Source organism: Atractosteus spatula, chromosome 5, assembly GCF_055471065.1.
Source record: "Atractosteus spatula isolate fAtrSpa1 chromosome 5, fAtrSpa1.hap1, whole genome shotgun sequence".
NCBI lineage: Eukaryota > Metazoa > Chordata > Actinopteri > Semionotiformes > Lepisosteidae > Atractosteus > Atractosteus spatula.
This window is the reverse complement of record NC_142710.1, coordinates 52,438,559-52,560,551: the sequence shown is the minus strand read 5'-3', so window position 1 is coordinate 52,560,551 and position 121,993 is coordinate 52,438,559. Positions and strand designations below refer to the sequence as shown.

The following is a 121,993-nucleotide window of genomic DNA, read 5'->3' as shown; positions in this document are numbered from 1 at the left end:
TAACAATTGGAATTGTAAAACCCATGAACAGCAATATTGCTTCATGTAATAAAGAAAATGTTTCATTTTCATAATAAACATATCATTCAGAATTGAATTATCACGTTAAATATTGTTTGGGATGTTTTACATAGCCAGTGGTGTTATGTAAATTAATTGGTTCATTTTAATTTTACTTTTCTCAGAATGTGAGATAACTGAAAGAGATTTCTTAGTACCCACAGTACCTATTCATTCCAGACACCATTCAGAATTAAAAAAAAAAAACAATTGCAGTATTGCGCTTAATTCTGATCTACTACAATACTGCTGCTACTACTACTGCTACTAATAATAAACAGCTTCACTCTCTATATTGTACATATTGGGCTGTGAGACAGAAATGCTAACCACCCCTAGAGAAACTACAAAGTGTTTATAACTGCATATTAGGTTGTACTTAATAGTGATGTGAATAAAAGATGTAACATTTCTACGGCAATAACAGATTGTGAAAACGCTTCAAAGATATTGTTGATGTGTGGTAAATATTCCAGGACTGTTTCTGAAAGAGAAAATGTTACAGAATAAATTATTGCAATAAATATACAAACACAAACATTTAAAGAATTTTCAGAAAGAATGTGAGAAAAAATGTCTTTGAATGCACCTTGGGCTACAGAGCTATCTTCCACCAATTACCTATCTGAGTTTATTCCCTGATGCATGCCATCATGGTGTGAGCTGCCTCACCTGGTTGCAATCCCAACTCAAAATGATAAAATACAGCGGACAACGTCATCAGAAAGCTGTAAACCAGGCAAGACCAGGCAGATCTAAGTTTATATAACAGTGAATTACAGATCAGTTATGTGTATAGAGAAGGTATGTTTGATCTTCATGGCACTTGGCAACCCTCTGGGCTTACAGCTAAAGACAACAAAATTCTCAGTCTCCAGGACAAGATCAGTAAAAATGTGTTTGCATCGCTGACTGGATTCTGGACTGAGAGCAATAGAAAAGTTCTAATAAGATGGGTCAGATGTCTTCTTATGGGCTGCTTTTCCCAGCTCTCTTTCATATCTGTCTGCTTCAAGGTGAGAACATTGGTTTAGCTTTTCCTTTTAGCTCTAACTTTGTTCTTTCTTTTACGTTTGTGTCCTAAATTGCATTAACGAGTGTAAATGTTAACAGCTGTATTGTTAAGCTTTTGTCATCATAAAGAGTAGATTGTTTCTCTTTCACCAACAGTGTGACAGCAGTAATACTGTTTGTTATGTTTAGCTAATTAAAATGCCACCACCAAATGTTGTATGATCAGTTTATCTAAAATACATCAATGCTGTGGCTTCTTCCTACCTGACCTGAGTTCATTTTTACAAGTGAAACAGACTTGAATTCTGTAAAGTGGTGGAATTATAATTAAAAATAAATAATATATTAAATAATAGCATAATATTAATAATACAAATGTTTTATACTGTACCGAGCAATGTTAAATTCTGGAACATCATGACATAACGACAGAGTCAGTGTCAGGGATACTCTCAGACATTAGGTCTAAGTAAATTAGCTTCATCATTTAATATGATGAGTCATTTATTGGAAAACAGATAATTCCAAAAAAATCATTTTAATTGCTGTATCATTTTCACTTACCTGTTTTATCCTGTTTTTGCAGTGTTCCCCCCATTGACATTTGTTATCTGTGCTGGATTGTGTGTGTCAGGATGTCACTATGCCCAGGAAAAAGTTTTATGAAATCCTATGTGCAGGAAAAGCTAATGAGTGTCTTTTATACTTTTAAGACATACAGTATAGAGATAATTATTTTAATTCCCACATAGTTTAGCTGTGTCTGCTAGTGTGATCGTGAGTGCTTGCAGATTTTTGTTAGCACAGTCATTAGCTATTGAAGCAAATATGACAGAAGGTGGTTCAAGATGTATACAATAAAATATTCCGGAAACGTCAAGTGTTGTTTGGCTACCAAGTTATATATTAATGCAGGAGTCATGCAGATATCCACTACTTGACAGCAGTCTTATCAGAATTTGTAATTTAGTGGTGCACAGTGAAATTGCAAGTTGGCCAGGTTAGAACTAGAATCTAAATGCCATTCTCTTTAGAATTCATAGGCCTCCAGCCCTCTGTTGACATTATGGAACACAGTCGTCCCAGGACTCTTGTGCAACAGTTTGGAGTTCGAGTGCTGAGTCCGCCTTTCTCAGTGCAGATCATTTCTGTGACACCACAGAACGTCTTTGAGTTGCCCATTGTCAATCCAACACTTGACCCTGAAGTATTCAGTGTTGAGGTAAACTAGTTTATGGTATGGTCCTTCACTCTTGCTTTCTTTGAGATCTCATACTGTCATAGCAGGAATAAAACAATCTTTCTATTCTTTCTATTCCCCTCAATCAGATCAGACTCAATGCTTCGTTGGATTTTGAGAGAGTCCGCATGTACACTGTGTACCTAAGGGTGGACTCTGCCAATGGTACTGTACAGCAGAGCTTCAATGTGCATGTTACAGATGTCAATGAGCCACCAGTGTGTGACCATTTCTTCCAGTTCCCAGGTACTGAATCTTGTACATGCTGACATTAATTTGTCTTCTCATGGTGAAAACACTATTGGATGCAGCTGAAGAAAAGAAAATAACTACAGTAGATACTGTATATTTAGCATTTGCTGCCCAACACAATACCGAGCCGTGCATACATTTTCTTAGGGTCTTGGGGGAGCCAGAGCCTATCCCAGTAAGTAAAAGACACAAATGAGGATATACTGGATAGGACACCAGTCTATTACAGGTGAAGCACAAACACAAATACACACACACTTACACCAGGCACAGTATTCCCAGAATCCAGTTGACCTACTGGTATGTCTTTGGAGTGTGGGTAGAAACTGGAGAACCTGGTGGACACAAGAAGAACATGAAACCCCACGCAGATAGCTATCCAGAATTTGAACCCAGGGCCCTAGTGCTACAAGGCAGCAATGCTAAACACTGCACCTCTATGTCACCCCAACACAATACCCATTGTGTGCTTTCTGTGACATATATTCCTCTTTTTTTGTGAAGAGGAATATATGTCCATAAGATTCCCTTTATTCCATACTATATAATTTTAAGCGATATACGATGGTATTAATGCATGGTCACACGGTGAGAGAAAGACATGCAGGGAGTGGCGTTCTAAGTAACAACAATATTTATAATAATGGAATTGTGATTACATTTTAATATTTTAATAATTTCTGTAGGTCGTTCCTTCATTATTTAGTAGTGCCACTTTAGGCTATGTTATGGAGAGTGGAGTGACCTTTCTTGTGAGACCCATGTGAGTTTTGTGATGGCAGTTCCTACACCTCACGGTAGTGAAATGCTCTAACAGAGAGGATAAAATGTGTGTGTTTGTAGGTGCAGAAGTCCAGATCCCTGAGAGCCTATCTGTCCCTGTGAGGGTTTACAACGTCTTGGCATCCGACCCTGATGAGAAGGACATGCTCACTGTAAGCAGGGGACTTTGAGTGGACATGGGTGTCATTTGCTTTTTCCATTGAATTAAAAGGGGAAAACTGGTTCAAACCAAAAGTCACACACAAACTATACCATACTGCAGTTCAGAGTGTATTACTGGATATCATTTTATGATAATTGCTTGTTCGGAGACAATAACTTCTCTATAAACCCAATATGGGAAATTATTCCAATGCCATATGTCAGTGTCAATCAGTCCTCTCAGTACAGCCTCCTGAGCCCCTGCTTGGACAAGAAGGAGAACATACTTGTACTGACACATTCTGGTGCATCACTTCAATCGCTGTGTCCATAGATTGACTATTCTTTTCAGGGACATGTGGGGCTGGCAAAAAAAACACAGAGCAAAAGTAATCTTATAAATAAATAGCCATTTGTAACCAAATTTAATGACCAAGTAGTCAGTACTTTGGTGTAACATCTCAGTCTATTTCCTGGTGCGTAGTGTACCCTTACACCATACTAGAGCACTGCTTTGGAACTTTTGATCCAAAAAAAAAGCCACCTGCTGGGATATCAACATCACTTGCAGCAGCAACCTGGTTTTGCTTTGAGGACTACCAGCCCAGTAGTGACAGGACCAGCCTCGCAAAGCGTCTGAGATGTGGCTTACCAGGCTGAACGGTGGTAATATAGAGGAGAACTCAGAAATGGAAGGGGACCTTCTAGTGCCATCTTTATCCCCCAACTATTTGTGAAATGATACATCGGTTATACAGCTGGGTCTGGATATTTGCAAATTTAACATTTGGGAATCTGCTTGTTTGCGATTCTGGGTCTTGAGCAGAAGAACAGCAGAGCAGAATAAAACCAAGCCAAAGGTTGTGAAGTACAACTTTCAAATTAGCCTCGCAATAGGCAGGGATCATGGCCCAAGTTCCCACTACCCAGCATCCACATCTCAATGCGTTCTTGTTTATATATTGTAATGAATGCTCCTGGTTACTGGATACACAAGTTTATTTTTCCTCAATAATTTTGATTTTCTTTCTCTTTTCATTCAGTACACTATAAGCAAAGTGCAGCCCATTTCAACTAGAAAACAATTTCAGATTGATGGCACTGGTGTTGTGACTTCTAATCAAAGTTTTGATTACCAAAATGGGCCACAAGTAAGTTTGGGCTTTATTTTGTCGTTTTTTTTTTCTGTTAACTTCACACCTGAAGGCAGTTATCAGCATACAGTATATGTTAGTGCACCAGAACATTGTAACTTCAATTAACAAATAAGTACTGCTTAACAGTCAATAGTTACCTCTCTCAAATTCACATATTCTCAGTGAGTGAATATTTTTGTTTCAAATAGAAGTACGAGTTTGTTCATCTATGGCTCCAGAAAAATGGTTAATTCAGTTTATAATATATTCATGATAATATGAAGAGCTGAGAGAGTTATAATAGATGATGAGGATATTTTTAATCGATCCATTAAACACATTTTCACCACAGAGGGGCAGCAAACGGTATGAAACCCAGTTTCCTGATATGCATAGGCTTTCCAATAAACAACTTTCTGTCCTCCTGCGTAAAGCCACCATACCATACTGAAACAAACAAAACATGGTAACACTTTAAAACACTTCATGATAAATTATGGAATTGCATCTGTTTCCCAAAGGACTTGCATATTATTGTTACTCAGTATTTAGTATGCTACTAATGTGTGCCTCCAAATACAGAACGAACTAAAGGCCCTGCACTGAAAAATAAATGAAAGGCGCAGATAGGAAAACAAGACATGTACTGTAATCACAAATGCGAAAATACTGCGCACTTGTACTTTTTACCCCACCTGTTATCCTGTCTTCCTGCCATTTGCTCTGTGATGAACAGGTGAAGAGTGGGAGGCTGAATGTCTGTGAGAAGTAAACGGAATGAAAGAGACACTAACGCTAGCTCTGTCTCCACTGTCATTTAGGATTTTGTTGTCTCTGTGACTGTCAGTGACCAACATGGAGCAAACTGCAGTGGCACCATCCACATTAAGGTCCTAAAAGTCTTTATTCACCCCCTCACGTTCATGTAAGTACAGCACTTTTTGTGAATTCGTGCTACTAAAAGCCTGCCACCTCCAGACCACAAAGCAGCAGCTTTCCCTGGCTTGTCTCTCCTTCCCAGTACTTTAAAATAAACAGGGCTTTCTTTGCAATATGTCATGAAAGCTTATCATTGCAGAGCTGGCAGATGTAGAATAATGCAGTTAGTGATGATTACTCCATCATTAGAGCAAAAACATGAAAGAAAATAAGACAGCGGATTTTAAATATAAGATAGTACGATTGTCAAAGATTAATGTGGCTTGTTTTAGAATTAAATCATAAATGTGTATAATAGTGTGGATAGCATTGCTTCCTCACAGCGCAGGGGGCCTGGGTTCAATTCCAGACCTGGGGTGCTATGTGTGTGGAGTCTGTATGTTTTCCCCATTTTGGCATGGGTTTTTCCCACAGTCCAAAGACATGCTGGAAGGTTCATTGGCTTCTGGGAAAATTGGCCCTGGTGTGAGAGTGTGCATGTGTCTGCATCTGTGTGTGTCCTGTGATGGACTTGCACCCTGTCTTATGCCAGTTGTCTTTTGGGATAGACTCCTGCTCTCCTGCAACCCTGTGATCTAACTGATAAAGTGGTTAGAAAATGGATGGATATATGCAGTATACAGTATATAATGCAGAATTAATATATACTTTGTAATTTATTTGCCATTTGTGATGATTCCTCTCCTTTTTATTTTAGACGTCCTTCCCAGAATGTCTCCATCATTGAGAATAAAGGCAATAATGACTACGTGGCGACTGTCACTGCCAACGCCTCTGATATAAGTTACACCTTTGTGGAAATTTACCCACCATATAAGATAGACAGAGGTATGGACGGGATCAAGCCATGGATGGGTTCGTGAACTCAGATAGAAAAGCATGGTTCAAATAACACATTTTTAATTTTTCAGTGACAGCATCCACAAGATTTGATTAAAAAATATAAAAAGGAGCTTAAAAATAGGTGCAAATGTAACACATTGATTGGTCTATTATGGTACAATATTTTTTTTTCTCTTCATTCTTCACAGGAAAGGCCCACGGGTGGAGTATTGAGCTGACCAGCTGGGCCTATCAGGAATCCTGACCATGCACTAACAGCACTCCTCTGTCACTTATTGCAGATAGTGGGATCATCCGAACAGCTTACAATCTTGACCTTGAAGCAGACCTGGCCCTGCAGTATAGTGTCCTGAAAGTGCGAGCCTACAGTCGGTTAGATCGTCGCAGTGCCACTGCCACTGTTACTGTCACCGTGCTGGATGTCAATGAATATCCCCCGCTCTGCTTCCCTTCTGTCTTTGTGTAAGATCAGTTGTAGTGGGAGCTGTTGTGAGGGATGAATGGACAAAGGACTAAGAGCCACAGTGTATAAAGTAATGGAGTCCTTTAAGCCAAGCTGTAATGGAAGGAGCTTAATAGTTTTTAAATGAGCCCAAAACCTTTCCAAAACCATTCTCCTACTGTATACCCATGCAAATTAGTTGATCTTCTCATAGTCATAAAGACTAAATTAAATTCTGAATGAAAGCAACAAAAGTCTGGCTGATATTGTCACTATAAATGGTTTCATTGTAGGCTAATGGTATCAGAGACAACTCCAGTAGGCACCAGCCTGGGTACACTGACCTGCCATGATGTCGACGTCAGCAACACTGATCTCTCTTATCAGCTACAACCGAACAATTTATCTCTCTTCAGTTTCCGTCTCGAGAACGGCTATCTTAGGGTAAGATTTACAGATGATGGGGAGACGCTGTGACAGATACACTGATACACCTGGGCTTAATTCACTAAGTGTGACACAACAAGAATTTGCATACCAGCAAACTTATTTTGATTCTGCTTTCAGACTTATTCCTTTGTTTTTCCACACAGGGTTAAAAACCCGTGACAATGGAGTTTTAACACAACAAGTATTTATTAACAAATTTTTTGCACACTATGGATTTCAACCTTGAATGTTAAAAGCAGAATCACTTTGTAACAGTGTATGTCAAAAAATAATTGTATAAACATCTGTCTTTATATCTTTATAAAAACACAATCCTTGCATATAATCATTTCTTTTTTTACAGGTGAATAACACTCTGGACTACGATAATGCTCTGGTTGCAAATAATAACTTCCAGTACCAGGCCACTGTATTGGTCAATGACAGTGGTATACCCTCCCTCACAAGTCAGTACTGGCAACTAGGTTATTAGTATTGTTGGTCTGCTAAATAACATTTGTTTGTTATATATGACCCCATACAGTATATATTATGTGGTCAAGAACAAATGCATTTAATTTATACATTTTGGAATCAGTCCAGTTGTTACAATTCCTCACAGCACTTTTATTGAGCATCTCGTTATGTGACAATAGTATAAACTGTAGCTTCAGATTTGTGGCTTGTGACCGAAAATATTGTGACATTCAGAACATGTTATGAACTCTCAATCAAGGAAAACAAAACAAATTCAATGACATATTGCTCTCTGTGAAACATCAAAGAAAGTCTGGGGAATGTTGTAGGCCAATGATTTAATTCAGCAAGGTATGGACAGTGGAAGGTCTTTATACTAGGCAGAAGAAAGAATGACATGGACTCATGCTTTTTATTTTACTTTAAATATTCTAATGCATCATATACTACTCCATATGAAAAGGTTGCACGTTAATTTTTTTCTTGTCCATGTTCATGCACAGCTGCAGAAAGAGAGACTGAGGTTCCTCTGTGTTTTGCATTTCAGCTGCTGTGCCGGTGCTGGTCACAGTGACCCGTGTTAATGAGTATACACCTCAGTTCCAGGGTCCGCTGGCTTTCAGTGTGCCTGAGAATGCACCCAGGCTTGCTGTGATTGGTGCAGTGAAGGCCACAGACAGGGACTGGGAGTTCAACGCTATGCGCTACTCCATCATCAGTGGGAGTGGTTTCTCCATCAATCCCAAGAATGGTCAGTTATGCCAGATCATTGATATTTTCCTTTGAGATACAACCCTTGGTAAATAAAAGGGCCCTGTAAACTGGGCAAAAACATATCTAATCTAAAAGTCAAATATTATTTTTGTAATCCAGTTCTCCTAACACTTATTTCACTCTTCCACAAGTTAAACTACAAATAAACCTTTTGATTTTAAGTCTTTGATCATATAAACAACAAGAGGTCCTCTCATACAAGTTTTAAGCAAAATTGCTATTGATCTGGTTTTCTTGACCCCGAATTTCTTGGTGGCTACATATCACATTTACAAACCCATGTTCAGGAATGATAATGAAATTATGAAAAACAGGTTTGTTGGTTTTTATGTTCCTTGGTGGTTAATTTTCTCTCTATTGGCAGGAGAAGTTTATCTCAGAAGAAGCTTGGATTTTGAAACCCAGAAGGTACACCTCCTGAAGGTGCAAGCTGTAGACCTAAACCAGGATGTAGATCCTAGCAACCAGAGGACAGCCAATCAAGAGATCACCATCAATGTTCAGGTTCTTCTCACCCAGTTGCTTTTTCTTCCCAAGACGAGCAGACTGTCTTACTGATACTGTGCAGCAGTGGGGCTTGACTGTGCTTCTTCATGATGTGCCATGCAGGTAGTTTCTGAGCTGGAGACCTAAAGCCAAGGCCAATATTTTTCTCAGTGGAAAGGGGACAGTGTTTTCTTCTTCCTGAAAATTACAAATTGATAAATCTGTGGCTTTTTGTAGTCCACAGTGATTATTAGAGAGAACCAGCGGCAGGTGGCAAATATTTAAAGGGGATCTTATTTAAATATCACAATTTTTATATTTTGAGGTTACAAAGAACCAATATTGATGAGTGCATTTCAAACCACAATAAAGGTAAAATGTACGCAGAAACTTATAAAATCTTCAATTTACATCACAAAATAGATTACATTTGCAGGTATGCGCCATGTTAAGCGGTTCATAACAAGGAAACAGAACTTTCTGTGACGTGATGCAGTCTTATTACATTGTAAAGAACCAGGCCTGCGAATACATCAGGAACAAGTAAAGTTTATTCCATGCTGAAAAGAAAAGAAACACAACGTTTCGGCTGTGGAGCCTTCTTCGGGTATGGGAGAAGAAGGCTCTACAGCCGAAACGTTGTGTTTCTTTTCTTCTTTTTTCAGCATAAAATAAAATTTTACTTGTTCCTTTGCAGCCTACACAGGCTAACGCAAGGAACCTTCTTGAACTACTTGCGAATACATCTCTTTTAATTCAGTGTAAATATTGCCCTCAACATCAAGACTTGCCTATAAATGGGACTTACCTGTTACCTCTGCAGATCACATTGGTAATTTTCTGTAGTGAAATATCTGCTGCACAACATGTACTCAATTCACACGCACATCTCATTACATTAGTTGTTACAGTGACTAGTGAGTAGGAAGGGCTGTATCACGTCACAGTCGTGGGAACTCTTGTGATAACACATGGGGTTTGCAACAACATGATACTTGACAGTACTTGCACAAAGCTCATGATTTTGTGCTTAATGCGAGATTTGTACATTTTTTCTATACTTTAAATTCATTTTGTTACCAAGATTTATTAACTGGTCTGAGAAATTGGAACTGCAGTTCCCCTTTAAATTGGTAGGACACAAGAGGACTCAATGAGGGTAGTTTTTTTTGTGGGTAGAAGTTATTTAATACAAGTCATAAAAGAAAGGGTTTTATAAAAGCATGAAAGCAGGTTTTCTTTATTAAAACACGCATTTTCCCCTAAAAACCTCCTTACACGATGGTTAGTACATTATATTTTTTCAAGTAGAAACTTAATCTGCATTAAATTTCAATACTTGCTTTGTATAAACCATTTTGTTGTTTTCTGAAGACACTTTTCAAGTGATTCTAAAAAAGAAGCACTAAATAAATTCATCACCAGAAACTGTGTGAATAAGACATTGTTTAAAGTACAGAGCAACTGTGAGCTTTCTCACTGCATGTCATTTATTGAAAGTAGAAAGAACTGAGATCCTCTAGCAGATAATTATATGATGAAATAAGAACAGAAAATTTTAAAGGCATTTTTTTCAGCCTAATGATTACTAAGTAATTTTCAATATCTGCACCATGCCAGCTCTTCAGGCCAGAACTTGGTTTCCTTGGCATTAAACAGGCAAGAGAGCATAAGACTCCCTCACAGGGATTACTCTCAGACATGCTGGTCTCCATTTATAGAGCTGTGTGGACTGGAGAGGTGGGATAAAGTACTTTGCTCAAAGTACAACAAGACTGTTCTCAGTAGGGACTTAAACCCTGTTTAATTATGTGGTCAAAAACAAATGCATTTATACATTTGTGAATCAGCCATAGGAGTTAGGAGTCCAGAGACCTACCCACTACCCTGTAATACCCCCAGTTTTGTATAAATATTTTTAGATTTTTAATATTTCTTTTTATCTATTGTACAATAAAAAAAACTGCAATAAAAATTAGAACAAAATTAAAACAACCCCCCAGACCTCCTGCCATCCATCCCTACAACAGCAATCCACACCCAAAAAGGAGAAGAAAAAATAACACACTCAAATACCCCATGATTATCTACATTTTAAATACTGTACATACATAAAAACATGATGAAATACATACAAATTAAAGAGAATTAAACCAGATAACTGCCGACTCCCATGATCTAATTGTTTGTGTTTTAGCTCCATGGATACAGTCTTTGGAAAGTTCCAAAAATAAAAAGCCCAAAAACCAGAAATACTCAATGAACCCCCAAATTGATTGAAAGACATAAAAATATTGGAAGATTATTATGTTAATCTTTTTGTTTTAATGCAGTATGGGAGCCAGTTCAGAAAATACATAAAAGATGTATAAAGTTAGGATTCTGTTTTGTTCACTTAGGAAACAAAAATTTGACTTTGCAACACGATATAGTACGATATAGTACAGTAGTCTGAAATGATAAAATAATGCTGTTTAGTGGCTTTAATAAATGTAAGTCACATTGCCGTCTGAAACTATCCGAGCAGTGCAAAACGTACAGTAGTAGTGTCATATACGTGAGAAAGATTGTGCCTTTGGAAATGTCATAGCTCTTTATTTTTTCCCCTTTACAGAATGTTAACGATAATCCACCTGTATGCAATCCATTTGTGTATGAATCAACAATTTATTCCACACTTGCAGCAGGAATCCCAATAATCACATTGAGTTGCACAGACATTGATGACGATGAATTAACTGCAACTATAACAAACGGTATGCACGAAGAGGAACTTCATCTCTTTAATGCTGTACATTACAGACATTTTAAAAGATTGTTAATAATTAGAAGGGAAACAAAAAATAGCATTCACTTTTCATTTATTAATGCATGAATGCATTTAAATGTTCTTAGTTGAGATTAATCATCACTTTGCTTTTGTCTTTGCTATGTCTCACTAAGGTGCAGTAACTGACCGTTTCTCAATGAATGGCATGAGTCTCTCTTCCAAAAACATCTTCTCCTACAATCCTGAAGGGTTGTTTGACCACACACTGTTTGAGGTCAGCATTGAGGTGTCAGATGGTAAACACTCCACCAAGGTCCTGGCTGTGGTTTGTGTGATTCCATGGACAACTACCACGACAACCAACCCAACAACCACCGAGGTGAGTCTGACACAGACACAGGTGACAAAGAGTCCTTTCTATACTCAAACGCAGAGCAAATGCGAATTCCCCAGATATTTGACTGCCATCAGATTATTCTGTATCCATGTGAAACATGCACTCTACAGTTTCATGAAATTTGGACTGCCTTTCAGTGTACATTGACCTAATCTCTCAGGTGTTATTTTGATGCCTTCTGCTCACATGATACCCAATACTCACTGGATCCTTACAAAGGACAGGATTCTGTGCAAACTGTGAAACATTTGGTCAGTGAAGTGGGAAAGCAACTTCTTTCTTGGTCCACTTCATTACTCCCATAATTCTATTCTGTGTTTCTTTGATAATGTAAAATGTATTGTGAACACTAGTCTCATGATCCTTATATGCAGAGGTATATAGATAGGTTTTCTGTCTTCTTCATTTCTGAATGTGATTCTCACACTGTCTTCTATTCTAGCAGACCCGTTCCAGGGCTCCCCTGGTGGTGACTTCACTGCAGAAGTACTGGGATCCTGATCTGTGGTTTGTGCTTGTCCTAACTATCACAGGGGCTCTGGCTCTGATCGCTCTGGGTCTTCTTATGTGGAAGCTCCTCACATGGTAACTTTCTCCCCCTCCACTGTGTTCAACAGGAAATAAAGTGGTGACTGCTACCTGGAATTTGTTCTCATGTAACCTCACTGGCTATATAAAAGCTATCTTTTAGTGTGGCAAAATGAATCAGACATGCAGATGTGTCAGACAGAAGATTCCTTATATTTTCCTTTTCCAAGGATAAAGGAATACTGTTGGAATTTGTTCATAAAATGGAACAACACAAAGGCTACAAACTGTTCCTTTTGGCTTCAGAAGGGCACAAATGTACTATTTTTTAAGTATGGGTTTCCTTATTTTAGTCTTTGTTTTTATTCCCAGGACTTCAGTTTGTGGAAGGCCACTAGACAAGTCAGAGCACCTGCTGAATGACAAGTGAGTGTGATGCTGAACGACAGTGATGCTACATCTAAATACTGTGTTGGCCCAGAAGTGCAAAACATGCAAAATATGTCATGTCCCTTGTGGAGAACTTATTTCCACTTTGAACACATTTTTGTGCACTCTTTTTTTTTGTTTGTGCACTTATTTTTATTTGTACAGTCTTTTTTGTTCTCTCATTTTTATATATTTGTTTTGCACTTCTTGGCCAAACGCCAGCAGCCATATCACCCTGCAGCTCTCAAATGGCTACCCACTGAAGCTAATCAGGGTTGAGTCTGGTCAGTAGCTGGATGGGAGACCACCTGGGAAACTATGGTTGCTGCTGGAAGTGGTGTTAGTGGGACCAGTGGGGGGCACCCACCCTGCGGTCTGTGTGGGTCCTAATGCCGTGGTATAGTGGCGGGGACACTGTACTGCAGTGGGTGCTGTCTTTCGAATGAGACGTTAAACCGAGGTCCTGTCTCTCAGTGGTCATTAAAGATCCCCGGGCATTTCTCAATAAGAGTAGGGAGTTATCTCAGAATCCGGGCCAAATTTCGCCCCTCTGCCTTTACCATTGTCTCCAAATTGTCCCCATGTATGTGATTGGCTTGCACTTGCCCTGCGATGGACTGGCGCCCCATCCAGGGTGTACCCTGTCTTGTGCTCTTTGCTTGCCAGGTAGGCTCCGGCTTCCCATGACACCGTATGGTATAAAGCAGTTCGGCAAATGACATGACGACTTCTTGGCCGCTGTTAATAAAATTAAGGAAAGAATCTAAGGGGTTTGGGTCAAACCTATTTGTATTGAAATATAAAAACATAAGTATACAGTAAATGTCTCCCTTCAAACGTTATCTGTTGGTTTAGTGTGTAGACTACAGAGAGTTTAGTGTGTTATCATTTTTATTATCATATTGAATGTCATCATTTCTTCTTTATGACAGGATTCTGAACAGCGCTGATGAGATTAGGACTAAGGAAATAGAAGCATCAATCCACAGTCTTCAAGCTGATCCAGTGATAAAGGTAATACAGCAGAGGATGGTCAAATATCACAGTGGCCAAGCAAGGAGAAATTAGATAGGTTGAGAGATTATACAAACTTTTGAGAAGTAAAAGATGAGGGCAGAGTTCCTCCTCATTACCATACAATGAAAAAAGTGAAGGGATGTCTGAGAAACATGCTGATGTTAAACCAACTGTAGTCTTGTACATTCACTAAGACAAAATATTATGAACCCCAGATGAATAAATATACTCTCTCAGGAGTAGTTAATGGGTGGTTGGCTTGAGGAGTTGGAGTCAGATTTCATTCACCTTCTTCGAGCACAAAAATCTTCAGATCTCAGTGTGGGTTTGTAAATGTGATATGCAGCCACCAGCAAATTCCGGGTGAAGAAAACCAGATCAATAACAATTTAGCTTAAAACTTTGTCTCTTCTATGAGAGGACCTCTTGTTGTTTATATCACAAAAGACTTAAAACCAAAAGGTTTATTTGTAGTTTAACTTGTGGAAGAGTGAAATAAGTGTTAGCAGCACTGGATTACAAAAAGGATATTTGACCATTAGATATGTTTTGCCCAGTGCACAGGGTCTCATATTTACCAAGGGTTGCATTTCAAAAGAAAATATCAATGATCTGGCATAACTGACCATTCTTGGGATTGATGAAGAAAACCACTCCCACTGATGACAGAGTAGCCAATAGTGTCGAATTCCCAGTCCCTGTCTGTGACCTTGAAAACTGGCAGCACTGGTGGCACATATATTTCAGTCCACCTCACCATCTCCTTCATCAGAACTACAAACGAAAAGGATCCTGCAGCAATGAAAGACTGGGAAAGGGATGAATTCGACCTTTCAGCATAAAGAATAAAAAAAATCTTCATTGCGGAATAAAACCCACATCCTTCACCGTGTTTTCTTTGTTTGCAACATCCCCACACATGAGTCTGACACTTATATGTCAATACAGTATGTGTATACACATACTTACAAAATATATTATACATAACAGATGGTCTCACTCTCTGTGAGTACACATTCAACTATAGGACGTTTGCACACTTCATAAGTACTCACGTGTTAATAGTGATGTAAGGTGATTGTGCTGCTGGCATCATCCTGCTCCAGCAGTAATGTGTCTGTGTTCTTCCTGTATTCAGTCGACTGAAGGGGAGAGTGGAAATGTCAAGATATCTCAGCTCATTAGGATTCTCTGTTATCACACAAGCTGCACAGCTTTCCTGATCCATGTACTGTGTCCCCAGTAGCTCTTGTGAATATGCAGACCACGTCTCTGGCACAGTCTTTCCTGATTCAACATGAGAACCAATGTTATGATCCTGGAGTTTGATCATTTAAAAAAAAAATTCCCCCAATCATTTTTTCAAGGCTAATTTGTCTTTCTTTATAGACACCAGTCCCACCTCTACCAGAACATGAAAACAAAAATTACACAGAACAGAACCTGATTCTGTGTAGGTCTCCTGAAAAAAAAACCTCTAAAAAGTGTCACTGTACATGGATGTATGTGAACAGTACAGCTGTGACCTACATGAAGCTGAACTCATTAGTGAGAGTGCTGCTTTGGAAGTGTTTTACATTTTAAAAAATGCAGTTTGTGTTTTTAGTAGGGTTTACTGGATTATCGCTCTTTGAGATGTTATATTCTAATATTCACTAGATGGAGATCTACCTTTGTGAAGACGAGCAACAAAGAACTGAAGTTATTTTCTGTGCAAAACAGTGGACTAAAATAACTCAGCACCTGATAAGACACTGTTAATTAGTGTGATAAGAATGTATTTTGAAAGTTATTTTTCATTGCTATTTCTGCTTGCAGAGATTTGACGGGAAAGCACAAGATCCAGGTATTCTTCTTTTCTTTTGGTGCCAGGGAAGGAGAAGGTTTTGTGTTGTGCAGGTTATGAGGCACTGTGAACATGCCATATGCAGTATGAATAGACTTTTGTGAGTTTGAAACATAAAATGTGGGTTTTGGTTACCAGAATGCTGGGACCACAGAGAGTCAGGACCTCAGTTTTACATCTCATCCAAAGGACAGCGCCTGTTTACAGTATAGTGTCCCCCTCACTATACTGGGGCATTAGGACCCACATGGACCGCAGGGTGAGCACCCCCTGCTGGCCCCACTAACACCTCTTCCAGCAGCAATCTTACTTTTTCCCAGGAGGTCTCCCATCCAGGTACTGACCAGGCTCACACCTGCTTAACTTCAGCTTCAGTTCTTGACAGATCCCATTTACCAACTTCATCAACATCATACTGCAGATTGTACCACCCCCACACAACCCTTAGTGTAAAGATGTACTGCATGCTTTTAGTCCTAAATGCATACCCCTCCATTATCATGGTTGTCATTGTTATCGCTACCGAGTCTGGTGAAGTCCTCTAGGTAGGTTTTTAGGCTTTCAAGATTTTAGATAATAATCATGTTAACCCTTCCTTTGTGTCCCTCTTGTGGCTAATATGAATATGATTTCCTTAGTTACAGGAGGACACTATCTGTTTAACTCCCAAACAGGACAGAGGAGATGGATTTAGGAGCTGAGACAATGCATAAAGATGATGGCTTCAGAGTGCCCATCAAGGAATTCCACGGCTGCATTTTCGTATATGTGATTTTTCATTAATTAATGATGATAACTTCATTACTAAAGGTTTGTAATGATGTATCTGCTAAATGTGTCAGTATTATGCAATTCTAGTAGTAAGAGACTGTCCTAAATTTATAGTAAGGTAAATGGGTTCTAATTCTAGGTGAACAGCTGCTCTTCTTTTAAATACAGAACTTTACTTTGGTTGCTTCGGTAAAATACCCAGTTGTATAAATAGATGAGATTAGAATATTTAGAGGAAAATATCAGCTAAATATCAGTAAGGAACGTAACAATCTTTTGGGCCTGGTGGCACTTTTTTCTTTTTTTTAACCAGCAGATGGCTGTATACATGTGTACATATGTATGCACCATATGTATTTGAATTCTGAGGCCTATGTTATAAGTCGTATTTCTAAGGAAAATGAGCAAGTAATAAGACTGTACTGTTTGCTAATGATGCTGAATTAAATATTGATCATAATAAAATCACAAGAAACATTCAATATGGAAACAGTAATTTTTTTATCCCTCTCAGATATTTTCAAGAAATCAGACCTCAAGATACTGGGGGAAGGATGAAATGTTCTAGGTATTTTATCTATTAAAAACAAGAGCTCAGAGTTTTAAAAATTCATATTTGAACACATCTGTCAAATGCAAATGATCTGCAGTAGAAATACTATAGCTTTCATAGGAAAATATATGCAACCTGATCTTTTAGCCATGGCGCTGTTTGCAAAACTACATTGATGTTAAAAATCTTTCTGACATATACAGGGAGATATATCTGTGGTTACTTTTTAAAAAAAAACAGAAGATCAGAAATTTCACTTCTTATAGCTCAGGGACATAGTGTTTCCTCAAACAAATACAATCATTGTCAGTGTTCATCAGTTCAAATAACCCACAATACATCAGAAAACCAAACCATAAATGCTGGATATTTTGTGAACCTAAGCACTAAATTACACAATTTAAAATATTTGTTTCTCCAACACATACATATCAGCTAATTTGAATAAAGACCAATTCAATGTCTTGATAGACGTCATCCAACATGAAAAATCAAGAAGTGATGGATTTTTTTTTTGCTCAAATGTTGGAACTTTATTCAAGGACCCAGCCCTAATCTTAAACATTTAAAAAAATGTGTTTTGGTCCCAACAAATTGAATATGTACTGTATACTGTACTGTATACCAATCACGTCTAGACACTTTTAATTGATTTGCTTTATCTTAGCCTGAGATTCTCTATTACAAAAAGTTCCTGATCATTACTTGCAAATGTAAAACGATTCTTGCATTTTTCATTGCTGGGCTGCTTGTTTTGAAGAATTTCAGACACATCGACTTGGCTTTCTTGAGAATCGATTTTTAAACCACTTTGCATGAGCTATAGTTGTCTCCAGTATCATAGTCACTCACTCTCAGACGCAGACATACACAAGCAGCGTCAGTCTAGGAGATCAAAAGTAAATTCAGACTGTTTGTAATTTAATCACTATTCAAATTATACCTCTGCAGACTGTTCATGGATATTAAAAATGTAGTTTATCTAAATTTAGGTAGTTTGCACAGGTTACTATAGCAACATTGTGACATTTAAGGCTCAAAAACTGTGTACATTCAGACTCTGTCAAACATGCAGCTATCAAATTGGAGCAAAAATGTTTCTACTGAAAAATTGGACGTTCACACTCAGTTTTGAGGCCTTAAGACCTGGTCCTATGAATTCGTTCCGAATGGTGTTAGAAGGAAGATATTCTTCTTTCCTCCCTGATCTCCTGCTAAAATCTTATAATGTAGACAGCACCACCCATGATGTCTCGTAAAAAGGATGCTGTTTTTATTAAGAGCAATTTATTCAAGCTTCTTTATTAAGTAAAATGAAAGATCTCCCTACAGCTTATTTCTACAATCTTTGAAATACATTCTCTGGTACATCTGTTATCGCTCTCACTCATTCTAGCATCTCCAGCTCTACAAGAAAGAAGCCTTTCTCTTGGACCATGGGAGTACTGTGTGAATTCCACACAGGTCTTTACACACAGCACTACAGTGCTCTGGAACAAACTGCCCAGCCCTGTTGATGAAGTAGACTCATGGGATCTTTCAACTAATGTCCAGATGACAGAATATCTACAAGCAAAACACAAATAAAACCTTTGGATTTTTTTCCTTCAAATACAGTATGTTGGCCTAATAGTGCAGTGAGAGGAGGTTATAAGTAATTATAAATAATGTAATTTTCTACATTTTTTTTTCTTTGAAATTGTTTTACTGTCATTGTTGCATACTGTATACATAACACCTTACACTGTACCATTAAACTCTTAGAAATTCCCCTCAGAGAGGGCATTACTTTTAAAAAAACAAAACTTCAATGCAACCATCAATGCAACTCAATCACACAGCGGCTTTTCAACTTATTAAAAAGAAGCAATAATAGAGACCACCATTCTAGTGACGGACCTTTTATTTAAATTAAATCATTTTATGACTTTTAAAGCATTTTAATCTTTACCAAAAGACTACCTTATTTTGTTAGATTTTTATTTTCATTTTTACTGTGGTGTGAAGAAAATGGAAGAAAAAAAATTAGGCCAACACTATTGATAAAGCAAATTTTTACGACAAGTTTTCAGACGTAAACAGAGAAGTCAAGGCACAAAACTTACTGCAAAAGACACGGAATGGAAAACGCCAAAAAAAGAAAAGAATGTTAGATACACATCTTAAATACATGTTAAAAGAAAACTTTTACCATTCTTCCCCCAGGTTTTGAAGCATTTCTTTTTTTTTAAAAGGAATGTTATGCTGGTCTGTACAGAGTACAGAACTAATAAATTTTGACTATCAGCGACCATGCAGCACAATATGCAGATTTTGCTAAGAATGAGGACTTTATGTAAACATTATAAAAAGCGGTTTCTATCTTTTTCTTTTCACTCCCCTTATTTTAAAAATAAGTCTTATGCACTTCAAATGTTCCATAAAATTTTCACATCCAATCTTGTAGAAGTAACGTGAATGCATTTACATAAAAACATGTTGTTTGCATCTGCTAATTATCAATTAAAAATGGAAGAAACAAAATAAAAAAAACAATGATTTGTGGTCTTGGCCTAAAGGAGTTAAAATAAGATGAATACGGAACCCCTTCAAATTAAATATCAAACAATTAAAGAAAAAGAACAAGCACACATGGTAATTGGGGAATTTGCAATCCTTAAACTCCTGCAAGGCTTTCCAAGTTCTCAGTCTGTTTTCTTTATAAAAGCAGATAAAAGCAGGAATCATTAGCCAGTGCAGTCTGTCATGGTGTGTCCACTCTTCTCTCTGGTCATGAGAGCAGTTCAAGTAATCCTGAAAGGAACACAGGAACAATGTCACTTCCCTACAGTCACATTCCAAAAGTTATGACTTATTTCATCAGCGACTTCTAGATAGAGCTGACGGGCTAAAGTGCAGCTCAAAGTGGGCCAATGGAAACAGGGCATTAGTGTTAAACTGGAGTCTGGTTATCATACTGAAAAAAGACAGATCCCTAGTACGTTCATAAGGTTCACCTTTGAAAAAACCTCCACACTCCAGAACCTTAAAACGGGGTGTTGAACCCGAGATCCAGTTCTGGGCTATGCTATTGAATAACCAGGTCCTGATTCAAAGGACTTATCTGTGCAAAAACAACTGACACTGTCAAAGACTGGGGCTCTCTTTTGTTGCATCTGCTCTGATGGCTGTCTGCAGATATCTTGAGTGAGTTGTCGGCAGCAAGAGGTGGCACTGCATCTGTCACTGACAATGATGAGGTCTCAGGAGGGAAGGTGAGCCCCTGTCTGAGGTGTGAAAGGCTTCACCAGGCCAGTTAACGGCAATCAGCGTCTAACACCTAGCCACTGACATCTACTCACAGACTGAAGGAAGGTTGAGTGGGCAGGATTCCTAAAGTAAAAGAATGCTTTTAGCCATTAAGTAACTTATGGATTTATGGTTTGTGGGCAGTGTGACAACTGCTGTGATAATTTTCTACTGCATTATAGCCACATCAACGTCTGGATCAAATATGGCAAATGGCGAGCTAAGGATGTGTGGGCACCTCTGTGTGTTCACACTACTTTCTGTCTCTGTGACCTCTCACCTTTGTCCCTCCCTGAGGCCCTCTTTCTAGAAGAGTCCGCAGTCCTTCAGGTTGTTCTTGATGATGACGTCAGTGACGGCGTCGAACACAAACTGCACGTTCTTGGTGTCGGTGGCGCAGGTGAAGTGAGTGTAGATCTCCTTGGTGTCCTTCCTCTTGTTCAGGTCCTCAAACTTGGCCTGGATGTAGCTCGATGCCTCTTCGTATTTGTTGGCTCCTGCAGGGCAGTTTTTAAGAGAGCGGCTTTAATTACCAGAGCAGTAACCGTGCCAAGTAAAAGCAACCAGGATGTTTCGATTAAGACTACTAATAATAAACTTTATTTTACATAGCGCTTTTAAAGGTGGCTTCTCAAGGCGCTTTACTGAATGACAACAACAATAAAAAAAAATACACAAGATATGCATGAGGACAATACAGGAGACAGTAGGTGGTGGTACTAAGTATAGTAGGAGAAGAGGGGTAAAGAATAGAACCTGTTAAGTAAAGGGACTTCTAAAGAAGAAGGTTTTGAGTCTGGATTTGAAGGAGTTTAGAGAAGGTGACTCTCTGATATCCTTAGGGATAGAGTTCCAGAGCTCTGGAGCATAACAGGAGAAGGCCTTGTCACCCATAGAGTGTAGACGGGCCTGGGGGACAGTAAGGAGACCAGAATTAGAGATTAAAAGAGATAAAAAGAGATTAGGCCTTTACAAAATAATGGGCATGAACAGTCAGTGGCATTTGTAGAACTCATGTTTTTTATGCTTTTAGTGGAAATATGTAAGTGAGAAAAATGTTAATTTGGGATTATTGTTTTCATTTCTGAACATGAAATAAATAAAGCAGATTAAGGATTTTTATGTTACTGCAGGAAAAGGTAACAAGGTAATGCTCTGGGGGACTGTATTTCCATGGAGGAAAGAAGTCCAGGCAGTGGGAACAGATAGGTCCCCTGTCCCTCTGCATCACCCCATTGACATCAGAGCGGCCTTTTCTATCAGGCTCCTGTGTTGTACAATACATGTGGGAATGATAAGGCAGTTATGCCTGGTTTAGGTCAGGCTTCCTGTAGTTCCCAGCTTACAGATTCTAAGAAAGCAATAAAACAGGTGTGACGAGAAACATTTCATAGCCTGTCTCCCAACAGTAGGACATTTATAGTTTTACAACACAGGGGGGAAAAAGCTCGGTAATAGTCAAGCAAAGTTCATAACTACTAGGAAGCACAAATAACATGCTGACATATTGTACACATCACTTTCACTAAACAGTTATGGCTGCCTGCTTCCATAAATGTATCCATTCAATTATCTACACATCAGTTTGGTAAAGACTGGGATGTTTTTTCTGGCATAACATACTTCTTGTAGATTTATATTTGTCATTTCCGAGTCAAAGGACCACCTGACTAACTGCGTTCCTTGGTAAACAACGCATTCCCTAGAACCACAAAACCGACTGAACTTGCTGGGGCAGAAAGGAGGGAATTGGGCAAAATGCCCAATGACGAAATGCTAAACGTCTATAATCCAATCCCCAGCTTTCAGATCCACTGTAATTCAGTAGCATGATCAGAGCTTCAGCATGACAAATGGATTGTTTCTACAACCACAGGCTTTGATCTCCCCCAAGGGAGAATGTTTGAAGGTGTTGCTGGAGTAAATGTAAGGCAGTATTACAAGGTATCCCACAAATCTGGGAGAACTGCCCTGTTTCTTGCTTCTTAATTAAGCCAATGAATATTCAAGTGAGGAAAACTACAAAGGGCGTCTGATCTCAATGGCTTTCCAAAACTACCAGACTGTTCTGCACAAGCTCCAAGCTGCCAGCACCATTGCTGAGATCGCAGAGAGATGGGGTTTTTTTCGGACAATATTTCTTTTAGTTTTCAAGTTGGCAAGCACGATTCAGGAGCCGCAGTCGTTCGATTCCCCCGCTCAGATTTGCTACAGGCATTTTTTTTCTCTTTCCTGTACCTAGGACCCGGTACAGGGTGGTTTTATTTAATGTCGTAATACCAGTAACAGCAGCTGCCAACTAATCAGCAAGAGCCCTATGCACCCACCCCAAGACAGCCTGCTTCCGGCCTCACCACAGTATCTGTCGTGTCAAGCTTCCTGTTTCTTTGAAATGAACAATAAAGTTGAAGAGAAAAAAAAAAGCTATTGCAAAATCAAACGCTGAGAGCTCCCTGCAGATTTCAACTGCTGTGTAGCTTATTATAGCACAGTAGCTAGGAAAAAAAAATACTTCTGTTGGCAAATGTAGCTAATGCTAGCTGTAGGTTTTTCTCTTTGGACAGGAAAGCCAGCTAAATGTAACCGACTCCATCTCTTTTAGAATGTAGAGTCATGGAGCTATTCAGTTTCGGAACTACAGCAAGTTGAACTCTCATTGTGATCCACACATACTTAGTATATACTAGTATATACTTCCATCCATCTGCCAACTGCTTTGTCCAGTTCAGAGTCATAGGGGAGCTGGATACAACCTGGATGAGATGCCAGTCCACCGTGGGGCACAGAGAAAAACTCAGACACGCACACACTCACACCATCCCACTTTTCCCAGAAGCCTATGATCCGACCAGCATGTCTTTGGACTGCTGGAAGAATCCCAAGAAACCCTATACAAGCTCCACACATCCACACACAAGGCAACAATGCAAACTACTGCACCACCATGCCACCTGTATTTAAAAAAAAATATTTTAAAAATCAAAATGTCCCAGAGGACAAATATACATCTTTTTCCTACAGAAAAATAACATCATGAAAGAGCTTCTGGACTATGTGTTAAAACGGCCTCTTCCAATGGTGACGACTGAGGTCGCTACAGTACCTGAGTACTCTGGGAAGCAGATGGCCAGGGGGCTTCGGGTGATCTTCTCCTCAAACAGGTCCTTCTTGTTCAGGAAGAGGATAATGGAAGTCTCTGTGAACCACTTGTTGTTGCAGATGCTGTCAAAGAGCTTCATGCTCTCATGCATGCGGTTCTAAAGACAGAAGAGAGGGGGTTTCAGTGATCATCAGTAATTTAAGGCACTTTTTCCACCAAAGGCTGAGGAGGGGCTTTTCTGTTGTGAAAAGCAATCACCAAAATTTTAACATCTTAACAAAACTTTCCAAGCAAGTACTGCATTTCTAGATTCTTGTATGTTTCTGCAGTTTAGAAACATCAATAGTCTGTAAGAAACCAAAAAGACCATAATTTTGAAAAAAATAAACTAAAACTTTGAAGTATGATTAGTGCTCTGCGTTTATGGTGCTTACTTTACAATGCCATACCTCCTTTACAAGGAACCACAAAGTCAGTGTCTTTGTGAGATCCAGTTTAGCTAAGCTTTTTCACTGCCCTCTGGGTATAGGAAGGTCCATTATATCCTCCATTTTCTAACCACTTCTTCAAGTTCAGGGTCATGGGGCAGCCAGAGCCTATCCCAGCAACCAACGGGCCCAAGGTGGTATACGCCCTAGACAGGACACTAGTGCATCGCAGGGCAGATACACAGACACGCACACATTCACACCAGGGCTAATTTTCCCCAAAGTTAATTAACCTACCTGTATGTTTGTGAACTATGGAAGGAAACCAGAGTCCCTGAAGGAAACCCACACAAACATGAAGAGAATATACAAATCCCATACAGACAACACTCCTGGGCTGGAATTGAACCCAGAGCCCCAGCGCTGCGAAGCAGCAATTCTATCCACTGCACCTCTGTGCCACACGTGATGTGATCATAATTAAAAATTGTCCTCAAGGTTTTGGTTGTGCATATTGTAAATTCTGTTGAAAAGAATATTGTTGGGACATCTCGTTCAACATCTAGTGAAATTCGGAACTGTGTACACAACTATCAGCTGGTAGCCTGAAGGAATGAAATGCAAGTTCAGTGGGCACTGGAGATAGGGATAGGTAAACTGTAACCTCTGAGGGACTGATAAAACAAAACAATTGGCAGGCTTTAATACGAAGTGAAAAACGGCTCTGGTCTTGTTCTCCCTTTTGGCGTTTTTTGTAACTGGGAATTAGAATTAAGCAAAAATAAGTTTCAACAGATGTCATGTGCCAAAAAACCCCACCAAAAATGCAGAAGTATGACAGTCAACATAGAAGGGTAGGACACTAGGCCAAAGACTGTCTTTCCTTACCATCTCTTCGTCCTCCGCTAGGACAAGGTCATACGCGCTCAGAGCCACACAGAAGATGATGGCTGTCACCCCCTCGAAGCAGTGAATCCACTTCTTTCTCTCAGACCTCTGGCCCCCCACATCGAACATCCTGAGGGGAGAACAGCAAGCAAAGGGGTGAGAATGGCACCACCCGACAGTATTGGGCCTCACAGTGACATTAAAGCCCAGTCAGGCAGAAGAAGAAAACATCACTGGAAAATAATCTTCTTGTTCCTTTAGCTTGTTTAGGTTGATCCTGGTTTTCCTGTGGGGAAAATGGATTTAAGACTCCCGAAGAAGGTGGAGCTCTTTGGTTTTCTTTCTGTGAACTTGTTGTTTGCCACCCCATGAGGCCTGCACAACAACCTGTGTTTACCTGGCTTTTTCTTTTCCATAAGGTGCACGTACATGCCTGTAAAACAAGCTCAGTAAAAAACATTGCCGTCTGTGGATACTCATCCGTACTTTTTAAAAGCAGAGATATTGTGTTGCAGTGACCAACAATGACATGCCTCATACATTCATCAAACCCATTTGGTTGCATTCGCCATGCTTTTTAAGTTGTGATCTAGAGCCTTTGTTTCAGAGGGTTTATCAGCAAGAGCCCAGAAGTCAATAGTATTTTACATATTGACAGCACAGGCAGTGGATGAATTTGTTTTTAAAAAGAGCTCCTTTTCTTGCATGCTGAAGTCCTGAAAGTCTAATGTTTTGGGTCAACAAGGAATCCTAACTTTGCAGAGCTCCTGACAAGTGCACTCATGAGGCAGAACACCCCTGCTCCCCATTAGCTGAGCTAGTAAAAACTAGTAAAGACAGAGGAGACTGCAAATGACAACCTCATCTCAGTATCACTCCATGGCATACCCATAGGGGTTTGCATATGTGGTGGATTGGTAAACATCAAGAGGTTCATCATCAAGTTGTCATATTTCTTGAAGGGGACTGCATCAATTAAATGATGATAAAACGCTCTTCAAGAACAATGAGTCTGAGGCACAGAATGCTCTTCCCAGAAAATGTACATGTGCAATTGGCTAGAAAAGAAATAATTCATTAAAAATAAAAATAAAGTAATTTTAAAATTAAAACACACAATGGTATTATAGTAAAATCTATGCAAATGTTATTTGAGTGATCTTTTTTTCAGAAAGAGTAAGATGAACAGATTCACAGAGGAAACTGTGTTCTATTTTTCAATAACTTTTGGGCCAGTGTTTTAAAGTATGATTAATGGACAACAGTGACCGTAATTACCTAATGTACTTTTTAAAAGGGGCTGTTCTGACATCAGAATAAAAACACTGGCAGGTTGTGAGATATCCCTATTTGTTCTAATCGCTGCCAGAAGCTATGCCTGGAAAAAGTGTGGGGATTGCTTTAGTATGTGAGAGAGAAAAATAAAGACACTAAGTGAAAATCAAGTTGATATCCATCTGCTCTTTCATATCAAGACTTAATATGCGGCTTAAAAAATCCATTACAGACTTCAAATCTTCAAAGATTCAAAGTTAGTTGTTTCAAAGTAATAGCAAAAGATGGGAGGAATTAAGTACTTTGTAGAAAGCAAAAGTTCAAGCAGTGATTGTTCACTGTAAGAGAAATGATAACCGAAGTACCTAAAGCTGTTTGACAGGGACAAGCTAACCATCTACATTATGCTACTAGATTTTTTAATGCAGAGAAAAGGTAATTATTTAGCTATACAAAGCAGAAAAGGAGTGGTAGCTGAGAGCATCAATAACATTGTGAGAAGTAAAACTGTTATTAAACTCTGCACTAGGGAGAACAAAGAGCTAGACTAATTACAGCAGCCTTTTCAAGCCTTCTGTGCATTATATAAAAGTTATTTTTACCCTCAAGTCATTTATTGTCTTCTTTCACGAACAAACCAGAGATGCCTATCACAACTGCCAAACACGAGTCAGGGAGCATTTCCTTTGCAAAACAATACTGACCAAAGAATTAAAGAGTAAAAAGAGCCTGGCTCCCACTCTAAAGTGTCAGTGAAACACGTACAAGTCATTCATCTAAAAAGCTGGCCTGCATTTCATATTTTTAAATAAGAGGTCTACTGTCTTTTTATCTGTCAACAGTGAATGCATGCTGTCAATGCAGATGTTGTCATTTTGGTGACATCTATTGGCATTTTCCTACAATTGTGTTGCCATGGTTATAACTAGGTGGAGAGGATAAAAATGTTACAGTAGTTTTGACATGTATTCACTGTAACTATACTGATGTACAATGAAAATGCAAGAGTTTGATTTTTACCTCAATAGTTCATTGGGCTGACACAAAAAATGTTATTAACATTTTAAATAGTGAGCAGGAATTTTTTGGGTTTGCATTATTCCTTGGGATAACCAAATACTGAACTCAAGTCATGTTATTTTAAAAATTGAGTGTGTGATGTTTTTTTTTATTGAGTTAACGCTGTCAAAACTACTTCAAAAAGAACCAGTAACCCTTTCAAATGAACAATGAAAGACACAGCCCTGTACCATGCGTTTGTAATGAGGATCACTGGGAGTTATCAGCATGACTGAAGGTGGTCTGTCTGAAAGAAAATTTGCCCAGAGAATTTGAACCAACAGAATAATCTCTATATAAAAACCATAAAGGACAAGTAATGTCCTGAAAAACAGAAAGTCAACACACCAGTCCAGAATTATCACATCCATCTGATTCATCAACATAATCACTTTCAGACACCTTCAACTGACTATAACACCGGAAATTCCAAGCAGAAATATCCCATGCTCAATCAGCCAAATGACTAACTTGCATGAAAAGGGTCTGTATGCTCAAAGGCCAGTCACTGGTAGCATTAACAGCTGAAAGCCAAACTCATCATCTCCTATAAGCTACAAGCAATAAATTTGAGGTGGCGACACAGAGTGGTTCTTACACTGACTAACAATGTTTTGCCATTGACAAACCTGACAGAAGACAACATGGGGGAAGTCTTATTCTGACTGGTGTGTTCAGGGCAACCAGAATTGTGAGTGGAAGTTTGATGTAACAACTTTATCTTCCTTCAGGCCAATCTGGAAATGCTGATTTTGAAGTTGGGCAATGCACAGCAACTTCTCGACTTCAATGTTGAGGTTTTGCAGTCCAGCCTTCTTGTCTGACCTGAGTTCACTTCTGTGGGATCAACTCACCAATGCTATCAACAGGACACAACTATGACTGGTGAACTCTTCCCAGCTGATTTTCCTGTGCAGCAAATCTGTCCTAAGGCTGAACAGATCTATCTGTTAACACTGCCATTTATGATGCTATTGAGTATTAAGTTGATATTGGTTGGGTTTTCAGTATGAAATGTGAAGATCAACACATTACTGTTACTCTCCATATCATTAATTTGTTCTGTGTTTTTGTTAGAATATTCAGTGATATTTTATTGTATTGTGTTTCTATACGAGGATGTTGTGTGAAAAAAAGTGTTTTCTTCTTCACAGTTAATTCAACCTTTGACAAAAAGATATTTTCTTCCAAAGATCAATTTTGTTTTTTGTCTGTCAATACAATTTATACCCCTGATTTTCTCTGGAATATAAATGTTAAAATAACTAAGTAGTGCACATTATAGAGGGGTCAGAAGCTAAATTTTATTAGTCTCCCAGAACAGCTTGCTGACTAACCTTTTTATTTGCACATGTACATTAATAAATGAACAGTGAACTACTTTCATACAGTGGAAAACATTCGACTGCTCTTCATTGGGAGGCAGCATTTAATGTGATAGAAGCACGTATCGCAACAATCCTAACACTAACTGCTCTATCAGTGCCCGGCTGGTTGTTTTCCACCACAAATGGGCATTTGAGGCATTTGTCAAATCTCCAGAGCACAGTGTAAGATGAAAGCAAATGAGTGAAGCAGAAAAGTGAGAAATCATTAATTAAAGATAGAGTAGCATTTGTGTGAGCTACTTTCCTAATGATTATATCTACTGAAATCGACTTTTAATTCCTCTTTATGATACCGATGTTACCTCAGTCAAAGTTCCATTCCTTACCATCTAGACAAAACATTTGTTTTTTTTGCTTAAATCTGGCTCATTATACTTCATCTTTTATTCCTCTTAAGTGAAGATGAAGAAATAAGAGGAATAGTCCAGCAGAGACTGTCAGGGTAAAATACCTTGAATTAAGGAGCATAAATTAGATTTAAAAAGACTATGTAACCATTTTACTAGTGCATCTTATCGATCTCTCTGAGTGAGACCCTACAGCTTGGCTGTATTGCACACATCCACGATTTTTTCTACAATGAAGTGCCTCCTATTGTTGATCCCAAATGCACTTCGTATTCAAGCTCTCCTCACATGGCTGACTATCCATCTAAGTCTCCAGGTTACAAAAGACCTGTGACTGTGCCAGTTGCACTCAAGTGTTTGTTGGCCTGTCATCTTCACTACAGCGGTAAAATAAGAAAGGAACACAAGGTATCTCCTTTAGGATCAACATAATGTCCACACAGCTTTGTGGTGAGAGGAATCCAGGTGACATGTAAGACACCTTCTGGAAGGAAATGAAATAGTGGGATTTTATTAAAATTAGAGCACACTGAAAGAATGCCAGAGAGCATCTTAAAAAGCTTGCAAAATCACTCCCTACTACTTTAAATGTGAATGTCTTATAATTTTAAACTGAGAGGGAAACCTGAGTTCTGATCCAATTATAAAATCTCTCCTGGCATCCCCTGGCTCATATATCATCACACTTGAAACCCAATGTTACACTTTCCCATATAGTAAATGCTTTCTGTACATTAATGCTTTTTTAAAATTGCGATTCCTCAGGCCAGTGAAAGCTATAGAGCTATATTAGCATTTGTAATTTTTTTCCTAAAAGCAATGCACCTGGATTTAATCTGAAAGCCGAAACAATGATAAAAGCCATTGTCTTCTTTACCACAAGGTTTGTAAGTCCTCAGATCTTCGAAAGGATGTCATTTAATCTGTGACTGAGGTATTGCTTTACCAGTTAACATCCGATTTCTCTATAATTAAGCCAAGGCAACGGCCATCCTGGTGAATAAATGGAGAATCTTCAAAATCAAGCCCCAATCAAGAAAATCAAAGAAAACAATTAAATCAATCACCATTAAAGAAGGTGGTTTAAGAATAATTTTGGACAGGTTTACAGCAAGTAAGCATTTACAGCATTTTTTTCTAATTATTACCAGTAATGTAAGTATCAGAGTAATTTGTATTCATTTATCTCTTGGCAGAATTATGAGAGTATTAATTCAGTACTATAGGTGGCTGTGAGCTACTGCATAAATTTACGTTGTTCAACAGTCAGCGGAGCTTCATGATGAAGAGGCTGTCCTGGTGAGTTAATGCTGTTGGAACTGAGGTGATACTGAAGACTGAATTATGTTTATAAGCTCATTCCAGCTTGCTCGAGGTTCACATTAAGTGTAAAAGGGATAGAAAAGGCCTCTAAATGTCTCCCAATTTTAGATAGCAAACACAGGCACTGTCAGCAGCATCAAGGATCGACGCAACAAAAACAGTGCGGCTAAAGAGCAAATAACAAACCAGGACGCAGCCACTGGCCAGCGGACGACTGGTGATCCGAGACAGCAGGCTGCTCTGCTTGCTTGTCACGTCTCCAGGCACACGGACACAGCGCTCTATTTAGAGAGAACGCTATGGTATATAAATGTTTATACTGAAATCTGGCTCACAGAGCAAGGCATTGCGTCATCCTTGACCTCAGAAAGCGCAGTTGCACAGAAACAGACGTGCGTCTCAGTGTGGCGGAGCCCAGCGGCCAGATTACATTCTCCCTGCGACTGCCTGTTTGTGACCGGCCGACACAGCTAACCTGGAGATCATCTTTTCTCAGCTGCTGTGACACAGAGTACAGCGATGAACTACTGCTAAAACGAAACTGTGACTTTTTTTCTTTCACAGATGAAATATTTTTTTCTCTACAGAAATACAGTATAATAGAGGAGCCCTCAGATATTGTTCTTTTGAAATGGCTGAAGACATCACTTGCATAATGAGCCCTGCTACTTCGACATCCAATATGACAAATTATGAACTCTTGTCACCATAACCTCATGTTGCACAATTTTTTTTTAAATAACTGGTTGAAAAAGAGGAAAATGTTTCCTTTTTATCACTTTATACAGTATGTTATCCAGCTAGCACTAGATTGGTGGTGTTGAATTAATTGCCTCTGGCCTCCTATAGTTCTCTTCTGTTTGATGGACTGAAAATTTCTATCCAGGCGATATGTAGGCCTGCCTAGGATCTTCTAACAGTCTAGTGGCAAGGAACAGAAATACTGAAAGACAAGAGAGGCCCTCCCTGCTTACTTGAAGTGCAGATCTTTGAAGGTGAAGTGTGTCTCCACAATGCCAGTGGTCTTCACTCGGGTCCGCAGAACGTCCTGTTGGGTAGGAATGTAGTCCGGTCTGGCTATCCTCTCCAAATCATTCAGGTAACTGTGAAAGAACACACAGATCAACAGCTCAAAGATAACTCTGCCCATCTTATTGAACCACCTCATGGATACTAAGCTGTTGTGAAAGATGGGCACCTTCAGAATGTCATAGAGTGGCTTCAACACAAAGACATTTATTCAGACAGAAAAACACAAGAAAAAGTAGCACTTTTCATAAATGCTTACTCTTTTTTTCCTGAAAAGGCTAGTGTTTTGAACATTATACATTAGTGTTGGCTCTTCATTTAGACACTCTTAGATCAAGCAGAAATATTTTCAATTCTCATTTCTACAGCACATTCAAATGGCAATTATTAAATTATTCAGAGACAAGAATACTGGGCAGTTTAACATGAATTTGCAAACCATTATTTGTGATTCTTTTGATATTTGCTTTAAAAAGAAAAATAATTTTAAAATAATTCACCGCTCAGAGGTCGGAAATAATATTTATTATTCTTTTTAATTTGGACAGGGGCTTGACAGTCTTGATATGTTAATGCAATCAAATATTGTGTTTTTTTTTTACTGTGGCTTTCTTACTAGGTATAACTGAAACAGCTTGTAAGGCTAACATTTCCTAAGCATCTCCTTTCCCAGCAAAACCACACAGGACAGAAACAAGCCGTGCTGCTAAAATAAGCCACATTTCTGATCATTATCCAATGGTACAGTCACTGCAGCACTACTGTTTCCAGGTTTGGGCCTTGTGTGGTCTAAAAAGCACATGCTCCAATCTCGGTGCTTGCTCCCCTGCCTCTTAAAACACTGCCAATTAACAGTGACCTTTTCCATTTGTAATTAGATTAATCTCCAATAATTTCTCTTCTTTCCAAAAGAGAGAAGCTAACCTCCCGGGGCTGAGAGAGAGGAGCACTTGTCTTAAATCAGAGGCCTGTTATTGAAGAGCAAATGTGCATGTGTGTAGTGGTGGTGGAGTTGGGGGCAGCTGCTCTATTTATTGCTCCTTCCTGACCTTTTCAGCTCCTGTTTATTTTGGAGAGGAGGCAAAAGGATGAAACTTAATGGAAAAGTATTATTATCACAACAGCAAGACAGTCACCAAGCCCAGTTTTTTCAAACATGCTTTTCTTAGAAAATTAAAGGTATTAATACAGCACATGGAAACAGTTCTCAAAAATATGTTCTTTTCCCAAAATGGGAGAATATGACTCAACCCCGACACTGATGTTGTGCTATTATAACCTTTAATGTCAAATTACAGGGCTGCAGTCATTAACAAATTTCATGATGCCCTGATGTTGTTGTTCCAACAGTTTTGATAAAATTACTGTTATTTGTTTTCTTCAACATGTCTGGACACGTTGGTGTTTGGATTTACACATATAGCCATCTGTAGGACATTAATTCCAGCACAGTCTCTTCTTTTTGGTCAACAAACCACTTTTATATTGCTTGGGCGCTTTGGGGTGGTTTCACACTAGGAACAACTGTTTTGAAAGTAATGTCAAAATAATATTAAACCCCTGAATTAGCCTAACTGTTTAACTTAACTGCTTGACTGTTTTCAGGCTTCAATTTAACCTAAATATTTCACTACTCAATAGTCACAGAATATTTAAAGATGCATTTGAAGGGCTATTTCATTCTGATGTTAGAAGGTTTCCTATACACATTTTGACAGCTTTTTGTTCCATTTTGCTCCTGACTGATTCCATGCATTACAGTATGTTGCAGGGATAAAGACTAGAAAAGTCTACCTTACTGAAGCAACAGTAAATATTCATCCATCACAGAGCTGTCACACCTTCCTGAAGAGAAATCAAGGAATACATTCAAAAAACACTATATGCAGGAAATGGTACTTAGTTTTGGGGTTTTTTTGCACTGAGTGGATGGGTACAGACCATGTCAAACCAAGAACTCAGCAAGGGGTCATTAATCCAAATTGAGCAAGCACAGCATTACCATTACAGTATTGAATAAGATTGGTATGCTTTATGTGTATTTGGCATTTCACCCATCCATTCATTCATTTTATCTAGGCAGGATACGCCATGAATGGGACACCATTTTTTTACACCCAATTAACCCACTAGTATGTTTTTGGACTGTGGGATGAAACTGGAGCAACCAGAGGAAACCTATGCAAACATGGGAAGAGCATACAAACTCCATGCAGACAGCACCCCAGGAATTGAACCTAGGGCACCAGTGCTGCAAGGCAGCAACGCTAACCTCTGCACCATCATGCCTACCTACTGTATTTGGTATTTCATCTCGTACAAAATATGTACCCCCAAAATGTCTGTATTCCGGGTGCTAGCTTAATATCTGAAATGGGTGCTAGTTTTAGTCATCATAGGGCTTGCTTCAGTGTAATGCAAGGACAAGAAAGGGTTTGCACAACTCTATGTTTTAGCCATTCCTCTATAACACCACACAGGCAATGCGCATCTCCCATACAGAACAGGCACTGCTGTATCCTGAGTGACAGGGGAGGTGACAGGGGTAGCAGGCTCAAGGAAAAAGTGAAATCTTTTCAACAGCAGCTGGCTGCCAGTGAGGACAGCTCTGCACAATGCACTCAGAGCAGACAGCCTGCAGGGAGTCAATGTCAGAATAAAGGAGGGAAAACACAAAAAAAAAATCTGTGTAGTTCACAGGGAGGAACTGAAGTATTTAGATGGACAGAAAATTGTGCAAGAGATCCAAAGACTAGCAAAACGGTACTGTAATGACAGACAGGTGAAAATCTTTCTTAAGGATTACTGAAACTATTGGTCCTTGTAAGTGTGCTGCCACAGCTAAATTCTTGTAGTTGTCATTAGCCCTTTGGGTTACTTTTTTTTCTTAATCAAAATAGAGCTACGGTTGACAACAGGATGAAATTCTTATTAGAGTCGTTAGAAAGAATTTTTCACTTCAAATAGCTTTGCAGAGGAATGCCATGATCATCATTTCAAATCCGCTGTTATAAATCAATATTTTGTGGTATAACGAAGAGCGAAGCAAACAAATCTCATATTGTTGAGCTCTTACAGCTGTTACTGTTTAGTGGGGATTAAAATGGAACTTTAGAAAGTGCCAGATTGCTTAATGCATTAAGTAGCTGTGTACTAGTAGAGCTGTGATCAATAAAAAATATAAAATACAATGATGCAAGGCATCTCACGGGAGCTCAGGCAAGTATATTATAAAGTTACTAAAGCCAATAAAATAAAAAAATGACTGCAATTTAGTTTTATTGCTGCTAGTACTTGGTAGAAGTTGCTACAGGTATACGTTTTGCCTAGGCTTTCATAATGACTGAAAACAAGTCTTCGAAATCCAAATTTTTCATTGCACTTTCTGTTTTAAATTAACCTTCATTATAGTTACATATATATATGAGAAATACTATGGTCTGACAATGAGAAGCATTGTCCACATCTCCAGTTACAGAATTATCGTTGAATATTGCCGTAACAGTGGGAAATGCAGAAATTTAAAAGGAGTACTATGAGTGAAGCAATTTACTGGTCCCGATAACATCTAAAACACTGACATTTTTACTTGGCCGATGCTTCAGCCCAAATCCGATTGATGTGCAGGAATTATAGACAATGGCCAATTAACAAAATGAGATGTATTAATAAGCAGGGCATTTGCGGTGCTTTGAGGTGCTAATGAGTCGAGTGGTTCCCAGAGCTGACATCATCCTCTCCTTCAGACACAGGCCCTGGCACGCACCAGGGCCTAGAACACCAGCACCCTGGAGAAGCTGAGGATCAGCGCTTCTGGGACGGCGGGGGAACCGAAACAGTCGTTCCAGCTGAGAGTTCTCCAACCCTAATTAATAAGAAAGTAGCAATCATTTAAGTTCTAATTGCCAGAAGGAGATTCACTGTGTGTGCTTTTCACACAAATCTCACACAACTAAGTATCCCACCGTGATGTGGAATGGAATGTGCTGTGCATCCAGCAGTCGGTGATGAGCCAAAATGTTCCTCCTTGTTTTTAAAGTTAAAGGAGTGCTATGAACTTGCAATGTTAGCGTGAAGACCTGGAAGTCAGTCAACTAAGCAGGCCACTTCACAGAGGTATGCAAAACCGAACAAACAACAAAAATATCAAACAGACCTCATGTGGGCAAGATCAAGACTTAACACAGAGCTGGTCTGATTGCCTTGTCCATAAGAGTTCAGGTATATATCGTTACCTGAATGAAACAACTGTACAAAGTCTTGGATTTATGTCTGACAAAAACAGAAACAGCTGTGTTTATATTTCCCACTGTTTTCTCAACAATGGTGCGATTTAGGCAAAATGACTCATCAATTGTATTATGCATCATTCTGGCTCAAGAAAGATTATATAAGCAACAGCGCATGTCAGTTAAGATTGTGTTCTATTTTATGCACTATGTAAATGTTAATTCAGTAGGAAAATGGATACCTCTACAAAGAATTAGGCTGGTTATGAAACACATCACTCTCGAATGCACTTGGAAAACAATTTTTTTGAAGAGACAGATATGAAATTTATTTGCAGAAGATTTCATTCTTATTAAATAATAACATTCGTATAATATTTCTGGATTATCTTTTTTTTACTTTACATTTGTAGGACAGAAACATCATACTTGTTCTGGAAATGCCAAAAAAAAACTCTAAACCTGATATCATCCTCATCCGTATTTCAAGTGACCTGATCCTCCAAAGCCAGGCTCCTCAAGGTCAGTCTTCAAAGATGAGTTTTTATGTATTTCTATCATGAGGGAGTTTAAAGTAGCCATCGCTAGTGTTTATTACTTTTCCAGATTTAGTCTTATAAAGTACTGCCAGAATCAAAACTGTAAGCTTGAGGATTGGCTTTGAAGAGTCTGGTTTGTGGAAGGCAAGCCACATTAAAGCTATAGCTTTATAGATCTTAAGGTTTCTGCTCCTCCCTTCTCTTTGCCCAGACTGACAGATGTCAGATCAAATGGACTTCATCTGACACCCTGCTTTAAATGCATTGAATCTTCTCCAATTTAAAATACTTTGTGGTTCTCAATAGTTTGCTATTGCTGTTTCCTGAGTATTTGTCCTCATATTAACCCTGTCTAAATACCTATCTGTCTAACCCCATCTAAATTAGATATCAAGGTATAGGCAGGTATGAGTCTTATTGTGTGTTTGTTATGCCCAATAATTTATCTCCTAGGTTCTGGAACCAAATATTAAAAAAATGAAGAGGTAAAACATGAGCTGACTTCAACCAAAGAGAAAAACCTGAAAATGTAATAAAAATATAAACTTGATTTTCACACATATTTTTAAACCTCTTTGCATATTTCTGTCTCACACAGGTGAACCATTAAGGTCACTTTAAATACAGTCTTGGTTTCATAGAAAAAAGACAAAATCAACCTTTACTGTTAAGATCCTTAAAGAATTATACAGTTTGATGTCACTGAAAAAGTCTCGTGTCTCGTCCTATAGGAAGAACAGATGGATTTTAATCTGGTTTCATTGAATATAGTTTCTCCATATGAAACTGGCAGTTTTGTGTAAAATACAGAATAAACAGAAATATCTGTGGTTCACTCAAAAGGCAATAGATTCATAGGTAATATAACCTTGAAAGCAATTTCTTAAACTTCAGTTAAAGGAGATCATTAATATGTAAATGTACCATTCACACTGGTGTCCAAAATTAACTGAGGTCTATATGAATGCATAGAGACTTTGGACATTCTTGCATTCTTCCAAGTTTTTAAATCTGTAACCTTAATAAGGCACTGTGAGGTTGTTTTGTAAAACAAAGTGGCAGTAAAAAAAATTATAACCTTTTTTAAGATACACTACCTGGCTAAAATATTATGAGAACATACTTTGCAGTAGCAACTAATTTGTTTGCAGTCACAGAGGTCCAGCAACAACTTGAATAGGGTGTAAATTGTGTGCTACAAGTTTCTGAAATATCTACAGTTCAGTCTCATTCTATGTTTCTTCATTGTTGGCTGTTGGAAGTCAGCAATGGTATCTGGAAATGAATTGTGTTCTACGAGGTGTTGAAGCTCTGTTTCATGCTTCTCAGGCAAGTCACTGAAAAAATCTACTCCAGAGGTGGACAACCCTGATTCTTGTTTCTTTCTGGATCATATTCCCTCATAGACCTTAATATCTTACTGGAACTAAATAAATGGATAAGAAGTCAAATCAGATGGATTTTCCAGGTCCATATCTAAGATCCTATCTTAAGGACTTAACCTAAGGCCTCTAAAGCCTGCAGGAACCTGGCACTTGAAGACCAGAGTTGTCTACTCCTGGCCTATTTATTTCACTGGGGATTTCTAATGTTTAGGCCAGGTACACAACTTTGTAGTGACTAATATATACACAAGAACCACAGTATATAGATAGTTCCACTTGTTCTGCTCTGAGGCTGTTTAGCCAAGTCAAAACTGCTCTGTGCTGGAAGTTGTGTTTTTGTCATTGCCAAGCACTGGGACAGACAGGCTACTCGGTAATAAAGCCAAAAATGTGCTTTTAATTACTGACAAACCCTTAAATATTGGCAAGCCCTTTATTCCATGGTTTTTATGAATAAACAAATCGCCAACATTTTTGGCGCTTATATCAAATTCCAATTAAGTGCAGTAATATTGACTGTGAAGCATGTCCATATTACTACATATGTTGGGCAACTACAGTGCAGATCCTCCAGGATATTTAGATTTTTTGCTCTCTGATACACTGTCTATATCATAATAAAAATGGGGGTGCACGATTATTAAATCAACTGCCTGAATTTATAAATATTTTACATCTACATTGAGGCCTTTCCAGAGCATGAGAGTATTTAGCAAATGAAAAGGCATGATTGTAAATTCTTATGCTGCTGAGATGTCTTGGATAGTTAACAGGTTTAACAGATACAGTATTTTATGCAAAATACAGTATACATTCAGAAAAATACAGAATACAGTATTTTATGCAAACTCTGAACTTCAGGATGGAACAAGCCTGTTTTAATCACTTATGTAGCAAAGCGATTGACCTTTAAATTGCTTAAACTGCAGCACCTACTACAACTTGAACGACTGCAAAGGCATCATAATAAAATTGGAGAATGCAGCTGTCTCGATAAATGGCCACCTATTCTATTTAGATAATTGTGAGCACTGCAATGGCATCAAGATGATTTTTTTATTTTTTAAATAATAACAATAAAATAAATAATGAACACGAGCCAATAAATTTAGTTATTGTGATATCTGAAATGAAACCATGGTTGAACGGAAAAATGAAAAAGACCACCTCTTCACAAGCACCCACTGATATACATGTATATATAGTTTTTTGCCTTTTTCAGCCCTAACTTTTTTCAAATCTGTACTATCTCCGTAATGACTTTGCAGCTTAGGTTTAAGTACAATATAATGAAACATTAATGCTATTGGAGCTTAATGCCTTACACAGAATTAAGTCACCAGGATTTCTGGGGTAAAACTAGTCACATGGGAGCAATTTACCATGCATTATGGTCACTAAACTACAGTGCCAAGAACTCTGGCCCAGTAAAATAAGAAGAAATCAAGAAAAACATCAAAACATTGTGTGTTAATTTAAAACGAAGTGTCCAGAACATACCATACTAGTGTGATCTAAAATGTAAGAAATACAGAACAGAACTTTAAGGAGGACCTTCACAGGCTCTCCTGATTCTAGGGCCTGTCTCTGTGCCATACTGTAAAGCAGCCAGAACTCTTCAGTCTAATTCAGCAATTAGGAACAAGAAAGCCTACCTTTAACTCAAGCAGAAAGGTGGTAAACTTCAGGATTTAAAACCAATCCCGATGTAACACATCAATTTCCCTACAGGATTAATAAAGTATGATCTATCTATCTAAAAAGGCAAAGTCACTCAATAATTTTCCTTAACGATTACAAGCAGCCATAATTAAAGTCTTAGTACTAATGAGTAAAACAGGCTCCTTTTAAAGTGAAGCTTGCATGGACATCAAAGAGACTGGCCAGAGATAATGGGGAGCAAGGAAGATATGTGCAGGTCTGTAATCAAAAGGATTAATGAGCCGGGTGTTACCTTGAGTGCTTTTAAAGCAGGAAACCTGATAATATTAAATATTTGGAAATGGCCAAGGTCAAGTTTGATGTCTCAGCCAAGCAGGGATTGACAAATCTTGAGGTCTGGCTACCAGAATCCCGGGTCTCGGTACCACTTAATCGAGGTACTGCCAATTCCAAAGACCCGAGAACCCTGCCCTCTTCTCAGGCCCCTGACCAGACGGCACGTCAGGGAGTGGTAACTCTGGTCTTCAAGCACCCCATAGGGCTCTGGCTGTCATTCCCCTTCTGATTTTAATGACTTCTCAAACTCAGTTTTGGATTAAAAATCATGTCACTGGTGTGTTCAAGTCTGAACCAATTGCTGATTGAAAACCTATGAAACCTGTAGGAGCCTAATCCTTGAAGGCTGGAGCTGGCAATTCATGGTCCGGACAATTCCGCAGGAGCCAGGAGTACTCACTAGGCAGCAGAGTCATTGAGCTGGTACTCCCTAGAGCGGGTGAAGCAGCCCTGCACCCCACTGTCGGCCCACAGCCGGCGGATGACGTTAGACAGGTCCTCGGGCATGTTGCCGTGCTCCTCTGCCGTGTTGGCTAGGGCAAAGAGCTGACGGGCATCATCCTGTAGGGGGCAAAATGGAGCAAAAAATCAGCACATGGTGAGGGAGTGGCACCTTGCCACAGGGAGGCATACTCAGGCTGTAGCACAGGCCTCAGAATTGAATTACAGCCAGGAAACTTTTAAAAACAGATTTGAAAATTCCATACTTCTCAAGAATATAAGAAAGGGTACAAAACGAAATGAAGCCATTCAGGGCTTTTTAGCCTGTTGGGTAGTAGCTGATTCATCTGAGAAGCTCATCCAACCTTCTTACAGACAAAAGGGTGGCTATCCGGACACTAACAAAAAAGGAAGATAAATGTCAGAATTAATAGACTGGTAGATAAACACAGATATAATTAACTTCTCAACGTGAACACGTAAGACCTGCAATTTATTCCCAGATCATGTGTGGTAGGGTTTGTTCTTGGGCACCAGTGTTCTGAAAAACTGTCCTTTTGCACGGCAGACCTATCATTTGACAGAAAACACAATGGACAGAGGTCAAACTTAAGTCTCCAGCCAAACAACTCTCATTAAAACAAAAATTCTCAGGGCTTTTCCGATATCGGATTTGGACCCTCTGAGAAGAGCTTGCTCACGGCTTGGCATCAGGCTGTTTGCCCACTTGGTGGAGCTGGACCTTCTTCTCCAAAGGCTTTATTAAAGCTATTAAAGCTTTATTCCAACTTGTCCAGAGGTTGTCCCCTGCAGGGCAAACCACCACATAGCTACAGAAACGCACATACAACACCAGCCATTTCTAGCCAGCACTTGAATTTAATTTACTAAATGAAAAGCCTGTAGCACTCGTAGATATATCATACAAAACAAACGAGGTACTAATCCCTTTGAAAATATCACTGTCCAGCCCATTTACTTTGAAAGTAGGTCAACTTCACAAGCTGGGTAGGTAGACAGCGGTGCTGAACACAGATGCTTCAAAGAAATTATTACTATATCAATCTGTAATTAAAAGCTGTAATAGATCGTTACGCATTCAGACGCTGGGAGAGCAGAGAAGAACAGCAGGTCAAGTGAGGAGCGGAGTCTGACTGACACTTGGTGGCTCTGGAGGGCAGGGTTTCTGTATCTGCAGTGCGGAAAGAGGCTGGCCATCGACAACGCAGTCTCCGACACGTCTCGTTGCATTAGGGACCAACCACCCAGGTGATCACCAGGTTCATTTTATGAAATGGCTCAGCGCGATTCTCATCCCACAATAAAAACGAGCACCAATTATCACATCATGCCAGGCCAATTGGGGAAAGTTGAAGAAATGACTGTACCTTTTGAAGATAATAATGGGTTCATAACAATTTAATCATTGGTCGCAGAACTGTTCAGAACTCCAGTTTCTTTCTTTAAATAACTAAAAACACTAATTTAAGAGAAAAGAAAACATGACTTCTCTCACAATATTCTTTCTGCACATGAAGGTCAGAAAGTAAAACACTACCTACTGTATATACAAAGACCTCAATTATATATTGCTTGTTCTTACTTAATCTCGGCCTTTAGGAAAGCATTTCTATTACATATCTTGGAACTAAAGAAGCAAAGCAATATCTCAGCAAACAGCAGGCAAAAAAATAAATGGATCAAGGAGAAGATTTATATTTGCTTTTATATGTTAGGTGACTGACACCTTATAGCAGAAATCATAAACTCAGTCAAGAGAAACAAAAAAGCATGGGATTCAATTTGTTATCCCTCACCGAACAAGTCAGCAAAGATTATCTTTTTAACTCTGCTACCCCCCAAAGCCTAGCTCACCCAAATCCTAGTGTCAACTATACTGAACAACCAATCTTGAAAGGGGCTGCTTACTACTTCTACAGTTAAGGCAGCATTTTGGATTGCTTTATTCAACAAACAATTTCTAAAACAGACAAAAACAAAGCCAAATAACTCAGGCGAGCCTTCAGAGGGTTAACTTGAAAGCACACTGTAAAAGCAGCTCTTGACTTTTCTCGTTTGGTAGAGCTGATGTGATAGTGAAATGCACACAAAACACAGAGACAAAAGAACAACTGCATTTAATCTTAGGGGACAAATTCAGAACGTAACAAGTAAAATTAAATCATTTTGACTAAAGGGATTTTTAAATCAAGAGCTTTTGAAAATCCCTGTAATCTGCTTGACTTTTCAGCTTCTTATCTTTTAACATCCCTTCCAGCAAGGTGCTATTACAATTTTCTACAATGCTGACAGAGTGCTGATGTAAAAAGAATTGGGCTTTTGTTGACGTGTGTATGCAGCTGTGAAGATGACTGCCAGTTAGGCAGGGACTGTTTTGACCAAAGAGGGCCTGGGCAGGTAGCGTTCAATGGATGAAATGGAACGCAAGCTGCAGAGACAGAACCATCAGAGATGTGCAAAGCAGACCACTAAACGAGTGCCAGCGTGGAAGGCAGTATTTCCAAGGCCAATTAAAAATTTAGATCCGGTGACTGGAAATCAACTCCAAGGAGAAGGGGAACTGAAAAAAAAGGGCATTACAATCTTAAAACCCAATGCACGCAGAGAGTGTTGCATCAGATGTGCAAAACTAAATGCAGTCACTTCAAGATGAAGGTTCTCAAATTATATCTCAGTACTTTGTTAATGGATACGAAAAGGCAACACGCGGTACCGTAGTGCTAAAGTGAAGGGCAACGTGTTACAGAATAAGGTGACTGCAAAAGACTGTCTCGGGAAAGGACTGTGGATCAAGGGGGATGGGGACAAAAAGTTCTGCTCCACAAACTGTAACCAGAAGTGGGCTGAATTTCCCCTCTAGTTTGCGATTCCTAGATTTTCATAGTTTCAGATCCTAGAGGCCAACGTGAAGTTAAAGGAGAGAAGCAATCGAAGATGTTAAGAAACTAAATTGTAGCTCATCATTTTCTATGCAATATAAGACACTGCCAAAGAACGGATTTGAAATTAGTGCCGCTGAATAAATACGAAAATAGTGTCTCAATCGTTAAGATTAAGAATTTGCAGCTTTCTAGATCTATAGGCTCCTTATTCATTATTTTTGGCAGTGCGTTTAGACGAGTTGGATTTCTCTTTTTTGAGAAAAAGAGGAATTTTTGAGGAATGAGAAACATTTCTTGGAATGTTTAATAACTTTAAACAGCCATTAATATCCTAAAGCACACCATCCATATCAAAAGACGGAATTAGATCAGTAGAAAGAACTGGATCTGTCATGCTTCAATAAACTAATTTCAGGCAGAAGGATTAACTGGCCAAAGCACTTGGTTTTGGATCCCTCTCTGTTGGGTTTCAACAGGTACTGTATTTCTATCAATGATTAATTTTCTGGTCAGCATCTAATTAATAATAATAATAATTCCTTTCACTTACAGTATATAGTGCTTTTCTGGAAACTCCACTCAAAGCTCTTTACAGGTAATGGGGACTCCCCTCAACCACCACCAATGTGCAGCACTCATCTGGATGATACGATGGCAGCCATAGTGTGCTAGTACATTAACTACAGTACATATCAGCTATTAGTGGATAGGAGAATAGAGTAATGAACCCAATTTATAGATGGGGATTATTAGGAGGCCATGATTGGTAAAGGCCAATGGGAAATTTGGCCAGGATGCCTGGGTAACATCCCTACTGTTTTCGAGAAATGCCCCGGGATTTTTAGTAACCACAGAGAGTCAGGATCTCAGTTTTACGTGTCATCCGAATGATGGCGCCTTTTTACAGTATAGTGTCTGCATCACTATACTGGGGCATTAGGACCCACACAGACTGCAGGGTGAGTGCCCCCTACTGGCCCATCAGTACCTCTTCCAGCAGCAACCTTAGCTTTTCCAGGAGATCTCCCATCCAGGTACTGACCAGGCCCACACATGCTTAGCTTCAGTGGGTTGCCAGTTGTGAGTTGCAGGGTCATATAGCTGCTGGTGTATATATAGCATCTGCCACCTTGACACCTATAGTCATTGTTATTGAACCCTGTCACTCCTGAAGCACAGAAGATGAGTTCTCTTGGCGGAGTTTAGTGAAAACATGGCCATTCCTCTTTTAAGGTAAAAGAAAAGACCATTTAAATACACACACTAGTGTTAACCACAAACAGCCAGACCGAGGTGATAAATGCAAACTGAAACAAAAGACCTGATGTAGTAAAATGCTGATTCAGCTATTCAGTAGCTGTTGATTTCCCCACAACTATCTCACCATGTGACAATTAATCTCTGGCATTATCATTCCAACAGACCTACTTAGTGTCTACTGGAGCGCGAACAATATTTGCACACAGATGGAAACAGCCTCAGTGAGAGCATTTTTCTCTTAAAGCCCAGTTACAAGTTAGATTTAGTGATTGCTGTAGCAGCTTGAAGCCACCTCAGGGATGTGTAAACATATTGACCAGCTAGCAAAGCCTGCTGAGTCAACAGAGAGCAGGGGGGATTAAACAACAGAGATATGCACATAAATGCAAACAAGAATCCTCTCATATTGAATATAAAAAGGATTCCTGGAGCTCAGCGTAAGTTATCTGATTCCTCAAGTCATTTCAGGCCTCAGAAACATAATGATATTAAATTTATTTTTTTTTACCCTCAGGATGGAATCCGACATCTCATCTCAATCGCTTTAGAGGAAGAATTTCAACATAGAAGCAAGAATACAGCTGAACTAACTGAACTAATCAACATTTCGCATGCTGGCAGGCACAGCTTGAGACCAAAAGTCCAGGCACTGCAGGCTGAATTGATTGCCTGGGTTATGCAGCTGACCGTGACTGGGATTTCCCCAAGCTGTGGTGTACATTTGGCTGAAAGCCACGGGGGGTTGGAGAGGTTAGAATCAGGTATGGTTTCCTTGGCATGTTGTGCAAAAGTGACTCCTAGGGCTTGTTGAGTACTTGCCAGATCAAATTGAGGTCAAGTTTGATGGCTGTTCATTTTCACATATCACTTATGCCATCCAAGAGGACCTGGTGGGTCTGGCTCTGTGTAATTCCCTGATTTTTTGTTTAAACTGATGTCGATGAAGTCAGAGATTCACCCCTCCTCCACACTATAATAACTCTCCTCTGAGGCACAGTGCAGCTCTGAAAGAAGGGTGTGTTGGAGGAGCATGCCTGGAGGCCTTCATTCTCCACCTGCAGTCCAGCAGATTTGCAGTAGCAGCTGACTACTCCTACACTTGTTGGGTATAACAGAGAAAATGAGTGACCATTCAGTCAACCTGCCCCATCAACCGCCAGTACCAGCTGTGACCTCTGGGGTGAACTTACCGCTCTGGAAGCCTCTCCATAGTCGATCTTGAGGTTGGACATGGCTTTGATGATAGCCATGATGGACTGGATGGTGTTGCTGTACACCACAGCTCTGTACTGTTTGCACTCGTCTTCTGAGTAGCCATCTTCATGGATGATCCTGAAAGGGAAGGGAAACTGGTCATTTACACAGAGTAACAACATTACAATCTGCAGTCCTAAGACTTTTAGAATATAGATGCCCTGCTGACAATTAAACAGAGAAGTCATAATGCCTTACATAATTAAACAGATCCAATGCTCCAGAAAGTACTAAAGGGGGGGGGGGGGGGGATATAAATGGCTTTGTACTGATGTCATTGCTTTACAAAGTAAAAATACAACGCAACTTTCAAAAACATACTTTTGAGATTTATGGTCAATGTATTGTTTAAGCAAGTGACTTTTCAATTAAAATGTAGAAAATACTAAACTCATCTGAAACACAGGGCAATGTATTTGCATAAAGTCTCTCATATTGTGAAGTCTCTTTTACGTCAGGTAAGCTACTGATCTCATTGTGTCTATTTATGTCCAATTTTAGATATTATTAGAAGGCCTGTTAAAGAAATGTTCCTTTTATTTTGTACCACATTTTGTACCATATTAGCCATCTGATCACTTAAACATCCTAGACAGTTATAGAAAGCACCTTAAAGAAGATTGTGATTTCTAAAAATATTGTTTCATGTGTCCTCAGGTGATGCCAGGACTGTAGCAAAGTATCTCTGATGTTTCCTTTCATTGCAATCATACTAGCAATCTGAACATTTAAACATTTAACCTTCAAGCATCTGTTTCGAGATAACAAAATAGTTAATGTCCACTTTATGAAGAGAGATTATTTCCATTGCAAGACCGGTGCAGGATTAACAAGGTTCAAGGTCCTAGCCAATAACAAAAATAAGTTAGTTTTGGATACACAATAATGTGGGTGATCAGCATTGCGGTCTCACAGCTCTCAGGTCCTGGGTTCAAATCTGGCAGATCACTGAGAGCCTGTATTGCCCTAACTACATGCTATTGAAAATGGTTGAATAATACTACTACTAATTATACATTTGACAAAATTTAAATAAGATTATAACAGATAAAACTGTTATAAAAAGAATAATGATTCCTAATGATTCAAAATATCCTAGTTCTCCAAACCACCCATGTAAAAAAAACAACACGATTACAAGTGAGAGAAGGACATACAGCCCATGTATCTTTCTTGGCTGTTTGCAGCTAATTTGTCAGAATGTCACATCCACCTGTTCCTTGAAAGAAACCTCATTCTGGCCAAATCCTGCTATTGTTTATTGTAGTTTTTTTCCTATTTATATTACTTTTCTACAATAGAGTTCAAATGCCTTTCTTTCATTAAGCATTTCTATAGCCTCTATATACAGTAGACAATCTTTTTTAGAGGAGGTAAAACTTTATTCAAAAGTTGCTAATATTACAGAAATAAAGAGAAACGGCAGGTGTTTTATATACACACACTTAGCTAGACATTGGGGACATGAAACTAATTCTTAGAAACCTTTTAATACAAATATTTAGATTATTAATTATCTAGATATCACTTTAGTTTCAGCTAAACCAATACCTCAATCTGTGTCAGAATATGATTTCAGCAGTGCTCCTGAGCTTTTAAAAGATGCAGGTCTCCGCTGATGTGAAATCTGTTCACAGACAACATACCTCAACCCAAGGTCATCTAACTCTAAAATGTAAATCCCAGGTTATTCATTATTTACATTTTACATCATTCTACGCTATAGTACATGGAAAACCATTAAAGAGAAAACTATGCAAACTGCTTCCAAAGCAGCTTTCTACCTTCACACTGGGGAGGTTATGGTTAAAGTTAAGTGCTGTCAGTTGTGCATTTTATAGGTCTTCAAGGTCACACAAAATCTGTTAGCATGGGATTGACAAGCCCTTAATTTATCAGTCACCACAGTACAAGCCAGTAAGTAGTGCAGGGGACACAGTGTCCCAGTCTCTTGTTATGCCTGAGTGGAGATCTTGAGTTGTAGACTGTGTGTGTTACTGGCCCAGTTAAAGAGGATAAGACTGGCAGAAATCCGAGTCTGGAACGTAAACAAATAGTGATGGAACGCAGTCTGGCCTTGGGATCGAGACAAAGTACAGAGGACAACTGGAGTAAGTATAAATATTTATCAAAAACTTAAAAACTACTTCTGAACCACGCTGCCTTAAAATAGAGGTGTAGGAATTTTAAGAACATACCTCTTTTTCATTTTTATTATCACAATATAGCTAGATACCCTGGCTGAGTAGTATTAATTTGGTCTTCACATCAGAGCAGCGTGGAGAACAATATTTGATGAGATCTCATCTTCCTGGATAGATTCTGGATTGTCCGAAACCTTCCCAGGAAGGAGCACCTTTCTGATAGTGGATGAATGGACAATTTAAGGACTCTAACAGGTACCTCAATAAGTCATTAACAGTACTAAATATAAGTATAAAAATACCAATAAAGATTTTTTTAACCGTAGTGTATGCCACTATTTTTCTAGTAGAAGAAATAGAGAGAAAAGGTGTCCAGAACTATGTTGATGTGGAAAATCAGAGAATGCAGAAAGTCAGTTTTACTCGATTTTCTACAGTACAGTACCTCTCTGGGAGTGACTTTAATTGCAGGAGGTTTAAGGGCTTTCTGTGTGTGCTGATGAATGGAAGAGTGAAAGCCTGCCTTGTCCTTAGGACTTTGGATAATAAGGCAATTGAAACCATGGGGCAGTGAGAAAGTGGCTGCTGTACTGGACGAGGAGGCACTCAGTACATTACAGTAATCACAGTGTTGACAGCACTGCTAAGAGTGCAGACATCAGAGCTGGGCTACAAGAGACCAGGAGTTCAAGGCCAAGTAAGAACAGTAGATTTTCTAAAAGCCTGATCGGGGGTTTAAGTGAAATTTACATTACAGGCAGAAGACTGCAGTGGGTGCCATTTCTGTCAAGACCCTAGAATGCTGGTAGATTTTAAAATTGCATTAATTCTTAAATGAGCTCCTTTAAAATCTTAAAATATATATATTTAAAACAAAATTATGTTTAACTATGGCACACCACGCTTTAATGACTTGTCATGGCCCCAGATTATTTTTGGTATATTTAATAAATTCTGAAGTAGACAAGAGCTTCTTTAAGCTTTTATTAAACTGCAGCCACACATTAGCCATACATCTGTATTAAGTATCAAAACAGAAACACCACAAAAAATTCCAAACATCCACAGCTGCTGCAGTCTGTCCAAAAAGCATTGCTAACCTTACATATGTTGTGAATACGGCTTATAAACTTTTGTTTTGACCACATTTGGTATAATTAGAGACAAGTACAGGATGAACCGACACTGATATAAAATACAGCAGTTCGCAAAGCTACAGAATCCTTGTGGCGATCACATGATTCCTGCCAGGATGTGGTCATCAATGGCTCGGGTTGCTGCCGTGAGGCTGATGTTTCCAATTCAAACAAGAATTAGAAGGGGCTCCCAACAAGAAGTGAGTGTGGAAAAACAAAGGAAAGACATTTACTCACTTCATCTGCTTCACAATGGTGCTCTTTCCTGACTCTCCTGCACCTGCAAACAAACAGTCAAAGGTTAAAAATACAGTATATAATCGCTTTAGTGGCTAACTTGAACAATTACTGCAGAGGCTTGCCACATCTGGGCCCTTTCCTTAATGTGAAAGAATCAGCTGAGGTTTGGCCTTGTGTTTGATGTATTTATAGCTGTTTCATGTTCGACAATCAATGGCCTTCAGCCTTGTACACAGTAGGGGAGTTCTTACGCCTTTTTTGCTGTAATTAATACTAGAATTAACGTTTAAAGAAAACAGTTTGCAGAAAATCTTAAATCCAATTACAATGACTAAAATGCATTACCCGGTTTGTCCCAATTTCACCGATTCAACAAAGCAGGACCTTCCCACATAGAAAGCTTCCATCTATCCATACAGCTGGGAGCCACAGCTATCCCAGCAAGCAACGGCACAAGGCGGGATACATCATGGACGGGATGCCATTTCATCACAGTGTGCACACCAACACACACCAGGACCAATTTTCCCAGAGCTAAATTAACCTACGGTATCATGTCTTTGGACTGTGGGAGCAAAGGCACTTAAACATGGGGAGAACATACAAGCTCCACACAGACAGCACCCCTCTGGAATTGAACTCGGGGCCCCGGCACAGCAAGGCAAACCATGCCATCCACTAGTAAGCTTTCTCTTTTTAAAATCAAATATACCTTTTTGCTTTGCCTATCACGCCACATGTCACATTCCCTAGCTTTGATGTTTATTTCCAAAACACCCTTTGGCAGTTAAGCTTCCATGAATTGCTGATTATTAAAAGCCACATAAAATGTTCCCACATCATAGTGAGCTAATCATAGTGAGCTTAACGCAAAAAAACTGTTGTAAAACCTCTAATATTGCCACAGGGCAGTCATGAAAACGCAGTTTAATTTTTCTTTGTAACATTTAGTGACAACCAACACACATACTGTACCATTTCTGCACCATCTAATGAGAGCTTCTGAGTGCAGATTGTCACCTGAAATTCTTCTAGGACCAGGACAGTACTACGTGAGAAGCTATTTAAATGCTTAAAGCTCAGTAGACAAGCATGCCTGACTTTTGCGAGACAAAAAGAATTTCTTGTTTAATCCACACATCTAGTTAATGATGCACTCCATGACACACTGGATGCAAGCCTTTGCAAATGAACACTCACAGGCACAGCACAGAAAGACCTGTTACACAGAGCTATTGCATAATGTAGGCTTGAGGTTTAATGAAGAAAGCCAGCAAAATCACATGAGCCAGCCTGCACCCCATCACCTCTCTTTTAGAAGCCTTTTCTAAAAACAGAAAGGTGAATGGCAAACGGTGATTTAGAGATAATCTTCCAAACACCCTCTCTCATCACATTTTCACTGACGTTTCTTTAAAATATGGATAATGTGGGGATCTTAAATCCTTTGATCTTTAACTTTCCAATAAATAAACCATGTGGAGAAAAGCTCCAATTTGCACCTGGCAGGAGAGACACAGCAGGTCTCTCCCAACCTTGAGCCTCCTAACTCATCAATTAAATCACCGCCCTGCATTCTCTGCCTGGCTATCTGCCCCATCTCGAACACTCTTCATACAGTGACTGTATCCATGCTGAAAAGGACACTAATCCCTGTCTCCAGAATCAGACTGTGCATGATAGAGCAGTGATGCAGGAGCAATGTGTAGCTCCAATTTAGTTATCCTAAAGATACAATAAGCTACTGATAAAGACACTGCAGTCCTGACATGTGCACACTTGCTTCATTAGAGCCCGTCATCAGCAGTAATTAGATGATGTACTGTATGGGTACCTACTCAGGGCTCTGTAAGCAATGGTTGGCTAAAAGATATATATCTGATTTACAACTATGTGCAATAATTGTTGAATGGAGTAGTGTTTGAGGTTTCTCGTTTTCACACGACAGGGCTCTGTAATGTGCCATCCTGCCTACCTAGCGGGACAAGCAGTGTCTCTCGACAGACCCCTCGTGAATAAAGAAGATGAAAGGAGTTGGGAAAGTATATCTGTGACCCACTGACTTCGGTGCACTCAGTATCCATCCGAGAGTTCCAAGCTCTGCGTCACTCTAATGTGTGTCCGCACCCGAGAAAGTCTTTTCAAGAGCTCCCGCTGCTTGATGGGACCACATGGCCAATACAGTCTCAATAATAAGACCCCAGAGAGAAGACATAATAGGATATGAGTCTTATGGAACAACAGCATAAAGGTGAAGAAGCAGACCGGACCTTTAAGGTTCGTTCAGCATTTCACCGCAAAGAAACTCGTTTTCAGGAAGAGTCTGTAGCCCGGATAAGTTGTAAGGAGGGAACAAAGGCTGTTCTTTGACAATCGCAGCAGCTCCTGTTTAATCATCAAGAAACCCTGTGGCTCTTTGGTGTACTTTTAAGAACTCCGAATGACATCTATAACTTCAAACAGCCAGTCATAAAATCTGTACAAACCATAAAAGAAGCTGGTCTGGAGAAAGCCGCACACAAGTAATTAGTTCCCTACATCCTTGGATGACAGCAGACAGCTACAGAAGCCATGCAGGAAGCCAGCAGCCTCCATGGGGAGGAATCTGCTTTCAGTTAAAAGGGAAAAATGAGATCCCTGCAGGTCAGGCCTGAGGTGTGGCAAAATGGTGCCCCCACACTCCTTTTTTTGCGCTTGTTTTAAACCAATTAAAACAGCAAACAGTGCACCCCTTTGCTTGACATGCAGTAAATGCTACCAGGCTTCTGGGGTAGAAGCAGGCTTACACCTGCGTTGTATATTTATTGAGTACGATGTGGAAGGGCAAGTGGGGAGACAGATTGAAAGGCTTCAGGAGACGGGGGGAGAGAGCAGTCGCAGAACTGAGTAATGAGAAGCTGGCAGGAAAAACTGGTGCCAGGGCACGCTGATAAATGTGTGTGTGACAAAGGAGGGGTAGAATTTCACCCAGGCTCCTTTATCTGGCTGTCAGGTAGCAGAAAATCAATGGCAGCAACTGTCTCCACATTGATCATCTTCTCAGCAATGCAACAGGCTTTAATAGAGCTATTTAACAGGACACAGTGTGCAAATAACAAAACAAAGTTCAGCAATATTCAACTGCTAGAAAATTGGAAACTGACACAATAAAAAGCATTCCTTTTGGGACGTAAAGAGAAGATTGGCTTTGAAGTTATACGAATGATATCTTCATGTAACGAATATATTTCTTGTCTGTTTGGATGAAGACGTTTTCCTGTTTTTCTACTGCCATAGCAGTAAAGTCAAAAGAGAGAAAAAAAAACCTTACACAGAAAAAAAACTAAAGGTGGGTAAATGTTTTTATCTGACAAAAAAAAAGTTCTACAACATGTGGTCTTTGGAACAATTTTCTCTAAAGCACAGACAAAACTCCCAATGAGGCAACATAATCATTCAATGGCTTTTCTTTTATTGTCTTGTATTGAAGTATAGGTGCAATAAAAAAAGAGCCTTTGGAGCCACCTTTAATAGGCCATTCTAATAAAGATGAAATGATAAAGCACATTTAGGGAAGCAGGAATATCCTGTATAACAGGGAAGTGTACCCACACTATGTAGTAAAGAAGGTAATAATGTGGTTTCTGAAATGAGAGTCTAACCTGGATCCAGCGGACAAAGACTAAATAATGACAAGTCACACTCTACGTTCATGAATTGAGACAGTTGGGCAAAAAAATGAGATGCAATTTAAAAGATTAACAATTTTATTTACAATATTGCTTCTGGAGAAAAAAAAACAAAGCTAATATTTATATAAGTAATAATATAAATTATGGCCTGTGATGGGGTGGCCCCTTGCTTGCTAGGATAGGCTCCGTCTCTCCCACCAAACTGTACTGGATAAAGTGGCTAGAAAATGGATAAATGGATGGATAGTATTAATAAATACTGTTGACAATAACTTGTGAATTTCAATACCCTAGAAAACACCTTTAACATACTAGTTTCAAAGTGCAATGGATTATCCCAAACATTTTTTAATTTATCCCAACCTCTTTTAATTTAAAGGTTTGGCTCTCCACATGCCACTGCACAAATCAAAACAAACAGATTAAAATATCTTAAATAACACAGACGACAGCCTATTACTGAAGACACTTTACTGTCATGTAAACCAAGAAAAAATAAACACAGGAATGCCATACAAAGGTCTTAATAGGATGCTTTCAGTAAACTTATCCAACTATTGTGCAGAAGAGGAAGTACTTCCTAACACAGAGTGGTCATTTAAGAGGCGAAAAATTAAAGGAAGAAGCAGAAACAAAAATAAGATCTTAAAGGATATGAAGAAATGCGTCTGATCTAAGAAAAGCAAAACAGAGTCCTGCAGCTGAGTCATATTTCTAAGCCCTTTGTAAAGGCATCTTCAATATCTGTTTTTTTTTTACCAAGAGAGAAAGAACAATATTATTCACGTATACAACACCCGACAGCTTTGTGGTGCAAAGCTGTGCCAGAAATGAAGAACTTTCTTCTCCTCTGGGAGCCCATCTTTGTAATTTACTACAGAACGCCACAGTATGTCTTAATACAATAGGTGTTAACCTTGGCAAGGCCTAAAGAGATTCTAGGCTCCATACAGTATATCCTCAGATCTGCTGCGCGTCTTAATAAGGCAAAATCTCCAGAGACAGCAGGTTTACAGAACCAGCCATAAAAAGACAGTGCTCTAGGAATGCAGAGCATCAGAGGCTAAACAGAGGCCAGCTCTGTCCTGCTACTCTCCCTCAATGAACTTGACACATCTTATAGAGAGACTTGGCCAAAAGCCACCATACAGCCCTTCCACAAAGAGCATGGGCAGCCACAGTATGAACACTTCATGAAACTGTAATATTTACAATTAATCCAGCTCCTAATGAAGCAACAGATTAACGTGGTTGTCAAAGGTGGGTTCAGGTCTGTGAACGTTTCCGTCCTGTTAAGAATAGCTGCTGAGGTCAAGTTGGGGCGAGTATGTCACTCAGCACTCTGCTTTGCCAATACAAAAAAGACTACCAGAGAACAGACTTAACAACCACCAATCAATAACCATGAAATACACGCTACCCTTTCGCCTGCTGCACAAAATTCTGGAATCATGAACAGAATTTTTTTTCTTGTAAATCCTCTGCATAATGAAAAAATATGGAGAAAAAATCCTATCTAACAGGCATAATAAAACTCCCCGCAGTTTGCTGCAGCCTCTGGCAACTGCTAGTGTCGATGGACAGTAGTTGACATTCTCAGCAGAAAGGTGACCTTTCATTTACAAAATGTCAGCTTCTCAAAACTGAGAAGGCAAAGAATGTGATTTAGATATAGAGATGCACCTGATTATGCAGCACATGGTAATTGAATGAAATAAAAAAAAGCAAGATGGCAAAGTAAAAACTAATTATGATAATAAAAGCATGCAATTACATTAATTAGCCCCCTCAATTGAATATGCATAACTTCTGCCTATTCAGAAAAACCTTAAAACTGTCGAATTATACTACCAGGCAAAGCCAACTGTTTGTGCATAAGAGCAGCAAGCAAGTGCCCTTTAACAACCCCAGAAGACTAATGTAATAAAGCAGGACTGTTTATCTTTCCCAGTGAGTGCTGATTCTATCTTAATTGAAACCATTTCATCTCTTCCCCCCCCACACAACAAATCCTTGCTGTCTCCATTTCCAGTAATGTACTGTAGCAGTGCAGCCGGATGAAGAGGGACGAGATGTGGAGAGCTTCCTTAAATCCATCAGAACTGCACCACCGTGAACCTCAAATCATATCTTTTAAATACAATTTCAAATATCTGGGAACACACCCTGACCGGAGGCTGAGTTACACTGAGAATATGGACAATATCTTTAAGACAGCAAATCACAAGCTGTTTTTAATTCAAAGACTAAACAACCTTAATGTTAGTCAAAATGTCCTAGAGATGGCATATAAAAGCCTTATTGAGAGCATCCTGGCAGTTAACATGACAGTTTGGTATGGAAACCTGGGGTTGAAAAGTAGAGCCAAACTGTCCAGGATTGTGAAAATGGCAGGGAAAAATAATTGGGAAACAGCATGCCCAGCTCAGAAATTTATATCTCAATACAGTTCTCAGAATGGCAAGGAACATCACAGCTGACTCCACACACCCACTCCACTCTCAATTCGTAATGCTCCCATCGGGGAGATGGTATAGGGTACCGAATTCAAATAAAAAACTTTTATTTTTTTTGTCCTCTGTGCAATAAAACTGCTCAATGAATGGATGTAAATGTACATAAATGTAGTCCCCTTCACTACCTACTGTATTTATTTATCCATTTATTTATGCATGACATACTGTTGTTGTGATTTCTTGTACTTTATGTGATTTTATGTGACTTTCATGTTTTGCTCGTGTGTTTTGTGCTTTTATGAAAGAAGATACATAAAAAAGCAGAGACAGATACTTTATTGCCCACCTCTATGGAAATTTACAGTATGTATTATAACATTGGAGCGTCTTTCAATGGTGTAGTGAGCCACATAAACCTGAGAAATTAAGAAATCTTGCAAAGTGATATTTCTAAAAGGGCCATGTTTTTATGTTTTTGAGTTACAACATCAAAAGTGGCACATATTTTGTCAAAGAGAATTCTTAATTTTCAATATACAGTTACGCTCTAGTCACAAAAACTTCAATAAAGTCCATGATCAGATTCCTGCCAGCCAGTGCCACTGTGCCAAATTCGTTGAAAGTGCTTCAATCTATCTGAGTGTATTCACATTCCTTTGACACCCAAAACACGTACAGGCAAATTTCTTCCCATCCGACTTGGCCTGCGACTTCCAGGAATGTAGCTGTTCTACTGCAGCTACCTGCAGTTCAAACGAAAGCCATGGCTGATCACTGTAATTCTCGGGAAATTCTGGTAAAATTACACTCACTCACCCACCCCCCCGCATCATGACTCCTTCATTTATGTATCTTCTTTCACTTACAGAACATTGATTTAAAAATGCAAGGTTTTCCTGTGCTGTGCTCTTTGTAATTTCACTCTGGTATTCAAATGTAAAGATATTAAAATGCCCCCGCTTCTGCTGCAGAGTTACTGCAATGAAGCCTCTGCTTAATTTGTGTCTGTGCTCAGCTCCTGTACCTCTTTATTTGAGACTGTCTGCACACCGGACTCCTCCTCGTGACATGAAAACTCATAAACAAGGTGAAGACTGTCGCTCTTTTATCACTGAATCCCCTACGACGTTTCCACAGAAGCACTGAAAGGTGAATAACTTAACCGCAGTGATTGTCAGGATCCGAACAGGACTGAAATGTGATGGATGTTGCATTCCAGTAGCAGGCTCAAACTTTGAATTACACATTTTCTCAAGTTGTGAGAGCCTCTGGTACTGTTCACTCCCCAAAACTGGCTAATGCTAGATGATGTTACTAAACTTGGTTGAACAACAAAAAAAAAGTTGTTTTAAGAAAAAGAGAAGAATTTTAAAATTGAAATGATATATTTTGATATCACAGGCTACGTGTTACACAGCTGAGGGGCTGGTGTGAAATCATACAGTCATATATTTGAAACTCTAAAGACTCGGCGACTCAGGTCCAGGTCATAAAAATTTCATTGAAAAATGGAATCAAAATGTTTTGATTAAAAAAGTTGCTTTTTTTAGCATGTCATTAACTGTAGTGCCTTGAAAATGCTTCGAGAGTGCTACTGTATGCATTGATGTTGTGCGCATGTTGCAGCTAAGCACTCTGGTACCTCAGTTGCCTCTCATACATCCTCTCTCTGACATTTGCATTGAGCTTCAGCACCACATGATTTACAAATTAAGCGCTGATTAAGAAGGCTGTTAGTGCTGAGGTACTGCAATATACTTTCAGGGCTGATGAGGAGCCTGAAGAGGTTAAAGCAATCAAAGAGCCTTAGAGGGCTGGAAGGCAGTGTGAGTCTTAGTCTGCTCCTCTCTTTGCAGGAATCAGAAGTCGCACAGTAGGAAGTGCACTTCTCCACCAGCAATGTGCCTCCACAAGCCTCCACACAAGATGCCACACTGCTGCTCACAGATGGCCAAGACCCAGTTTCAACACCCAATGCTCTGCCCCCCCCACACACACTGACAGCCTCACAGATGGACTCTGTACACGAGGGTGCTCTGAGGAAATGTCTCCAAGAACTCTTTTTCCTTCTGATTTAATAAATAATCTACTCTCCCAAACCTAACCTCTAATGGCATACACTTGAAGCTGGGGCAACACATCCAGAAACATATCACTTCAAATTTACCAGTAAATAAAACACAGATTCATGTGTTGTATACAACTGTATGCGGTTCATAGCTGTTGCAACAGGGATGTTTCTTTTTGCCAGTAACCTGTTTTTGAAGAGCAAGAAAACTGATTTTTTTGGGCATGTAATCTAAACTAAACCCATGAACACCTTTGCATTGTTTAAGTTTCTAAAGGTCTTGCTATAAAGACTTCTAAACCCCACTGTTAAATATTGTACTGAGCTTGATCCTAACATGAAGTGTAAATGGTCTAGTCCAAACAGAGCAATTGTGTCCTTACAGGGAATTTCCACAAATTGGAAGTGCTCCTTTTTTTAAGGAAAGCAGGATTGGTGCCTATAATAAACACTACCGAATTCATTTTCGCAGCGTGCATTCAAAAGAACACAGGAAAGAGAATGATTATGTTAAGCCAATTCATCAGTCGCAAAAGTTGCTTGTTGGTGCAAGAAACACCAATATTAATAAGAAAAAAAAACAGCTCTTGTAGTCTATTTACACAGATCTCTGGATTCCTTGAATATGTAGAAAACAAACACTCCTGGCTGCCTAGCAACTGCCAATTCAGAGATACTTGTGGTGGTCACAGCAATTTGCTTGTGCTATACAGTGAGCTAGGCTCTTCACAAAAAAAGGTAGTGGTGGGGGGCTTTAGCTACTGAATTAAATGAGTTTCCTTTCCCAGCCCAATTGAATATGATTAACGTGATCTGTATTTCTGTCACGCTTTTGTCGCTTCCCCCACACTGATTAAACAAAAATAATATTCCAGAAAATAGGAAGAGGGCCATTAGCCTGCAAGGGTATTGTGAATTGTGAGAGGCCCACTGCTTTTACACGACCAAGGAAGCAGTCAGACTGTTAAGACCAGTTTCAATATGCTAGTTCAGTTAAGAACAAGGCACGATTAATTTGATTGAAGAAGCAGACTTGAACGGAGCACAAAACAACTGCCACAGATGCCTTTGAAATGATATACAGTCATTTAGGCAGAGAAAAAGAGGTATGCAGGCTGAATTTTGATACAATAAACAGGCATGCTCTGACTTCATTGTAAGGATAAAAAAAGCAAAGCAAAATGCGGTTTATTCCCCCAACAAATCCTTGATGACATTCCCAAACGACTACAAAGGGGCACAATCTACAGCTCGAGTAACTGTAAATAACCGAGTTTCAGGATGGGGCATAGGTGTGCAGGGTTCCATGTACATGTGCATAAATGAGTTTTTCTAAAGATACAATCAATATTAAATCAGGAGCCTCCAGCATCTCAATATTAAAGTTGCTCTAGATAAGATGAACAAAAAAGCCAATGCCTGGCTTAAAAACTGTGTTGCTCATGTACAAATATTTCTCTCTGCACCATTAAAAGTCCTACAGTTTACTCCTTACAATATTTTACATGACACCAGTCCCTCTGTGTACCCCTTATCTCTCCATAGCTCTCCACAGCTGCCTGAGGATGAAGGAACAGTGGGCCTTGTTTTTTGCTGTGAGCAAATTTCCCACTTCATGGCAAATTAATGAGATGGGCAACTTGCCCACAAAAATTATAAGGATCAGAAAGTGCCCAGCAATGATATGGACAGATCCTTTAATACAAAGGCTTATCATTTTGTTGATCTAATGCTTGCTGCTCTGAAACTATTATCTCAGGATTATAGAGGATTTAAGTCTTCTAGGTGGCCCTACAGAGATAAAGACAGACTGGGAAAAGAGCATGAGTGACACCTGGGAAGACTGCTGGGCAGATAATGGCAGATTTGCCAGGTACGCCAAAGCGGCCAGAGTCAGAGACTGGCAAGAGAAAGGAGGAGAACACAGACCTACACCTACAGCTGTGAGACCCATGACAACAGCAGTAGAGTGAACACCAGGCCGCACAGCTCTAATATTACTGTACAGCAGTGAGACGGCAGAGGAGCGGAGAATTAGACCTCTTTTGTAGGAAACAGCAGGCAACACGGCTTCATGAGGTAAAAAATAAAAAAAAGTATTTAATATATAAATACAATAAGAAATAATTGCACTGGGACCACAGTTAAGCCATTCCAGTGGGAAGATTACAATACAAATAACTACTAATGGCCAACTACGAAGGTTTAATTGATCCCTTTGGGACATCAGGAAATAACAGTCTTGTTGTTTATCTAGTACTAAAACAGGCCCTGCTTATTAAAAAACAAGGTTTCATTAGCAACAGGATGTAGAAGCCAGGAAAGGTTGACTGCAGTACTATATTAAAGACCTGTGCCTTTTGGTATGACCCTCACTCACTGAGTTTATATCTTGCACTGTAGTATACTGTAGTGCTGCAGAGAGAAAAGGTAATCACTAGAATTTCTTAATTTTCTTAGCCACAAATGTGCAGCTTCAAACAAGATATGAAGTAATTCTTGGTTTTGAAGCTATTTAAGGATATCTACAGTGGCATCATGCTTAACATCAAACAAAACTTATATTCTTTATCGTACTGGATTCTCTGCTGCCTTTGCTGCTTATTCTGTCGAACTGTGTGCTCGTTAATGACTACAGAACAATTTCAGACCCTGAATTTTGTTAAAAAACCACACACAGCGCAACCAGATATACTGCACAACCAGCCAATAAATTGGAAATTAAAACTGTGGTATCATCGCTTCTTCCCTTTTTTTTCCCTACATGCATAAAGACTTGAGCAGTACATTGATAATGTTTCACACGCCTTTACTAGCAAAATTAATTAATACTTTAGCTCAAGCATCCCATCAAAAAAAAAGTTACAGAGACTAGGGGGTAGACTACAGGATGTTATCTAAAACTGATGCTGCAGAATCGCTCTCAGCAGGACACAGTCTTTATAATCATTTTCATCTAATTCCAAGGATGAGCAGATTCTGTAGATTGTGCAGGATGGGACGAAGTGACTCAAATGCAGAGTCCAGGTTTAAATTGGTAACCTCCTGGTAAAAATCACCCGATGAGCCCCAGCATCTCAATTCATGGAACTCTTGATGGACAGGACAGGCCTTCTGTAGGAAGACACGAGACCCGACATCTACAGTATTTTCATGAGCTTTGTAGAGATGTCATTAATAGAAGCCCAAGTCTCTGGAGCCACATCTGTGTGTTGGAATGATATTAAAATGGCAAACTAGGCAAAGACATAGGGAACAAAACTGAAATTAAAGACCTTTTAGTGGATGTGCCAACTTCTCTCTCCAACTGTATATCTCTACATCCCACACTTCAGAAGATTTCATTTGGAAATGAGTGCCAGCTCTGCCTAATATGGAGTAATGTGTGTCATTAGTATTCATCAGATATCTTAGTTGATGTTTGTTTTCAAAACTGAACACCTCTCCTTGCTGGAATGTCATTTCATACAATCTGGCAAAGAACCTTACCAGACTTTTTATATGAAGCTCTTCTGCTGAGGAAGTAAACTGAGGCTGCGATGATAGACTCCCCTCTGTTTATAACTTTTTTTAAGATCTGCTCATTCAAGTCTGCTCATTTTTAACAATGTCTCCGAAATTTCTTCACATTAATCATTGCACGAGACAAAGAAAAGGCGTTTTATTGTGTGTACTGTACTGCATTGTCTATTTGGTATACTCCCTTCAGGGTATGTAGGAACGCATTTTATACACAGTGAAAAGATGTATGATACTAAAACCTAACATCTACCCACAAAACACTATCTATACAAAAGGCTAATTGACCCCTGTAGTTTTGTCAAGGATGGGTGGGTGAACTAATTATGTTGGTAGAGTACAAATATTTTTTTTATCCCTTAAAGGAATGGATTATCTTACATCTCATAACAGCCACCCAGTGCTTCACTTTAACTCCCGTTACCCACAGGCAGCCCTGGACACAAAACCATCGCCGAGATTGATGGTAGAGTGACAAAGACAGCTCTGTGGATGGAGCTGGAGACAGAGAAAGGCCCTCTCTGTTTACTGTCATTTAGGCTCAAACAATAACATCTAAACTTGCTCCAGAATTGCTTTCTGGCAATTAGCAAAATAGGGCCCCTGTTATTCACTCTGTATCGCTCATACATTTTACCAAGAGAAAGAGAAAGAGAGAAAGAAAAAAACAGTTCACGTGTCCCCGCGATTGGCTGCGCTTTCTACACCCTATTCACAGCTCACAGTGATGTTAGCTCCCCCGGTTAACACAGGGAACCCCCTGTCTCCTTTCATTTCCAACAAACTCCTTCCACAAAGCCTCCTTGTACAGATGATTCTAATTGGATGCATTCTGACAGAGTACAGTGATTTCCTCCAGTTTGCACTGGTATAAAATTAATCCCTTTTTTCTTTTCTTGGTGCTTTAAGCAGGCAGCGCTGAGTCAGAACAGACCATTTGTAACACAGCCCCGCAGTCCTTATATTAAGCAAGGGTTTAAAAGAGATTTCTTATATTTGTGCTAATCCTGGACAGCTGATGGTTGGTAAGGTACATTATTTTCAGACTCTATCCAATGAGCCAATTATTCAGCAAAAACAAATACAATAATGTACAGTATCTGTAATATTGAAAGAACGTATTGCAGAAACTTATGATAGGGATATGTGAAAGTCAGAAACAGTTGTTTGACAGACTAATGTTAAGTTCAGGAATATTACCTAACAGTGGTTTCTCATCTTTTGCAGTACTTTTGAAAACCCCAAATCAAATCTTACTAGAAACAAAATTTTGCTAAGCTTTTTAAAAGCACTGTTCTCTAATGTTCTAGAAGCCTGGAGTTCTAGAATGCTGTAACCTAGGAGGCCAAATTGCCTTTGCTAAACCCTAACCTGCAAACATTTTCTTTGAGAAAATAACTCCACACCTATTTTTTATTCAGTCCTCAATAACTTCTAGAGACCATGCATCAATGTACCAGTGAGGCTAAACCAAAAATTGGCTTCAGCTTGTAATGTAATCAGATTGTGTCCATTTCCTATACACTATTGTTCAATACCACTCGAGCCCTTTCACTGATATTGACAATACGATTTCAAAGATGCAAGTGAAGTGAGCTTGCAAACTCTCCCTTCTTTGATAGTTTCTTGTTTATGGGAGATTAAGGAACATATTTAAGTTGGTCCTGATATGTGTATTCAGATAGTTTAGTCACAAACGTGAGGCACAGCAAAAAAAATGAAAAACAAAAAAAAAGGTTTCACTGCTGAACGACAAAATTCCGCTTGGAAGCAAAGACTTAATGAATCTTTTGTGAACAAAGTGATGCCCTTTCCAGCAGCGTGCTCTGTATGTGTGTCCCATGTGACTGGAATGGATAAAGATCGAGGAGCAGGGCCAGGAAGTCTCAAAGCTAAGTCAAGTTGGTGTGCTGCAGCAGAGAGTGTAACCTTTTCCTCACCTTCTACCACAGCCAGGAAAAGAAGCTGGGTGCGGGCTCAAAGAATGGCAAAAATGGGCAGACTATTAATTATTTATCAAGAAAGAGGCAGAGAGAGAGAGAAATATAAAGCACATAGAGGACATCACCACTTCTTTAGTAAAATACGCACAAGAGCTTACAGTCTTTTTAACTGTATCCATTTAAATGTACTGTAGATGTTGCAGTATTACCATTTTTTTTAGTAGGATCCAAAAGATGTGTAGAGAAATACATAAGGACTTTTCAACAGTGCAGTCAATTAAAAGGAATAAAAACATCCATTCTGCCATGAAGAGGTAACAGCCTCAGCCTTAAAAACACAGATCATTTAATATTTAAGGTCAAAATTAAATCGTAATTTACGTAAGAAAATATTGGTAAAGGATGGTATAATCTTCATTCAATAACTTTTTAAGGAGTTAAAAAACACTTTTTGACACCACTAGACAACTACAAAACCAGTTTCCAAAACTGAAAATTAATGTAAGTATTTAAATATTTTTGGACAAATTTCACCGTATTGAGCTCAACACTGCAGAAGAGCCAACTAATAAAGGCTACAGGATCAGAGCCTGCTTGTGAATAGAAAATGTTAATTCTATTGATTGATTTCCTTATGCAGTGGTACTGGGTTTCCATGTTGAGTGTGGAAGAGATGGGAGAATCAGTGATGTGAAGCAGAGGAGGGAAATCACAGTGGAGCAAGGCTGTACCACCGTGATGCATTAATGCAGCTTGTTAAGAGCAGAGCAAGGAGAGCTCAGTGGAAAAAAGGCTGAGTTGGTGAAACGCTGGCCTTGCCTCTGGCAGCTCCTCTGACAAATCTCCAAGACAGAAAGCACAGCACTTCTAATTCAGCTTACCCGTACAGCACTGCAGTGCAACAAAACAACAATCTTTGGGGAAATTAAAGAGACGCTGTGCTGATTCTTCTCTTTTTTTTTCCCCCCAACACAGTATCCTTCTTACTCTTTCCAAAGAGTTTAGACTGTGTATGGCACGTAACGAGGACTAACAGACAAGGGTAGTCTTCCAGACCCTTAATAACCACAGTCCTGGGCTGGCTCAGTTTTAAATTAATATAATGTAGTATTAAACTTTAAAAGTTTAAGTTACACAGCGGGACGCGCAGTGGTGCAGTGGTTTGGGTTCAGTTCTGACCTGATGTGCTATCTGTGTGGAGTTTGTATGTTCTCGCCATGTTCACATGGGTTTTCTCTGGGTGTGCCCGCTTCCTCCCACTGTTCAAAGACATCCTAGATTAACTGGCTTTTGGCAAAGCTGGCTCTTGCGTCTGTGTTCGCCCAGCAGTGGACTAGCATCCTGTCCAGCCTTGTGTCAGTGGATTGCTGGGATAGGCTCTGGCTCCCCCGTGACCCTGAATTGTAAGAAGCAGTTAGAAAATGGTTGGAAGGGTGAATGGTTTACATAGTATTCCATGTGTGACAAACCCAGGGAGTTAAATCTGCAGTTTGTAGGCTCCAGGGATAAATGCACAGTCTTTTGAATCAGGTACACCTCATTCATTTTTGTTTTTCCAGGAAGGAAAACCCCCATTTATGTTAGTGTTGCGCCAGTGACTGCAGTACAAATTTGAAAGCCAAAAACGATAATGGTGTGTTGTAGCTACCCACAGCGACACGCATACAAATGTATTAACCAGGCGGCACAAGTGATTTTGTGCATCTGCTAAAAGAAGTAAATTCTGTATGTCAAAGTCTATTGATGCATTATAAAGAGTGACTACCTCAGTACTGGAGAGTGCGAAACAGATGGCAATAATGCAGATGATGTTAGAAAATCTTCAACTATCAGTCATCATCTAGTGAGTGAAGGGAATGTTTTTCAATTTCACTGGACTTGTGTGTGGAAAATGTATTTGGTCACAAGGAAAAAAAATACTGACAACTGAGCAATTGTAATCAGGTGGAGGAGCACTGTTAGGAGCTATTTTGTGCTCTCCAACAGACGCCTGATATTCAAATAATCACTACATTGAGGGAAATAAACCGTGCAGATTAAAATCTTCTTTGGGCATGTTTATACGGGTTAAGTAACACAGAATACTGTATATAAAAAGTGCGCAGTCCATCTGCCTGTGCAAAAAAACACATTACATTCTAGGAGGTGAAGTTTGTAACTTTAACAGTGGAAAATGAAGACAAAGTCAGAACACTGTGTTCATCCCCAATTTGATGGATGGCACAATAGCACAGGGGTTAGTTACTATTGCCTCAAAGCTGAGGCATGTTTGGAAATAGGGCACCTCTGAAAGAAAGAGATATAGTGCAGGAATAAGAGATAAGATGAAAAAATAGGCACAGTAGTTCATAAATCAAGAGTGACTGTTTTATTTTCGATCATCAAAAATCATTGAAAGACAAGACAATTTGACCTTTACAAAAGTCACGCCTCTCAAACAAATGGGATATCAATGGGAAAAGTCCCAGACATGCCCCACTCACCTGCACACTACTTCAATCCAAAGAGTCATCTAAAAGTGGGCCATAAAAGTTAAAAAGAAAAAAAAAGGAGCTACTACTGATGTAACAGAGTTAATAGCCTTTACTTTAAAAAAGGAGACTTGTGTTTTGGATAATGTATTAGAACAATTTGTTTCTGCTTTTTTCACTGGAACATATTACATTTGCATTAAGGTCAAGAATATAAACACAGTGCTGTAGAGACGGTTCTGGCTGAACGATCAAAGAAAAAACTGTGACTGAGAATCGTTCACTCCTGACCTTGGACTGGCAGTTTTTAGACACTGATCTTAAAACTTTAGGGCTATTTAGGGTTCCTGCTATTGAGCTCCTAATCTATAACAGCATCAATAATTAATAAATGATGAGGAAATTAAAGCTCCTTTAAATAACAGAGTGTTTATTGTATGAGTGTACCTAACTGCCCTTCATGCCCCATCCGGGTTAGGAATGAACACTGTATCCCCTTACTTGTCATCTCTTTCCCACAATGCCGGTGACAAAGTCCCTTGCCTTTGCTATTTTGGGCTGCACAGTCTCATAACTGGCCAGTTACTTAAGAAAAAGCAGGAACTAGCAGATGTGCTACTGAAGAGGATTGTTCTGAGGCACAGGTGGGACTGAACTTGGCATCCTAGCAGGAAATCCAGACAAATAAAGCAGCAGCTTTTCTATGGCCACAGAGTAACACTTGACGTTTAAATAGATTACCCTGCTGATCCTGTCCAGAACCCCACAGCCTTCTGAAATAAAGCTTGGGAAGAACAGAGGGAAAATAAAAAAGCAGAACTACAAACTGAGCTGCACTGCAAGAGTAGGATCCAAGCCCTGCTCCTGAGTGCTTCCCAAAGGAGGTGAGAGCATGTGAATCCCATGTTAAGCCAGATGTCTTGTTTTAAGAAACAGTGCACAGTTTGAAGAAAAATATTTGACAAAAGGGGCTTAACATTAAAACCTAGAACTTCACAAGCAAGAACAAAAACATCTACTCTTTGCTTCTGACACTACAGACATTCAAGTACATTCAAGGCACTGTGGACTGACAAACTATAACAAAAAACCTTTATTTACAGTAAAAAACAAGTACTGTTTTATTTGTTAGGGGAGAAGACATACATTTTAGGTTGCAGTAAAGGTGTTTTCAACTAGGGGTCTGGAGACCCCAGGGGTCCTCACAGACTGTTCAGGGAGTACCCAGATGCAAAGAGCACTGTGTTTACACCTGTTCAGGCAGCACGCAAAATCAATAGTGTCACACATTTGATTTGTGTTGACAGTGCTTAAGGAAATCACAATACAAGGGCTGCAGTAGCAGCAGGAAGGATGACTTTCTCACAGACACGTCAATCCTGAAACAATCTGATCTGCTCTGCTGTCAAGCAGCAGTGCACAGTGTATTTTGTTCCATTTAGTTACAGATTCCCTCCTACCTCCTCGTTAAACCACACTGGGCCACTCTTTCCTCCCTCACCTGCAGCCCCCAAGTTGCTGTTACAGTAATTAGGGGAAAATACGTTTCTCTAATTAGAGAAACAGAGAACAGAGGATGCTAACAAGGCATTATCTATTAAACACCTGCTTTTGTCACCAGGGGGAAGTGTGCTTCTGGAGATTCCAATGATAAGAAACAAAGCAGGATGTCTAATGAATTCTCCAAAGCAGAAAAGAGAAACACTTTGTTAGCCGTGGAGTTTAAAGCCAAGCAATGGTTAAAAGTTTTAGTCTGTACCTACCTACCTCTTACTGTATTAAGGCATTTTTAATTTGGGTGAGTATTAGGTTCCTACTGTTAAAGTGCTGCACTCTAACAGTGCTGCTTATTGTAGTGTAAAAAAACCACAACACACATTTCCCTTAAGAGGGGCAGATGGAAGGCATTTATAATTGATGCTCACCAAATGTTTAAAGATTTGTTGCAATGTCAAAAGTTCTAACAAAAATAACATCAAAGGAATCTCGTTAGCACTTGATCCTGACCTGGGAATTTCCTAAGATAAAAAGATGGCCACTTGAAAAAGTTTTTTTTTTTGGCATTAGGAATATTGCCAATCCAAACATTTCCCATGATTATAAGCATTTCTTGTAAATCAGGTGCCCTGCATGGTTGAAATGAATTCCTTTTCTATTTTTGGCCACAGGGTACAAAATTAGAATCACAGATCTGGAGGTGTTGTAACCCCACCCAGAACATAACAAACCAGAAATAAAGCCATTTTGTATCTGGCTTATGTCTGCTGAGTCAAATGCAATAATATGTTCTAAGTACATTGATGAACCTTGCGCATGAGGTCATTAATTTGTACAAGAACCTATATTATACTAAAATAGATCAATTTATTCTCAAGCAGACAAGCTAATGGGAATGTTTTAATACTGTCACTCACAGAGGCCTTACTGGAAACAACTAAGAGACCCCTTTGTTTAAACATCCTGAAAACATTTTGTAAATAAATTACCTGCTGCTTTTTCTTGTTGCAACATGTAAATGGTAAAAAATAGAGTACAATGCACACTCATAAAAAAAGTGTATTTAAGGCGGAGCATGGCCTGCAGAGGTTTGAAATGAGACAGTTCAGGGTTTGGAGGCTGGAACCAAAAGAGGAAGTGCTCCAGAACATTGAAGTCACCAAACTCCTGGTAGGAGGTGTTAACCTGCCTCATTTCCACTCATTCTGGAACTGCATGGTACTGTTAATAATGAATAACTTTCACAAACCGGGTAGCACTGGAGCTGCCCAGAAGGACAATCTGGACACGTGTTCACTACTACAAAAGGGGAAAATGCTCACTTTCAAATCATCATTGTGGAAAATCCCTCTTCATCATCAGGTCGGACTGCACGCCTACCCATCCTTTCAATATATTACAATGAGTGAAAAACTTAAAAGAGAAAGTTTTAAACACAAATTACTTAAAACCCTTTGAGTTTCACAGTATATTACTATGACCATTTACTGTGTGAGACTGATTAAGCACAGGTTACATACTAAGTAGACTTAAGTATTATTGATAACAGCTATTAGCACTGTTGGATAACTATAAAAATGAGTGATGAAGTGCTGGTGTATTATATTATTTTTAGTTTGCAACCAGTTAGCAGATGGATTTGCTCTGTGGTCAGACATCCTGCTCTGTGCATCCATCACTTCAAGGCAGTACAAAGGAGATCCTGCTAAGTGTAGCAGCCTAATGACTTTTTTTAAATGTACAGTATGAGCAAAAAAAAAAGGCACACTCTCATGTAAAAAAGGGCTTTTTGGTCCGAAATTCCCAAGCAGAAAGAGACAGTTACTTGCACATACATTATGTTCTTTTTTAATCACAACCCACACATTTTATATATAGATAAAGGATAAACAATTCCAGCAAGTAGGGTTTGTCATTCTTCTCGTTTTAAAATAACAGGCCTATGCAGGTCTGTATGGTGAAAGATGTGTCTCAGACTACCTCTGCCCTAAAGACGCGTGTCTCATATCAATGTGGTAAGCGTGGAAGGATGCTCACCTTCTCAATGATTGTTAATTGTCAGTCATTTTCCACAGCGAAGATACAAAAACATCAGGTATTCAATTGAGAGATAAACAAGATTAAAGTGAATAAGCCAGTCCCTGCTGGCAGGGTAATTCAAGAGAAGAGTCAATGACTTCCAAAAATGAAGAGGTTTGGTTTATTTTCAGACTTTCAGGTGTCAGCAAAAGATTACCACACAATTACAATATCAATTTCTGAAGCCAAACGACTAACCATAACAAACAGAAACACCACTTAGGTAAAATGAGCGATGAGGTTTTGAAATTACAATACGGTTCCAGTGGATAAAGACCAGTTTTGAGAAATGATCATTTTTGCCATATTATGCTAAGGGCTTTAGTATGCAAACAGCAGTGTCTGAGTTTTGGGAAAACACAAAAAACATCCAATAATGGGCTTTAGGCCTTTGAGACAAGAAATTACACGTGCAGAGCAGACATGTGCTTTTTTCTTGTAAGTACTGTACATGGTTTCTTCCTAAAAACTTTCCCCCTGCTTCCTGTTTTGATGATAAACTTATCAACAGCTTATCAAACAGTTTTAACATGAAACAGTCTACAGGGCAATCTTAAACTAAAAAATATGTCAGTGCAGCAACTACCCCTTCCTTTATATTTACTAATCCATTACACAGCAGAGCAGCTGAATTTTGACTCCTCTAAAGAAAACAGACAATAAAAAATCTCAAGGTCCTTTTCATTTTTTTGTATTGCAGAAGAATACTAAACTTAATAAAGATTAAAATGCTAGTCCTTTATAAACCAATTAATATGTAACAAATAAGCATATTTGTTCATGCATAGCAGAAGCTGGAAAAAAAGCAACTCCATTATAGTTACTTAAAATGCATTGGAATCATGAGCTCAGAATGTCAGTTTAAATCAGTTATCGAAAACACGCTTGAAAGGGTTCAGTAGCTGATGTTATCTTTCTTATTTCTCTGAACGTTTCTGATTGGTTGAAGTTTACAGAAGCGTCACTTCCTTAAAAATCTGACGATGTAAAAGGCTTTCCATTGATTCATAGGTAATTCTAAAGCTTTAATAATCTGCTGTTGTAAAGTGCCAGGATTATTTAAAACAACTGTGTTCAGGAAGAGGGTCACAGAAGAACACCTCTGCCTTGACAGAAAACCATCGAAGGCAGGACAAATTGGATTTTTGCCTTGAAATTATTTCTCATCTGATTTGGCAGTGAGACATAAGAGATAGGGCTAAGTGAATGATTACCTACAGGAATAGGCAAGTATTTTAGACAGCTCAATGCAGAATTACATCGATTCTTGCACTACCAGCCGTGTGATCAAAGGAAAGCAGTCCTGCAGTCTTCTCACCCAACTTTCAGCAAATCCAGTACCTTAGGATGTGCTCTTGATCAGCTGTGCTGTGTCACCCTGATAAACATACGCTGACCAGCAATAAAATCAAGCCTTTTAATGTGTACTGTATAATCATAAAGGTATGTGTACCAATTAACACATTCCAGATCCCTCACAAAAATCATCTGTGAGGAGAAAAGGGAAAAAAATCTATTTTTCCATTAGGGTGGCATTGAGCAGGGCAAAGCATAATGCATATGGGACAGCAATAAAAACAAAAGACTTCTATTACACACTTATACAGCACAGCATCTCAAGGTTCTGTGCAATACAGCAGACATTTGTCCCGTCATTCTATTATGATTCATGGCTAGCTGAATAAAGAAAAAATGATCCGAAAGGCCATTCAAATGGAACGTAAGCAGCTATAATTTTTGGCCAAAGAAACAGGCTGAGCAATAATGCTCATGAAAACTTTTTAAATAACTGGTAAAAACTGTATGGGAACACTATATAGTTTCTCTATGAGCATGTTTCAACAATTGCAGCTTTGTGCTTAACTGTGTTGTTCACTCTCCTTGCTGGTCTTTCAGTAAGTATCTACAGTCACAACGGAACTGGCAAGTCTAGGTCAGAACAGCCTGAAAAAAAGAACTCGCAAAAGATAAAGTCCAATTATCACTTGATACATAATCTTAAGAACAACCAAACGATACACAGAACTTAGCAAGACCATTCAAATATTTGTCTTCCACTGTTTAAGCAGAACAAGCAGCTCCTTTGTTTCAATCCATTTCTATCTCAGACTGCTGGTGAATAAATTTCTATGACATCACCTCAGGTTATGACAATCTGCACAAGCTTGATAAAATGCACGCTGGATCTGTAAAGTGTCAATGATCACAAAGCCTGGACATGAGTACAATTCAGAGAACAATAACGGTGCAGATAAATCAATTTCATTGCCCTCAACAAACTGCTGGGTTAACATTAATCTTTTGTTTCAATTTCCTGGTGAAGACTGAGTCTTGGACGCAAGGTATCCTTTAAATCTTGGCTCAATCTATTTTGTTCCAGAATTTGTTGAGAGAGGTGACATTTTGCAAACAGTAGAAGATGCAATAATATCCTGAAGGAGACATTCAAAATGTACAAAGAGATCAACAAATAAAAATGGCACTCTTGTAGATAGTTTCACAGTAAATGATCTGTAATGGCTCACTACGTAATAAAGCACACAAAATCCTCTCTTCAAAAAGAACTTTCTCTGAGATTTTAAGTCGCTAAAGCTGTATCTGAATTAAGTCCTCCAGAATTTATTATGGAATGTTGATTAAAAGCTCCATGTGGGAGACTGTAAGTTTGTACAAGCAGAACTCATGTGATGTTCTTGTCTGGCAATGCTGTGTAATCCTGAACATTACTGACCTCGTCGACTGGTCATCTGTTTCCCTCATATTCATGAGGAGGGAACTCCTCCAGGGTCAGGGAGTTTGGATTGTGTTAAAGAAGCACAAGCAATTAAAATGTTCCATAAATAAACACAGATATACAACTTCCAAAAATGGACATAGATATGCAGTTTAATGGTTTGCAGAATGTTCCATTTTGTGAAAAAGACAAGTCTTTTCACGTGGGGATTAGAAAAACAAACAAAAGTTATAACGAGAGATGAACAGCACGTCTCATGAAAGCGATGCACATGCAACTGCACTCCAGTTTTTTTAGCTTGGCTTGGTCAAAGCAAACCTTTCTGAAGAAAAGGGTGGTTAAGACTAATGCTGTGAGCAAAAAGACCGGGAACAATGAAGGAGGGTTCTTCAATGAACAACAATGAAGGAGTTACATTGTGCAGGAAAACTGTTCCAATATAAAAAAACACCAGAGTAATCTGAGCAGCTCACAGCAAAAACAAAAGAATTAAAATTGATCAATTTCAGTCCAGTGAAGACAATTTTAAGCAGTAAGAAAGCCCATTCCTGCTTTTCACTACAGGGCTGCGGCTGCTCTGATTTCTGCCAAAGTTATTGTTCTTGCACAGCACTGTAAGAGCACACAGGAAGAGCCCAGTGCAGTAGCAAGTTAGCCAAAAAAAAAGGGGTCTTAGCTGGATAAACATGGATCACCAATCCACATCTTGGCCTCCTCTCTCTGGGGCTGAAATCTCAGAGATCCTAATCTGAGCGGCTCTAGGGGTGGTTTTAATTTCACACCTTGACTGTGTGTTTTTTTTGTTTAGCTTTTGCTTTTTTGCGTTTGAAGCCGCAGGAGAGCCCCTAGAAGTGAACAGACGGGGGCTGATCTCCCCAACGCCACACGCTGTCCTGGAAAGAAGATTAATCCGGGCCTGAGAGGCCATCGATCAGGGAAAAGCTTACGGACAGCATCTGCCGCTCAGCAGGGGGAACATCCCCAACACTGAGCAGCTGGAAACACGAACACCTTGGAAATTGTGTGAAATAAAAAAAACAGAAAAGGACTGGGGAATGCAGCAGACTAATATGAATGCAGAAGTAATATAGTGCCTCCACCTTTATACTCTCAAAAGCAGCTGCATTGCTTTAATTAAACTTAGGATGTGGCCTCCTCAAACCATAAACAAATCTGACCCGTCTCAGGCTGGCATACCTGAATGCTTTTTATTTACAGAGTCGTCTTTCCTAGTTGCAGGAATGTACTGTAATTCGATAAGGCGTGAAGGACAGAGGAGACTACTCTAGAAAGATATGTTCTTACACAGACCTTACTAGTCTAGAGAGACACACATTCTTACAGATTTTGGGGCATAAACTTAAACATTCACCTCTACTCACTTTTCCAACAGAACCAATGAATATGGGATGAAGACTCTTCTGAATCCTAAATTATCGCAACCACCCATGAGTGCTACTGAGGCTGCACCTTAATCTGCCCTGCATGGTAATTTATAATCTGTACTCCAGTAATTTAAAGATATACTGTATGTCTAATTTGATAAGCATTTGAGTCGTTATTACTGACAATTTAAGGCTATCCCACATTAACATTTCTAATTAAAAGCTTCCAAAACCAATCCCATTTCAGGTTTGCTCTGTACTAAAAAACTAGTGCACAGCAACAGCCATAACCCTTCGAGAACACCATATTACAGACATCTGAGAAAATCTTTCCACAAGCCCACTCCCTAACCCTTGACCCCATATTACTTAGTGGAAAACAAACGGTGCTTATTTACTGCACTTTAAACTTGTCTTCTATTAGAGGAGACGTCTATTAATAGACAAAACCTACCTGCTACCAAAAGGTTTAGTGGAATGTGTTTTTTTTTCCATTCCTGCTTATGAAACATCAGTCACCTTTCAGAAACTTCTTTGTAGCACCCTTTTAAAATCTGTTTCAAATGAGCTGTGTTTTCTACTCATAAAATGTCCTTGTGTGTCTTCAGGCTTTGTTGCTTGAATAAGGAAACACCTGTAATTCTCAAAGCTTTGCTTGAAAAACGTTTACTTTTTAAACTTTTTTTGTTGCTAAGGAGAATGCGCGAGAAATTTCAGAGTGAAAACACACAAGCAATACCTGGATCTGAAGCAGCACCTAGCATTTTCTACATGTGGTTTAGTGTGCAGTCAATACTGGAACATGTGCTTGAACATCAGGTAGGATAAGTGAATAAGACTCATAATTAATAAGACACTCGTAATACAAAAAGAGAGAAGAGCCATAACACTGGGAATTGTTATTCTGCTATGAACAAACACCATTGTCAATTATGGCAGTGTTAAAATCAGGGAATTATTCAGTACTGTCGAAACACAATGCTAAAAATCACACAATTAGCTGGCCATTGTCCATTATCAGAAAGCCACTTATTTCTGATAAGAATTGCAGCAACCCAGAGCCTATCCTGGAAGCACAGCATCCAAGGTCCAAGCCAGAAAGAGAAGGGCAATCATTGAGTGCCCTGACACTTGGCAAATTAAACTTAACACTGATAAGAGCAAACTAATCCATGCTGGAAGTAGGACATATAACATAGTACCACTACATTAATATGGGTGATTCTAAGATACAGGAAAACAGACATGAAGGAAATCTGGTTGTTTATATAGAATGTTCTGTTATCTAGAATCATCTAGACACCTACCAAAGTGTTTAAACTACGAGACAAAATTCAAGTTCACTTAGCAGGTAAATACTGAATGAGTAAGATGGGTCAAATGTCATTTGCAAATTTCCTTATGTGCTTATTCATTAGTCCTAAATGCTTCTGTGTTAAACATCCACTATTAGGCCAATATACACCTCTAACCAGAGAATTACAAAGTCATCCATTACACCAGCTAGTCAGATATTGTTTTGCGTACTACATATAATGGTGCAACAATGAGTCTCTCTTCTAGTGTTGAATCCTGTAAACTACTCTAATCAAATGAAGAGGTGAAGAAAACTCTGATATAATCTGTGAACGGGCAACAGTGGCAACATCCCAGGTGAGACAGCAGCAGATGTCAGCTATGAGGTTGATGCCTCTGGTTCACTGCTACTGAGAGGGAGCATAAGGTGAAACAATGGCGAGGATGAGGAAGACTAAATTGTTAAATCAGCCAGTTTAAAATATTTATCTTGGATTGAAAAAGATATCAAGCAAGAACTGTGCCCCCTTTATTCAACTGCTTTTGAAATGCAAGGAGCAACAGCTAAGCCTGTGATGTGGGCTCGCTCATTAGTGCTGTGGACATTTAGCAACCTTTGCTTGTGTACTCTGGCTATCTGTCTGTTTTTCTTACTCTCTCCTTTGTTAATGCCATGTCATATCACAGAACACCATCCATCTGCAGCTTCTCAGGCTTTCCATGGAATACCTTACATCCAAACACACGTAAACGTGGGCTTTTGTGGTTTCCGTCTGATGTACGATCCCAAAGGAATAAAGCCAAAGTTTTTTTTTCTTTGTATCAGGAGTATAAAGAGGCCTTGTGAGAGAGCCATACTGATTCAATTTCTTCAGGGCGAGACTGAAGCCATTTTATAACGGCCTTCTCTGCAACCTCTGTCATTAGTTCATCAAAGCTATGCTAAATTAACTCATGTTTAGAACACTATGGGCCAGAAAAAGTATAAAATCCTTCCACTCTTAGCTCTATGTATATCAAATATAGGGTGAGGCACTAATTTCTCCTGTACGCAAGTCTTAAATATACCAAGCACATTGTAGCTTGAGTTGAAAAGGAATAAGGGCTTGACTCATGTCACTCAGTGTGGAAAAGGCCCAAATTCAAATAAAATGTGGGTGGAGGGATTAAACATCTTTTCCCAGGGTTCTGGAGAACTGTACTCACAGCCTGGGCATAATGTTGTGCTCCTATGGGCTGCTAATCAAATGATTCAAAGCAAAACCCAGGAGGAGCACTTAATTACAGTTCATTACTCAGGAGTGTTTCCCTGTCCCCAGCGATGAGCGGAGCTGTCAGTAATACGGTGCTAAACGTTGGTCCCTTATCGTAGCTGCTGAGGCCTGTCACTTTGCAGCTCCTGCTAAGCCAGGCTACGGAAAGTGCCAGAGGCACAGGCAAACAATGAGAAGCATCCAAACGGCACAGTAGCCCTTACAAGCATTTGAACTGCAGCACAAAGAGCAAATATAATATATGGCCTGAATGCTAAAATTCTTCTCCCCAGACAGTAACAGAGCTGATGGAATATTTAATGTCAAGGTAAAAGCTACTTAAAGAGTGATGACAAATGGTCTCAGTGTAACTAGGAACTGTCTGGTCATTTTTTATGTCCAAATGCACTAGCTGTTGGGTTTTTTTTTAAATTGTGAACCAACCAGAATAATGGGTTTTTCAAACTTGCATAAATCTGAATGATTTTCTTCATGGTTGGTATATTGTGCTACCTGCCACGACCAGGGCAGTCAGGTCCAGTAACTGTAACAAACTGGAAGGCAAGGAACAATATGGCATGGTGGTGCAGTGGTTTGCATTGCTGTCTTGCACTCCTGTGGTCCAGGGTTCAATTCCTGGGGTGCTATCCATGAGGAGTTTGTGCGTTCTCCCTGTGTTTGTTTGGGTTTCCTCCTGGTGCTCTGGATTCCTCCCATCATCAAGACTAACTGGTAGGTGAATTGGCTTCTGGGAAAAACTGGCCCTGGTGTGAGTGTGTGCATCTTTGTGTCTTTGTGTGCCCTGTGATGGACTGGCATCCCTTCCCGGGTGTAGCCCAGGTCTTGTGCCCACTGCTTGCTGGGATAGGCTTTGACTCTGCATTGGATAAAGTGGATATGATGGATGGATCTAAATGACAGATCAACTATTTCCAGCAAGAAAATCAAACAAGTGGATGGGAGAAAATTGCATAATGCAATTGACTTGGCAGAATGACAAAGTTAAAAGTACAGAAAGATTTTTTTGTTGTATTGTGTAAAAGAAATGGAATCTGTCAGACTTGAACGTGACTGAGAAGGATTTAAAGTACTCAATGAGGAGATCTAAAGCTTTGAACACCCTCACAGAACTGTTTTAAGTAATACAGAAAAACACTTTGAGGGTGTGCAGAACAATCCCACTCTAGCATTGTACAAGGGGGTGGTCTGCAATTAAGAGGGGGAAGGGTGTACTTTTTTCCACGAAAAATAAAGTGGTATTCTCTTAGTACCGTCTCATGTAAGAAGGTTTTAAAATCATAAACATGTGGGTGCAGCCAAAGAAGCAACTTCTGAATTATATCATGTCTGAAAACGTCCACTTCTGTAGGTTTGTAAGCATGTGAAACAAATAAGAACAAGGATCTGAAGCAGCCATTTTTTGTAAGAAGTGATGGTATCAACTTTGACAGTATGGTTGGGCAGCTTGTTCCAGACTCCAAAATATTCTTTACAAAACCCAGTAAGCAACACCCCCTTTCCACACAGAACAGACCTTAAAAGTATGTTGAAACACTGCTTTCACAGATAACCGGGCAGCTTCTAAGCTCACACTGATACTGCTAAAACTGCAGCAGAAAATGTTATTACCTCTGTATCAATAAAGCAATTCATCTAAATGAGAGACAAACTAAATTCAGGTCCAGCATTATAAGAATAAGTCTGCCATAGAATAAGTCTAAGAATAAGTCTGCAATTTCAGTCAAGTTCCAATATTTTAATATTTAATATTTCTTTAATATTAATATTTAATTATTTCTTTATACTGTGTGATATTCAAAACCTGTCCAGGCTACACATGAAGTAGTTACAGAGTTAGCACCTAAAATCTATTCAGTTCTGTATTATTTATCTTTGTGACTCAGTTTAACTGGACCTAATTTCTTTCAGATATACTACTGGGCAATAGTTGTAATTACATTGCCAGTATTCTCCTTTGACGGACATTTACTTATTCTTATTTATTAATGGATTTACGTTTCTTTTGCAGCCCTATTTCTATTTTATTTTGATTACATTTCCAGCCCAATAACAAATAAGGGATTAGAAAACAGGTATAAAGCTCCTTTAAACTGCATTATCATACCCAACAACCCACAATAGTAACACTACAGCCAAACAGACAGAAGGATGCTTTTATATTAATATATTAATCAAGAAAGGTACCACATTTTAATTGTAGATGAGCATGAAGTTGCTGCACCAGTAAAATTCAGATAAAATTGGCCTTATACTATGCCCTAAATTAAAGAACTTAAAACCCTTCAGGACCAATTACCCAGACTATAAAATATCTGATTATTTTTCCATGTTTTTTTTTCACAGCAAAGCAGATAAGGAATAAAGCTAAAATATACAGTATCAATATACAGCTGCACAATGAAGATCCTAATAACAGCTCAAAATAATGAAATCAGTGACTCTAAAACTGTAATATATTGGTATGTAAAAGAATAAGAGCTAAGCAGAATATTTTTCCTTAAAAAATGTCCATTCTTGTGAAAGAATAGAAAGAAAATACAGCGTGCAGAAAAAATATAATCCAGCCCATTCGATGTGTTATTTTATATTAAATTAAAATGAATTTTAAATATAGGCGAGTGTGACACTCCAAAGGGGAGCTAAATCTTGAATTTCCCCTCTGCAATACGTGAAGAGAATGGAGACAGCCTGGCTGATTCCTAAAGTGACAGATTCCTGGCCCCTGGACGAGCGCGTGTGTGTTTCTGACCTGTACCGCAGAGGAAATGAGCTGGCACACTACCCTGCAAGATTACAGAGATCAGACCTCTGACCTCCCCACAGGCTGGACAAACACAGGAGTGAAGGACACTCCGGACACTCCTGTATGAGACATGTAGGAAGTCACGTCATTTGAGAGGAAAAACTTAACCTTTGTTGCTTAGTTCCAATTACACTTAAAAACACAGAGGAGAACCAGTGGTATTTGGAATGCTTTTTAAAAGCAGTGTGCTGTGTAAGCATCTTCACTTCCTCTAAACTGTCCCTGGGGACAGGGTGTCATGCGAATGCTAGTAAGCTGCCTGCTCAGATGCCTCACTCCAACCACAGCCATCTTTTCTCTTCTCCTAAAAGCAGAAGGCAAGCAGATATTTTACAATTGTTAACCCTTTAAAAACACAGCTGACAGAACTCAGAGAAACACGTCCAGGATAAAACTAAAAACAGGATTGACTGAAACGGTTACCAGTTGGGGGTTTTTAACTGATTACTTATTGTATTATGTAGCCCACTTTTCCACCGAATTCTGTTGTACAGCGAAAAATGTTCTAGGTTCAAAATTGTCAAGATTTAAATCTATGGCTTTTGGCTTAGAGTTAAGACAGCTTTTCTGCACTGCAAAAAACAGCAGATTCACGATGCCGTGCCTAATCTGTAAGTCATCTAAAGGTCTGCTTCCAGAAACATTCCTAAAAACCAATGTGAACATGTGCTGTTATAAATACCTAAGAACGAGAATATCAGTAAAACTGTAACAGGCACTGGACCTCTGACAGACTTTAACATTGCATTAGTGGACAAAACTGCTGCTCAATGCAGCTCTTCCACCCTAAAGGAAAGGTGCACAGTTCCAGCCGCTGCCTAAAACTGGGGGGTTTATCAGAAAAACATGAAGCCAACGTCTCTAAGGAGCTCACGCACACAACCTCAGATAGCAGGAATGAACAGAAGAGACCAACAGGCAGCCAATAGAAAATTAGACATCTACCAGCCTTGACTCAAAAACACCATTGGTTTCTTCACCATTCACTCTTCACTACATTACATAAAATGGATTTCAGTTCCTAACATGACTTATTCCTAGTAAAATTGCAGAAGGAACTTTTCAAAAGCCATAATTTGCACAGCAGCACCTTGGAATGTTTTCAATGACAAACCGACTTTCTGTGCAGCCTGTGCCGATTTCAATGGGTTTTGTTATTGCATTCATCTTCCTTATTTTCTGCTCTTTGGGTTTAGTTTATTCCAACAGTTTTCAGGCAGGCACTTTGTTTAACTCAAGGCTGTTGAGCTATTTTTATAAAATATACCAAGAGGTAAAGCAATTCTCAGAGAAACTAATTTTTTTGTTTTTCAAGTTCTTTAGTGTAGCAACTAGCAGCCCCCAGTCCCAAAGCTTAAAAGACATTCCTGTCATTTTCAGGAGTTTGTTTAGTTAAAGTCCTTGTTGTGTGAATTTTTTTAAAGCAATGCAAATTATTGTCCTCAGACTATTAGGAATGTGTACAATCTTTTTTTTTATTTGTTTTAAGTCAAAAGGGCATAATTTTCTGTTTTCCCTTCCATTTTATTGTGCTACTGCCATGCCAATGAGCTGTGCTGTCAGCAGCCTAACAGGTTACAAGATCAACATTTTTCTTGTGCTTGTGGTTCACCCATTGCATAGGCACAGTTTCTGTTTTTAATTTACCATTTGTTCAATTTCTTTATTTTAGGAGTCTAATTTTGCATCGATCAATTAAGCAAAACTGACCTCCTGGGGTCATCAGCAAAAACTAGGCCATAATAAATATAAGACTCTCTTGGTGGGACATATTTTCATGTTTTTAAGAAGGCATTTGTATAAAAAATTGCACAGACCAAAAACAGAAAGTTTGTAAATAATTTGAAGTAATTCTTGAACACGGCGCTTTAATCAGAAATTGACATGGGCCCTTTTTTTCTTGTTTTTGCAGATGATTGTATTTAAAGTACAAGTGGAAAAGAACAGTCATTGATAAAACACTGAGCTGGATGTTTTCCTGCTCTTGTGTTCTTTTTATGAGGTGTCTGAGGACACAGGAGTCACTACAAGGAAAAGGCAGTTACAGGAAAGGCTTATTTCAAAATTAATTGAATCAATGACAAGTCAAAACTATCCTGACCACAAATGCATTCACCTGTAGCAAAAGAGAAATAAGACAAAAACAGAAATACAGTATAGCAAAACATATTTTGCAATAACAGAGTCCAGGAGAAATTCTGTAAGGACCATGATAAAAATCGATACATTATTATTAACATAACCTTGAAACCTTTTCTCACAGAATCCAGAAGAAACTGCTATTTGACCAACAGTTTTAACTGGATGTATTGCCCTTATTATTGGTTGAATCTATAAAAATGTGCTTGACGTATGTTTCAACTCCGGTTTATAAAACCAAGATATTTTTCACACTGTTTTCAGAAAGCCAAAATTAATTTTAAAAATGTTTTTGGCATCTTCCAACGTTGATTTATAAAGTTCTTTGCATCAATGGAAAAATCAAAACCCTGTAATGTTGATTTTCCAAAGACTTAAGAATTAAAGACTCATTGTTTTGCACCCCACCCAGTAACATGAAGGAGAGTGGAAAAAAGTTGATGACTGTAAGCACAGGTGCTCATGTAGAAGTAATACTGAGGTCACCTTGCAGTACCAGAAAATGGACGTTTTAGTAGGAGAAACTGGTTCCTTTGATCTGCGTGCACTTCCAGTTCGCTAAAGTGTTTTCTGTATGTGAGATTTGTTTTATTATTTTGAATACACTGATTAAAATAAATTAATAAAAACAGATGATGCTTAACTGAAGCGGAGAGACACTTTACCGGTCTAATCTAGTCACGGCTCACCTAATGAGATTAAATGCAAAGAGGCTGCTGCTGTCATGAAAAGTTAATACTACAGTAGCCTTCCTATTTTTCTAAAATTCAAGAGGAGGAAGCGTGCCCTATCAGGTGCCAGTTAAGACAGGAATTATTTCATCAGAAAGCAGAACTGAGATTTGAATATAAAAAAGCACAGACACAAATAGAAAGAACCTGACTTAAACATGAGGTGCATTACGTTCATCAAGTTACTAACAGTTACCATTAGAAATAGTTTTTAGACAATAATACTCAATACCAAAAAGAATCACAAACAATAAGGTAAGATAAGCTACTTAAAACGGGTACCCATGCTTCATTTTAAGAAATGCCTTCACGTATGAACATTTACATTCTGTTGAAATATAAATGATATCAGTGTTACACGGCTGAAAATAAGAGGCAGAACACCAGACCACAAAGCACAGACAGGAAGTTTATCCCATGTCCCCGTCACTATGGCAACTTTCAACATGCTGTTAGAAACCACAGGAAATGAAAAGGGGGGCAGAAGGTGCCAATCTAAAAAGGAAACTTTTTCAAACAAAAAAAAAAGGACAGGCAGCTTACCCAGACAGGCACTGAACACCAGGGTTACAATACATTTCAGAAACTTACAAAAGTAGCGAAGCACGGCATCAAACAGGACAAATGGCACTGAAATGAGTAGGTCTACCTCATACAATTTATAACTGTATTACAGCTACAGAGGAGCTAAAGATTGGATTTAACAAAGTCTTATGATTAAACTAACATTGTTGCCCATTAAGACCAGATCATCTTATTAGATCGTCACTTCATTAGATTGTGTTGGTATTAAATGCAAATATTTTGTGCTTTGACAGTTCCAGACACCTTAAAGTAGTTTATATCTCAGGAGGAGCACACTGCAATGGTGTGTTTTTTGCAGGGTGGGGCACGTAGAAGCCTCAAGCACCGAGCATTGCTCAGAGCTGTATTGAGCTGGAGATTAGCACGCCAGTGGCATCAGCACATTCACACGAAGTCTTGTTTGGAGGGGAAAGCATTATCAGGAACTTCAGACGGTTTTTGGGCAGTGCCTTGTATAGTCACCAGGGGTGGCCCTTGACTGAACAGCACAGCCCTTGTTCCTCTGAGCCTGTCCGACAAAGCCACACAGCTGATCGCACTGAAGCTGACAGGTTTCTTCTGCTGGAGCTCAAGCTCTCTGCTCACATGCCGGCTGCAGGCTTCACAAAACTAAAGGGAGTCACCAGAGTGCTGACTGCTCTTAACCCGAAATACGACCAGCTGCCACAGGTCCATGAAGTGGCTTGAAATAAAACTACACAGGTTACTTAACAATTAACTCCATGGGTTACTTATTTAATATCACGTGCAAGTTGGTTTTGTAAATGAAGGGTAAAACAGATGTAACAGAGCTCTGGCTGGATATTTGTCCTTTGTAAGGCTGTCATTTCTTTTTAAGGACATACCCTCCCTAGCTCCTTAACTCTACAAGGTTCTGCAAACACCAGTGCAGGTTTACAGTACAGGTGTGCTTGCCGAGTTATCAGTATTGAAAGTTTTCCCACCAGTCCTGGATTATTCAAATCCAGCACATTCGGAAGTCCCACAAGCACCTAGGCAATAAATCCTTATTTCTTGTCCATGCTCCCTTGCTGTTGAAATAAATTAGCCATCTGCCACGATAGCAATTAGTAAGTTTAAACTACTCGGGTGTCAACTGCTAATCACTAAAACAATGTTATTATTCTCGCGCAAGAACACATAATGTTGTTATTTTGCACGTCAGAGGCAATACATAAATAGCTCCAGTTGGCAAGAATTAAACTGCATCTGACTTTCTTTTTGGGATCCTTACAAGATTGTTCTTCGTGCACAAATTAAAATTAAAGAGCGACTGGGAGGGCTGTGCAACAGGGTTTTCAGTTAATTGTCTTTGGATATACATAGCCAGGGGTGTTTGTCAGACTGTGTGTGTGTGAGTGGTTTGATGAGAGAAAGCTTAATGTTCTTCACACAAAGCCACTGTCATTGTTCCCTCATGTTTGGCATTTTCCATTCCAAAGAAAAAATAAAGAACTTCAAGATGTCAACACAAGCACTCCCTAAAGATCCAAAAGTCTCCATTAGATTCTTATTACATGGAGACAGGGTAAATTAGAAGGAAGAAGTTTTTTTTTCTTCCTTCTAATTTACAATGGTGGTGAAAGGTCTGTGATAAATGCTGCAATACTTGTACCATCCTGCCAAACATATGAATTTCGGATTAACTCAATTACGTATTACAACATTACATTATATAAGTTACAGGATCGACTGGTGTGATTTTTTACAACTGGATATGCTCTGGGACATTCTGGAGTGCCCATTGCTTAAAGTCACAAACAAATCCAATATCCCCCCTTTCATTATAAGTGGCTACTGCCTTTAAAATGGTGAAATTCAATTAATTAATGCGCCTAGCCAAAGGGTGAAAGTTTGCTGTACTTTCCAGTGGATGATATAAAGGTACAACAACAGGTCAACAGCTCTGACAAGAAACATTTATTCAGAGATGCTTTTTTTTCCTCCAGTCTTCACGACTACTGCATGTAAATGTAAAAAGCTTTTTGGAGTGCAACAGTGCGGCCTTTGTCCCAACACTGCCACACAAGAGAACACCCAGGGCTTTCTTTTCTGGCCTACAGTACAAAGTGACCGGAGAGAAAATCAAGGCCTACAACTGGAGAGAGGAATACGCATGCAGCTGCTCTGTGTACTCAGCAGGACTGAGGGAGAGCAGAACAGAAAGACTTGAACATGGCTTTTGGTAAATGAAAAAAGGGATCAGTACTAGAGTACAACAGAAGATGCAGCTCTGAAACAAACCTGGGTTTAATGAATGCTCAATGGAAGCAGTGAAAGAGCTTATCACCGCACTGTGCTGATTATGTATGAAGCTGGTTTCTCTCCCATGAACAATTATCAGTACATTACCCCTTTTTCCAATGGCTGTACATTGTTTATGTAATGTTTGTTTCATTCATTTGCCTACAGTTAGAAACAGTTTGCATCCTGCTTTACCATACCACTCTGTGATTCACTATTCTTTTACTGGTTACCAAGGCCTTTCAAAAGTCCTCATATTCCTGTAACCAATGCTTTCAGACTTCATTTCATGTTAAAATAGAAGATGAGAGCAAGAAATCATTAAAGAAAGAAAACATTCAAAAGAAAAACCTTTTCTCAAAATGGTAATCACTCCCTATTGCTTTAAATATTCTGAAAGCATTTGAATAACATTGTGGTGTGACCTGTTCTTGGTATTAGATTCTGAGCATAAGGAACGTCAACATGGTGCGTTAAATGTTCTATTTACTGTAGCATCTTTCCAATGTATAGGGGTTCCTCGTCGTGTGACAGTGTAGCCCAGGAAAGGCAATGGGAGACAGGATATTACCAAGGCAGGATTAACACTGAAAAAGATGGCCAAATCCAGAAATATGAGCAGTGACAAAAGGTCACAGCACAGGAGGCGATCTTTTCAAACACAAAGGCTGCTGGACAGTTGAAGTTGTGGGAAAGGCAGAGAAAGAGGAAGATGAAACTAAGGACAGGAAATAGAACTGCTGGGGTATGAATGACACAGTCTGCAGGAACTATCACACGCAAACCTAATTGCTACTCAGAACACTTGCCTCCAACCTGCTTCTTTTCTGTTTGAGGCCCGGTAGCTATCTTCATAGGTACACCTTCCAAATGATTATTATAGAAACTGCAAAAAGGAAATTGACAAAACAGGACCAATTGTAAGTACTGAATGGGTTAAATCTTTGATTAAACAGCTTCCATGGCTTAAAACCACACTATAGGGACTGTGCTATTGGCAATGTTCCATACTCTTACAAATGTAGAGGGAGAATTCAGTGTGAAGCATGAGACTACCTTCTCATGCTAAATAGTCTAATGACTCATTTAAAAAAAATAAAACTCATTGCTCATTCAGATAAGCCGTTTAACATTTCTAAAGGATATGTGCATTCAGATATAAATCATGGTTAACAGTACAGGTGAAAAAAAAAAGAAGAAGAAGTGATGTTTTCAGCTTCTCTTCCTTTATTTAGATCGCTACAGATGATGCAGACTGTTACTACGGGCAGATTGTGCCTGAAGTCCAATAACTGGGCCGATAACCTATAAGGCACTTCACTTCTCCATGGTGAATAAGGAGTTTAAAGCAGCAAAGAAAGTTTTGAATAATGAACCCTCAAAAACACACATCAAACCTTTTAGTAAGAAAAAATAGGGAATTATTCTTAACATAATTCACACATTGATACGGTCAATAGCATTACTGCTGTTCTAAATCATGACCCTTATCCATACAAACTGAGGCCAGTTCTATAAAACTCCAGGTACTGAAGTGCTGTTCTCTGAATAAATTGCTTTTCAGTTCTGCATATGGTCTCTTTAATTTACTACTCCTGTCTGATTTAAGGTGTGTTTCCTGCCTATGAAAGCAACAACAGGAAAATTACACCACTTTTGGAAACATTAACTAGCGCCCTGGTTTTCAATTGCCGCAGTTCCCCTATAAATCACCACATGCAGGTGCTTCAGATAAGATAGCAGCATATTTTGTTAAACCATGGCTTAGACACACTACAATTCCAATTCATGAAAAAGATTCCATACTGTATATTTTGACAAAGTTATTAAACCTGTTCAATAAAGGCATTGGGAGGGGGGGGGAATAAAAAGCAACTGTACTAAATCACAAATCTAGGGTGTGCAAAAATGTGGCTTTTCAATGACTTTCTAAAAGCTGCCAGTCTTCTGAGGTGAGTGATGCAGTGTCTTCCTGCCTTGTCAACAGGAAACTGATGCAAACACCCAGAGACAGGGCCGTTAACAGACAGCGTTCTGTTAGGTAAGCCTCAGTTCTTCGGTAGGGATCTGAGGGGTAACTGGGGAACATCAAAAGCACAACCCTGTTATGATCACACCTATTCCAACTGCCCAAGCTTGCATGTTGTTAACTACTGTCCTCTCTGGTGTTCTTCCTCTTTCAGTTCATAGAATTTCTGTTCCTCAGGTACAGCAAAGCTTGTAAAACACTCCGCCTTTACACCTTCAACACAGCTCCTTGATGGTGTTACATTTTGTGCCTGCAGTAGATGCTGTAAGGACCTGCCCTCTGCTCATTTCTGTCACCACTGTGGTGCTTGCTTTCTTCTTGAACTCCCTCCCCATTTTGGGATTCTGTGATCCTGCGAAAGCAAATGTACAGTTCTTGAAAACACGGCTCACCACGTTCTGGTGAATCTTTGAGCCTTGTGCTTTGAAATCATTTCTATCGAATACTTTATGCTTCGTTGGTTTGACATCATTCATTTGTTTTTACATTTGCTGACTACTTGATGATATTTTCCAGAGCTTTTGAGTTTTATTTTTGTCTATGGTCAACTGCAGTCTTCCTCATTGCAAAATACCTGAAGCTCGTATAGTAAAGATGAAATGTTGTCTTCAGCTTTAAAAAAAACATTTATTATACAAGGGTACTATATATTTATTCAAATATGTGAAAAGAGCTTCAATCGTGAAGGTTTTTTCTTCCTGTTACTTGCTGAGAGAAAAAAGACAGGTGGCATCACAGAGACACTAAAAATATAAGTACATGGTGCTGAAGTGGGTGGCAATGTTTTTAACCTCATATTCTAAAAATTAAACAAAGAACTTATTAAATGTCAACATGCTTATCACAAATAATAAATAATAGAAGCACTCAAGCAAACTTGTCAAGACAATGGAACCGATAGTGAAACTATCACAGAATTCTGGAAGAAATAAAATGGACAAACTCCAAACCAGCAGAGAATAAAAAGAGTGACATCACAGTTCTCTTGTTTACTGTATGAGAAGTTCATGGCGGCAAGTTTATTTATGCTGTAAATCTTAGCTGTTTGGAGTGACAACTGACAATGCTGGTTGAGAAAAATTGGGAATTAAGAGAGAACACCCCAGGGCTGTCTGATTTCAGTTTCCTTGGTGATGGGAGTTGGTGGTAAAGTAATAACTGTAGCTACAATGCTAAGGGAAGCCAATGTCCCTGATTCAAGATGTCTTCAACTTAAAGAAATAAGTTTCTGGCATTCTACAGAAAATGACAAGATGTCAGTCCTCTAGAAGAGGTAATGTTTGGTGAATGGTGAATGTTTACCTGAGTGCTCCTCCCAGCACTCTGAAATTCAGCACTGTCCTGCTAGGTTCAGATTTGTCTTTTTCCTTTGTTTTTTCATTCCCCTTGCCAACCTTAAAATAAAACTCCATAGAAATAAAAAGATTGAAATCACTGATTAATTCTATGGAAAAAGAAACTCATATCTGTCAGTGCCCAGGCCTGTTCAGTAACTAGAGAGGTTCAAGTCAGAATGAACCATTTCCCATTGTTGAATTCCGCCATTTCGACAGACAACAAGGAAAAGGGCAGCTGACGTTTTTCCTTCAAAAGCATAATATTGCTACTCCTACAAAAAAGGGAGGATAGATGAGGGAGAGAGCTTTCAGAAGCAGAGGTAAAGGTTCCCTGGACAAACAGTTGCTGACAGGTCTCTGCATCTCTCCCTGTATTATGTAGCTAGGAGCACACTGGCCAGCCAAATTCAGTAGCAGACACACCATGATCTCACCCCCGCCACTCAGCTGCATAGCGAACAGAGCCAGGGGCTGCCACGTAGAACAGTCAAAAATCCCTTCTTCCTTGTTCAAAAAAGGCATTAGGGAACCCATCTCCTGAGCATTTAAGTCAGGTCCTGTTCCTCCCTAGCAGCTGGCCTGTCAACCAGTTTTACCTCCTCTGTGAGTCCTGCTTAAAATCACGCTCTCCTCTCTTGCCTCAGACTGCGTTAGTAGTCCTTCCCATAATTGTTTTCAGGCGTTCTCAAAAAGAGCTTTATGCAAGACAGCTGTCCGTGATGAAACATACTCACTTTCACAAGCTTCAGCCTCCTTTTTTTCTTTAAGAGCTTTACTCAATTCAAGTTCAAACCCTCTGGGGGTATTTAGGTTAAACAGTGTTGAAATTAAGAAGGCTACCTCAAACTTGACATAGCACCTCTTAACATTCACGCGTTGACCTTTAGTATGCACTGGGATTAGACCAAAATGCAAGCAAATGAAAAAAAAAATTCTTACCATCAATTTCAACACATTTCAATCCGAATGTTGCTTCCTATTTCAACTTGTAAAAAAAAGACAGATGTGGAAACTATTCCCACATGTTTCCAGATGGTTCTGAAAACACACCAGTCTTGGAACTGAAATGCTTCTTCCAAACTTTACTCACACTGTAAGTCAAGTATCCCTAAATTCCCCTTGTTCCTTTTCATTACAGGGGAGTTTCCCCATTTACAGGTAGTGTACATAGCTTTTGACTAGTTATTAATTAGACCTTCTGTAATACTCTTAATAAGGTGGTATTGTCCAAAACAGAATTAAATGATCTTGATTAATATTATTTAAGGATAGGACTGGTTAAATCTTCTGCAGATGACATGCTAGATGCACTGACTATGGTTTTAAAACTGTAAAATATGATTTTTAAGTCTGTCCTGGTGTCCTACCTCACTGTTGCATTGCATCTCTCACACCAAATTACATGACTACACATTGTTAAAAGCAAGATCTTCAATGTGACACCACTCATATTCCTAGAGTGCAACACCCATGGAAAAGGCAAAAAAAATAGAGAGTTTCTCGTCTGGCGGCTGTGAGGCCTTTGGCAAGCTTCAGCTAGCAATTACAGAACAAAGAACTATATTGGTAGTATATAGAATTTGCAAATATATGTCTCTATAATCCCTCCCCCCGTAATTAGGTTCAAAAGGAGAAAAATCAGAAGATAATTACACAGTGACAGAGTTAAAAAAATACTGCTGGGCAGCAACACACTATTCATGGTAACTGACGCAAGCAGTAGCTCACAAATAGTAGTTTGGGTTTCCTTTGTTTTTCACTAGAAAAGTAAATTATCCACAATAAAATGCTATAGAGCAAATGAACACAGAAAACTCTCAAAGAAACAAAACATTTGAGTATTACGATCAGTGTATGCATCATTTCTGTCACCGTCTTAAGGTACCGGGCAATAAGGACTATATTCCCAGCACAAAAATCCAAACGCACACTACTCCAGAACTCGAACCAAGAAAAAAACAGCAGTGTAAGTGAAATGTGAAGAACCAACAAAATGGTGGGCCACTTTGCCAAAAAGCAAAATTGGCCGTGCTTTCTAGAAAAACTCTGGGAGGCTAATGCAAACTAACCAATCATCACACCACTGACTCCAAAAGCACACAAATGTGGAAAACACCACTCCAGGGGCTTGTTGACTTCAGAGGGGTCTTGGGTCGTCAGAGCTGAGGAGTAACTGTGTAAACATCCACAGCTTTTCCTGTCAAGACAACCTGCTTGCACCTGACACTGACAGGGATTGTTGCCTGGGTTTTTACTGATTGTCAAATTCCCATATTCCTGCTTCAGGTGCTTCTTAACGTGGGTGGCACAAAGGAACAAACATCTATCTGAAAAGGGTTCTATGGGGAACAGACAGACTGAAGGCACCAATCTGTGAAAATCAAAGGACAAAAAAGGAAGAAAGTATTGTGTCATTAACACAGCCACAGTAACGACAAATGTGAGGGAACAAACAAAACACGAGTAAAGATGACTTTTCTTCTCAAAGAAGGGTCAAGATAATAATAATAATAATAATAATTAATTAATTATTACTATTACTTACTCCACTCAAAGCGCTTTACAGGTAATGGGGTCTCCCCTCCACCACCACCAATGTGCAGCCCCACCTGGATGAGTAGTGCGCCAGAACGCTCACCACACATCAGCTATTAGTGGGGAAGAGAACAGAGTGATGAAGCCAGTTCATAGATGGGGATCATTAGGAGGCCATGATTGGTAAGGGCCAATGGGAAATTTGGCCAGGATGCCAAGGTTACAGCCCTACTGTTTTTGAGAAACACCCTGAGATTTTTAATGACCACAGAGAGTCAGGACCTCGGTTTTACATCTCATCTGAAGGACAGTGCCTTTTTACAGTAAAGTGGCCCCCTCACTATACTAGGGCATAGACCGCAGGGCAAGTGCCCCCTGCTGGCCCCACTAACACCTCTTCCAGCAGCAACCTTAGTTCTTCCCAGGAGGTCTCCCATCCAGGTACTGACCAGACTCAAACCTGCTTAGCTTCAATTGGTTGCAAGTTGTGAGTTGCAGGGTGATATGGCTGCTGGCTATAAGATACATCACCCTTCATCTAGTATCATATTCAGCAACACATTTTTCCCATCAAAATGACACAAAAATTAAGAATGAATCCCACACAAACCTCAAAGGCTTGGAGCATCTACCATCTATAAACACAAACATGTTTAATGCAGGGTTTTATGCCAAGTAGATGTTAGTCTATCTAAATGGAGATAAATGCAGTATCACACTGGGTACGATAAAAAAAACATACAAAGTATGAATATGTAATACCATTCAAGCCAAAATGAAAAGCAAACACTATTCGGCTGTCAGGGAGCAATGAAATATACTGTAGGTTTTGCATTCAATGCAAAACTGAAAAGGAGGTAAATCATGAACAAACTATGAAGACTATGACTGAGGCTGTGAAAACAGAAGTCTTCAAAATGACAACATAGAAAGCTATTAACAAACAGAAATTAAAAGATTTCAATAATATTTAACCCATGTTGCTTTTTTTTAAATATAGGAATTTCAAGCTCACAGCCATGTATCTATGGTTACGTTTCTGCCTTTGTTTTTCCACTGTGACAGAACAAAAAAAAAACACAGCAACACAACATAATATTATGATCACACTACCTGGACATCCTGGAGGACAGCAGTGGATGAGAGTTATGGAGAACACAGTGTGAACTAATTCCTGAAGACTAATAACACAAAAGATGTAAACATTAAGATCCGCATCCAATACCAAAGAAACAACTTGCAAAATCAAAACAACCTCAAATAATAGGCAATATAAGATTTACTGCTGTTCAGTTAGGTTTATATTAGGTAGCTTTGATAAAGTTCAAAGTGGTTACATATCCTTCAGAACTTTTTATTGCTGTCAGCTGTAGCTTACACTAGCAGCACAATCAATGGTACCTTGTTAGGAAACTTGTCAGCCAATCAATGAATTATCAGATGACTGTTCAAAGCACTGCCATACGAGTTATCTTTTTTAATGTGCGATATATAAGTTATGAAAACCTACTAGCCTAGTATTATCACACACCTCTGCCCTCAGAATGTGAGGAGTTTTTATTTCTCTATTTTTATTAAATACAATTAACTATATACACATGAAAAAAAATCACATTTTTCTCATGAGTACAGGATAATATTTGAATTCCAGAGCCACTACATGTCCATATCACTTGGTCGCTCTTACTCTCAGTATGGGCTTGACTCCATACTAAAAGAGTTAAAAACATGTACTGTACAACAGCAGGCACTAGATGTATCAACCCACTCCCTGATCTCCTCCTTTCCTGTTCACTATTGCTTGAGTTTTAAATGCCATTAAAACTATTGTCATTGCCCATTTTTTTCCGCTGCAGTTACAGCAGCCAAGCAAAAAAAGGGCTCAATAGGGAAAGGGGTCACAACTGTGAGTTTATAGGGACAAAAGGAAGAAAATTAAATGATTTCCATCCCGACAACAGAATGTGAACAAAGCTATGTGTGAAGCAGGACAAATCCCAGCATAAAAGACTTAAAGAAGGGAATGAAAACTGACAACATGTGGGCTAAAATACCATTTATCACCCATTTACGACACATAAATTGGCAAGTTTTGTGGTGGTGTCATTTCACAGATGGACATAAGTGCAGTACATGCACAGCACCAAGCATTTACAGTATGCTGCCTTCCTTTTCAAACAGACCACAATAATTTCTTTTAACAGATTACAGAGATTTCTTCTTATTCAGTAACATGATTTTAACATTGTAGGGTACTTCTTACCTGTCTCTTACCATATTCCATGGCAGGAGCACAACAGATCTCAGAAGACCTTTCAAAACTATTAATTTCCTTTTCAGAGAGCTGGTACACTGACAATGGATGCCAAATGAAGAGAACATCAGGAGTATGCAGAGCTGCAGAAGGTTAGTGGGAGGGATAACAAGCTGTCTGTTCACAGTGCATAAAGTGTTTCCTTTTACTCCTTCTAGAGTGTTTTAGGGGTTAAAAACACTTTTTTTCCTTCCACCTTTCTTCAGCTTCCTGTTTATTTTCTAATGAATGTCAGCCATAACTGACATTATGGCATTTACAGTTTAAAGATTTCAACACTTCCTGCTGGTTGAGAGTGAGGTAAACTAATCTTTTTCAGAGGGAATCCAGAGGGAGCAGTGACAGAGGAAGACATAATAAGAAAGACTCCTTTCAGCACACACGACTGCTTGGAAACCTGACTCCTACTGCAAGGACTTCATCACTCACTGACACACAGACACAATCGCACACACCACAAACAGCTCTGAATAGAAACCTCTTAGTCTGAATACATACAGTAGGCTATCACTTATCCCTATCACAATTCTTGGGACAACAGCCTTTGTTGTCATATTAATGACAGAGACTCGCACTCTGAGCTACCCTTGGGAGTTATATAAGCGTGTCAGGACTTACATGGGTTTAGATAGATAGATAATACTTTATTAATCCCGTAGGGAAATTGATGGATGTTTATCAAAGGTTACAAAGATATACTGTTCTTCACACTTCAGTTCCTCACTGGCCTTCCTGCTAGTTTTAAGTTGAATTACAGACATGGAAGGTGGTATTTTATTCGTTATTTTCAATGATGTTGTTTGACCAAAGTCGTAAGGAGCATGAATTAGAGGGTTTGGGAATAAGATCAACTCTAATTAATAATATCTTTTATTTCTGTCCTGCTAGTATTAAAAAGTATTTTTGCAGGAAAGGTGGCACATATCAGTTAAAGAAACCCAACAGCATAGAATTAGACAGGTAATGCAAAAAAGAATAAACAGCAAGAAGACGCATACAAAGGATACACTGCAGTACCATGCAGAAATACAGTTCAGTTTTGAGCTAGCCCATTTAGTGCAGAAGATGTATGGAGAAATAGAAAGAATGTGAAAATCCATTAAACTGCACATTCAGCATTAAGAAATTTTAAAGCTCTTGTGGAAATCTGACAGGCAGCCAGGATTACTGACTCACTGGGTGGACACTGCTTATGGCATCTATAATTTATTCGGTCACATATTACCCTTTTCACGGGACAAATGCATTAGAAGATGCCTGCTTTGCTCTCATTTGAAAGAGGCGCATGCCCAAATGAAATTTTCTGGAAAGAAAAGCTCTTTATGAGGCAAGAGCTCATAAAGAGCCTGTAAACAATTCATATATCATATCATTGCCACATGGGCTGCTGTACCACCTTTTTTTTTGTGTTGATGCTGTTCTCACTGGGTGTGCAAAGGCCCACTTTTTCCAATGGGCTTTAACACGCTTTGCGGGTCTCGTGTGTTGTGAGGGTTAATATTCCCATTCCCGCTCCTGCAGTTCACCGTCCTCTCGCGTTATGCATTTACAACGAACAGAGCCTTTCCACTCAACTCCATGCCCTGCAGCACACCACATAATTACAAATCATAATAAAGCCTTTAGTAAAAACGTGCCCTGTAGATATTCTGGTGCTTTGCTTGGTTTCTAAGTAAAGCAAAAAAAAAAGGGCTTCTCCTTTCCCTGCTACACCCAAACCTCCTGCCTGTCACTTAAAGGACCATTTTGCTAAATATATGGCTGAATTGCGTCTCCCCAGAAAGGCTTCACAGATACAGCCTGAAGGAGTGCAGTATAGAGACACTGCTTCTTCAGATCTGTCCACTTCCTTAACTAATTATTTTCTACAAACTGATATGTATATGGACAGCAGACAGAAAAATTAGTTTTAACGCATTTATCGCCTTTCGCCTTCTGTTCAGCAACAGAAGCAGCATCAGCAAGCGCACATTATGCGCATTAACACGCCTATACATGTTATAGTTGTCGTAGAACTGATTAATATGCCGAGACGGGAGCTCAGGAACAGCCCACACAAAAACCGGAGGAAAGCGTGATTGAAGCATGCGAGAGGAGTCTTTTTATACCCCCTGAGAGAACGTCACTGTAGCTCTTCTTTCAGACAGGTTTAATCTTCCTGCGGGAGACACTGACAGCCACTTATTTTGACATGTTGTGGCAGATCAGGACGGCGGGGAGCAGGATGTGGCGTTGTTGCCTGAACACCAGTTTGGGGGGCCTAATTTCATTGACAGTGTGCCTTTGTGGATTCCTAAGCTGCTGCAGCCAAGAGCAGACACAGAGATAGTGACAGACACTGTGCAGATAAAATCAAAGATGCACTGCCAGGTAGGCCTTCAGGGCCACAGTGCCACTCAGCAGTGGCACAATTGTTTGATTTTAGATGTGTATGGAAAAAAATCCACAAAATGAGCAGTTAACTGCAGTCCCTTTACAGATAGAAACATTTCTTAAAATGATGCCAATGTCCCACAAAAAAGAAGTTTATTCATTGGACTAAAGAATGCCCTAGCTTTGTAATTCAGTTGGATTCCACAGGAACAAAAGAGGGCCAGCCAGCTGAGTATAGAAAGGGTGTTACCAGAAAAAAGGCTGTGATTTTGGATTCGGGAGTCTCAAGAATTACAAGCATCATTTCGGGTGATGCTCAGAGCTTTTGTGGTATATGTAGCAAGCAAGGTGTGGCATATCCTGTCTCCTCGATATCGCCTCAGCCTGCGGCACAGATAACGGTTTCCTGCTTACTGAACAATAGTTCCTGCGTGTTCAGGTATACTTTTAATCCAGCTACCACAGTGAAAGCAAGGGACTGCAAATCAGGAGCTGCAAGTCTCTCTCGATGATAGCGCTATAGGCATTAGAATGCTGCCGCCATCGCCTCGCCATCTTCCAGCTGCAAGGCATTCGCAGAGCTTCTTGACAGAAGAGGAAATCAATCCCTGCACCTTATCACCACATGAAAAAGACTGCTGTAATGAAAGCTACAGCAGGCAAGCCCAAGGCTAACTTTTTGTTTTAACTAGGCAGTGTGAAAGCAATAAAAACTCAAGCCCAGTTCAGATATACAGTAAATACTCTGCATACTGCCCACGTTGCTTTTCATTTTACACAAATGGAAACATCCATTTCTTCCTGGGTCTTTTAGGTTATTAAAATGTGCTATAGAAAATAGTTTGCCTGACTTCTCATTCATGTGCTCTGGGTTTAGAAATACAAAACTATAGGAAAGTGGGGAAAAAAACCTGAGTGTTGTGGCCTGAACTGAAGATTTGAGCCCACATACCAACATGGCCCAGATTCAAACCAGAAGTCTCTGGACTACAGGGCTCAAATGTGTTCCTGCTGCCATGTCAATAGCTAACTGGGATTGTCCAAACAGCAGGCACACATTTACATACTGCACATTTGGCCAGTACACATGATACCTGGTCTCAGTGCACACCATTCTTGCGTTCAACACTAATACTGTGGCACAGTTCACTCAATCAGAGAAGAAGCAGGTAGTCAAGCCAAGTGCTTGTGGTGAATTTCCCATTTCAAATTCTCAAAAACAAGATATACTGTAAAAGGGGTGTTAACTGGACACTCAAAAGTGTCAAAGGCAGTTACTTAACACTCACTGCAACCCAAGCCCCACACATAAACCTGAAACGAACACATAAAATAACATTTTCTCCGAGTTAGATACGACTTCTTAAAAAAGTCATGTTCATGTCTGTTAGCTATTCAAACTTGGACAATAATTATGCTTTAGAAATTTCTAATGGAGAACCAGACCACCATAACTCCAACTGAGAAAAGCCAGAAATTAAATTTAAGCTAAAACACAAAAGAACACACTAGACTTGCTTCACTTCATTAAAGCTCATTAATAACAAAAACCAAAAAGAAGCGCAAGCATACTTCAGGGAAAGTCAATTATAATTGAATTGAGTCCCCTCTAGCAGTTAACAGCCGTTAACTATAGAAGCAGTAACATTTACAGTACAATAAATCTGTTCTTTTTTTTTCCAATCACAGATTTCATCCTTGAGTACCCTTGAGGTATTCACGTGGCACGTTATCAAAAAAAAAAGGCCTGATACACTTTAAAAAATCAAGGTGCATAAACAATTCAAAATGCAAAACACTTTCCTGGACTCACAGAGGAAGCTGGTGCCTTATGGGATATGAGAAAGGGAACAGCATTTCTGGTGGTTTTATTGGAATATAACATGCAGCAATCATTAAGCTTGAGTAACATTCACAATACGGATACCTTAGAGTTTTTTACTCCTTTTACTGGATGGCCTTAGGAAAGAAGCTAGGTCAGACTGCAGCAAACCTTTACAGTCCAACAGAAAGAAGCCAAGAAGCCTGTCCATTCGGCAGCACTGGCGTCTAAGATTCCCTGGCACAGAACAAGACATGGAGAAATTGAAAAACGGAGAAGAAATTGGACAACAGCCACTAATCTGTCTTCCCACTGGCTCACATGCAGGTTGCTCTAGATTGCATTCAAAGAGGGTTAAGGGAAAAGTGAAAAGATACAAACACAAAAACAGTGTGATCCCTGCAGACAGAAGCCTGATTTAGGTCTGCGTCATCGAAAGGGTCAAATTAACGGGTGCTTTGCAGCTGTAACAGCAGTTGTTTTGTTCCGCAGGGAAATGAACCAAGATCATTCCATCTCTGCATAACTGGCAAACCTGTGATTATACACAGCAGCACAACTGCTTACATAACCACATTTTCTCTTTAGATAAAGGGGGTTAACATTCTTGTGTGCAAGCACATTCAATTACAATACTCAATTCCTTCATCTCCTTTCTCTCAGCTTAAACATGACTATAGTATTATTGACTGTTTTGTTCTTTGTCTGTAATTAACATGGAAACGATCACTTGGCTATTGGCTGCTTGGCTATTCCACCACCATTAACCATCTATACTACCCAGAAATATCTTGAGGAGACATACTTAAACTAATGTCAAAATAATTGCCATGAATTATAAAGGAGAAAACACAGTGCATGAACTTGATGAACGTCCTTCTGACAGGCATATTTAATTTCAAAAGCCCTCATAATTTCATATTATCTGCATGTTTGAAAAGCCCTACTCAAAAATGAATAACATTTAGTTCCCAGTGCTCAGCAATTCCTGCTAAGTTGTTTATTATTACTCACCAGACTGTTCATAATGAACAGGACTTCTTCAGTCATAATTTGGCTTATGAACAAACAACAAACACCGTCTTTGCATCTAAAGCCATAAAAAGAGACAGCAACACTGACTTTTATTTAAGCTGGACCACCTTATCAGGGGCTCTATGCAGTGTAGACACACTGCCTAGACCACTACATTCTTATTCTAATGATTGCAGCCCAGCACACAATGTTAAACCCTGACCATTTCAGTGCATTCCCAATAAACAGAACGGCTCATCACCAGCCTCCCAGAAGTGGATGGAGCAAAGAAATGGGAAAAAAAGACATGTTTTTCTAGTTCCATGAAGGAACTAGTTCTAGATGGGCTGAAAATAACCTGTAAACTACTGAAAGCACTGCTGTTCTTTACCACAGCCATGTGACTAAACACTGCTGTGGCTGAGACTGCATCACAGCAGGTCAGGACCTGGACTTGAGCCAGCAGAATAAAAACATTTTAATGCAAAGCTGCTAAACCGAGGTGACTCGACCTACTGAACTGCTGTGTCTCAAAGAAGGCTGACAGTGAACATTACTGTAGCACACAGAGCAAAATCCCTGATTACGCATTACTGAGCCCTGAGTTCTCCTGATTGGGTCTTCACACACCTGAAATTACAGAGAGGCCTATAAGGAGGGTAAGAAATGCAGTAAATAATGGCAAAAGGGAGGTGATCAGGACCATGCCCAGACTCTTTGTTACTTTGTTTTCATGTTATTAACCTTTTCAAATTGAGATTAAACACATACGAAAGGCAATTTAGATAATACCCCTGCATTATTAAAAAATGAACAATGTTTAGCACTAATTGTTTTAATTGTTTTATGATATATCGTCATTGTTCTACAGAACTATCTACTGTACATCTGGCACTGCAAGATGCACCAGATAATGTCTAACACATTGTTTCTGACTCCTCCCGTTAGTGGAGAGTGTTGTCACACAAGCCAAACCTCTGCATCAAGGTGCCGGTGCCAGAATGGCAGGGCTCTGTATTTTTTGTATGAATAGTAAGATCACGGCTCTTTTCCATCTGATACTTTTAGACCACATTTTTATGATAACATCTTTTAAATTTTAAACATTTCTAAATGCAGTGCAAGATAAATTATTCAACCTCCTAGGGATCTTTACAGCGAAAAAAGAAACCAATACAGGCAAGATTCATCTAAATTTACTGAGATTCTAAGATTAAGATCACTTTATTGGCCATATACAATTTCTTAGATTGGGAATTTGTCTTTTCGCATACCCTATCTTGCTCTCCATGAGACACACAGACAGGGAGAGAAGCTTGGGGTCAGAGCGCAGGGTCAGCCATTTATACAGCGCCCCTGGAGCAGTTGGGGTTAAGGGCCATGCTCAGGGGCCCAACAAAGTAGGATTCCTCTGCTGGCCACTGGATACGAACTGGCAACCTTCCAGCCATAGGCGCAGAGCCTTAGCCACAGAGCCAACAGAGTGATAGGGTTGAACTAAGAATTATTTGTGATCTTCGAAGGCACTGACAGTGTCAACCCCATAGATCAACAGTGAGATGCCAACTACATCACACAAGTGGAAACTACAAGAAAGTGCATTCACAAGTAAGCAAAGGAGATGCTTTTTAACACAAGTGGTTGTGGAAGAATGTAACAAGTGACCCCCCCAGATGTGTCTTTGAAGCAGTTTCCTTGGCTATTTCTAAGAAATGGCTCAATGGAGTCCATGGATCCAATACTAGCAACCAAATGGGCTAGATGAACCAAATAATCCTCTCTCGTATGCAACCGCTCTTATGTTTTAACTGCAAGTATAAAATCAAAATTAAAAAAAATGCCCAAGACGGACAAGAAGAAGCATGTTACCATTTCTAACCGCTTTTCCCATCCGGATCACCGGAAAGCCAGGGTCTATCCTGGCAAGCAACAGGCACAGGAACGCCAGTCCATCTCAGGGCAGACACAAACACACTCACACCAGAGCCAACTTCTTCGGAAGCCACTGAACCTACCAGTGGGAGGAAACCAGAGCACCCAGAGAAAATCCACACAAACACGGGGAGAACATAGAAAATCCACACAGACAGCACTCCAGGTCCAGAACGTAACCCAGGACCCCAGCACTGTAAGACAGCAATGCTAACCACTGCACCACCATGCTGCCGTATATGGTACCACTAAGTTAAATTTCATATTTATAAGAGTAACCCGATGATGAGGAGGAAGAGTGGTTTGTGCTTGGCAATCCAACACTATATTATCCCCTTTAGTGGTTCATAACACCATCATATTTTTTCTTACTTTCACACATCTCGACACTTGTGTTAAGAAATGTATACTTTTGCCAAAATAATTCTGGAGGTTTGTGTTAAACGAAGACTAGAACAAATGTCCTGTGTAACAAGTCCATCTCATATGCAAACAAACAACAGCGAGACAAAATATCTCCTCTCTTTGTTCCCCACTCACCCCACACAGTTGAAATAGGCTTCACAGCAAATCAAAATGCATTGAAAATGGACCGATCTCACAAGGCACCTTTGAATACGCCATTCAAAGATGGCATATTTTCAAAGACTTCGTCATTCGTGCAGCTCTGAATGGACCCCGGAACCATTATAATGAGCGATTAGTCCAGTATTTTCATTGATTTGTGCCTCATTACTATTCTGTGGCAGCGCAGGAGATCCAAAAGAGCAAACAAGAGCCCACTGCAGCTTATCCTGCAGTGACACTGTAGCTGTTTTTAAGCACATAATTTGGCAATACACAAAGAGGCAGTAAGCCACAGGTTCTGCCACACATCTGTAATTCTGCCTTCGTTTCAGTTACACAATGACGCTCAGCACCACTTTGCATGCCATTATACCACAGTGAAATGTTATTTAGTACATTAATATAAGCCAACTGCATTCTCGTTGCCTTCAACAAAATAATAGAGCCCTGCTACTGGTTAAAGTACAAATTCTATTTTTTTAATACTGTTCCATTGTATATTAAAATGCCTCACATCACAAATATGAATAGCAAACAACCCAATTACTCATAAATCCAAATCAAACATGTAATTTGGAAAGAATGCTGCTTTACCTTTGTAACGTCCATTTCAGTGCTTCGGCTCAGGGTGAGGTAATTAGTCTGATGATCTTCTGAAATGTCATCCTTTTTTTTTGGAAGCATCTCCTTGATTGGATGCTTAGTCTTTTTATTTCAGCACTATGATGGTGATTATAGCCACCTTTCACTGTATATCTTCATCTCTTTAAAATGGATCATAAAATGGTATAATATTCAAATACAATAAAACTCGCACAAAGCAATTAGGTTCATATGCTACACACCACTGCGAGTAGTACAAAACTGCTATACTGGTAAAATAGTATAGCGCCATGTGGGGTGCTTTAGCCATGTGCACTCAAGGCTAGCTGAGAACAGCGCTTTGGGGGGGACTACGGGACTGTATATAGTGGGCCGGAGGCTGGGAGACGGCCTCTTCCCTTGTGTGTGTGTGTGTGTGTGTTAGTGAAGGTGCAGCACTGTAACCCTTGTCCCTGTGTGTGTACCTTTCCCTGGTTCGAGTTAATAAATGTGTTGTTCAACCCCATTCCCTGTGTCCCATGCCTGCTCCATTCCGTACTGAAACCTGCGGTCATTACAATTGATTTGTGACCATTAATTTAATATGATGGTTGTCCGTCGTGTCCGACGATGACAGCTGCACTAGGTGCAGCTCATCTGTTTGGAAGATGAACTGCACAAAGAAACCTGTGTGGAAGAGCTTTTCTTTTAAGTAGGAAAGCCGTTGCACTGGGGCAGTCCCACTCTCTCAACCTCAGAAGCCTGGGTCCAGTGGTATGGATAGTCCTCCTGACTGGGGACTTCCTTGGTTGCAGTGGATGGCCATGACCCCTTTCTGTGCCTTGTCAAGCCCATCGCTTTCCACGGAGCGTTGCAACGGTATAGTGTCTCTCCACTATGCTGGGGTATTAGGACCCACACAGACCACAGGGTGAGCTTTACAGCAGCTAGAATCATTAGAAATGTATGAAACAATATTAACTGCTTGGACCTCACAAAGATCCCAAAGTAGTGTAGTTCAGATGGAGGAGTAAGAGGTGAACAATTTAATCAGCCTAGGTAGTGCCAGACCCACATTAACACACAAATCAGAATCTACTATCTACACCATATATCACTGTTGTGTTTACTTTGTGTGAGTTCAAGAACAATGAAATATAAATGATAAAATGTGCAAGAAATGTTAAGAAATAAAACAACTGATACATAAACAGGATTATATGGAAGCAATCTATGTACTGACAACAATTAAAACAGGACTCTTCAATTACAAGCCAAATGGCACAAAAAGTAGAGTAGCTCATGATACAAAAGAAAATGTATTGAAGCCAGAGTCAAGCTCCCATCCATAAAGAGCGTAAAACATTTCTTCCGAAGGGAACAAAAGAAATACAAAAGGACTATCCATATTGTGAAAAAAAAATGTTCAGCATTGAATCTCCAAAAGTGTTCACCAAACTTACATACCCCCAAAAAAACATTTACCTATCACCTTCTAAAACCATTCTTGTTTAACATTCACTCAGCTCATGCCTTTGTCCAATGAGACTTACCAAGGTTACTCTTACCATGATAAAATGTGTTGTGTATACAAGGAAGCGCTGTGAGTCACTGTAATGTCATAAACTAGTCAGAGCAATCAAAAACGGAATTTGATCACATTGCACAATTTAAACAAATGGTACTGGTTTATACTGTAAATAGTTCATATGAAACACGCTTAACTCATTAAACGCTGGATGGATCCTCAAGAAAACTTTGAATGGATAAAAGCTAGCACTCCTTAAATTTTTTTATTTTATTTTTTGTTTATCAGCTGTGAGGCAAGAGGACAGAAAACAGTATATGATGCAGCAACCACGTTTTTGTCAGCACATTTATAAAAAGGACAGCCATTTCAACAGTTCAAACCAGAGGTTCATCATTCCAATTCTTAAAATCCATTCTTTAAATCGGTGACAGCTGCAAGCTACGGAAAAGAACAAAATAAGTCCGATTGAACCTTCTTTATATCAATTACACATTTTTTCCAGGTGAACGACTGTTATAACGTAAGGAGAAGCACAGGGCTAGATTCCAGCCCTTGAAGACCCTGAATTCTGAACCCCTAATTTATACAACGGGTTAGTATAAACATTCAACATTCAGCTTTTAAGTCCTAATGATAATACTAATATGAGGGAGTTAACAAGCACACCTCAAAGCACAATATGCAACAACCTACAAAATCCAAAATATAAAGTAGTTTATATTTTCTAACAAAACTGACATAGTGAAAACACATCCATTCATTTTAATCTATGCACATTTAAAAGTTTGTTGTCTGTTGAAGCTAGTGCTTCAAAGCAACATTGTGTCTACTGGAAGTTACAGTATGCATGGCAGAGAAGACATTCTCTTGAAAAAAAAAGTCTGGGCACTGTGAGGCTTTTGCCTTCACCCAACACTGGCACTGATCTTTACTACTTCAGCCGTTCCCTGCAACTCCAACCACACACTTAAACCTTTTCCAGGAAGCCATAATCCTCATGCATAATGGAGACGTGAGGACTAAGCTCCCCATTTGTCAGAATAATGAAATTATTAATTGTTTAGCACATTTAGGGAATGCTAGGAATTCAGTAATCACATAGGTAATATCTCTTCCTTCTTAAGAACCTTCCATTTTATCAACCACAAAGCACTTAAAGAACATTTCAGGGAAGAGATTGTTTCTCTGTTGCCAATCCCTGAAAAACAAAACAGGACAGAGGGGGTGACAGGCTAACCGCAAAGCCATAACGTGCTGCAAGACTGTTCAAATGTTGATGCTGCTGTTTTTTCTTTCTAAATTAGTCACATCTAGGGCTCCTGCTGCTAACACCTGGAAAAACATATCTTTTACAGCTTGAGCAAATGTTTGACATCCCCACCCCACTTTTGGCTGTCCTGGGCAACTGTCTTTTTTCCCCCTTTTTTAATGAGGTGAAAGAAAACAACAAAAGCTAACCCTAAAGGAGAGAAGCTTTATTCAAAAACTTTCCGTAACCCAAGATGGGAGCACAGTAAAGCGGGACTGATTTTAAATCCCTGCTCTTTTGACAACTGCAAAGATTTGTTACTTTTTTGTACTTCCAGAGCAAGCAAAGGGTGTTTTTTTTTAATTTGACAGTGCCACTCAAAGACAGCATATCCTGCACATGATCAAAAACAACCATTTGCGGTTGGGTAGATCTATGCAGCTGAACTCTTAATACCTTTATCACAGCAGCCAGCACACTTAACAGAAATATCCACACTGGGATCATGCAACAAAGGGACAATGAATGTACTGTAGGTGCATGTGAACAATCCAAGTGGCAATAGCTCCATAAGGCTCACTCTGGCCTAACAGCAAGATTTACACTTGGGAGCATTATAGGAAAATAAAAGGCTAGTGTGTTCAAATTAATGGTGTTATTTGCTTGAAGAAAGGACTTGGATTCTCTTCATTCCTTAACAATCAAAACCATCTTCACACCGCAGCAAACAAAAGAGCTCTTACCACACACCAATATCGGCATTATCACTGCAACAGAAGGAAGACAGAATAAAGAGGACTCTCAGGCCAGGAGTAAATAACCATCTCAAGAATTCATTAGCGCACACTCTGTGTTTAAATGAGATATAACAAAGCCAGCTCAAACACAAGGAAAGACCTCGGATCTCGCCAGGTGCAAGGGATTGCTAAAACTCACAATGCACATCCCACACTTTTTTGCGATTTTGTTTTCATGCAGGTTGGGGGAAAAACCCAACCCTGTCCACCTTCAAAAAAATGCTAATGTGCTTGAAAACTAGCTAAGGAAGATCAAGAGCTACTGCTGCTTATCAGTCGTACTGGCAGACAATTGATGCAAGGCAAAAGTCTCACATTTTAGAGTTTGCAAACAGAAAATGGGATATTGGCAAACTAACAATCCAGGGATATTTTATTACACATAATAAAATCATTTTGTAAGCAAACACTGAACTGGGAGATCTGTGAATGCACTTAAGTAAAACATCCGTCTTAAAAAGTTACAAAAAGTGAAGTCTCAATAGCGCAACACGTCTTGGAAAAAAATCTTCTTTTTTTTCCTGTGGGGCTCACATGCTGTAATTGTAAGCCGTTTCCAAGAGGCACAAACAAACAAGAATACTGGAAATCCGAGTCCCTTTCGAACTTAGAGTGCAGAGCAGAGCAGACGTATGATTAAATGATTAAATCGGCAGATCTTTCCAACCCTGCCCCGCTGAAAGCCAGGCCAAGCTGTACAGGATGGGCGTCCACGCTTCCTGTTTCAGGCACCGAAGGGTTAACCTCGGCTTCTGTGTAGTTGTAACAGCAGATAACCAAAAGAGGAAGTGAAGGAGGTGGGGACTGGGTCTCAGGAAAATACATCACTTCTGCAAGTTTCCATAGCAGCTCAAATTTAAACTGAAAAAAGGCCAAGCAATTTCTGTCACAAAATGAGGGTGGAGGTTTAAGGACCACAGGGCAGTGTCCTGACCAGCAAAAGAGTCAACACCCGGGCCCTGAAACATGTCAGAAAACTGCAATGCGGACTGGGGAGTGAGAGAAGGGTGCAGGTTTCGCAAGGGCCAAATTTTCTGAGATAAATGTCCTCATCCAGAGGGTTTCACAGCATTTAAGAATTATTAGCTGAGAATTAAAGCATTTATTCATTAGGCCTCTCTCGAAAAGGACAATTTAGGGAAAAAAATAAAACACTAATATTACACAAGACCTGAACCTGCTTTCCAAAAGTGAGACATTTTTGGGTTGATATAGAATTTTATACCCTTATAACTTTAAAATACATGTAAAAAAAGTAGCATTATCCTACATGAAAGGTAGGTAGAACCTAAAGAATATTCTGGTAAATAACTACTAAAAGGGATTTTTACAAAAAATTCAGCTGACTCATCCATTCATACAGTGAATAATTTTACAATAATGGGTCATGACCAAGGCCTGTCCTCAGAAAAAAATGTATTTTATTCATCCTGGTTTCACAGAAGAAGAAAAACCCGTTTCTCTGAAATGTCTGGGAATTTTGTAAAATGTATTTTAATACTAAAGAGACTGAAGTGAGCAACATGTACCTTAAGAAATAGTTATAGACTTTAAGGCCTAGAAAAAAAACTGTGATTTCCATTTAAAGCCACACGCATTGGTCAGGATGCAGATGGCCATTTGCACAGTGTTTTAACACAATTAGGATTGTTTCAGTGTGGAAACAGGAGGCAAAGAATGGATCACAAAGACAGATGGCCCTGCCTTCCGCTTAAGTAGGAGACCCCTTTTTCCCAAGAGCCCAAACGCCATCTTCTGCAGCCACTGTCCTGTATGTGGCCCGTCCCAGGAGTGCTAGAGCAATTCATTCAGCACCAGAAAGTCTCACGATTGAGTCCGTTTGCAAAGTGAAGGAATTGTTAACCACTGAGAAGCAATAATAACCCAGCATAACAGTGCATCGTGGTCCCGATTTCAGTGTGAGCAGTGAAGGCTGAGATTTCCAGATCACGCACGTCTGCAGTCCAACACAACACACAGCTCCTCCACTCTAGGGGTCTGAAGGTGCAAGCAAATAATGCAGGCCTTGCAGCCACAATGCAGTACTTGCACAAACTGTATCACTAAAAGTGGGGTCTGTGTCACTCCAGCAAGAGTCACGTAAACCATGTCCCATGGTTCATTTAATCTGGAGAAAGCTCATGACACTGTCTTACTTTCACACATAAACACAGTCTGTTCTGTTACTGTAGATATTACAGCACAGTACCTTCACTTCCTGAGACAGTTAAGGAAGTGGGGGATGAGCAAGACAACACTCACCAATTTTTACCGTAATACCATTGAGAGTGTCCTGACCGGTGGTATTACGATGTGGTATGGTGGAGCCACAGTACAGGACAGAAAAGCCATACAGAGGGTTGTGAGGTCCGCGCAGAAAATCCGAGCTACCCTCCATCGACCGCTGCCACAACCGGGCTCGAGCTGTACTTCGGGACCCAATTCACCCTGGCCACGACCTGTTTTCACCCCTGGGTTCTGGTAGGAGGTATCGCAGTATCAGAACACTGACCAATAGATTTAAAAACAGTTTCTCCCCCCAAGCAGTCCGCAACATAAACAGCTCAAATTAGCACATGCACTTTAAAGTACTGCACTGTTTATTGTCCATGTCTGTTTGCCATTTGTACCCATTTTTTTCTTTATACTCTTACTGGGTACAGCTGAACAAGTAAGCATTCCAATACACTTGTTGTATATGGCAAATAAAAACTCTTGAATCTTGAACAGGATGTGAGGAGGCAAAGGAAGCTTTATTGTCTACCCATGACAGCCCAGACATTTAATACCACTATGACAGAAGCTAAGTTCAGCCCCACTCCATGTCCTCAGGGGTCTCTCCAGTAAAACTCACTGGCACCTGTTTAGTCACAGGAGTCACTGATACACAGGAAGCCAATCATGGCTGCCATGGCCCACTCAAGCCCTCCTTTCCAACACTGCAGTCATCCTGGCCAGCCTTCCCATGGGCATCAGGAGTCAGTTAGCGACCTTTGACTGCTGAACATCTGAATCACCGGCATGGAAATATTTTCGACAGTTTCCAGGGCACTGCAGCTGCATAAAAATAATTGGCAAGTATTAACACCCAGACGCACGGACTTAGACATTACCAACCACACTATTTAAGGGATCCACTTTGTGGGGTGTCAGACACCTGGGTAGGGCAAAGACGACCTCTATTAATATAGCATCCAATGACTCGTTCCAGGCAAAATAACGGAGAGACGGCATTTAAAAGCTCTGCGGGGAGTCAAGTGTGATAACAGTTTTAGCAGAGGAGGGAGGGAGTAAGGGAAGTGCACAAATTAAATGTCACCATGCAATGCTCCACACCAGACAGTAATTAGCACCTCTGAATCTACTCCTCTGCCGCGGTGCTCGTCACACTCACTCCTACATACCTCACAGAGCATCACGACTCTGAGATCCTAGACGAGCCTCTGCTCAAAAGATTTCAAACCGAAGCAGGACAGCTGATATTTTTTGAGCGTTCAATTTCATGAGGGAGAAATGAAAAGGCTGACGATTACGTTCCTTTGAAAAAAATGTAGTGTTAGCTTTAGGCCTAGTATGAAAAAAGCAACAAATTAGGTGATGGAGGAGGGAGGTCAATATATAGTTTGCTTGTATTGCCTATTCATTGCCTATATTGCCTACATCTAAATTGTCTAGATTTGTTTGCTAATCACCAACATGCTTGTTTAATCAAAACTACCTGGAAATAGAATAAAAGATGTGAAAACTCAAATGTGAAAACTGTGACTGCAGCTTTGGCTCCGATCACCACGTTTATAAGCCTGCTTAGCCAAAAACTTGCAAAAACTAGGCTCCTGTCTCATATACACTGCCTGAAACAAATTCAATTTTACCACTGCTAGAAAACTCAGATCACCAGACATAATATTCTGACTCTGACCGTGTGTTTTGTATTTTTTTCCTTCACGGGGAACATGTTGACAGATTGCCGAATACATACAGTACAAGTAAGCTGATTCTAGCTTATCCACATCGTTGTTGAACACTCAATTATCTTCCCATCAGGGAGCCAGAGACACAATGAAATCCTGCTTCTTGGTACAGTAAATTATTGCAGACAGGAGAAAGAAAATAAACTGATGGCCTGTTCCATTATTATTCAATTATTACTTTTTTTTTAAATCAGCAAAAAAATGATTTCTTCTTTGGACAATTCAAACTATTATGATAATAAAAGTTTCACCAAGTTGCACAGCCAGCAAAATGAAGGTTTCTTTCTTTAGACATGTCTTTTTCTTTTAAATTGGTACTAGGTAGCACAGTAGCTGAGCTGATTAAGGATTGCGTATTCCAAATTTGGAAGCATAAAAAAGGAAAAGTACTGACTCTAAACTTAACAAAATATTTTCCCAGGATGGGCAAAATATTTTAAGTTTGGCACCTGGGAGAGAATTCACAGGTCCCTTAACTCAGAGAAACACTGCTTGTTTTCTATTTTGATCAACTACACTGGAAAGCAAAGAGAGCTGCAAAAATTCTATCATTCTTCCAGCTTTCAGCAGAACTTTAAACTCTGCGTCTGCGTGCATCAAGCAGAACTGTTCCACTCTGCACAGCCCTAAGTCACAGCACAGACAAAATGCCTCTCAATTGCAGTCTGTACATCAACCCACTTCCTCATCGGTTTCTGCCAGATATTTTTAATAAAACAGTCTGAACAGTCAGGAGAGAAACTGCATGACTAAAGGGGGTATATTTCTACAGAAAAAGAATGCACCAAAAAGCTGACTGACACAACGATTTCTCAGCAGCGTGTTTTCCCCTCCTCTAAAACACTGTACATCCCCTGCCAAATATCAACAAGATTTTTGAAGAGGTTGAGATCAGTTATTAGTGGCACTAGGAACATAATCTCTGTGGCTGTTTTATGCAATTAAGTATTTATGACTTAAACAATGCGGGATTGTGTTTAAATATTACCCAGGAAACTATTATGCACAGAATGGAATTTGGTAGACATAATTTTTTTGTGTGCACGATTACTGTATGCGCACAGCAGGGCCAGCAAGGGAACTGAAATTGGAAATTGCTTAAAAAACACAAAAATGCCAATGATTCACATGAGAGTTGAATGAAAAATTTAAAAGAGGCTCAAAACATTTTGTGACGCCAACCTGGAGGCTCAGAAATATTAAAACCACTCACTTCGATCTAAAACTGAACTATATCAAAGATGATTTTGGGCCTTCATTTCTAAAGAGTCCTACAATGTGCTGAAAAGACTGCTTATTACATAAACACTGTTATTGCACCAAAGCTCCATTTGACACAGTATCTAGTCTTTACAGGTTTAGAAACATAACCCACCAGAACGACAAGTGGCTTCTCACTGGTGTGAGTGTCTCTGGGCTGTCCTGTCAGTAGAGCCAAGTCTATTGCAGAAGTCAAAATCCATCTAGATGTTTGCTCTTCAGTTGTAATTGGGAAGGAGCATGTGAGCCTGCCAGCCATCTCTTGAAGCCTTAGCTTTGAACTGCTAACCCAGACAGGTCTCTGGAGAATTAACCTGCATCTGGTGCAGCTTCTCCACACTGTGAATTCAGCTTTTACTGTGTTTCTAACTGCTTGATTGTCCTCTGTTTTTTCTTATTTTACCTTCAGCTCCTTCAGAACAACTACTTGACACTACGTCTTCACCTTTTTGCTGCTAACACTTGGACCGCACAATCAATAGTAACGCCAGCCTTCAAAGTGCAAAACACAAAGGCCGCATTTCATTGAATTTTTCCTGCTTTGCTTTTTTTTTTGCAACCCCGTTAGAGCTCAATTTACAGTCCAGGGAAACCAGCTCTTCAAATTTCACTTAAAACCTAACTGTCAAGAGACTGAAAGTTAAGATATGAGGAGAAAGAACTGGCTGTCTAGGGTTCACCTCAGACATTTAAGGCCATTCTTGTCCCAGCTGTGTAAGTTGTGGTAAGTATCGTCTGCTCTGCTCTGCAAAAATGGGGCATCGGTAGTGCTTCAAGCAAGAAAGACAACAGAATCCTTGCAGTTATTCTTGCAGTTATTCTCTCAACAAAAGCAGGGTGCTAGCAATTCTACTATAGTTCACAAAAACTACAGCACTGTGTTTTGTCCTGTTGTCAAACACGAACTGCCAATGCAAAGCTACCTGGAAAAATACAAAGAACAGCAAACCTAAAAGATTCTACCTGGTCAAGGAAAACAGAGAAACCAGCTGTTACTGTAATATAACAATTTATTTCTAACCTTCAAACGTCTGTTTCTTTCCAACAAATGACATGTTAAACAGAGTGTCTAAAGTGCCATCATTCACTGCTAATTTACATTATAATGTGCTAATATTGTGATGTAAATCCATTATAGTTTACAAATTAAAGAAAAAACTAAAACTGTTTTTTTTAAGTAGATTGGAGACATGTTTTCATGTCTGTAATGGCACGCCATTCTAAATCCTGTCTAAGCAGTTTGGATGCTGTAATCCCTGCTGTACTGTAATTAAGTGTGAATGCGCAGTTTGGCGTACACTCCCTTGCTATTATTTCTGCCACTGTCGTGATAAAACGGGTAACAAAAGTAGTGAAATAGGCATCCCTCCACCAACAATGAAGTCAACAAAGATTCACCTACTGAAATTCACTTGTTGAAGCACATTTCAGATAAAGGAAAAATGCTTTTGTTATTTAAAATGCTCATGGCTTCTACACTCTATTTTGGGTGCAGAAGGTTTAATTTTAAGTGCTTCTTTTCCAGAACCGCCAGTCAAATTCATTACCGCACCAGACTCCCTTAACAAACTGAGCAAACTGAGTGGCATTCACTGCGAGCGATGGAGATGCCTGACGTAATGTTTTTCAGTTTAGAACTGCCCAGGCCAGGAGCCCAGCTGCAGAAAAGCTTCTGCCATCTGGACAATTGCTTGCAGTAGTAGAATTATTTATGTTTCTAAAATTACACTCAATGAAAGCAAATTTAATGAACAATTCAAGTTTAAAAATATTACCCTTTACCATCATGTTACATAAACTCCATTCAAAATGCCAGACAAGGTTAACACAACATTTGCTAAAGTATTTTCCTTTTTCATTTTAAAGTGGGCTGCTACTGTGAAGCTAGTTCAGATTTAAACAGAAACTGCTGATCTGAAGCTAGGATCTTCACTTCATCATCTCTGTTCTCCATCCTGTTAAATGTAGTCTTTTATACCTGCAGGCTGCCAGTCACCAACTGCAGGTCGATGAATTAAAAAAAAAACTGAAAAGAGAGAGGAACTCAATCAATAATACCAGGCTTAAGCTGAGAGAACATGAGCCTGTTTTTCTCTCTTAAGAGAAATAAAGATGGTGCTTTGTTTTCTCTGCAAGCAAAAAAACACCTGCACAAACATTAAAGTTATCCAAGTACCTTATTTCCTGAAGGCACGCAAAAGTATCCATTAATGTCTCATACCTTGATATTAACACACAAGGTGCTCATTAACCTTTTTAAATAAAGTGCTGCCATGCAAATTCCCCTTTTGTTCTTCTGCCCTTTAGAACCTGATGTACAGTTATCCTGTTCAACTCAATAATGATTCTGTATCAGGACCCATCAAACATACAGCTTTTAATCATTTACCCATTTGTCTTTACTACTTATTTAATAAAAACTCTAGTGTCTAAAAAGTAACCCTCAAAATATACAGTATAAATCTTGTGGAATAAAGTTATGTTTCCTGCAACAGGATCCATAAATTTAGTAATCTGTACAAAAGGAAATGTCTGTCATTTAGGATATATATTTTACTTCCGAAACGTTAAACAGCTTTCACTGAAAAAAAGCAAGTTGTTTCACTCAGTAAAATCTCTAAACTTTCAGTTGAAAAACTGGAACAAATATTTTATAAACAATATATCTTCACATTTCTTTCTGGCAAATGCTGGCAACATATTCTGATGTAAATTGAAGTAAATATTCTTTAAAGCTTTCTGCTTTCTTCACTTCAATCTTTGAAAAAAAAAACAACATGAAACAATCATCTTTGAACTCATTTGTAATCAGGTCAGATTAGAGACCCTGATTTACAAATCCCTTAGCTACTCTCAACGCAGAGCTAAAATGCCCTGCAACTTTAAACCACAAGCTGAAAAGCCTTCAATGCAAAGCAGAAATAATTCTGGAGGTATATAATCGCATGCCTGATGTGTAGACGCTACATAAAACATCTTGAAAAGGGCTTTTTTCTTCTTTGCAAAACAAAAATCTAAATCTCTGTATCTAGTTTAACTACGAAGCAGCTAAGCCACTGCTTCTTGATCAAGTATCTGTACTTGTACCTAGATGAAATGATTAGATTTTTGAACCTTCAGTTCTTATCGTTGTTACAAAGTGTACTGCTGCATATGATGGTAAAAACAGAATAGCTGTGACATCACAGTAAAATATATGTACTCTATGGTAAACCATGATAAGAAACATGAAAAAAAGAGGCAAAGCAAAGTAAATGCATCGTACCAACATTGTAAAACCAATGGAAAACTTCAAAAATGGCAGGCATTTAGCATAGCAAACTCATATTAGGGTTCATTAGTCTTGTTAGTCCTAAATGGACAAGTGAGCAGCTCAGACCTGAAGCACAGCAAGCGTGCTACTGTGATACGCAAAGCCCAGGGCAGATCGCAGTCACAGTGTGACAGCAATTCCAAATCATCAATCTAGCGCACTTCAGTTCAACTTAATGACTTGAATCCTTTATCTGATACATTTAAAAAATCCCCAGCATTTAACCACAATCAAAGCACAGAACTAACTCTAGGCTCTCTTCTGTCATTCATTAACCCAATTGAAGCCTTTGCTGCTGCAGGAATTCACATACACCCACCACCACCCCGTGTTTCTTTTTCCATTGCACAAGGCAATGGCAAACTGCACGGCCATAAAGTGCAATGTTTGCACAGTTTAGGGCTGTACAATTTTATTGCACAGTTAAGATTTGAGTAGAAAGCAATTGACTTCCCATTTGTTGCAGGACAGTGATTTATCCTAGCTGTAGAGGGGGTCAAGGAATCATGTCAAGGGCCATTGGTGCTATTCAGTTTGCCCCCAAGCCCCCCCCCCGCCTCCCTGGGTGGGCTGTAAGGTCAGAGAAACCTTGCTCAAAGGGGCAGAGGAATTAAATGTTAGCTGAGCAGCAATACGGAACACTGAGTATTCCTCGAAATTTCCTACTGAACGACTGATCTTACATGCACTATACTATAATAACAAAAATGACTACTAAAAATACGGAACAAGTCATTTGCTTTAGTTGAAGCTTTTTTATTCACTACTGTTTTCGCGTTGTAACCTACAAAGGTTTAGAGAACACCCAAGTACTTTCAAGTCTTCTTTTTCTTTTGTCCATTTCTTGACAACCTCTAAAGGACACAGGAATCAGGGGCAGTGTGCAGGCATGTGACTTTCTTTCTTCTTCCAGAACCATCTGATCAGAAACTGAATCAATACATATGCCCACTTCCGTATGGAGTTACAGTGCATGACTCAACTTCCCGTCATGAAACCCAGAGGATCTACAAAGCACTAGGAGAAGACAAGCTTCTGCAGTTCAGACTAATACACATCTTATTTTGGTCCTGAGGTCGCTGGCAAGTGGGAAAAATGTGGATTCGGTACCAAGTTATTATGATGTTTTGCTAGGGAATGAAATGGACTAGAAGTAACTGAAAATAATTGGCACCTGCAGGGAAGTGGTGCCAAGAGAAAACCCTGCTGTTTAGCACTCGGCACTGGAAAACTCTTGAAGGGTCAAACTAAGGCGAATTGGGATTAACTGGGACCCCAAGGGCAAATCTGTTTCTTCCTTTGGGAATTGGGGCTTCCACACTCACAGCTATCAAAGTACAGTTGCTGGGAGAAAAAGCAAATCGCTAAACTGCTTAAAAGAAGAAATATTAAGATCCTTCATAAAGGGAAAGAAGTATTAGAAAAGGGAGAGTTCAGATTAATTGCCTAAAGTAGGTTTACAGGCCTTCGTTTCCTCCTGATGTCGGAAGCAAAATAACAGTGATGTGAAATTGCCCACTATCTCAACATCAGGAACCCCATGTCACCTCGAAACTGTTCTGTAATAAAACTCTGAAGTGTAAGTGGCCATTTACAAGGGAAAAATAATCACTCCGTTCCAGGAACATAAGGAGAATGAAGTGGCAAGCAAATACCAGCTGTTTTTTTATTATTTATGGTTGTGGTAAAAAAAAAATATATATATTCCACTTTTTTGCAACGCAAGCTTGATGAACATTTTTCAATTCCACCCGCAGCATTTGCGACACAAGCCGAGTCATGAAAACAAATCCATATTTTGAGGCCAAATCACTTTGTTATCATCTTCTTCACTGAGAAGTCCACTCTCCCTCTGGCATTTAGGCCTTTGCACTCATAGCCACTGAGATTCAATTAAAATCACACTGTTCAGTTTAAATCCTTTGGCCATCAAAGAGAATCAAGACTGCTGATGTAATTGGAAGTGCTGGCACTAGGAGACAACACACGGACAAAAAACTTGTTACCTCACACTCCACACTGCTTCCCATTCCTTTGTTTCGATGGAACAAAAGCAGAGTTTCAGAACCCTGTCGTTCCTTCCTCAGAATTCTGCTCACCACAGTTCTGGAACCTTTTGTTCTCTTGAAACAGTAGAGAGGGAAGGCTGCTCAGAACAGGAGGTACCAGCAAGAAGGAAAGCAAAGCTTTAGCTGCTCCAGGCCAAATTCGGAGCCCCTGTTTCATTCTGGGGAGCTGTGGTCATTTGGAAATGACCCTTCTCTGACATTTTTGGAAGTCGTCTGCATGGGAATGATAAGTATATGGACTTCCAGGCATTAACGCTACACACTGGCCGTTGTGTTGGTCACTTTCGAAGAGGAGTGCCGGTAGACACTCCAGGTAGCCAACCGCTGTTTTCTCGATGTCACCCTCCTGGTGTCACCAGAGTGCAGGACTGTTTTCAGAAGTAATATTTACATCCGTGACAGAGAAATATTTACATTTGGGAGAGAGCATGGTGAGAAGGGAGGGGAGGGTCAGAAGATTAATCTTAATGAGGAACTGAAGGATTAAATATCCCCATACCCTCAACCCGGATTACGCAGTTTTAATCTTTAAAAGGGAGAACAACACACAACACTCTCTTTGACGCTGGGGGATGCACAGTGACTTCTGTACACGTGTGTGTATCCAGGCAGGAGGAGAGATGAAGGTGGCCATGCGGGCTCACTCGGACAATGGAATCACACTGTGGGGAGAGGGAATTGCCAAGGAAATTTCCATTCCAGCTGACCTTCCACAAAGGCTGGGTGAGATTAATCCCAAAAATAAAAGCAGCAGAAGTGGAATTTGCTGGGGATCAAGTTGCCAATAGGATTAATTTAGGGTCAGAGTCCAGAATTTGAGAAGAACTGTAAAAGACAGCTTTAGCGGATTAAACGTTTTTCCCACCAACATTCTCAATTCTTTAACAGCTTTTTGGGGACTTACAAATTATACCCTGGTGAAATAACATTTAGAAGCAGGCTATGTTGGACTAGTTTTTGCTACTTCTGAAGCAGTAAGTCAGATTTATCTCTGCATATGACTGCACCTCACCCTTTGTATTAAAATTGTTCTGAGATAGCGACTGACTGCATAATTTAATTAAATGTGACACTGTTCTCCTACTAATACTCTGGATCAGAGGAAGAAAAAAAAAAGATTTCATTAAAATATCTGAGACCACTTGGCTCTTAACAGTCTGGAGGGAGATACACACTTAACCATCTGATAACCAGGCTTTCACACCTGCAAATCTCAAGGGCTTCTTGGAGATGAAAGAAGAACTTTGCAGAGTTTGTCACACCTACCCATGGAGTCTATGCAATGCTAACAGACTAAAAAGCACATCCTCCTAAATGCATCCACCTAAATCCTGTTTTCATTTATAGCGGCCAATTTAAAGCACATAATAAAAATAACTGTCCCCTTCAAAACAATTAAAAGACTTTTTGGATGACTACCACTTATTTGTGCATTTATCAAAGGACATATTATTCATATTAAACCAGCATGCTGGTAAAGCCTGCTAATGAAGCCATTTGGCCCCAGTTTATTTATCTGGTAGGAACTAACAGATCCAATCAACTCCTCCAGTCTTTCTATTATAGAAGGAAGGTATTTGTCAACAACATGGCTAGGTGTACTCCCACAATCCGTTGAGCACTAAAGTGCCTCCTTGTACCCAACTTTAAATCGACTTCCCATTTAACTTCCACTTGTGTCCTATGGTTTGTGATTCACTCCTTAGGAGCGATGCAGTGGCTAAGGATCTGCGCTTGTGGCTGAAAGGTTGCTGGTTCGAATCCTGTGGCCGGCAGAGAAATCCTACTCCGTTGGGCCCCTGAGCAAGGCCCTTAACCCCAACTGCTCCAGGGGCGCCGTATAAATGGCTGACCCTACGCTCGGACCCCAAGCTTCTCTCCCTGTATGTGTGTCTCATGGAGAGCAAGTTGGGGTATGTCGAAAGACAAATTCCTAATACAAGAAAAATTGTATATGGTCAATAAAGTGATCTTATCTTATCCCAATCCTGGGCTGCTTTTGTCAGTGCCTTTAAGGACTGAATCAGGTCTCCTCATAGTCTTCTCTTTTCATGACTCAAAAAAGTAAGTTCTTTTAACCTATCAATGGAGGACAGTCCATTCAGCCTTGCTGCTTTTTTTTTTAACTGATTCCAGAGCAACAAGACCTTTTATGAATTATGATGATCATAACTGTTCATAATACTCCAAATAATTGCACAACATGAGAACACAATGCTATCTCTCAAATCCCTTCTCACTTCTGCAGGGCAAGACAATGTAAAACAACCAAAACCCTACTGTGAAATCAGAAACAGGCAACAAGTATTGCCAGGTGCCATTAACTGACCTGGAAATAAGCTGGTCTGACTCTTCATAATTAGTAAATTGGGAATTAAATTGTCAGTTTTAACAGTATAAGGCTCTGTATTGCAGACTTTGAGGATTTTCAACAGGATGAGAGCACGCATGCATGTTGGCTGCGGGAGACTGGGCCTTTAAAAGTGTTTTTGTAACTAAGCATTTGTGTTTCAAATTGAGGAAGCGAGACACATCTGAGACAGAATGTGGCTCAAAACAAAAGTAACTTAAATCCCTTATCTGCATGATGGTTGATTTTCTGAACCTTAAGTGCCTTCCATCTTAGTAGCTGCACAGGCACAGGCCCATTCATTTCCAAATCACAAATAAACCTAGATACATCCGTTCACAGGCAGTTTCAAACTTGCACTTTCAGATCATTCAAAAAATGTTTGAAAAAGATGAGCAGAATTACATCCGTTCTTCCACACGCTTTGTCTAACATCGGGGACACTCTGCCATTCTTAAACTCAGACTACACAGTGGCGACTGCCAAAACTGTCTTTGTGAGGTTGTTCCGTTTCATCTGTGGCGAGGCCTCTTACCTGCCAGGTCTCTGGTTTGTTTGAAATGTTCTCTAGGGGTGGTGAAGGACACTGTCAAAACTCTTTGAAAAGGGTAAAAAGAACAGGCTCATCCAGGGACAAACTGGCCACTGTAACATGCGTTACTCTTCTCACCTGTATCCCACAGCATGAATAATTAGGACAGCTAAATTAATAATCACATTATTCCTTGCGTCTAAGCCAAAGCCTTTATTCTGTTCTTATTTTACCTTAAAATAAGCCGTCTTTCAGGCTACAGAGAGGTCAGTTTATCCTGACAGTATACCATTATCTACTTTTTCAGCAGGCAGAACTGGTTTTTATTATGGTAAACAGGCTGTCTGTTTCCACCAGCAATCATACTCAAGTGATTCCGAAAGTCCTTTTTTCAATGACTGAAGTCAGGTAACCATTAACCATGAAGTTTACGTTAGTACACCAAGCCAAGGACTCATTTCAGAGACACACATATGAAGCAGGCATGAAACACATTTCTCCAGAATAACAAAAGGCCAAATCTGAACCCTGGAGCGACTACATCTCAGTATGTCTGCGTTTCTATCATGAAATGATACCATTCTCTATTTTCTTCTTTATTACCATCTCAGTCAGTTCTCCTAAACATAAGGAACATACAAAGCCAGCCTACTGTAAATAAATCAGGCACAAGGAAGATAACTTATTTTCAAGATGTGGAGTCACTAGGTCAGACTGAAGCATCATGGGAAAACCAGAGTCCTTCAGGATGAGGCTAGAAGATTTTTTATGTGTATGGAGGAACAAAGCTGACCCAGGGTTTATGGGTTAGAGAGTCAGCACATTTCTCGGAAACCTTACCCTAACCTATTGCTAATCAACTGAATATGGGCTAGACTGAGCTCACAGCTGCAACATTTAGAATACCAGTGGCACTAAACCACGAAATCAAAAAGTGAAGCTGTACAGCCTCTTTAAAAGTCACTATCAACAATTATGACAGGTCTGCTGCCACTGACAGAAAGGTTAAAAAAAGACTACAGATTATGGGGATCTTAATTAGACTTACACCTTCACCTGCAGAGCAGGGAAACTGTGGTGTACTGAAAAGCAGGCTTCACACTTCACTGCAGACACTGTAAGAATATAGACCTATTAATGAAGCTGTTGACGTTGTGGTAAACAATTATAAAATCAATGACTTTCTACTCCTTTTTCTAGGGAACCTTTGGTTATGTAAACAAGGCTGACCTACCCTTGTGCTTTTAATTACAGCAAACCTTAGCTATTATCAAGGCTATATTTTTACTTGTGCACTGGAACGGCACAAAATCATTACCACAGTCAAAAAATTTCAGGACCGAAGCTTATAGATGACATACACAGCACAGGCACTGCAAGCCTGTGGCAGTTTTACGCGCACTGCAGCGTCAATACGTGCGCTTCATAAATCCGCCTGCAATCTACACTACGAGGTTATATTCAAATAAGACGTGTACCGCAAGCACAGCTTATCTGTCCAGGGAAACAAAGAGCCTGAACTTAACTCATTCAGAAATGTTTCCAACACTTTACAAAATAACGAGCACATCATTGTGCGAAGGACAACGAGTCTTCGCAGGATGAATACGCGCACAGCCTGCACGGTAAAAATGTCAATCCTATACCTTTACCTAAGCGAGGGACGTAACACTGGTCACACATGTAAAATAACACAGCACGTTACATTAACTTGGTTTCCATCAAACGAAACCACTGAATCACTGTTCTGTGCAGTAAATTAAGCCAGAGCATTTCATCCTATTCCAAAATAGCTTGGCCAAGTCCCGCACAGAGACCGCTGTACAAAAACATCTCTCCTAATGGGAGGTAAAACCCATTCACCTGAGATAGATTTCAATTCCTCATGTCAGCACCCGCTAGCTGACCAAGTCCGTGTATTCTAATGGTCGCGGCACAAATCTACATTTAAATCACACGATACAAACAATGATGCTTTTATCGTCTTTGAACGGTCGTGGACAGGCGCCTCCGAGACAGTCAAACTGAAAGGGAAAAGAACATTTTAATGAGAGTGAAAGCCTTCCTTCTTACCTAAAAGCAGCAGTTTCACCTCTCTAGCGGCTTTCTCTCCATCTTCCCGGAGGTTTTTATCAATCATCTTGGATCTCTCGGCCGCCGCTTTATCTTCAGCACTTACTGTACAACCCATGGCTCCAACTGCACGCACACGCAGGTACGAATAATGGTTCACAAAAAAAATGTATGTGTATACTTGAATACAAAAAAAAACAGGTACTAAGAACCAGTCCCGCGTTATTCTGGATCCTTCACACAATCAAGAACTGGCAAATTCCTATTCTGATGACAAAACGAAGAAAAAATAAGCTTTATCCACACATACACAAAAATCTTCGTGGGGAAAAAAAAGTTGTGAAAAAATCAGAAATGCCCTTCTTTTTTCTTGTGTTTTCGGAGAAATCTTTAATTTCCTGTACGCATGTAACGCTCCATTAATCACAGTTCAGCTGGAACACGATGATTTGAAAAGTAACAAAAAGCCAAAGGGGCAAGAAGAGCAAGCAAACCACACTATTAAGCTGGTCTTCGCAATAATCAATATAAGGGGCCAGCAAGAACTTCTTTTAAAAGTCACATTAAGATTCAAAGAAGTTAAGATTTCCCCGTACAGCTTCTTGCACGCAGAGAACAAGACAGGAGGAAATGAGTAACAGTTCAACCGTAGCTATATTCCACCAGCTGGGCTGCTATACAGACTCAAATCAATTACCATAAAATAAGAAAAAAAAGTCAAATTGGTACACCAACAGTTAAAAAAACCACACACATACACACCAATCCTCCTTTTCCCTTTGCTATCAAATTTCTGCAAAGCCTCCCGGCTCCGATCAGGACTCGGCAATGCAAATGAAATAATCCTCTAGTCTTGATTTATTTGCAGTATTTTTGTTGACGCCACACCCGAACCCGCTGAGAAGTTCCTCTCTGCCTGAAAAGCAAGAGAGAAAAATCTGAGGCTCCCCGCACCGCACTCTGCCTACCTCCGCCTGCACGCCCACTGACGCTGCATCATGGGAACTGTAGTTTTCTGCGGAGACAAAGTCCACAGAAATTTGGTTCTGCGCATTTCACGTAACACAATTATATTGTATTGATTTGTAAGGAAAATTTGAGATTATTGCACAGACTCTGATATAAACAGTTGTCCATAAACTTCAGCTATGCATTATATAGCTAATAACAGATAAGTCTATTGCTACTTTTCCCTTGGTATACCACGGTAGAGTTTTAAATGACTTTGGTTCCCTTTGGGTCCGTTCAATTTGTGCAACTTTCACAGAAGTTCTTGCGTAGGCTAAGGCACTGAGCATTTAAAAAAAAACTTGACCAAATTGTCCTTCACAGTAAACAACCAGCTTCATCAATGGATGTAATAAAGACGGAGACAGGCTGTCTTTGGTTGACTAAATTAAGCCGATATTTAATTAAGAAACTTTTATTCGACATAGTGCTGTGAAAGTAATCTTTGGTCAAATATGTTTAGCGTGGTAATTCACTCCGAGAAGCGTAGACGCTCGATTTCCCTGTGGTTTCGACGTTGGTAATTATTGGTACTATTTAACAATTTGTTCCTGTCCAGTTGCTTTCTCGTTTTTTTCGTCATATCATGTAAAACACTTTTACGAACAACCATTTGGTTTCCCTTTCCGTTTCTGGTGTTTACTTGATTTACATTTAAGCAAAGCAAAAATGCAAAATTCGGATTTGCCTTCCACTGCGCGTTTTCATTTCGTGGTTTTGCCTTAACTCCACAACATCAGCGAGGATGTAGGCCAGAGCATCAGCTACAGTATGTACTGAAAAGCCTAAAGCGTGATGGCTCTTGTAAAGATTATTCGCCCCGTCGAACAACTGCCATGCGGCAAACAAGTTTAACACGTGAGCAGAGACAACGAGCTATAAATTACAGTAGCTCATTATATAGGTCGTGGCATTTCAACAAAACAGAAAATGGCTGCAAATCAAAACTTGATAAGCGCAATGTCGAAAAAATGCTGGGATGTGGAATTCTGGTAATTATCCTTCTCACTGTTTCGCAAATTAAACAGGTGACCGTGTCTTACTGTACATTTACTGTAACTGTTCATTCGTTATTGTTTAAACATTTTTCCATAAAAAGACCGGCTGTACTCTTTCAGGCTAACAGAGACGTTTTAAAAAAAACCTCAGTGGAAAAAAAACAAGAATTCCCAATGAATAAAAGCCTTTTGTTCATTGCTGGAAGTCTAATTACAATATTAAATTGATGTTTTTACTCAGAATTGAAACACATTAGCATTTCATTCTATTAATTTCACAGTCTTCGCTTTTGCACTCTGAAATAATATAAATAACGGTGAATAAAACAACGTTTATTATCTTTGTATTTCCTAACTTGTATTAAAATAAGGCGCGTTTTGTGTCACGTTAGATTAAACTGTATTAATCATTTCAATTCCCATTTTCACTACCAAGCTCTGATGAGCGCTCACAGTCAAGT

General features: G+C 39.5%; 4 protein-coding genes across 4 annotated transcripts; 3 read left to right on the top strand and 1 right to left on the bottom strand.

Moving 5' to 3' along the window:
- The first annotated feature begins 2,140 nt into the window (after positions 1-2,140).
- LOC148835245 (cadherin-related family member 4-like) lies at positions 2,141-6,663 on the top strand. The gene is made up of 7 exons (XM_088915801.1): positions 2,141-2,296; positions 2,404-2,560; positions 3,410-3,501; positions 4,534-4,641; positions 5,448-5,551; positions 6,263-6,393; positions 6,597-6,663. The coding sequence occupies exons 1-7, from the start codon at positions 2,141-2,143 to the stop codon at positions 6,650-6,652; spliced, it is 804 nt and encodes a 267-aa protein (XP_088771927.1). The 3' UTR covers positions 6,653-6,663.
- Positions 6,664-6,803: 140 nt separating this feature from the next.
- LOC148835244 (cadherin-related family member 4-like) lies at positions 6,804-9,164 on the top strand. Its single transcript, XM_088917073.1, has 5 exons — positions 6,804-6,870; positions 7,144-7,294; positions 7,644-7,746; positions 8,304-8,507; positions 8,895-9,164. The coding sequence occupies exons 2-5, from the start codon at positions 7,148-7,150 to the stop codon at positions 9,086-9,088; spliced, it is 648 nt and encodes a 215-aa protein (XP_088773199.1). The 5' UTR covers positions 6,804-6,870; positions 7,144-7,147; the 3' UTR covers positions 9,089-9,164.
- A 1,425-nt stretch (positions 9,165-10,589) lies between these two features.
- LOC148835243 (uncharacterized) lies at positions 10,590-17,221 on the top strand. Its single transcript, XM_088917074.1, has 7 exons — positions 10,590-11,772; positions 11,960-12,165; positions 12,626-12,690; positions 13,084-13,137; positions 14,073-14,154; positions 15,976-16,003; positions 16,642-17,221. The coding sequence occupies exons 2-7, from the start codon at positions 11,983-11,985 to the stop codon at positions 16,695-16,697; spliced, it is 468 nt and encodes a 155-aa protein (XP_088773200.1). The 5' UTR covers positions 10,590-11,772; positions 11,960-11,982; the 3' UTR covers positions 16,698-17,221.
- Positions 17,222-19,212: 1,991 nt separating this feature from the next.
- LOC148835242 (guanine nucleotide-binding protein G(i) subunit alpha-2) lies at positions 19,213-120,513 on the bottom strand. Its single transcript, XM_088915594.1, has 9 exons — positions 119,527-120,513; positions 48,979-49,021; positions 45,398-45,539; positions 40,004-40,164; positions 31,398-31,526; positions 25,032-25,161; positions 23,719-23,872; positions 20,896-21,112; positions 19,213-20,120 (listed from the first exon to the last, which is right to left on the bottom strand). The coding sequence occupies exons 1-8, from the start codon at positions 119,642-119,644 to the stop codon at positions 20,922-20,924; spliced, it is 1,068 nt and encodes a 355-aa protein (XP_088771720.1). The 5' UTR covers positions 119,645-120,513; the 3' UTR covers positions 19,213-20,120; positions 20,896-20,921.
- Positions 120,514-121,993: the final 1,480 nt, after the last annotated feature.

Coding starts and splice junctions, on each gene's coding strand:
- LOC148835245 (XM_088915801.1), top strand. CDS start 2,141: ATGGAACACAGTCGTCCCAGGACTCTTGTGCAACAGTTTGGAGTTCGA. Junction 2,297..2,403: donor CTGAAGTATTCAGTGTTGAG/GTAAACTAGTTT, acceptor CCCCTCAATCAG/ATCAGACTCAATGCTTCGTT. Junction 5,552..6,262: donor ATTCACCCCCTCACGTTCAT/GTAAGTACAGCA, acceptor TTTTTATTTTAG/ACGTCCTTCCCAGAATGTCT.
- LOC148835244 (XM_088917073.1), top strand. CDS start 7,148: ATGGTATCAGAGACAACTCCAGTAGGCACCAGCCTGGGTACACTGACC. Junction 7,747..8,303: donor TGGTATACCCTCCCTCACAA/GTCAGTACTGGC, acceptor TTTGCATTTCAG/CTGCTGTGCCGGTGCTGGTC. Junction 8,508..8,894: donor CTCCATCAATCCCAAGAATG/GTCAGTTATGCC, acceptor CTCTATTGGCAG/GAGAAGTTTATCTCAGAAGA.
- LOC148835243 (XM_088917074.1), top strand. CDS start 11,983: ATGAATGGCATGAGTCTCTCTTCCAAAAACATCTTCTCCTACAATCCT. Junction 14,155..15,975: donor AAGCTGATCCAGTGATAAAG/GTAATACAGCAG, acceptor TTCTGCTTGCAG/AGATTTGACGGGAAAGCACA. Junction 16,004..16,641: donor CGGGAAAGCACAAGATCCAG/GTATTCTTCTTT, acceptor TGATTTCCTTAG/TTACAGGAGGACACTATCTG.
- LOC148835242 (XM_088915594.1), bottom strand. CDS start 119,644: ATGGGTTGTACAGTAAGTGCTGAAGATAAAGCGGCGGCCGAGAGATCC. Junction 49,022..119,526: donor GGTGAAACTGCTGCTTTTAG/GTAAGAAGGAAG, acceptor GTTTGTTTGCAG/GTGCAGGAGAGTCAGGAAAG. Junction 21,113..23,718: donor CTGCTTCCCAGAGTACTCAG/GTACTGTAGCGA, acceptor ACTGCCCTGCAG/GAGCCAACAAATACGAAGAG.